Consider the following 131,439-nt stretch of genomic DNA (forward strand, 5'->3'; position numbering starts at 1 on the left):
AGAAAAAGGTGCATTGTCCTGGGCAGTTCAGTCTCTTTGGTCACTGCAGAGCTGGGTTTGGTGGATGCAGGTAGTGTGGTTTTTTGTGCAGTGCCTGCCGGAGGGAGCCTTGGTGGCCATGCATCACTGCCACCCCAGCAGATGCTGCTGCTGCTGCAGTTATGAACAGTACTGCAGCCAGGTTTAAGACAGGGACGTAATGCTCTGAGTGGCCAGCTTACCAAAGAGAACAAAGAAATTATTATAGGGCCAGGGAAAAAATAAGGGGAAAAAAAAGCTAAAAGAAAACAAAGAGCCATTGACAAAGACACAAATTAGCTAGGTCTCAAGTGTCCTTCCCCATCTGATAAAACAAAAATGTCCAGAGCAACAATTAACAAAAAAATATATGAGGGGTAGAATATCTCTGTTTAGCTCCAGGTACTGACTACCATACAGGGCTCTATTTTTTTGTTGTTCCCATGCCTTGGGTTGTCTTGGCTCTTAGTTAATGTAGAGCTGGTTGCATATGTGTGCATGTGTGTGTGTGGTGCAGTCCCCATGGGTTTGAAAGCTGCCTTTTGCATAGAAAGGGAAACTCTCCTGAAGGGCAAAAAAGGAGCAAAGTGGGCTCAGAGGATACAGGAGTGTCCTTTCGCTGCTTCTAGGGAAATACGGCTAGAGGTAGGAATTAGCCCTGGAAAAGCACTCCAAACTCAAAACTAGAGGCAAATCCAGCAGGTGTTTAGGGTTGGGAAGACAGTGCTGGATAAAAGCAATGCAACAGCAAAGGAAAGCTGTGGAGAGTGCTGCTCCTGGGCTGCTCTGGGGTACATTGGTTGTTGTTGGCTCACTGGCCAGCACTGAGGTGAGGGAAGTGTGGGCTGTCCCTGCAGTAAGGCCTTATGGGGAGCTGAACACTCTTCACTTTTGCCACAGCAAAGGGAAAGGAAAAAAATCATTCTCCACAGCACATGAGGCAAGGGATGAGCTCAAACTGCAGCATGGAAATCTCAATACAGATGGTAGAACATACTTTCCAGAGGTGTGGGCAATTGCATATTGCAGTTGCCTTCAGGGACTGAGGCATCTCCAGCAAGGAGATTCCTGACACCCAGGGCTGTCAGGAATGGTTTGGGACAGCCCATTTTGTTTCTAGGTAGGTGGGATGCAGTGGTGTTTCCTGACAATCGCTCTTGCAAGCATACCTTTGTAAAACAATGCAAGGACTGCCAGGTGCTATGGTTCCATGGTGATTTTCACTGACAACAGAAAGAAAACCAGACAAAGCCTAGGGAATATTTCAGTGCTCTTGCTCCCTCACTGTAATATTTGTTTGTGTATGTGGAAGTAGATGCACCTGTTCCATTCACTTTTTCTCCATTCACTTCACTGATCAGCTCCTTTTGTCCTATGGATTGCCAGTGTGTCCCTGAAGGGCAGCCTGAAAACCACAGGAGCAGATATCCTCATGGGAGCCCTTTTGGGTCCCTTCCTTGAGTGTGCCCAGCTGAGCAGTGCCAGGCACTGCCCCAGGAAATCACTTGTCTCTGTGGGTGAGGCACACATGGATGTTGGGTTCTGAGCAAAGCCCTGCCTGCCACCACTCCCTGCAAGAAAACATAATCAAGACCTGTCAGATGTACAGCTGAGAAAGATCACAGAAACAAGAAATGACTCTTGTTTCTTACAGTCCTGTGTTTGAAAGAAGAAGTTGTTCTTAGCTATGTTATATCCTTTACCTGTATTGCACCATCTCTCTATAGACTCACTGGAAAAATCTCCATTTGGTTTGCAGTGGTTCCTCTTTCCTTCCCTGCTGGATTGACAGGCTCAGCAGGTACCCTTGAAATTGGTGTGAATTCCTTTGACTTTGCACAGCAGCTAGTGGCACCATGGATTATTCAGTCAACATTAACCCAACAACCTTATTGCCACAGCATGAAGCAGAAGGGGAAAGCCCTATCTTTGTTAGTAAATAATTAAATTTCTTTTGTCAGTAAACTGAGGAAGCATGGCTTGACAATGAAGAAATAAAAACATATTTATTTTTTCCCCCAAAGCAGTGGGAACTGGATTCTGCAAACCCCAATGCAGTTTGCTTCCCTGTTAACCGAAGCGTAAAGGTTCTTGCGTTCAAGGCCTCTCTCTCCTGACTGGAGCTCTTCTGCATGGCTTGTCCTTCACAAGCTAAGTGACAATAATAAATTGTCCTACTTGAGCAAGGGACCTATTTCACCTCCTCGCCACACTCATTAAAAAATGGCAATGCTAAATACACTTAAAGATCAAAGGCCTGGTATGCAAAACAGGTCCTGTGCAGCAAACTGATGGGCTCCTTAGGGCTTTGTCACTATGGTGCTATTGCCTTGACAAGTTAAAATATCCCTTGTCAGCCTCTGTGGGAGCCTAGACAGAGAAGGAACCATCAAAAAATAACTGAATACTGTCTTTAACTACAGTCACTGAGTGGTTAATTTTTTTTTAAGCTTTAATCATCTTTGACTTCAGGTTTGGCTATTAACTCCACCAACTGATCATTAACTCTACTGACTGAATGACTGATTTCCAGAGGATTGGTCCAAAGAAGGATTGGTTTTTAGGTTTGTTTTTTTTTTTTTCCTGAAGGACTTTAATATCTCCTACCAGCAGACAGGCAATCTATTGAATCCCCTGTAAGACTCGGGCTGAGCAGGGAGGTATTGCAGGTTATCTGCATAGAAACACACTGCTCAGAGCTGATAAACTCACTGACACTCTATCCTGCTTTCCAATTTAACTCGAGCCTTGCTAAGCAGCAGGAGTAACCTGACTGAATTGTTGAGGGTCACAGCTTGAGGTCTTTAATCAACATGCCCAGCTTAATCAACAGGACTTTGGCAAGCCTAAAATGCAAATCAGGATATTCCTGGTATCTACCCCGGTGCTTGTCCTTTTACTTCCAGAACAGCTGATTAAGGATATATATATAGTGTCGATGCATAAATGATCAAATGGCAATTGGACTTCTTTTTTTTAGCCCTTTTGTCTTTAAAATGTCTACAGTTGAAATTTTCTAAAGGCAAATTTGCTGTTTAGACAATGATCTGCAGATAAATGAAAGGAATATTTTTTTTCATTTATAAACTATTCTGACTCACAGTCCATATCCTAAGCCACAAGACCTTCCTGACTTGAGATCCCTAAGACCCAAGAAGCTGACTCTGACTCAGCAGAGAAGGGCTGGGATTGGACTGTGTTTGCTATGTGTATCTTTCTTCCATACATGACACAGACAGAAATAAATTAGGAAAAAGCCTCTTGTACACTGGCCCTGATTTCTCCCTGGCAATCACTGGGGTCTTGATTGCCCCCTGTGGGATGAGAATGAATTAAGCTCAGATTTATAAATAGCAGCCTAAGCACTCCTGTGCTGACAGGCACAAATGTCAGGAAACATGTAGTTAGTTACACCGGCATTGCATCTTTTAACTTTAATTTAAGTACCTCTTTCATACCAGGGGAAGCAGAACAACACATCTGGAACTAAAAGATTCCTGCTAGACTTTTCACCTAACTATTTCCAGGTTTCTTCCAGATAGGAGTTTTCAGCAAAATGTTGTCTAATTGAAAAATTCTGTTTCCCTAAAACTATTGTTTTTCTTATGAGACCTACAAAAGAAAACATACCAAATACATCTCTCAAACAAAAGTAATAAGGAAAAAATTAGGAATATCAAAGCATCCCTTTTTCCATTGTTGACATTTAGAATAATATTTTCTTTATTCAAATGTCTTCTACAATTGAAATAATTTTACTTTTAAGTAATAATAATAAAAAAATCTTGAAAGCACTGAAATTTAATATTACCCTTTATTCAAACTTTGTTTTTATTATTTGCCTGCAAATATTTTCCACAGCTTTGTTTTCTATCCCATTTTGTGACTTGACTTTTTCCATTTCAAGCACCTTCTCTCAGCTTAAAATGGTAACCAGATACTTTGTGCCTGAATAAAAAATAGGATGAAATCCCAGCTAAGACAGCCCACATATGCCTCTGGAATATGTTCCCAGAAGAGCAGCACACCTGTGCTGTGGCTTTGGATATAATAGCAAGGCTTTGCTGCAAGTTAGCCAGGTAAGGAGTGCTCCACCAGACTGATCCTGCTACCACCCTCCTGTACAGAGCTGCTAGCATGAGGTTCAGCAGGACCACAGAGTGGACAGGACTAGACAAAAACTGGGGGAGAATGATTTTTATGCGTACATTTATTGAATTCTTCCATTGCAGAAGTGCAGTCATGTTGATTCACAGTTGGCAGGATGAAAGGATGAACATCCCAGTGTAACAAAAGCAACAGGATTTCCAGTGCTAAAATTCCACTGGAAAATCTGTTCCTGTGCATAGGGAGGGACGGTTCCTGGTGGAGCAAAGCCCACAGTGAAGTACCAGCTGTGCTATTGGAGCCAAGAAGTTGCAGAGGCAGCTGCTGCCTGCCTTTCCCCTGTTGCCTGCCTGCCTCCAGCCCTGCGGAGCGCTGGGACCAGGAGTGCATCAGTAGTGCTGGCTGCATCCATACACGTGTAAAGCTGCCTCCTCAGGCTCAGGCTGTGGCAAGATCATATTAGAAATATTTATCCAGCTCCCAGGAAAGAAATAGCACCTCTGTCAATATAGTTCATAGCAGAGCCTCTGGCAAAAACCCCAGTATATAACTACAAGCCACCTCCAGTCACAGCTGTCACTGTGCCTGAGGGCAGAAGCCACAGTGAAGCCTGGACCCAGGAGGAGCAGCTCTGTGCCTGGGGCTGGGATGCTGGGGCCGAGCTGCGGGCTCTGGGGCTGCGGGCACACGGAGCTGTGCAGCTCTGGGGCTGCTTTACAGCTCGGTGCTGTGCTGGATGATGGTCTGTGGGCACTGCAGGGCTGCTGGAATGTGGGGATGCTGAAATTCGGGCATTTGGGAATTTGGGGTTTGTTGCTAGGCTGCGGGTCTGCAGGGCTACAGAAATGGATGCAGGTGCCGGTGGGCTTGGCTGTGGGACGGCCGGGACACCGAGCTGGGGGGGCTTCTGGCCGCTGGGCACAGGGAAGCGCTGGGCGGGAGGGCTGCGGGATCCAAGGCCGCAGGGCTGCTCGCTGGAGGGGCTGAAGGGTGCGGAGCGGCGTGCGAAGGATGCAGGGGCTCTGCGGAGCTGCGGGGCTGCATGCGGGGCTGGGAAAGGCGCGGGCGGGGGAGACGAGGAGCTGCTGGGCCGGGCTGGGCCGGGCTGGGCTGGGCCGGGCTGGGTTTTGGGCGATCCCGGGATGCGGCAGCGGCGGGCTCCCTCTGCTGGCCCTGCTGCCTTGGCGCCCTGGAGCGGCCGCTTCCCTGCCCGCCCGTGCCCTGCTTTAGCCGTGATTCCCACAGACATTCCCACAGTATCTTGGTGGGCTTTTTCCCCCTTTGTGCCTACAACTGGCAACAGGAGCCTGCATGCCCCGTGTGCGATGGTCTGTGGCGCCGTCCGGTTACTGATTTGTTCCCTTAGCCACAGCTCTGAGATCACAGCTTTGCCCTCTGTTTTCCACTGGCTGTAGTCACTGACAGGACACCAAACCTTGGCATGGTCCTTGTTTGCAGCTTGCTGTGGCCGCGTGTGTCGCAGAGTTGCAAGCAGGAATGGCATCTGATGCCCTCAGCATCCCTCTTGTCCAAACTGCACAGCAATCCTACTAAACACCACAACAAAATTCTGCTTATAGGCACTTAATGAATCTAACTCTCCTTCTCCCAGGGACAGCTGGGACATGAACACAAGCACTGCATGGTGGGGGTGTTTTTATTTCCTTATTGGATACTTTTGCTTCCTACTCTAAGAAACCTCCAATATCAGGCGTGTCCTACTGCAAGTACAAATAGGCTTAGTTTCTTCATCTCCTCTTGGATGAACCAAAAAATTGCCCTCCTGGTTCTCTACTCATCAAATGAAGGCAGTGCCAGCCCCTCGGACCCAGCACGCAGTACAGTGAGTTTCCCAGAGCTGTCCTGTGCCTCCTGTGCAGAGTTAGCAGCCCTGCTACACCTCCGGGAGTGAGAGCTGCCACGGTGCTCCTCATTCACGTACTCCATGGACCTCTTCTGGAGCTTCCTCTCCAGGCACACAAAACCTTGATGCTTGAACTGCTCTTGGGTAGCAGGAGGAAAACACACTGGGGTTTACCCAACTTTTAATTTGCAGACCCCAATATTTTCCAACAGAGGTGCAGACCATCTGTCACAAATTTAAGGCAACTGGCAACAGGGTTGATTTTCTTAGCTCCCTTTCCCCAGCAGATAACCCTCAGGGCCTGCAGGCAATAGGCTGCAAACTGTTCCATTGATAGATGAGCTTCCTCCCCTTCCATACAGCTTGGAAAATTGCTTGCCTGTCTCTTATTTAAACAAATTAAATATTCCAACTCCAAACAATGCTAGAGCTAATACAGGAAAGAGGGAACAGTTTAGGATTTGAGTCTCTTACCTCCTGATTCTTTCTATGCCCCCCTCTGTTCTAACACCCCTTTCTTAGATTTTAATGAAATAAGAAAATTTAATAACAAATTCAGAGTGTTAACCAGGTGAGGTAAAGGACAGAAAAATCATTTGAAAGGTATTGGTGTTTCAAGCTGTAACCTTGATGTAGGATTTGAGCTGGCAAGGTGGGGATTTACGCTCTTTTCTACACCAGCAGCACAGAAAAAATAACTTTCTGCCTTTCTTAATCCTGACAGCCAAGCCTCAGCCAACTGATATTCTCTGCATCAGCAGCCAGGGATGGGAGTCTGCCACAGAAAGAGCCAAACACATATAGCTGCAGCACCAGCATGAATACAGATACACAGAGCAGGAGCACATTTTGTGCTGCAGACCCCTGGAGGCAAGCTTGGCTTGCAGCTCACATGCACACCTGCCAAGATACCTGTGTGTGCTGCAGTATAGGCGTGTTCAAACCCTTGCACTGCAAAGTACTGGAGCTATTTTAGGGATGGGGAAGCATCTGGCTAAAAAAAAAAAGCCTTGTGTGTTTGGGCCTGACTCATTTAAAACCCTAGTTTCTTCCAGAATATTGGAAGTAGTGAAAGAGCCTGCAGTAAAATACCTGATAAGCCTCTCTTCCTCTATGGAGAGGGTAAATGCATGTCATTTTCCAATTAGCTCTTGCTCTGAGCAATTACGTTGATCAAATAATTGATTAAGTGACAGGAATGTGAATTCTGGAGACAGTTAATTTCATTCATCTGCCAGTTTATAACCTGACTTGCATGAACACATAAACCAGGCTAACGTGTTATTTATAACTTTGAAAATGTAATTATAGTAGTCAAATATGAAGAGTTGTGTGTGCAGAGAGGAAGGTTTCTGCTAGTAAATTATAGTAATGGCATAATGAGGGAATTTGTTCATTATAGCCAGCATGTCGGACAGGAAGGATGTAAGACTTGTGTTTGAGAGAGTGAACAAGGCTGATGTCAGCATGAGCAGGTGGAGCAATGGCCCTGGCCTGAATGTGTGGCAGAGGGGCAGCTAAGCCTTACCCTCCTGTTTTGTGAGACATTGTGTGTGTCCTGCCCCAGGGACTGTCAATGAGGGCTAAACATGTCCCCCAGCTCCCCATACTCTTCTCTCCGACTGAAGCTGAGCATCATTTTTGATGGAGAAGCAGGACTGGGATCCTTTGCATTAAGGTGAGAGCAAGAGATGCAAACCAGGTGTTTTCTGCTTGGGGCTGGTGTCAGGTGAGCATCATGGTTCTCTGGAAAAAACTCCAGCTGAGTGTGCTTGACTACAAATTACTTAGAGCAACCCTTGAAGTCAAAACCAGGTCCTTGACTTCCATCAAAAGTATCAATCCTTCTTGCAAGTTTTCTTCAGGAAAAAAAAAAAAAATAAAAAGCTCATCAGGAATGCAAACTATTTGATATTTCTTCTTAAAGCTATCTTTAGATTATCTTAGCTGATCATACCTTTTATCTGAACCCCCTGTGGCAATGTGGCCCACCACACTAATTAGCAGAGATGCACAGTAATAAAAGTAGCGTGCAGGCATGAGCCGCTGCCTCACAGGGAGTAGCTGCTGCTACACTGACTGCAAGGAGGAAATCTGTGCAATTAATTGCTTCCTGATTAAAGGCATTTGCAGGCTGGCCCTTAAATCTTCAAGGCCTAAAAACACATGCTGAGTTAAATATGGAATTTGCTCACAGTACTCAAAACAGCAGGATTGCCCCAGACAGCAGGATTCAGTGTGGTAATTTTGGTTGGAAATAAGCACTTTCCAGTCTAAGCATATTTTACCCCAAGCTGTGTACTTAGAAAGTGCCCCAGTCCAAACTAAAGGGCCATAGAAGGACTTGTGGGGATTTAAATCAGTTTCTAAACCAGCTTAGTTGAGCTCTTCCCATTTTCCTGTGAGGACGTGCTCTTACAGGAATTAATTTCACAGGGCATGAGGCAGCAGAGGCAGAAACCCCACAGGACGTCTCAGGCTGAAAGGCTATTTAAATGGTAATAAACTTCAGTGGATGACAAAAACTAGTGACTGATTAGAGGCACACCAGGAGAGGGGTTATCTGGTGTGAAGCTGCGGGGTGGTGGCACCGGGGCCTTCTGTTCCCTGCACACATCTCTTGTCCCCAAGCAAACAGGATGGGGTTAATCCTGCCGGCAGGGAGGAGGCCTCTTTCAGGCCGGCTGACAGTAGGAGGAACAAGCTCACCACGGGAGGTTCTGGAGTTGGGTAAAATAAAGGAGGGTGGTGTGTGTCAGGAGGCAGGGACAGTGCCAGCCAGCACTGGTGTCAGGCTCAGGTGGGGCCACATCTCAGAGCAGCAGGTGATCCAGGCTCCATGTGCACCCTTCCTTAAGTGTCAGCGTTTTCCCAAGGGCATTTCCTCCCCTCCATGTGGTGTCACCTATTACAGCTGGTCAGATGAAGTGACTTTATTTTATCATGTCCAACACTGTTATTGCTGCCTCCTGGAAAGTTGCAGCGCTGATGATTTATGGAGCCTACTGCTCCCACCTAAGGGCAGGCTTTGTTTGGGCCCACCATTTGTCACACTAGAGCTGAGATGTCCCAGAAACATATATTTTGTTTGCTTATGTGGTGCTGTTGCTCTGGTGCTGCTCTCCCATCCCTTCTTTGCCAATTGTTTTTGCAAATTTCAAAAGGAATTTACTGATCCTCCACTTGTGAAAAGCACTTTAGGATCTAATTGCCTCTGACTATAGGAGTGGGCTTCCCAAATTCAGGGGGGGGACATCTTCAGTGTTTATTTAGGCACCTTGCTGGGTGGATGTGAGAGGGACAAAGATTACAGATCTTTGCAAGCCTCCCAGTCCCCCTCCTCCCCATCAACAAGAGCAGGCAGGCAGGTCTACAGCCTGAATTGTGCTAGGACAGATGTACAGGCTGTAACTCAACATTCAGTTTGACATCCTTCCTCCACAAAGCGAGTCTGGCACCTCTGCTGGAGAGGTTATATTGTGGAGTGGGAAAACAAACAATCCTGCCAGTTGTTTGTGAGGGGGAAATAAAGCAGAGCAGAAGCTGCTTATCAGAGATCTGCATTTTGAGAGAAAAATTCTGAATCCTGAGGAAGGAAGGATTCTCTGCTGAGCTTCAAGTACTCTCCTGACAATCCCATCCTGCAGGAGCTGGGGCTAGGAGTTGGGCTCCTTCCTATAGTGAATACTGGGTTTGGAAAACTAACATAACAGGAATCGCCAGACTGCTGCAGGGCTGTAAAGCTATAATTAAAACAAAGCAAAGCAAAACACATTCGTTTGACTGGCACAGATTGTTGTCTGTGAATTGTGATTTTTAGTAACAGTAGGAATGACTTAAAGCCCAGAGAACTCAAAGTCCAGAAGTCTGGAAGAGTCTGAGGCAAAGTTTTCCCTCATCCCAGTCAGTTTGGAAATGTCTGAAGTTCAGATCTTCATTTTGCCAAAGTTTGCAGTGTTTAAATTCACATGACTTGTATCACAATGGATTTGACTAAGTCTCTCTTACCTTCATGAGACTCTTGATTTTGTTAGGATCAGTTTCTGGGAGGACAGAGGAAGAACTGTGTGTCTTGGTGCAATTAGATGAAGAGCTGTATGCTTTTAATTTATTATTTTTTTAATAACTTGAAAACATCATCAATCCAAGGATCTCCAGGGTTCTGCCAAGCAGCAGTGAGGTTAACACTACCCATTCTTCTCCCTGGTCCACCTTCCTGGTGCATTGCACTCACTAATCACATGCCAAGATATTATTAGCACACTTGAACAAGATTCCCAACAGCTGGAGGGCCACACTGTATTTTGGGCAATCTAAGATGATGCCTCAGGGTCCAGCTCCTGCCTTGACACGAAGAGATCAATCTCTCAGCTTTTGTACAGCTCTGCTCTTGCAGTGGCTGGTGAGAGTAGATGGAATGCAATGGTGTCTGCTTGCAGGGGTGCCCGTGTTCCCCACATCATCGAGGGGAGGCTCTGCCCTGCACCACCGCAGCTCGCTGCAGGAAATACGGGGAGCAGCTCCTCTCCATCCTCCCACAGTATCTCCCTCTTGGGTGGGAAGTGAGATGCTCTGCCCATTGAAAGGAATGTGGCTACTGCATGGGGAGGGAGAGAGAATAAATACCATGGGCCTCCCTCAGATGGGTGATCTAAAATTGCCTTAAAACTGCCCTGATCAGCCATGTAAAGCCCCAGGAAGGGCACTACTGCTCAGTGGTCAGCACAGGCCAGGTCCCTTGCCTGTACTTTGTCTCTGCTGTGTCAAACTGAGCACATCTGTAGTAGATAATCTAGTTCAGCTTGTAACCCTGAAATTGAGAACTGTATTACAGAGCATGTTGAGGCTGCTGAAGCTGTATAAGCAAAGTTTCCTAAATACACAAGAGGTAACAACTCTGTGTCCAAGGTGGCTCAGTCAAATTCTGATCTATTACTCCAGTCAACATGCCTTGAAGACGTAAATGACATAAATCTATTTTCCCCAGTTTGAGGTTTTTCTCTATCCCTCAGACTTTGTAGGGATTGAAGGCATATCCCAACTCCTGAACCTGTGAGGAGAAAGATGTCTATGATCACAGAGCTGCTTGGCAGATAAGCCCCATGCCACATTTGATTTTCCTCAGAGAAAATACACTGAAGAGTCTGTAAAACTGAATAATTTTAAGTAACAGGTAACCCAGTTCAATTGAAACAGTTGGGCAGTAAAGGGAATACAAAGAGTGTGTAAGTTATAACACAGGTGGTGGGGACCTTCTCTGTTACCGTGCTCTGTGAGCATGGAGTTGCACAGCAATTTCAGCCCAATATTGAAGTAAAATGACCAGAGGTCATGCAAACTTGACTTTGAGAAGTCACTAATCTGAACATTTTACATGAGACATAAAACTGCAGCTGGGACAAGCAACTTTTCACATATCTGCAGAGGCTTGAAGTGTAGCAGTGTTTTTCAGGCAGAACACAAGTCACATGTTGGTACCCACCTTAAAGAAAAGCAGAAAGGTGAGACACTCTAGAGGACACCTGCAGAAACACAGGTACAGAAACACCTCAGGAAAACTGGAAAACCTAAAAAACGAACAGTAAAAGAATTAGAAAGTGCAGAACACAACCACCACCAAGGAATGAAAAAGACCTGAACATAACATCTAGATCATTTTCTGCAGCATCTTCTTCCCACAGCATGCTACCCAAACCTGCCAAGCCACACTGCAGGCCAGCACAGCTTCCACGCCTGGCCTGCTCGCAGCCTGCTGAGTGCACAAAGCTCCACCTAGCGAGGGCACAGGCTGTACCACACACTCAGCACCCAGGGTAAGTAGGGATGGACTCCAGACACAAAGTCTGGAAGATAACAAGCCCTTTAGCATTACGGTGCCTCGGTGTTGATTATCCATCTCACACACACACAAAGTGCCATCAGATGAGAGTACAGCCTGTCTATGTCCACAAACATTTTCTTCCCGCCTCACCTCGCTGAAGTGACTTTATAAGAATGTAGTGAAGTGACAACACCTGGCTTTTGTCAGCTGGCTGCTGCTCACCTCTCCCTCACAAGGGACTCACCTGAAGCTCTCTGACTTCACTGAACTCCAACTTCAAACCAACATCCCCTTTCTGATGATCAAAACAAATACACCACCAGTGCTATAGGTCCAAAAGTTTTAATACATGGTCCTCGCTGTTCAGAAAAGTTATTGCATTAAACTCTAATACATAAATTTACCTAAATTTTAAAAAATCATTTTACACAATTCTGCCACAGCACTCAAAGAAAACCAGATTTTATATGCAGTTGTCTCAAAAAAACCCCAATATTAGTGCCTTCTCAAATTAGCAGAACTGTAGTTCATTCAGTAGTTACTACAAATCCCAACTTGAACAACACTATCATCACAAGTGTACAGCTCAGGAAAAGGAAAGTGCCATTCCAAAATTGAAAATTATTCAACTATGACTCAGCATACACTGATTTTTCTGTTAACCAAGTTAACATAAAAGAGTTTTTAATTTAATTCCACACCATTTCATGTTAGTTTTTCTTTTATGATGACTTAATTAGAGTCACAAGTTACAAAATATCAATGCCACTTACAGCAGTTTATACAATCCACATCTGTTTGAATTGTGACAGGCACAAGAACATGATGTTTGATGACTCAAAGGAAAAGATTCCCTGATGCATTAAAACCAGCATCAATGTTAGCCCACTGCTCCATGGATGGCAGCAGAGACAAAATCAGCAGGCTTAGTGTGCCATGAATAGATTGATGAAGGGCTCAGTGACAGAGGCATAACAGAGCATGTGGCAAAATTACATTCTACATTTCATCCTCTGCTGAGGGTAAGCTGTGCTACACCAGCTCACAACAGAAGCACGAACAGGGCTCTGCTCCTCGTCAGCCTCATGTTAATGCTTGGGAACTGGGAAACTACAATTCAGCTTCTTGGATAAAATCACCAAATATCACAATAATCAGTCTAGAGTTCCAGTTCTAACGCTTCTATTGCAAACACACACACACACACGCAAAGATAAGGCTCATCTGTATTTATTCTGCTCTCTTCTGCTGTTAAATAAAAAGAAATATATCCATGTTCACAAAAAAATCAAAAAAAACCCAAACTCATCTCTTCTCCCTCTCCTCCAAAATACCCACCACCACAGAGAGCTCTTATTTATAATTCACTTGAAAATATTTCTCAGATTAGGTTTCCCACTTCAAACAGATGACAGAGATTGTATTATTTTGCTATACTTAACCAGGTTCTGATATCAGAAAGAGTTCACTACTGAAATAACACCAGTAGGACACTCTCTCTCTGACAGAACATGTTACACAAGTTCTAACTCCCTGTCCCTTACAATAAAAGTAGAGCTATTTCACTGGTTTTCAATCAATGTAAGCTAGGAGCTTCAAAAACACTTTGTATGACTTTTTGGTGAGTTTCTAGCAAAAGGCCCAAACACTGAAAAGCAAGTGAGCAGAGACAATAGGATGCTTTGCAAAATCTGACAGTTCAAAAGGCATCCAAAGAGCAAGAAAACAAAACCGAGCCACTCAAGTGGAAACTGCACTAAACTAGCACTATGAAAACAGGGAGAAATTAAGAAGCTTCAGTATAACAGTTATGCAGAATGTTTAATGAGAGATACCTTTTGTTTGTTCAGGCAGTCACATGTATCATTCATGACCATGATACAAACTGCAAGAGCTTTAATATGAAAGTGCTACAGGAATAGGATATTTAGTTATTCCTGTTAAGGACGCTTTCTAAGGGACTGATCACAAGGTCCCTTAGCTGTAACATGATTTTCTCACAGCTAAGAAAGTTTGCACAGAAGCAGAAGTTTGCACAGCTTATAAATTGAAGCTGACAGCTTTCCAAAGCCAGCTTTGACACAAGACTTGGCTTACTTTATTTTCACAGACATACACTGCATGAGACAGCCAACACCATTCAATCCAAACATAAGAGCATCTGTATAAACTTTTCCCATCAACATTAAAATTGCCAACCTTGTGATTTCTGCAAAAAAGATAGTTTTTCTTGCTTATTGCTGTATTACAGGAAACAATGCTAGCTCTTGCAGGAGACAGTGTATATTTCAAAGTTCACATCTCTTATAAAAAGCCTCAGAGTCTTCACCAGGTGTTGGTTCTGTACAGCAAAACTGGCATTCCATCTTTTCCAAATGAAACAGTCCCTTCAGTCCCTCTCCCTGCCCTGTATGTCTCAAGAGCAAATATGCCTCTTCACTATGGTTCCAACCAGCAGACAACAGCCCATAATGCATTTGTGACAGCACCTCAAGCAACAGTGCACACTTCACTAAACGGACATGACCCCAATTAGATCCATAAGAAAACATGGAAGAGGAACACAGAGAGGAAGGGAAGCAATTTATTCTCACTTCTCTTGAAGCAAACAAATGGTTCTGACAGCAGGTTTGTTTTCAGACAGTTATAACTTAGGCTGACAGGCCAGCTTATTTACCAGAAGAAGCCCCTTCACCCAAACACCAGAACCTATACTAAAAACATTTTTATTTCAATCTGCCTCTGAAATGAATGAAGGCAATCTCAACATTAAAGAAAAGTCTGCACTGCTACCACAGAAATCACATTGTGCAAATCCATATCATTTATCTGCAGTGCTGAGTCACATCTGGATGGTGGATATGCCTTCCTGAATACCACACCCTGGGAATGCTTCAGCACTTCCCCTCCTACCAGGACACTGCCTTAAAAAAGAACTGCTAGTGACATGATGAGAATTGATCTTCTCCTGCCATCTGCTGTACATGTAAGTAAGATTTCCACAAACAATTGGCCAAAATTTGTGTATTACAGTTATTTCCCAAGTCACAAATACTACACAAGCCCTTCATACAGGATATGCTGTCCAAGGACACATGACCTCCACCTTCTCACTTCCCTACACCCCATCCACCAAGTAAAGCATTGCACGCTTGCAGGGATTGCTTCAGAGTCTTCAGCTTCTGGAATGCAGCAGACAAGAGTTCTGCCTCTTTCAGGGACTCAAAAACCCCCAGTTTAGTTCATCTGCTCAATGTACAACATGTTCAGTAAGTGCTGCCACCTTGTTCCCGGAAAGAACAGTTAGGTTCAGTTCACACCACAGAGGTGGTACTTTCCGGATTTACACGCATCAATCTTGAGGCATTTCTCAGATCCTGAAGCTGCTTGGCTGGTTTTCCAACTCCTTCCTCAAACCTTTTTTCCACAACAGGAAGGACAGTTTCATACAGGAAAGAGGCGTTCTGCCTAATGAACGCTTTTTTCTCAGGGTCCTGTTCACACCGCAAACTGTAGTCAACATGCTGGACAGCCACCAGGATGATTTCCACCAGGCTCTCGAGGAGAACCATGTGCAGCTCTGGAAAGTAAAGCTTTAATGCTTCCTCCAAGAAGGCCATAGTCTGCTTAGTGAAAGCTACTACAGTGTAACTGAGGTTGACCCAGCAGTCATCACCCGTGTATTGGTCAAAATTGCCCACCCCACAGCTCCTCATCTCCTCCCTGAGCTTCCCCAGAGCCTCTGGAGTCATCAGGTTCATCTTTCTCCACATCTCCTCAGAGTTGCGGTGCTTGGTGGCCTCGATGATGATATCCTTGTAGCTCTGCAAAGCACCTTTGATATCCTTCACCAGGAGAGCGTGAATGATGAAGGTGAGATCCAGTCCAATCTCGCTCAGCTGCTTGCAGTGCTCTTTAGCCACCTGGGATAACAAAGAAAAGCAAAGGATGTTATTTCTGTGCAGGCTCCCTTTACATTTTACACATTTAGCACATTTATCTCAGAAAACTGAGAAAGGTTACTCATATTTACTTCTTGTGCTTTAAGCATCTCATTAATGAGACATTAGTAACTGAAAAATACACCCTGGCTGTCAAAAATAGTCTGGACAATTACACTATATAACCCACGTACACAAGCTTTCCATTCCCCCCCCCCCCCAATTAGCAGCTGCAAGAAAGCATAACCTGAGAAAGTCAGTCTTTTAGTCTTGCATAAAAAGTATGAAAATGTAGCTAAGGACAACCTTAGAAAACAAAGAGAAAATTTTGAAGTACTTATAATTCAGGTGTAGCTTATGTAAGTTTTAGGACCTCCTACTAGTTAAAGGCAAATTAGGAATCAACACATTTTTTATTCTTGATAAAGGCAGGGTTTTCCTTGACACGTATTATAACCTTAAGGCTTTCCTCTGTTAAACTGAAAAAAAACCAAACAAACCTCAAATGAATATTAATCTTTCAACGCAGAAAACCTCTCTGGAGACCCACACAAGAGTCAACAACTAAACTAGAGTTAGAAAAGAGACTTTAAAGCTTTGAAGCCTTTGTTTCAGCTGCTGTGCCCCACCACCCCCCTCTTCGGACTCTCTTACCTTGACACACTCTGCCGCAGTTGACAAACTCTCCTTGCTATCAAATACTTGCTTACTGAAGGCATCTACAAACATCCTCATGGACGAGCGCGCCCAGACAACGAAGGCCGAGTAGCAGCCGTTGTTGCCGGCGAAGTCCGTCTCAAACTCCCTGGCCGTCTCCAGGAGGCTGGTGAAGAAGACATGGCAGAGCTTGTGGATGTAGAGCAGCGTGGCGCCCTCGATGCGCAGCTGCCGGATGGCCGTCTGCACGGCGGCCGCCCGGTTCTTCAGGAACAGCTCGCAGGCCTTGGTGGACTGGCCCAGGCGGATGAGCTGGGACACGGCCCGGCGGGTGGCCCGCGGCCCGCCCCGCAGCGAGCGGTCCGGGGACAGCTCGAACACCAGCACGTCCGTCAGCTGCCGGACGCGCTCGTCCACCTTGGCCCGCAGCTCCTTCACGGGCTGGCTCACGGGCTTGTCCGCCAGGTACTCGTTCAGTTTATCCAAGAGATCCACCGCCCCCTCGAAGTCCCGCTGAGCAATGCAGACGTCCAGGTCCTCGGGCAGCTCCTGGATCCACTCAAGCGAGAGGTCAACGACCTCCTCCTCAGCGGAGGGCTCATCCTCCTCCTCCTCCTCATCCTCGTCGAAGGGGTTGGTGGATTCGGGGGACGTCGGGGCGGGCCGGGGCAGCGCCTCCTGCTCCAGGCGCCGCTTCTCGCTGAGGGCGCGATTGCGCTTGGTCTCCTCCAGCACCTCCAGCCACTCCTTCTTGATCTTGGCGTTCTCAGCCTGGAAGATGCGGCTCTCGGGAAACATGAGCAGCTTGAACATGTCCTTCATAGGCGGGTTGTCCTTGACGTTGACCACGGCCAACCCGTCCAGGGGGTACAGGGCGTCGTAGCGGTAGGCGCCGCGGCGGTTGGGCAGGGCGGTGGCCACGAGCAGGCAGTCGTTCATGAGGAAGGCGTGCACCCGCTGGATCTGCGCCATGTGGTCGGCGTCGTACTCCACCAGGTCGCCGTTGTAGACCAGGTACTTGCCGGGGCTCTCGGGCAGGAGGTCGCGGCAGCCCTCCACCTTCTCCAGGAGGGTGGTGAGGGTGCGCTGCCGCCCCTCCTCGTTGGCGGCCGCGTCCTTGCCCGACAGCGGCAGGAAGGGGTCGGCGGCGGCGGCGCGGCGGGCGCCCAGCGCGGGGTCGTCGCGGTCGGCCTGGAGGAGGAGGGCCTGGGTGACGGCCTCCATGATGCCCTTCTGCTCGGTGAGGATGTGGCTGAGCTGGTACATCTCGCTCTCCAGGTAGCTGATCTCCCGCGCCGTCTCGATGAACTGCCGGTAGTTTTGGTAGACGTTGCGCTTCAGGCTCTGCGCCGTCTCCTCGCTGAGCGCCTGGATGCGCTGCCGGTGCTCCTGCAAGTCCCGGTCGCCGTCCGACTGCTGCGACAGCTGCTTCACGTACTCCCCCGCCGCGAAGCCGCCCGACTCCAGCTGCCGCCGCAGCCGGCTCCCGCCGCCGCCCTCGCCCAGCGACAGCGCCATGTCAGCGCCGCGGCCGCCGCCGCCCGCCCCGCCGCTACCGGGGACACGACACCGCGCCGCGCCTGCGTCCCGCGCCGCGGCGGCAGGAGCGGCTGCCCGCGGTGACGCGATGGGGCCGGGCGGAGGCGGAGGAAAGGAAGGGAAAGGAAAGGAAGGGGAAGGGTAGGGAAGGGAAGGAAGGGGCGGAGGGGACGGCGGCGGCGTGCGCACTCGGAAGGACGCGGCGGCAGCAGCCCGCGGGTCGGTGCTGCGCGTGCGCCGCGGTGCTGCGGCTTCCGGTTGCGGCGGTGCCGGCCGAGGGCCCCGCGCTCGGGATGGAGGACGAGGATTTCTTGTTGGCGCTCAGGCTGCAGAGGGAATGGGAAGAGCAGGACAAGGCGGCGGCAGCGGTGGCGGCGACAGCAGCAGCAGCAGCTAAGCGCCCTGATATCTCTCCGTGCCGCTCGTCCCTCCGCCCGCTGTCGGTAGTCGATGAGGCGTGGGAGCTGCTGGACCCCAGCCCCGACGTTCATGGTCTGTTCGTGCACTTCAACCAGACGCTCTTCTGGGGCAAGCTGGAGGCTGTCACGGTGTCCTGGAGCCCCCGCATGACCAGGTGCGGCACCGGCGCTGCGGGCCGAGCTCCCGGCGCTGCCCTGTCCCGGGGCGGGCAGGCGGATCCTCGTGTTTGGGGGCGGCGGGAAGGGCCGGCACCCGGGGAGCCGCAGCGTGTGGCTGCCGGTGTCGGGGAGGAGCTGTCACTTGTCACTGTGCTGCCCCTCGCTGTGCCCCGCCAGCGCTGTGCTGCTGCCATGGCTTCTCTTCCCGGGCACTTGGGATGGTCCGCGTCTCTGGCAGAGCCCGTACGGCGGGACAGGAGCTGGTCGCTGTCGTTGTCTCCCTTGCCTTGCATCTGCCGTCCCTAGCAGCCATCAGTGGCTTTCCCCGGGGCGCAGGCAGGCCGGAGGGATGTTAGAATGGAAGAAATGACTTGGTCTTAGATGGTGCGTGTGGAAACCTCACGTACTCGTGTTGCTGCTCTGGTTCTCAGTCTTTATGATAGTTCTACTGCACGGCAGATCGGCAAATATCAACCAATAATAGTATATTCGAAAAATGCAGAATGGGCTAGGAAGGGGGATATAGAAGAAATCTGAGGTTAAACAAACCCAGGAATCTTGGAAGTGCAGTCTGCAGTTCTGCAGCAGATGCAGTTGCTGGCAGCTGGAGTCCTGCCACCTCTTATCCTCTGCTGCCTGCGGTATTCTTTAGGCATTTGGAAATAGTTGGATACTGCACTGATAGAGGACTAACTCAGTAGGACTAACACTGACAAAAAAAGTGGTGTTTGCTGGATTAGTGCACAGAAGTGGAGGTATATGTAGATTCTGTATGAGCCAAAAGTTGATGAAGGGTGGGGAGTGAAATTGAAACAGCCAGCAATTAAGTCAGCATTTGCTGCTGTGACTCTCTAGCCTCCGTGCATTGTATTTTATTTTAGTCCATCACAAGTTCTAAAAGAAACAGTCTTCTGCTTTCAAAACAGGTTTTTCTACTCTAAGGAACTTGTGGAATGTTTTTTCTTTGCTTAATGATGCTGAGTTTTTCAAATAACTACTCAAAGTGATTTTATTCCATGTTCTGAGTGACCTAGCATGTGTTTGCAGGGGGTGGCACTTTAACTTAAATTCTCACTTTTCTTCATGTGCTACAAATAGATTTTCATGTTTTCTTCATTCTTTTCCTTTCAGCTCTGCTGGTATCTGTTCATACCACGAAAGAAGTGGGTTGTGTTCCATTCGTCTCAGTGAGCCGCTTCTAAAGTTACGGCCCAGGAAGGACCTTGTGGAGGTATTTGAGCCTGGCTCATGAACCGGCACATAAAGTGTATTGTGTCCCCCACTTCATACAAACATTTCAGGTTTCATAATGGGATTCTTTTGTGCAGTAACTTACATGTCATGAAATAGTGGTGGCTTTACTGTTAGGTTTGTGTGGCTTGTGTTGCTGTACCGTGGTAATCTTTGGTTTTATGTTTCTAAGTAGGCAAATCCAAGCCTAAAGTTGCTTGTTTATTTTATTGACTTTATATGGAGAAAAAAACATCCCAAGTTTTTTAACGCCTAAATTATCCTTTAATATTCAAAGCAAAGGTGGATTGTAGTTTCTAAAAGGCCAACAGCAGAAAATAAGGATATAGGATATGACTTAAACATGACATTTTGTTGCTCCTTGGGCCTCTGCCAGAGCTGCTGCTTTGAGCTGGCTGAACATTCAGATTTGCCTAACAACAGAAATGCTGTAGAGTTTCAGCTTGCTCAGAAGTGGCTCTTTTTTGGGGGTGTGTAGGGCATGATGTCTTTTTAAAGATGTGATTTAAGTTTGAGGGTTATTTCTTCTTTTTTGAATGCTGCTTATTGGAGTGATATTATGCAGCATATTTTAGTAATCTGGGAATAGGGGTAATTTGGTTTGATAGATCAGTTATGTTTTTATGACCCAGACCAAATATGTGAATAGTCAAAGATAAGATCAGTAACCACAATCAATGTAGAAGAGTAAAATACTTGCAGCTTAACCATGAAACTGAAAATGCAATGCTTTTCAGTGACTGTGTAATGGTTGCATCATTGCAGACACTGTTGCACGAGATGATCCATGCCCTGCTCTTTGTTACTCACAACTACAAGGATCGTGAGTCTCACGGGCCGGAGTTCTGCAAGCACATGCGTCGCATTAATCTCCTGACTGGAGCCAATGTCACAGTAAGAATAAACCCCTCCACCTGATCTAACAGAGCTTTCTTCCTGGTTTGCTGTTTCAGTTGACTGGTGCAGAATAAGTAATGTTCTTATTAGACACTCCACAGTTGGTACCAATACAAATTTGCATCCAAGTGTGTGCTAGTTCCATAGTTATTTGTTGGGTGTGGTGGTGGGAACAGGTTGAGGATGTGGTGAGCTGTTAGTCATGTAATTTTCCGGTATGTTGTCTGTAAGAATTTTTCTTTTAATCTTTTTGTGGTAAACTAGAAAGAGCTTAAATGGTAGCAGGGAAAGAAGTGCTCCCTTGTGAAGAGTAGTAAAATTTATGTCAATAGAGGGTAATGGTATTTATGTTAATATTTAAAAATAATGTGTCTAATAAGATCAGTTAAGGTAATAGCTGTAAGGAGAATGCATTACTGGTATTGTTTGCAATGCATTCTGAGCAGTTAATCTTCTAGGTGAAATTGTAGACAGATTTCCAAACCGATTTTATTGCTGTTGCAACAAGACAACCAGGACATATTCCTCCACATTCTTTTTTAAAGCTTTGTTTTAATGATAGCTAAATGTTGATCAAATTTTACTCAGGTCCGGCTCTTTTAACTGCTAATATAAAAATCACAGCAGCAGTGGAAAGAATTGAATGGAAATAGATTATTTAAAAAATATTATAGAACTAGCGATACAAAATTTGTAACTTCATGAATGACTTTTTTTGTGGGTTTGTTTTTTTTTTGTTTTTTTTTTTTAACGTAGATCTATCACAATTTTTATGATGAGATTAATTTGTACCGCCAGCACTGGTGGCGATGCGATGGCCCCTGCCAGAGCAGAGCTCCTTACTTTGGGTACGTGAAGCGCTCCATGAACAGAGCACCCTCTGCACATGACTTCTGGTGGGATGAGCATCAAAAGACCTGTGGGGGCACCTTCACTAAAGTGAAGGAGCCGGACAAATTCTCAGAGAAGTCCAAGCAGAAAACTCAGACGGCAAAACCTCCACTTTTCAAGTCAACTAACAAAGGTATTTTATAATTTTTTTTTCTATTCTGAACTGATTTTTGTCCAGATGTTTTCTTGAACAATATGGACCCAACACTACATAAGCTTGGTTTAGGTGTTGCTGTTACATAGCCAAAGAATGGGGCCTGTTTGATTGTGCACTCCTAGGCTGCTCCTCAGTTGAATTGTCTGCAAAAAGTTTAGTTTGATGCATTATTTTCAAGCAGCTGATTTTTTTGGTGTGAAGCACCTCAAATAATAGCCCATGATTTTTTAATGAAAAAATTATTAACTTACTTTTAAATTTGATTTTGCAGGCAAGATAGAAACGCATGGTAATTGCAAAGACCCAACTCCTTTTAGTGGGACAGGCTATCGGCTTGGAGGAGGAGACGGCGTTCTTTCAGAGAAAAACACCAACGCCAGCAGCTCCACTGCAAGCAGTGAAGCACATGGCTCACTGCATCGTTCAGCAGTAAGGACAACACCAGTCCCTAAAAAGGAGATTAAACTGGAAAAATCACCCCATGGCAGCATCTTTCCGCTTCGTACCAATGGTGCCAGTGAGAAGAGCAGCTTGGCTTTAAAGCGTGAGTTTCCAAAACTCTCTGCTGCTGATACAGAAGATGGTGAGAACGACTGGGGGTTGCCTACTAGGATGGCTCGTGTTGCTGAAGGAACATCAAGCCAAGGCTCACCAGTTGGCAAAAGGGCTGTGCCATCTTCTAGCTGGTCACCAAAACGGATTTGTTTGGAGCAGACCCCAAGAGCTCAGGGTGCATCTGAGAAAAAAAGCTTAGAATGTGCTAATATGCTGCAGCAACGGCCAAAAAAGGAAGACAAAACTGCCTTTGAAAAGTATTTCAGCAAAAAGGGGGGGACTGATGTCACTACAACTACAAAATCTAGGGCTGAATTTACACAGTCCTCTGCAAGTCCTAGCAATCCTGTGAGGCAGGAGAGAAGAGTCAGTTGTCCTGTCTGTGAGACTGATGTTTTGGAATCTGAAATAAATGAACATCTTGATTCTTGTCTTTCGTAGAACAGCAGAAAGTTTCTTAAAAAGATAAACCAGGGCTGGAAACATTGTTTGAAAGGTAATTTTTGCTCAGGGTTTGCTTAGCTGTGGTTAAACTCCATGTGACTGTTCTGAAATGGAACTTAAAATGTAGCTGACCTCCATATCCTCACAGTAGTAAGTAAAAATTGTGTAGAATGCTGCTAGGAATACTGGTAAAGACTCTTCCAGGACACGTCATAAAAGCTTTCATGATTTCCCAGTTAAACTTCCTTCAAGTGCTATACAGGACAAATTAGGATTAAAGTGACATTACCTGCCAGTCTTTATTTTGCTGCCTCTGGGGGCCAGCCAGGTTGATGGTTAGCAGGCCAGTCAGTTGAGCACCAAAGCCATTGTGCCATGAGAAGTTAGGAGTGCCAGCCACGCGTTTGCTATGTGAGCTGCCTGAAACGTTCTCTCGGTGCACTAAGGTATTTCATGGGATAAGCATTAAACAGTGTGATTCCTTACAATCAGTGAAACTGATTGAATGTTTGCTTAAACATGAAAATTGTTTTATATAAATAGCTTTTAAACAAAATTGTTTTATATCTTGTTACTGTAATTTTAAATGGCTGTACATGTTTACAGTGTTACTGTTGCTCTCTTAACTCACTTTAAATGCTTCATATTTTAAAAAATATTGACACTACAGAAGTTTAATGTAAATTACTTTGTTCTTGCATACTCTGAATAAATTGTTACTGAAGTTTAAATTTCCACTAAGCCTGGCCATTTTGTGTCACTTACCAGTGGGTTCACCTGTATATAACAGTCTTGTTTATTAGAGCCTTTCTGTATTAACACTTTTCCTTCTTAAATTTCCCTGTAAAAACAGGTGCTGGTGAGTATAGATTGCATCAACTGCTGCTTTCTCCATCCTGTTTTTAAAACAGTTTCACTATTGTTGCACTTCTGTGAAAATTTTTAGGAATACTGATAGTAAAATTTGCTTTGCCATGTTAATTTTCCATACTTCCTTCTTAAAGCTGCAGCCATCTATCAGTGTTTCCAGTGATACTTGACATTTTCAAGGACAGGACTTCCAAGAAATATTGGTATTATCTTATGTTTTTAAGATGAGGGTGAGAGTTGCACCACAAAGCATCTCTCACATCATAAAGCATTTTTGAGAGGTGTTTCTCTGCAGTCTCCTCATTTGACTTTCCTACTGTGACAGATGTGAGTAAAGGAGAAGGATTGTGGATATTGTTAAATGTGGGGATTTTTCCTAATATCTTCTTTTACTTCTGAATTGTTCATTTGAATGACAAACAGAAAGCAAATGAAGAATTTAGTGAATAGTGTAGCCTGTTGAGGGAAGATGAGCTTAAGCTGTAGGCAAGTCTGTCCCTCATATACACGTCCTAAAATAGATCATTGTCCAAACAATTGAGCAATTCTGGATTAGCTATGGAAAAATAGCACCTCTGCCATGTGTTTTTGCAAGGAAGTACTCTAAGACTAGGATCTCTTTTTTCCAGAGAGGAAGGCTTTACAGTTACTATTTATTACAGGCTTTTCCTAATGGGTCATGGCCACCTTCATTTTGGGTAGGTTACTACAAATGCTGTTTCTGTAAAATGTTGTGCTTGAATACAGTGTCCTGCCCAAAAGAATAACAATGACTACCAGTATGTTTTTTAAATATGCTGCTCAATTTGGGTCAAAGATGAGCAATTCCATCCTCTCTATCAGTTGTCTTTGTCCTTGAGTGAGTTTAGATACTGCCTGGAACAACACATGCTGTCAGTGAGCCTTGAACAAACCCACTGCACTGAAATGCAGTGTAAGTTGCCTGAATGGAAACTTGAGAAACAAGTTAATAGACTCAATTTCTGAGGCAAGGCAGCTATGAAGGAGGGTCAAGTCTGTGTGTGTGCATTTTGTCAATAGAAGGTTCTGCAAACTAAAGGAAAAAGCCATCTCATTTCGTGGTGACCTGTTAGGATTGCTCTGGATAACTCAGAGAGGAGTTCCAGAGGTTAAAACTACCTAAGTGGGGGTTACTTGGCCCTTTCATTACTATCATAAGAGACTGCTCTTCAGTTGTCTTGAAACTGGTTATCAGCAAGAAATCCTGAAGGTTGTATGTTAGCAAGTATTTTTTACTTTATGGAAATGTTATCTAGGAAGTTTTCATAACACTTGAGTTCTGCTGAAGCAGTGGGAAGAATTTTTCTCAGGGCTCCTAAAATGAATTAGTATCTTGCAAGACGATATGCAATATAAATAGTCTGCTTTAAAACATATTCTAACAGCAACAGCGTGCGTTCATGTCTCCTTTAGTCCAACCTCTGTTTGTTTTCACCTGGCATATTTGGGTCACACAGGAGAAGTGTATTCTCACAGCCACTTCAGCCCTGATGCCTGTGCATAAGCTGATGGGGAGGCTGTTTACACTTGGGTGGCAGCAGCCCCTCAGGCAGGGCAGGGCCTGCTGCTCAGAGTGGAGCCAGGAACCTGTTACCTGAGCCCCCTTTCTAGGAACATTTCCCAAGAGAACAACCAGAGAAATATTGCTCATTTGGAACAGGCTGTGCTACCTGCCTCTGGGCCAGCGTAACGAATGAAGGTCACCAGGTAATAATCTAGTACAAAATTAAAGGCTGGAGAGGGCTTAGGCATAACTGGACAACAAGTGAGTAATAATTCCTGAGGTGCAAAGTAGCTATTCAAACTTCAGACTTCCCTTGCTGCAGCAGGAGGACACTGAATACCTTGGTGAGGGCTTTCTTCCTTGTGTGTTCTGGAGCCCCTCAGTTCTCCTGCATTTTCCATACACACAGAGTATCTCTTCAAGTAAGGCAAGATAGACTTTACTGAAGGGTTAACAGCAAGAAGGCATCAACAACAAGTTTCCGAGGAAAAAGAATGATGGACGTCCCTTCCAAGTGAGTGGAGCTATCCATGGTGATGGTGGGATGATGCAGACTGCTCTGGCTGGAGAATGTTAAGAAGCTGCAGTTTGCCTCAGCACTGCTGGGTCTGGTCATCCTAGAACACCATGTTTGTGCCTTTTGTTGGATCTTGTCACCTTAAATTGAAAGGCCATAAAAGGTTGGACTGGGTGACCTTGTGAGATGTCCCACACCCCCTGTGAGCATGTTTGTTGCTGCCTGAAGTGCTGAAGGCAGCAGTGCAACCTCTGCATTCCAGCAGCTGCTCCCTAACAGACAGCCAGCATTCGTCAGTTTTACACTCCAAACTGAAATACCCAGGTTCTTACTTGCATCTGGATTACTACAGCTGTCTTGAAGCCTTGGGATTTAATAAACTATTTTTAAAAATATGAATGTAAAGCTCTGCATAAAAATTACTCTTGAAGTGTGGTTTGTGGACAGACAGGCCATGAAAGAGACTTGCATTTCACTATATGTGAAAATATGTGTGTGTGATTTCATAGACTCCTGTATGGAAAAAGAAAAAGAGCGTTGTGCGGAGCTTTGGGATCCCTCACCGGGCCGTTAGGTGGCAGTCCTTGCACGTAAGGAATTGTAATTTCGTCCTCTCCAACCTGCGCGGGGACAGGGCAGAGTGCAGGATTGCAGGCTCGTGTTTCGCCTACCCTGCACTCCGGGCTGGACGTGGACCAGCAGCAACCCCGACTGGACCACAAACAAGCTAAAGGAGGAGCAATAGTGGTGGTGGTGGGGAAATACCTGCAACTAGCTCGGAAATGAAAAGTGAATTCACAGCTAACTGGATTCTGTGAGTGATTCTTGAACTTTGCTGCAAGAAGGAAGGGAAGATGAGAGAGTAGCTCGCTTTTCCACTTCAGGGCTCAGGAGTAAGCCCAAAGGCATCCTTTTGTGGGTTACAGATACTGCACTGCTTGCATCCATTGCAATGACCAAGCTAATTTTCTGTCACAATTTGGCATCAACACGGCTCTGCAAGAGATGCAGGACAGAGTTTTAGGAAGTCAGAAGGATTTATAAAACACAGCTCCCTGTGCTTGGCTAAGCCAGGGAGCCAGAGGGGTGTAACAGGCACAGGGGAGGGTAGTGTACTACAGGTGTGAAAGCTTAAATGGGATGTGGCCATGGCCTTAATTCCTGTTTCCTTTTAGCTTCTGTCAGGCCAGGCTGCTTTAAGACTAGATTAAATTTCTAAGCAGGTGCAGCAGCTTGGCCTCAATAGCTCACCCTGTCTCTGTTCCACCTTTCATCTACATAATTTCACCTGCTTTTTTGCCTTAGTATGTCTTGGACGTGACATTTCCTAAACTGTGTAACAAAGAATTTTTAGAGGGGCAAAACCCAACAAGTCAAGTATTTGGCTTCACCATTGCTTTATTTTTCTTTAACTGATGTCAATCTCTGGATTATAGTTGTTGTGTTTACTGCAAGTACCTTCTCTTCAGAGCTCAGTGAAGGCCTGCTACAGGATATCAGCTGTAGGAATATGGTTTAGTTGGAGGTTTTAATTATTCTTGTGGCTTCAGTAAGCAATTTACAATGGCAGGAATGGCCAAAGGGCCTCTCTGCTCTTACCCTGCTTTCTCCCCACTGCTTTGCTGCCCTGCCTTTGTCTTCCCACTGCCACTGGTCTCTTCCCTGGAGCATCCCAGTAATGATCAGCTTTCTTCCTCAAAGGATCCCCTTGGTGGGTGTGCTGCCACTCACCCATAAGCAGTTTTTGATTTGCTGGGAAGGTGGTGTGTTTGGGGGCAGGCACAAAGCCGAAGTGCAAGTGACTCACCTGGAAGGTGCCCTCCTGCAGATGCACGTGCAGCCTCTGCAGGGTGGGACAGGGCCTGGCTGCAGCAGCAAGAGCAAGAGAAGCAAGAGAAGCTCCCTGGTGTGTCACAGCACCAAGAGCAAGAGAAGCTCCCTGGTGTGTCACAGGAGCACAGGGCTGGGCACAGGCTGCTCCGGGCACTGTGGCTCTGGAAGGACATGGCATGGATCTGGGCTCTTCTGGCAGATGGCAAACAGAAATATATCCAAAGGGAAGAGTCATCCTGAGGATAAGCCAGCACCCCAGGGGCTTCAGAGAGGATGGCACCTGTACCAGGTGCCAGGAGTATGGATAGCTGCAAGTAAGGGACACCATCTTAAATCTGCTCTGTTCCCCAGACTTTGCTGCTAAGAATCCTTTGGCTTGTTCCTTTGGTTTACATTTAGCAGTACCTACATGGGAAATTTAATTAAAAGAAGAGAAAAATTTTCTTTCAGCAAGGGTGGCTGAAGATGGGAATAGGTTTTCTGCAGAGGTTGTGGAGGGTCCATCCTTGAAGATACTCAAATCCCAACTGGGCATGGTTTTAGGAAGCCAGATTTGTGTAACCTTGTTAAAGAGCAGGAGAGCTGGACCAGACCAGCTTCAGGGGCCCCTTCCCACTAAACAGCCCTGGGTTTCCACCTAACAACCCCAGGAGCACTTCAGGTCAAATTGGAATTACAGCCGAAGGCAATTAAGGTCCACCTGCTTGCCCTTGCCCTGGTATATCCAGAGGTGCTCACACCATCTCTGAGCATTTCTTCCCCTCCTGCGAGGTTTGGCGTGGGCAGCTCTCATCACTGCCACCATGCAGACCCTGGGCATGGGGGATAAGTCTCCTGTCACATCAGAGACTGGGGGACTCCAGGCAGGAGCTGGGCAGGTGCCAGGACACAGGACAGGTACAAGGAAGCTCTGCCCTGCCAAGCCTGATTGCTGAATCCTCTCCAAGTCACGCTGTGGGGGGGAGGATTATCAGCCCTGCAGACAGCACGAATTAAAACTCAGACTTAATTAACTTTGAATGTACCTAGAAGAGATTTAGAATGCCAGAAAAGCATCCCATGAGAGGAAATAGGAGGTATTTCTTGCACTGCAAAACCCTAAGTCTATCCAAGCTATCAGGCAGCATTTCCCAGGCAATATGGCAGAGTTAACTCTGCCAAGAGGTCTCACTGCTGACATTTGGGCTTGGGCCATGAAATGCAATGTTGCTGAAGCAGATACACATCCCCAGTGGTAAGCAATGCCATGACTTTGGAGCTGTTTGCAAGGTGTTAGAGACACAAGCACTAAACACAAGCATCCCCTGAAGGAATGGGGAGCTCTCACTTTGAAGGAAAACACTGAAAAGTTGCCTTAATCCCTGTACAGGTCCCATCAATGTTATCTTCTCCAAACCAGTTCTGCAGCACTCCCACCCTAAAGCAGTGCCTCACATCCCCAGCTGTGCACACACTGACCCATACAGAGGCTGCAGCCAGTCCATGCACACCCTGCAGCAGACATGGAGGGAAGCACTGCCTTAACTTCTTCAGGAAGGGGAGAGGGATGGGAGGCTTCTGCTGCTGGCCAAGCATCCTCACCCAGCTGTGAATTGTTACAGGATGGGTTGATCCCATGTTGAACCCAGGATGGGTGTGTGCTGAAGTGACACCATTTTTAGGAGACTGACAAGTAGATGTCCTGTCCAACAAATTTCAGTTCTCCTTCTCTCTACCTCTCTTCAGCAGAAAGACTGCCCAAGCCTGGTGTGAAGCTGTTGCTGGGTGGTTGTTGCATGCATAAATGCAGTGCCAAGTGAAGGGTATGTCCCATGAGCTGCCACAGCTTAGCTGTGCCGTGTATATCCTCACCACCTCTGCAAGGGACAAGGAGCAATTCAGGGTTAGTTGGCCTCCCAGGGGCAGTCAGCAGCTTAGCACACAGAGCTTTTGTCAGGCAGCACCAACTCAGGGTGGGCAGCAGCCCCAGGCAGAGCCTGTGCTGCCAGCCATGATTGGTAGCCACTGTTCTCAGGGCATTTTGTGCAGCCAGAGCTTGGGTAGCACCTGAGCACCTGGAGAGGCAGCCACCAGGCTGTGACCAGCTGCCATCTCACAAAAAACCCCACCCCAAATGTTTTCCTCGGCCAAGCACGTTACAATTTTCTCCAACCGCCACTGAAGGGACACAGCAGGAGAGAAAGGCCTGCAGCTCCTTTGGCAGCAGGTGGGAGATTTGACAGTACTTGGGGAGCCCTGGAAGGATGCAGGAGCACTGGGGTAGCAAGGGGCTGGAGAGGCCCCCAGGCACACGTGGGAGCAGAAACAGCAAGGGCAGGCTGGACGCAGAGCAGTTGCTCTCCAGGCACTCTCACACGAGGCAATGAGCACATTTTCAAACCTACTGTGAGCACTGGAGTGTAACCACCCCATCCCACTCTCCCCTCCCCACTCCTCCATCCCTGCCCCAGTGGGTTTTTGTGTCACACAGCATCCTGCCCCTGTAAGACAGCGTGTGTCTCTGTCACCTCTGGGACACAAAGAACGTGTTTTTCTGCTTCGGGACAAGGCCTTGTCCTGGCTGCAACACAGCAGGACCCCACCTGCTCTCTCCAGTCCCAGGAGCCTGAAGCATTCCTGCATCCCACTCCTGGTGTCCCAGGCACAGCCTGGCCACAGCTGGCCCCTCGCTCCCCACCTGCCCTCCTGGATTTGTATAAGCCTTGGGTTTATCGTGAAGTACGTGCTCTCCTTTCCCATCTCATTGCACAATGTTCCATGGTTGCAGAGTGACAGCAACTCTCAGCTAGACACAGTCATTTCCTCATATGCTATTTTAAATAAAGGGTTAAAAAAGCCCAAAAAACAAATCAAACAGCTATAATGTTCTCAAAGTGCAGGTGGGAAAAAATAAAAGTAGTCAAAGAAGTTTCAAAATTGCTACCTACAGAAGTTCTTCTAGATACAAGAAATATTTGGGATTGAAGAGAGTTAACTTTGTAGTTTCTGCTTGTTCATTAAAACATGACTGTGCAGAACACGTGTCCAGCACCACATTACTCACTGTTATGTTGTGGCTGGGGAAGGGGAAGCGAAGGGAAAATAAATATGCCTAATGTGACAGCTCAAACTTTGCTCCTTGCTATCAACAACACCATCAACTGGACTCTAATCTCAGAAAACAGATTGTTATTAGCCACGGCCCTCTGGCAAACATTAGCAGTGTCCACAGTCACATTTTCCCTGAGGAAATATTCTCTTTGACATCCAAAGATGTTCTCAGTACTTCTATAAAAACAGTTCTGGAGTATCTTTTGGCTCTGGCAACTCATGGTACAGCACTCACCAAAATTTTACTTTTCAGATCTAGGAGTGGAGGCATTTAGTTTGTTTCTGTAGTGCTTGGTTGATTCACTCCTATCTTACTGCATAAAAAAAATTCTCAGGATTCCAACAGCCATCAATCCAGCCCCAAAATTCTACTTTCCTTGCGATCCTTAGAGCTGTCACCATGACTTCTGCTATGATGCAATCCTTTTTTACTTGATTTATAAAGCCTGCTTACATGCAGTAATGTAAACAAGACACGTTTACAACCAAAGTGACTTGCCTTCAGATAGTTTTGAGAGGTTTTTATTCTTGGTTTTTTGGTTGATCCTGCTTTCTTTAGGTAGCAAAATACAACTCACAACCGAATATGATATTCAGACACTAGGCTTTTAATTTGTGAGTAGGAGTCAAATCTCTACACTTTAGTTATGATGGCTTCATCTTTTTGCTTTTAAATAAAATAAAACAGAACCACATCAGGCCTTGAAACAAACCCAGGAGAGGAACTGGTTCCATCCTGGCAAGCCACACTGACACAGACAGACAAGCCCACAAGGAGCACTGGATATTCAGAATATTCAGAGATGAAATTTTACTTCCTGTCTCCCAACAGTATTTTAAAGAAATAATGGGTTTCAGTTCAGACACTGCCCTGAAGCATGTGCCTTTTATCACAGTGTGCCTGTGTGTGCTCCTGGTAAGTTGTCAGCCCATCTCTGTGTTTTACATCCCTCCCACTCTGATGTGAGGCATGCCCTGTAAACTTTCAGCCATATGGAAAGGACAGTACTGGGCTTAGAGGCTAAATGAGCCCGTCACCACTTCCAGCATTTATCACCATGTTACAAAGGTAGTTACAACAACTTCTCCAGAAGACCCCATAAACTATTAACATTAGAAGTTTAATCCCAAGCTACATATTTAATAAGGGGAAAGTCCAACAACTTGCTTCTGGAATACAGACAAGGAAACCAGCTCCTACTTCAAGTAGTTATGAACATCTCATCTTCAGAGATGAAAATATGCTTGTTTGCAACACACATGCATGAAGAAAAGGATGGATGGGATGCATCAACTGTCTTTTCAGAGACAAAGATATTGTGCATTCTTTTTCCCCACACTTCATGTTCCTCCCAAAGCAGACACATAGAGTGTATTTTTAATTGCACTGTCCCATATTTCTCATACCACCCAACATGTTGTGTCTTGGTCTCTTCACATCCTACCTTACCATTTCTATCCAACTCATTACTTACTCCCTCTTCTGCTACAGACTTGGGCCTATCTCCAACAGGCTGGCAAGTTAAATCTCATCTGTCCCTTCCACTTTTAGAGCCAACTCATTTGGGAGCTATGGGTTTGGTGTTCTTTTTTCATATTTCAGGAAAGAGATGAATGTTCTGTATATTCACTCAACTTCAAAGCCATCAGGAAAAGCCTGATGAAACTCAGTAAGCGGTAGTAAAAGTCAACAGAGCAAATTCTCTGAACTGGTTTTGGCTGGCAGGAGAGAGGACCTTGAAACCTGCTTCTGTCAGCTGCTCTCCACCCCTAACACACAGGGTCAAGCAACTCTGATGCAGCAAATGTTCCAGAGTGAACACAGCTCCTGTACAACTTGACTTCAGTACATGTGCAGTAATTACTCACATTCAAGCATTACATGTGAAAAAAGAAAAAAAAAAAAGCTGACAATGGGAGACCCAGAGATCCATACTTTGACCCCCATCCCCTCCCAACAGCAGGTGAGATCCAAATCCAGCTAAGACCCATGAATTTCTTCAAAGTCTTTGCTGCTCAGTACTCATAAATTCCTATTAAGTATTTGCAAGAGCATGCTGCTATCTGCATGCCTGCAGGCAAGGTGCAAATGGGAGACTCCTGGAGTTTTGTGACTTTGAGTTTGCTATCATCACTTGGCCTTCTCCCTTCTTCTTCAAAGCATTCAGCATGCACAGAAATGGCACTTTTCAGTCTGGCCACACTTACCAGTATGATGGAGATGTGATTTTTCCACTCCTGACCTTGAAGTGGTCAGCAAAGCCAGATGTTTTACATATGATACAGGCTGTCAGCTCTTAAATCTGCAAATGTCTTTTCTGAGAAACACCCAAGAGAAACACTTCATTTTCCCTGGTGCAGTGTTTAATTTACTATGCAAAACAACCCCCCTGCATATTGTGCTCAACCATGTGATAATTTGAAGAACAAAACAAAACCCAAACCAGGTCTACACAGGATGGTTGCAAGAAAGGCTTTTTCCTTGTTCAATGTAAAGCTAGGACGGGGAAGAGGTACTTTCAAAAGAACTTGTAAGAAGTTATACAGCATTGAACATGGAAAAAGCTTCAAAGCACTCTGCCATCAGCTCAGTGCTGCTACATTTGGGTTTCAACCTAAGAAAATGCCAAGAACCATCACCTTAGAGCAGAAATGTGCACGACTGGCACCCACGTGCCATGAAAGGTGCACTAATGCTGGAGACTCATCTGAAGATGCAGGTAACTCTTTCTGAACTAGCTGAAGACAGACAAGGACATGCAGGGGGCTTCACAAAAGCTAGAGTGATGTCAGAAGCCCAGCCAGACAGCTCCTTCCTTGATATCCACACAGCCAATACGAAGCTCACCAAAAGAGGAGGAATAGTGTGTGCTATATTAGACAGTTCTGCACCTGCAGCCTCCAGCATTCTTCTGTCCTCTCTCAAGGGCCTATAATACATTGGGAGCCATGTGAAACTGAGGACATCCCATTCAACCTTACACATCCTGTTTGAATGTGACTCATTCTGTACCTCACAAACCTGTCAAAAATGGTGAAAAAACTAGAGCTGGCTCTACATCATAATCACTCTTCAGAAAGCCTAAAAAGGGTTCTGTTTTTGAGGGAGGAAATCATCGTGAAAATGGTGACCACACCCAGGTAACTGTAGGCAGTCTAAAGAAAAAAGTCCCAAATCCTTCTCCAGAGCAGAAACAGCTCTGATTAAAGAAAAAAAAAAACAACCAACCAAACCAAACCACACCACCAAAAAAAAAAAAACACCACCAAAAAAATCCCAATGCAAACAAAAATCCCAACCAAACACCCACAACAAAACAACCAAAATTCCACATACCCCCTTTATCAGGAGGCATTCATAACTTAGTTGCTACAGAGTAGTTTTAAAAGTTAAAAAGATCACAAATAACCACATAGTTTTCAAGAACCTTTATACATCATCTTTTTTAATTAGATTAGCTTTACAAGCAACTTGAGGAGATGTTTCATAATGAACACTGCTTTTGAAATTACACAACTTTATAGGCAACCTGTAAATGAATCCTGAATTTCTTTGCCTGCTATAGATAAAGGTCTCATATTTCACAGCCAGCTAACATCATGAATAAAAATAGCATTATGAAGCTTTATTTTTAACCAGGACTAGACACATACAGATCATAAGACAGTTTAAAAAATAGTTTTAAAACAAGGACCTGCTTGGTGATGCTTGAGACTGAATATTCAACCGACATGAAATGAACAGTTTCTAAAGGACATGGAAGAAATGGCTGACCTGATTTGTTGACCCTGTTGTAATGACTTACATGGAGTGAAAAATTAAGCACTTTTTAAACCTGTCTGGCAAGCACAAACCTACAGTGTGATTAGAATTTGATACGCTGTTTGACTGCAGCGGTTTGAATTACAGAGGGACTGAAATGAGTTTAAAGGCTTATGCTTACATTTCTAAAACAAAACCAAACTTCTGTTAAAGGAGTACTAATGAAGATGAAGTAGAAGAGGTGACTTTTTTGCTTGTTTCACTGGTAGCCTAAAAGCACTGCAGACCAGACAGTAATGAAGATTTGCACTCCTTGGCCAGGTTGGCAGAGGCACTTACAGTAAAGGTATCCTGTCTGTTTCTCTGGGAAGAAAAGAGGAAAGAGGAAGAGAACTGTACAGGGCAAGAATTTACTAAAAAAAGGAAAAGTGAAATCAAAACAAAGCTGGGATTTCTGTTGGTTCTCCTAAATGATATACCAATACTGAATTTTTCTCCCCTTCTGTCAGTTTGTTACTAAACAATTAGCTTTTTCATGTTTTACATGAACAATAGTAATGTTTTTAATAAAAAATTACTGAGCTTTCCATAGAAAGGGTCTTTAATTGAATACAAACTATACAGATGCTAAAATTGTCACAAGTTGTAATATATACAGAAATATTTCTGTACACTCACATTGTTTTGGCTAAGTGAGGAAATAAGGGACAGATAGAAAACTGCAGTGGGTAAGGTGAACAACCCCCAAACTCCTGTAAATATGAATGCTGTCTTTGATAAGTTTGCTTTTGTTTTCTCAAGCTTTTAAAGCTCAGGAAAAAAAAAAGGAAAGAAGAAGAAGAAGAAGAAAAAAAGTCTGTGTCCAAAACATCCATTACTTAAAAATAAGAATATCACAGTTTCTGCACATCTCACTTTTATTCTGTGATATCCCACCTTCTGGATAAAATAAAAACAATGTAAAGAAAGCAAATGTTTTCTTACTAAATATATACCTCAGTATTGATCAAAAGGCAGTGCCTTTTTGGGGAAATCCTTCAGCAACAGTGAAAATTTAAAGATGTATTATTGCACAAGGAGCTTACAGAGTGATGCACTTCAGCTTCAGTGTGCTGACCACCTCCTTGATACTATATAATAGATCAAGGTGTCAACTTACAGACTGCATGGGAAAAGGAACAGACCAACATTGGAAAAGGAAATTTAAAAAAGTGAATTTTAGATATTTTATTAACTTATATACAAAGGAAAGGGGGGTGGCAAGTATCTTTTAGAAAACGGAGAAAGCTCAAAAATTTCTGTCAAGTAAGTAAGGAGGTTCTGGGTACCTCTAATAGCCTAGGAAAGCCCTTGTATATTCTTGTAACTAGATGGTATTTACCAGGTCCCCAAAGCCAATGACAGCAACTGATAGTGTCACGTTCACTTAGTGCCAGTCACTTAAAAAAATAAAAAAACAACCAAACATCCCCCCTCCAAAAATAAAAAAAAAGAAACCAAAGAAAAAAGAAGAGAGACAGAAACTTCCCCTCTGTGGATTCAACATACAAAACCACAAACTGGATGTTACTAATAGCAAGATACTGATTTGCTTTTGTTAATAAGGTTCAAGAGAATATAGTAAAAAAAAAAAAAAAAACACAATACAGCAGCAATCTTTAAAAGTTAAGATTAGTGTGAGATATGATATAAAACAATCAGATTTTTAGCTGGTAATTAAAGTGCTCCTTTTCTGAATTAAGTTGTAAAAAAAAATTAAAGTGATTATCAGTTACTGGCAACCCTTACATTAAATTAGGTCTTTCATGGCAGAGGAGAACAGTATGAACAGTTTTACAAAAATAGATCCATGTTCTATTGGAGAATACTGTAATTTTTTTCCTTTTTATCAGTTTTTCATTTTTTTTTAAGACTCAATTTTGATAAACTGTACCTGGTCATACAAAAATTACCCAAAATTCAAACTTTTACCATATAAAAAAAGGGAGAGATGAAATGGATTCAGCTGGATGACAGGTCTGGCAAAATATAAGGATGGACAAATTCTATGTAGGGCACTTATTTATGTCCAGATGCATATGGTGTTTCTTACTGATTGCTTATCTTCTTCACATAAGCAGTCACAGGCCTGGAGTCACAATCACATAGTACAATGCTTCAGCAGTCAAAGAACCTTCTTTTTGATGCAACATTGAAACACTGTTTGCTTCCGTATTAAGATGTTGGTTTGTTGTTGATTTTCCTTTATCTTGTTATTCACATTCAAAAGTTAATAGATAGCATCAAGATTTATCAGGGCGAACAGCAAGGGGAGTTGCTAAATCAAAGGCTTATAAAACATCTTTCCCAACTGAGTCAGAAGGTTTATTAAGTTCAACCCTCACACCTTTTTCACCTGCAGAAATATGAAAAGGAAAATGGTGTTTTTCAGCATCCATCCAAGTACAGTCCAACAGCCTACATCACTTTTCAAAGTAAAGTTTTACTATCAAAATACAATATCCCATAAGCAAGAAAAAACTCACACATATTCTGCATGGCTTTTGTTAGACTGACATTTATCCAAAAAGTGAATAGGTTTCTGTTATGACATTTCATTTTATAATTTCACATATTATTGTCAGTAGAAAATAAATTGCATCTTGCACAATTCTTGCTGCCGATACAGAGCAAAGAATGCAATTTGAATTGCAACTGGAAACTGAAACCACAACAATATGGCAATTTAAACCTATTACAGAGAAAACCAATACTGAAGGAGGAAGAATTTCTTTATAGAAGGGGTGATTAAACATTGGAATGAGCTGCACAGGCAGGCAGTGGAGTCACCACCTCTGGCAGCACCATCTCAGTGCCATTGTCTAGTTCATAGGCGGTGTTCAGTCAGAGGTTGGATTTGATGACCTCAGAGGGCCTTTCCAACTTAAGTGTTTCTGTGATTCTGTGAAATTTAAACAACCCAGCCTTCCTTCCTTAAGTGCCTGCAATTTGAGGACCCTGGACAGGGAGGTGGGGAAGAAGGGGGAGCATCTTCCCTTCAGGCTTGAGCCCTGCCCCAACCATCTCTCTGCAGTCCCTTTGAAAGGGCAGCAGCTGAAGCTGTGCAGAGGGTACAAAACAGCTCTGATCCAGCAAGGCTGACCCTGGGAGCTGCAGAGTTGCACACGTGTGACATGAAGGCTGGCTAAGAGACAGACAGGCTTCCCATGGAGGCCAGGCAGGCTGACTGCCTGGGAAGTCACCTGTGCCTTGCCAGGCATGTGCCACCAAGCCCTGGGACAGCCTGGCTGGCTGGAGCTGAGGGGCTCCCTTGGAAAGCCAGGCAGGAGCTGCACTGCTCTTGCCACTCCCAAAATGCACGGTCACTGAGAGCACCAAGAGGGACTTGGCTGAACTGTACACGGCTCTGGGGCTGCTTGGGAGCTCCAGACAGCAATAAATGGAAGGCTCAGCTGGAAATGACTGGCACACGTTTTCAACATCATTGGTTTCAGAGCTCTTGCCAAAGCCATGTTCGTGTGTGTGTGCACTTGCTGTACACCTGATTTTGGGTTATTTTTAAACTATTGTAATGAACACAAAATTGTGATGGCAATTACAAGCATGACAGAAGTCCTAGGCCATTTCTCCTTATAATGCTAATTTGAACAGGAAAATTAGATCAACTTCCTCTTGGGGGAGAAGCCAGAGAAGGAAAACAGATGCTAGATAGGTGAAATTGGAAATGGAGGAAGTAAGTCCATTCTTTGAATACAGATTTTAATTTTAGGCTTCTGTTTTCCCAATACAAAAATTCTAGTCAAGTAAAGTTGCATTCACTTGTTGAATCCCTACATTCAATCAAAACTATTTCCAGAGCTCTCAGTTCTGCGGTGCCTTACAGTCTCTGGGGTAATCCTCCTCCACATATGTTAGGGAGACAAGAGTAGGGAGAAACTGTATCCCCCTTGTAAAAATACTGAGCAGCCTCAGGCCTCAGAGGAAGTATAAGCAGGACAGGCATTGACCTGGATTTCATGAACCACTGCCCAGGAGTTGAATCCCTGAGTCACCTTTCCTGTAAAACCTAACTCAAGTTATGCCACTTTCTCTCTCTTTTTGTGCCAATGAGATGAGGCTACATTTAACTACTCTTCCACAAAAAAGTAACATGATATTAAGAAGAGCTTACCTGTTAGATATTTCACTTTAGCTCGTGCTCTTTCATCTGCATCAAAATACCACACTGTTATTGCGTACCTAAGGAAAGAGAAGAAAAAAGAACTCCTGAATTATGAAGCAAAATACCACTGAAACACTTGACATGAAACACAACCTAAATTAGATGATACTTCCACAGTCTGACAGAGCAAAGTTTTCATAAACAAGCAGTGGGTTTGGACATCTTTTCCTACTAGTAAGTATTATCTGAAAAGTCATTGAAAGGGTGACACTGATGCTCTAAGTTTACACTCTTTTCCCCAATGCTATTTATAGTTCTTGTCCAGAATAAAGTCTCTGCCCACATCACCTTGCCCTGTGACCTCATCTTTTTACTAGGTCAAGTTCATCACTGAGTCACACTGCAGTATCATTTTTTTTGGACACTTGCCACAAGGCACAATTAACTACCCCTTCTTACACGGCTCCTCTGGTTTTCCACTGCCCATAGAGGTTTTAAATACAAAATGCCATCTATTGAGAAAAGACTTTAAGGAGCTTTAGTAAATGGCATTTCACCATGACTCTTCTGGGAGTAGAGAGGGGGAGAGGAAAGCAGCACAGCTTCTGGAAAAGCTGCAAGAGGATATGCTTCAAGTTTCAAGTTACTTCTTGCAAACGCAGCTGTGTTATCTCACAGCTCCAGTCAATGTTCAGTGCTCTGGCCATCCAAACATGCTAAAGCATGGGCAACAGGAAGTCTGAATCAAATGATTTACCTATTGCCACTATCTGGAAATGTCACTTATCATGAGGGATAGGGGGCCAGTCAATGTGGGTACCTTTAGCATCAACCACTGCCCTGCACTTAGGGACTAAAGACAGGTCAAGTTCCCTCTGTGCTTCAGATTGGGAACAGCTCCTTTAATATTCCACAAAAATATTTGTATATTGATGGTTGTTTCTGTTCCACAACCCTCACCTAAATCCCAAATCAGATATGGTAGCTTAGCTTGAAAATTACTATCTTCTGACAGCTCCCTGCCAACAAGAGGGAACATTAAACTGAAGCACCCAGTCAATCTTCCAGTAACACAGTAGGGTGGTAAGGACAAAGGCAAGTCAGAAGGGTATAAAGCCACTACAGAGAAATAATGAAGATGGCACCCTTTGGCTATGTTGGGGCCTGCTTATGGCTCTGTGTGCTCCCACAGAGTTCTGCCAAGCACACGCTCAGAAACTTCCCACCTACACACTCAGGATGTTTTCTACAAAATAAGAGATCAGGCAACATACAAACTCAGAAACACAGTGGAAGCCTAATCACCCACTAGCAGAAATATTCTCCTTTTTGTCAGGAGTAACAACTCACAGTGTCCCTAATTTCTCATTTCTTGCTAAGAGAGGCACCATGCAGCAGAGAGTCCATCACTCCTACCTTGTAGCAAATGCTGGCTGTACTTCATGAGGGTTGCGGCGATCAGACCAGAAGAATAGCAGTCTATCAAATTTGGGTTCAATATCAGCAAATTGGGCTTTACCTTCTGGAAATATCCGAAGGATGCCTCCACTTACCTGCAAATGAAATATTTGCAAACAGTGCTTGAGAGCTATGTCTCATTGTATTTAATAATTCTAAATATCACATTTGAAAATATCCCAGACACTTGGAACTGAAACAAAAGCCTTTATAATGTGCTATAGATATTATGAATCTGTAGCTTTTCATTTAACAAATTGTTTAACACATTTTTCACTGTGATTTCAGAATGCTACATCTTTTCACATTTAAGTAAAAGCTGTGAGTTAGATGGGGGGGTTGATGCATTACTATCAGCAAAACAAAAATGGACAAGGCTGACTAGTATTACACAGGTGGCTAAAAACACCCCAATATAGATGGGAGAAACATTTTACTTCACATCTGAGTTTCACCTTTCCCCATTAAAGAGATTATTTCTTTTAACTGCAGCACAAGTTTATGTGTAATTGAAATAAGGAAAGTGTAGGAAACTTCAAACTAAAGCTTGAATCTGCACTACTCAGAGTCAATTTAGATCTCTTTCATGTTTTGAAAACAGCTGAACCTACCTATGTAAGCCTAGAAATAAGCGCAACTAGGTGGGGTTAATTATATTTAAGTCACACTAACTTCTTCCTACTGATGGTGTTGATGTTTGTTAAATCTAACTATAGATGGCCACCATAGACCTTCATGTCGTAACAGACATAACAATGCAAGTACTAACAAGGCAATTTGATATAAACGATGGGGCATCTGTGATCTCAGTCAGCAAACAAGTGACAATTTAGATCCATTTCTTCTCCTAAAAAAGTTTGAGATTCTTTTTTCAATAAACAATATACTTGTTAGTATATTAATTTGTAATTTGAAATAGATTTTTCAGGAAATAAATGCCATTGTTCATAAGTTAAATACCCAGCTCGTAAATTTCTCACAATTATTGTGAAAATGCAATTTACTTGACTTCTACACTCTGGCACGTATTCTCTTTTTTTTTTTCCCAAGAGAGAAACCATAAATCAACTAAAAATCCCTAAAAGCTGCACTTTAAGATGTTTAGTACAATCAGTCCATTTACATGCAAAGATGCTATTATGGCAAAAAAAAAATTTCTACTTGTAAGATTCAATTTGACATGTCAAAGAGCACATCAGAAACAGAAAGCTTAAAGTGCATTCATCTGACTCAGCTTTCTGATCTATCAGTTTTATGCAAGTATGTTATTAGGGAAAAAAGAAAAATAAGAACTCTCATCTGCAATTTGTGTTATCCATATCTGGTGCACACTATGCACAGAATCTGACTGGTCCCATGTACTCTTCCACATGCTACTCTCTTAGCATGATGAGGCAGCAGTAGTTTTATCCTGGTTTTTTTTCCCCATACACTATGAGAATAAACCTGTCCATCATTAATGGCAGAGAAATCAAAGGATTAGCAAAGCTGTACTCTTTCATGGTCTCAATACTGACATTTAGCTACATCTGTTCTTCAAATCTACCTGGTCCCATTGAATCACTAGGAAAATCCTTATTAAAAATGCACTTTACTACTAGCCACTAGTAGTAAATTTTTAGACTACTTGAACTGTGGTATAAATCTGTTCTGCACCCTGTACCTACAGTGATACAAGACTTGTGCTGGTTTGAACTATACTGATGTAGCAATGACTGTAACACTTGGCTTATTTGAAAATGCTCCCAAGCTATAGCATCATTCTTTTTAGAACCATACTCAAATAAGCAACCTACTTCCACAGAAAGCAAACAAGATTCAACAGGAATAAAAGTAAAATTTAAAAAAAAGAATGTATGAAATTGCCTTTAATTTCTCTTTGTGTATAGGGAGGTATCTACCACTTTCCTCCATTCTTACTGTCAAGAAGATCCTGCTGACATCATGCAAAATCTTGAAAATAAATGCTTCATCTCTATCTGCTCTCACTAACAACAGAATTAGGGAGGCAAAGGACAACCACAGTTAACACAATGTAAAATCACAACTAAGGCACAGAAATAAGGACATGAACAAAAACCTCAAGAAAAGGTGCAGTAACAAGTATATTTATATACATACATATATATGGAGGTAAAAAACATTTTAGAAAGAAATTATTGCATACCTTGGCATCCCAGTCCTTATTAAGATAGTATATACATGTAACACATCTTCCATCTCCATTTGGATTATCAACGTGGAGCACATAACCTGTTCCATTCCCTGGATAACAAGCCACCATAGCCTGGAGTCAAAGAATCAAATGCAAGAATTACTTTTATCTCTGTGTGTGGGAAAAGTCTACATTTTATCTACATCAATTCTTAAGTAATTAATACATAAGCAATAGAAAAATTAAACCAGAAATAACAGTCAAAGAAAATTCTAGCTGTGCTTTCTTTCTAGTTAAAGACTGGTTTAGAACTCAACAGAAGTTGACAACAAAGGCATGAGAGACACTGAGAGGAACACTTAATTAAGGCATGGCAGGTGGGGCTACTCTCATGTTGTGACTAATCACTCAGACTTCCCTCCCCTGAACGACATGGAAGAGAGGAAGAATGTATTGCGTGTAATTTAATAGCTTCTCCTTGTGATAAGAAATCTTCCAGGCTCAAGTTCAGACAGCTATCTTTTCATCTTTTTTTTTTTTTCCCTGTGTTTCCAATGCAAAGAATTCCTTCTCAAGAAATGCTGTCAAACTTCTATTTTTAGGAGACTTTTAGACAAAACCAGTAGCCCATGTTACTCGATCACTCCAAGAGCATTCTTGGGCTTGTGTTTTGTCCTGTACATAGGAGGTCTTTGAACCTTTGTTGAAACAAACCTACACGTACAACAAAAACATCCTTTTCAGACCAGAAGTGAGAAATGGAAAACAGACACCGAGCAGCAATCTGCAATAACCTTCTGACATCAAACGACTCCCAGTACAGCAGTGTATTAAACTTCCCATGCTGCACTTTGCTCAGTTGACTTGAAAGCCCCCTGGAAGGCAATTTCTGACTCTTCAGACACACGGATGTGCGTGTGAAACAAAGTGGCCCTTGCTCCCAGATGGCCTGATTAGCTTGATTAGCTATCAGAGCTCGTGGCTGGTTCGTTGCACAGCACATCTCTCTATCTTTATGCCTTTGCTAGAAATAATTATTTCACTTTCTTGAAAGAGATCAGAACAAAGTTTTCCAAGTCAAGTCACCTGCTGTCACCACAGTACTGACAGTGACAATATCCTACTGGCAAGAAATCGCAGCATGAATTAAAAAATTTTAAAAAACAAACCAACACCAACCAAAAGGTGAATTTCTACCAGTAAACCAACATACTGCTAATCCCAATGACTGTCTGCTGTATGAAAAAAAGTAGAAAAAACTTGTATAAACAAACATTCCTGTTTGGATTTAGCCTGGTTAAGTTAGAACTCTAAGTCAGAGCTCTGCACTGCAAACTCTTTCACCTCTAATGCAATACATAAAAAATATTTTCCCAATAAAGTGATTTTTTTGCTTTATACCAGTAATTTTAAATTCCTCCCCCTCCTTTCATATGCTACAAATAAAGCTTTCCACAGTTTGTATTACTTGCAAGGGTTGAGGAATACATTCAGCGCAGGTAACGGGATAAACTGTGCTTTGTGCAAACTGAGAAAGAGTTTAAAGTACTTGCAGTTCAATCCATAAAATATTTGCATATCACATGTCAGCAGAATGGATTTTGCTATAGCAGCAGCCTTTTAAAAATCTTTATTTCCATATATACTCTGCTAATGGAAACAACAATTTTTAGTAGCTATGTCTAGGCAGAAATCAGAACACAGTACTTGCCAAGTTGTAAGCCTGTGACTTTAAAGAATCCTAAAAATAAAGCCAAACTTCATTCACATCATTTGGAAGTGATTACACTGCATGAAAAGTACTTAGAAATACAAAATCCAAATATATTTCTAATTTTCATTAGGCACTTCAGTTTCCTAGCCTCTTAACTGTAATCATAATGCCTTTATGATTACTGGCCTCATGTTATGAAAATGTTACACATATCAAGAATGTGGTCTAATATTTGGCAAAGTCGTGACTTATCAGTTTTGCTTCAAGAAGATAAACCCACAGAAATTAAAACAGTGAGTTAAAGATACCAAATAATGTAATAGGGCTCTGTAATTTCCTTTCTTAGGAAAAAAAAAAAAAAAAAGGAAGAAAACAAAAGCAAAGCTGGGCTGGAAGAAGAAGATATTTGGTTTTCACTGAAAGCCAACAGTGTTGATAACAAAGTCCCATGTACCGCATAAACCACACCAAGCTCTCATGGAGCACAAACAGTGCTGAAAGCAGATCCAGGTCCAACTCTGGAACAGTATTCCTAACAGTAGGAAAGTTTTAATTTAAGGAGCTTTGCTGAGACAGATCATGCAAATTAAACCCTGACACTATCTGTTGCTCACTATCTGTGTGAAAACAGCTAGTAAAAATCTCTCAGAATGAGGTGAACTTTGAGATCAAGCAGCTGGAGCAATGCAAATTCTCACTTTGATAATGGGGAGTTAGACTCCAAGGCAACAAAGCAATATTTCCCACCACACTGCTGAAGAACAAGAGGACAAACAACACTTTTTGGAATGTCTCAGGAAACACCAGTTGTCACCAATTCCACATAAAGAGCAGCCATATTCATTTCATACAACCATTTGAGTCTAAAATATTTTCAGTCTTTAAAAAGACCTCTTGTTTTTCACTTCAGAGTCTCAAACACGTCCTATCATCAACGCCAAGTGACGAGAAACAGTTTTGCTGTGATAACTTATCTAATATGTATTTGTTATAACACTGAGAATGATTCAGCCCTCAGCAGCAAATTGGAAAGCAAATAAATTTGCAACTCAGCTGCTGTAGCATAATATACATTGCCCCTGCCACGTCCCCAGTTAACCCATGATAAGGAAAGGTACAAAATATAACAATTTATCAGACATGGCATGTATATTGCTTTGTGCAACTTTATGAAGTGAATTCATGCCAAACTGTCATGTAGTGCAAAATTATCCACATGGACAGGACATAGAAGTGATCCACATAAATAGCAAAGCCTTTGCTGTTTGTTTTAACATTTTACAGTATAAATAAGAAAGCAAAGACATGTATATCACGAACTGAGAAAAATTTGTGTCTGTGGAAATTTTTTTTTCCCAAACACTGTTAGTGGCAGTCAGTACAGACAGGCATTTGAGACTTGAAAGTCTAAGATTTCCTAACATTTTGGGCTATGAGCAATAAAGTTCCTAGCTTTCCAAAACAAAGAGACACCCAGTTGGGTGGCTCCATAAGCTGTCCCATAGAAGCAATCAGTTAATTCAACTCAAGGTATTACTTGCATTTTCTTAACAGAAAAGGAGCCTCCTCTTTTTGTCTTTTGGGCATTACTATTCTTAAGCATTCAGTAAGCTTACTTTCTGCAAAAAATGTACTTAAGTCACACTGGATTTGTTCACTGACAGGATTCCTGTGCCAACACTTTTAATATTGACCTTCTTTAACCCAAGAGCATTCCGTTTTAGGCTGAGCACTCGTGTCTAGCACATGAGCGCTGTCCTAAGATAGCCCCTGGAATTCATGAGTAATCAAGAAAGCATGAAGGTGCCCTCCCTCACTGATATCTGCCCAGCTTGTGTCTATCAAGTCTGAAGTACTCACATGCTAAAGCTCCTGCTGATTCCTATTCATATACAGATGTTCTGTGTGCAAATGTTTTAAGTCTGGAAAATAAGGCCATCAGCTCAAAAAGCAACATTAAGTTGTTAACAGAAGAACTAATTGAAACCACAGATTTTCTGCTAAGAATAGGCATCCTTGGTGTGTCAGGCATTATTCTAATTAACAATAAAATGCACAAAGGTAGCATCAGAGGGAATGTCCATATAGTTTTTTTACTATGTAAAGACATCAGCTAAGACAGCCCTGGGAGGAACAGTATAACAGTGCAGCTGAAAATATTGTTTTGTTTGGGACTAATCTCAGCCTCCTTTCACACAAATGTATGACAGCTTCTCCCATCTATAAAGAAGGAAGACTTGAAGGTAAACAAACTGAAGCTTTATCTCCTATCCTCTCCATTCCTTCACTGCTGGATGCCTGAAAGCTTAGGTATCGCTCCTTTAAAAAAAAGGAAACATCAAAGCCAACTCTTAGGGAAGAGAGGAGAATACCAGTAACATGAGAACACATAATTCTCTAAGGGGGGAAAACCCCCAAAACCACAAACATGTAATGGAGAGGATGTGTGTTCTATTAATTGATTTAAAAATTATTAAATACATTAATATTTAAACTTTATTGTTAATCTCAGATTAAAGCTGCATCAGTCAAGGAGATGTCACTTTTGCTGTTTGCTGAAGGAACTGCAAATCTCAGTGAGCCAAACAAGATGTCTAAATGCAAGACCGATGACTTCCTACCAAAATTTATCAGATGTGCTCACAAAGACTTCACTGGAAATCCTTGGCATTGGACATCTGACATATAATTCAAAGAAAAAACTTCACACACCACTTCAATGAAGAACCAAAGAAAAATAGAATTAAATTTAAAAATGACCCAACCCTGTTTGGCTTGTGATGTATTTCTATTTCAAAAATTTATTCATCCCTGACAAACAAGAGCTGTGAGGAAATATATTTCATTTTAAGCACACATCAGGCTATGATTTTGAAGCACTGACATATCTTGGATCTGCTAGTTGAACAAAGTAACAGTCAAATCAAAGGAACAAAAGACTGGTTTAGTATCACTTCCTGTGAGGAGGATCAAGATTACTGACTTACATATGCTAGCATGGTACAACTTAGATTGGATTCATAAGTGTCCTGGTTTAGGGCAAATTTAGGAGAGAAATCCTTCACAAGCATAGACAGAAACTTGCAACTAGAAAGAAAATGGCAACAGGGAGAAACTCCTGTCAGCCTTACCCAAAACAGAGCAATCTAAAAAAAGGTAAAATAAACCTGAGATAAAGCTTATCTAAATATTTCTATACTAACTTCCATCTGAGTAAAATTTCCTGCTGTTATCCTCCATGGTTTAGTAAGCAATGCTAGAGAATCAAGTTTTCACACACGTCAACCATGTGAAACTAGAAAAACTGGAGACAAATATCAGGTCCTGCAAAGATTTTTTATTAAAAATTCATGCCTTGCAGTCATCATCAACTGCAGAATATGCAAGGGAACAGTAAACTGCTACTTAGCAGCTTAAAAATTAATCAAGGCATTACACATCCTCAAGAGAAGGGAGGAAACTCCAAGTTAGAAACTAAAATTAAGAAAAGAACTGACATGTTGCAGCAGCTTTGAATCACTGATCTTTAACCCCTTTCTCCTAATATTAAATTACCACTACAGCCATTCAATTTGTCCATTATCAAAGGAGGTAGGAACCATTATTCTGCATTTTTCTCTGCAGATATGGTAAACACCCAGCTGCAGAGTGAAGGCAAGAAAAACCCAACCACTGAAACAGAAACCAACAACCACCCAAACTAATAAATCCTGACTGCAGCATACACCTGCTATTTGTGCCACTTTCTTGTGAGAACAGAGTAATCTGCTCTTTCAGGAAAAAACCCAAGCAACTGAAGGCAAGGATGGCAAACACAGGCCACCCTCTCTTGTATCCTGCCAAGTTTTAACAGCAAAGTTGGAAAGCTTGGCAAAGTGAAGGCAAACTGAACTCAGAGCAGAGATGAAAAATGAACTCCGACAGGAAGGGAGAGAGGAAAAACTGAGAGTTGACATAGCTGCTTACACTATTAATAGAATCAGCACACAGCTATGTACATGGATTACATCTTCCATGACCTTCTAGGGAGTTCAGTAACCTGACCTACCCCCCTCCTTCCCAGGCTTTTCAATGCAATGGCCAACACAAGATTTCTACTTGCTTTGGACAGAACCACATTTCATAAGCATACACAAGCAACGTAACATACCATCAAAATTTTGGCACAACACATTAATACCTTTATACATTGCTTATTTCTAACTTGCCAATCAGATGCTGATTTCTCAGCCCAAATTTCAGAAAAAGCCTTGCCAACCAGCAGTTAATTCCTCTTCAACTCATGGCCTTATTCCCGTCTTCATTTTTATGTGCCATTTACCTGCTCACGACATTCACTTCAAACATCCTAACAAAGTGACACAAGCCAGAAGGCAGCAGTTTCCATGCTGGTTCAGTGGCCACATTCAGCTGAGCTCTCTAGGGCCAGCAGAGGATCCAAACAGCTTGAATGTAACCATGGTGCCACGTAGAATAAAATAGCTCAGGTATTTTTCCCTGTAGCAACAACTGGTTTGGTACTCTCCCTTTACCATTACATTCTAATTGTGCTCAACAGCAGGAGCACACAAAGTTCATTTTCAAGTATCATTCCTTTAATCCATGCATGCCCATAGACTCCAAGAAATGCTCTTCAGCTCTTCAATTGCTGAAGAAATGTGCATACAAGTCCAGATGATTCATCAGTTCTTACACATGGCACAGGAAAAAACACAGAACTGCAGCAGCTTAAGTCTGATGTTCAGGAAATGACTGCGCACGTGGGATGTGCTTAGGCTTTGATGAATACATCTAACAAATAAGAAATAGCATAGAAAAGCTTCTGTGAAACTATCAAGCAAGAGGCATTAGCCAGGGAGAAATGGTATCGATTTTTAACATGGGGACAGCAGAAGGCATGTTCCTTGCATGGAAGCTTTGACTGAGCCCTGAGGAGAGCGTGGCAACTGAGGAAACACATCTCCAAAGGTGAGCCCATGAGCAACTGAAACCAGTGCTAAAGACTGACACAACAGGAAGATCTAAAACACTTCCCAGCTGAAGTTCTGCAGCTCTCACTGCTACTAAACTGAGATAAAAGTGCTTAAACATTAATGAGCTTTTCTGCTCTCCTATACCTCAGCTTGTAAAGCTGCAAGTCTCAAATCTCCAAAGGCAAAGAGAGGGCTGAGTCAGCTAACAAACAGCAAGGAAAAAGAAAGATTGTATCTTCTGTAACACAACACAGTGGCATTTTCCAGGCTGCTAGCCAGGTTAGGTGGGACGTGCCTATTCTCAAAATTGTGCCAGTTTAACAAAAAGGTGCTGTTTTAAAATTGAGTCAGTGAAGGCACTGCAAATACACCTGCTGTCCTTCAATCTTATGAAGCCCTAGTTTCCATTAACTTAATCTAACTGCTTATCAGGAAAATAAAATGGAGTTCAAATCTAAAAATGTACAGAGAGCTGTGCACTGACTTAAATAGAGTAATAATTAAAAAAGCCCAAAAGTTTATCTAACATATCTCTAAATACAGACAATGTCTTCAAGTCTAAACCAACTACATTCCCCCCTCCCCCCCCCAAAAAAAAAGAAAAATAAAAAAGAATCATTTATATAAGCAGATCCAAGATATGTCAGTGCTTCAAAGCAGTAATAGCTCCCTCCTCTAAGGTTCAATATAACACAATCTGATAGTTTTGATATCAAAGTCTACTGCAAACTTAAAAAAAAAGTCAACACAGAACACACAAACAAAAAAATCCCTGATATGCCTAATTGAGGCTTCCCAAAGAAAGCAGTTGAAAAGCACCGTCACGAGAGGCAGAAAGTTCTTTCTTAAAAGCTGAGGAGCAAACACAACTTTTGGCTTTGCAGCTAGGAAGGGTCTAAAGCATACTTGATTTGTGTCGGTCTAAATCTGTCTAGAGTATGATTAAATAAGTTGACCAATACATTTCAGATTGAAACCACTGCTGAATAATATTAAATATGTTTGTAGAATTGGCAGGCCTCCATGGCTAACTCCCCGTTCTCTTCAAGAGAAGCAGACTCATGACTCACTGTTTTGGCGCTGTACAAAAACTGACAGAGAAGTAAGTCAGTCAACACAGATTTTAAGAGTCTGTTTTTAATTTAACACCATAAGTGCTTTGAAATGAATAAAACCATTTAGAAAATAAGTACTTTGAAACTTTTTTTCCCCAACATGGGGCAGAGCTTTCTGCTCTCGCATAAGACTTCTCAACTTCCTAGTTTCATCACTACCCATTCAGTAAGGGCACAGAGCAACATCTTTAGGAACTAAAAATAACACTAAAGCAAATTACAACAGTGCACTAAAACAGTATGAAGTTAAGTCTCATTCAGCTACATCACTTAAAATATATTCTGACAGCTCTTTGTGCACACCAGATTTCCAGAACCAACCAAGTGACATCAGCAGGCACACTGATGCACAGCACACAAAAAAGCATGGTTACCTATTTTTAGATTATTACGTATTATTAGTGAATTTTTTCAGTTGTGTGAGATCTACTGGGTAAACAACAACTGGACTCAACCCTAAGGGGTCTTTTTCATCTTAATGATCCTGTGACACACTACCTTAAAACTAAAGCACACACATTAGCCTGGGGATTTCTTAGCACCAGGAGAGGCTGGGAAAGAAGAAACACTACGGATTCAGAGTAGCAAGAGGTGGTTGCTTTTTGTTTTTCTTTTTGAACCAAACATTACTGTATTAACTGTGAAAGTAAATGGCTGAGAAATTTGCCATTTAAAGGACGTCACTCATCATCTCTGCCTTTCTCTCTTCACAACTATACATACTGACAAGCCTAGAATTTCTTTCTCCTACAAGATAAACCATACACAACCATTTTGCTAACTGCCAGGAGGGAGATTCATTTCTTACTTAAAACTGCAATTCTGTTTCTGTTTTAGGGAATAAAATAGCCACATAAGTGAAATTTAGCTTGCAGGAAAAGTATCTTTATATAAATTTGAATGTTGCACAACTGCATGGGAACAGGATTGTGTGTTTAGTACTAAGTTTAGCCAGATACTTGGAAATATTTGTGCACTGCAAGTTACTTAAGTTTAGCTAATGTTAATGTAGTTGCAGTAAAATGTCCAAATCTAGGCCTCAGGTACCTCTGGATTTTAACCACAGAGTCACTGTCATAAACAGCATGCCAAGGAGAATGATTTTAAAGCAGGTTTTAAGGCTATTTTCAAGGGGACACACATGACTCAGCATGCCCAAACCTCACATTAAATGCTACAGCATTGACTCTTTAATATTAGAGTCCAGATAATCCTTTGAAATTATTTATATATTATAGAAAAAGAAGTAACTATGCACTGAAATGCTATTAGACATTAATTTATGGACAGATTTCATTTATATTAGTACTGCATAGAAATCTGACTAAGGTTTAAAGCCAAACAGCAACAAGCAGCCTGTAATATGCTTTCAAGCCACCTACAATTTAAACGCAAGAAATGCTGACTCTGCCCATGCTACGTTTTATGGGTTTCACATATAAACTGTCTCCATCCAAGCTTTTCTTTGCAATCCCACCACAGTCCAGTAACAGGGCCTCTTTCCCAGCTGGCATAAACACTTAGGGGTTTTGCTGTTTTAACCAGATCAACCAAAGTATCCAGTTCAAACGCACGCAGGCATTAAACAAATCTACTGGTATTCCAGCTGTCTCAGTTCCCGCCAGTCCTTGTGCAAAGCCTTGAGGAACAGCTGAGGCCAGGCAGCACTACAGGCTGAACATAAGCACCAGGAGCAGGACTGCTGATGTGGGCATGCCAAGCTGGAAAAGTGACGCCCAAACCCACCCCTTCTGTGTATGTCCCAGCAGAGCCAGCCGTGTCATTCCGGGTTATGGAGGCATTCTGCTGCAAACAGGGAGGCTGCACTGGCTCGGTGCAAGGAGAGCAGCTCAGGAATGCAATCTATTTGCTCTAAGAGCATGAGGCCTTGTGAGCATGAGAAAGATCTGAACGTACCCAACGCTGACTTCAGGAAGGAAAAAACACCTGAGGAAACTGTCTGTGCTTGTCTGGCTGATACAAAAGCCCCACTGTCTTCTGCAATGCCAACTCAACTGACCATACAGTGAATTTATGTTCATGACAGCAACAAGATCATTTCTAGGTTAGGACCTCCTGCAGAGCTCCTTGGTGCTGCTTCAATAGGTTTTTTTCCCAGTCTCCCCATCAATCATAACCACTGGCCCAGGAGACCAACGTGATGGAAAAACACATCACTCTCATGCCTTGGAAAAAATAGAACATGCTGCATTATCAACTATAAATTGGTTAAAATGGACCCATCTGGTTTGTTCCAAGTCTGTTTATACTTGGCATTAGAAAGCTGCTATGAAGAAAACCCATCCAATAAAAAAATCTTTTCACCTTTGCCACTATTGCAGCAACAAAAATAGTATTTATTAGTATATATATAAAATTATCCATCCTTCCTAAAAGGCAAGGCTTCTCCATAGATTAGTCCTTTCCTGTGAACAACAACTAAAAAGCCTGTTTATGTTAAGTGACAAGGCTTCTGTCAATCAAATTGGTTATGATTGTCTGTAACTCAACAAGTATTGTGGTTAGAAGTCACATGCTAACCTCAAACTCCAAATTTCCCACTCTAAAAAGCAGTAAGTGACAGAATCCAAGCTCCACACAAAGTGGTGATGTAAACAAAAAGCCATGGTGTACAAAATCTGACAGGAACAAGAAAGCTTTTAACAACTTGTCACGGAGACTTCCCCCCCCCCACCCCCTCGCCAAGGCATTCAGAAGAACACAGAAACCAGGACCTCTTCCCTCAAATGCTCACACAGAAAGTCAAAAATCTCAGCATCAGCTGTTGACATGCAACCAGCACTTACACACTCTTAAACCTTCTTAAAAGCACTGTATTTAGTAAGAAAGAGAAATAGACTATTCCACACCCCATCTAGAAATAACAGATTTCAAGACAGGATATGCACACCTCCTTTTTTTGTGTTTCTGCAGAAAGGTTTATCTGTGTGTCCTTAAATCCAATCAGCAGAAACTTTCCTGGTAAACCAAAGGACAGCTAGGGCTTTGCAATCTACAGTATTCACTGGGGAGAGATTGTGGGATTAGCAATAGTAGCCTAGATCAGAGGTGTCACGTCAGAACAAGAGGACTGTTCCACAGCACATATTTATGCAACCTACATGCAAGATCTGCAGAGCTTAAGTAAAGCCTGTTGCCAGCTTAATGTTGTGCCAATTAAAGACGAAAAAAAAGAGGCAAGAGCATAATGGATGACAAAGTGTTTGCCTCAGTCTGCAAATGACCCAAAACAACTCATACCCAAGGTATGAACTCATCATCAACTCAGGCAACAGCAGTGGAAATTACTGATGGACAGACAACATACAGTGACATGAAAGGAAGATGAAGAAAGTACACACCAGAAAGACATTGTCAAAAGTCTGCATTACTGAAAGGAAGAAAGTAACACCAAGTACCACAAGAACTAAGGGAGGAACAGAATGGCAGCCAATTCTAAAAATCTTAGATTCCAGATTTCTACACAGTCAACTTCCCCTTCAAGTCAGCAAGCAATCACTTCAGATTTCAGGATTGGCAGAAACAGTCTTTCAGGCAGAGACTGTATTTTGAAAGAAATTTTACACATAATTGTTGAAAATAAATAACAGATGTCCTAAATTTGTATTCAGTACTGCACACTAACACTGGGTAGCAGTTTCTAAATAGGAGACTGCACTTCAAGAAATTATCTGTGGGCAGCCAACTGATTTACTAATTTCTACAATGGGTAGTAAAGGGCCCTGTATCTTTATACTAAAGACACTACAGATGCCCAAACTTTGTTTGTATTCTCTCCAAGTCACACTTGTTTGAAGATGGGCAATCAAGAGGAGAGCTGATTGTGAAGACAGAGAAAGGCCGTAGGGAAGAACAGGGAGGAAGGGGAGGAGTCGGCAAGGACCCGTGGACAGCGGATGCACTTGCCAAGCTGTGCTGCTGCAGTAGCAAGGGGAGCCAGCCCCACAGCACGGGTTTAACTGCGGTTACCCTGCCACTAACCCCGTGAAATGAGGCTGCAAGCACTAACCAGTGAGATACCTCAGCAGGCCTCAGCTGTAATTGTTTTTGGGTGTCTTCCAGCCCCTTCATGAACCACACCACAAAACATCTTGGACATCCAAGGTTACTCTCAGCACAGAGATTTGCAACCCAAGAGAGAAAAAAGCTGCTGCTCCATGCACAGCACTGCACTCACATCCACCCACTGTGTGCAGAAGGCTGCTCACATCATCTGTACTCCAGGTAAAATGTTTGCATGAAGTGGCCTCACAAAAACCTACTTACCTCTCTGAATGCCTGCTCTGCTCTCAAGCCTATTGATCAATTTATCCCCCCACTTGGGGCACATAAAAATCAGTAAACAGATCAATATATTTTATTTCCAGGATCAATGTGATATAGCTACCATGAAGACAACTGAGTTACTCCAGAAAACAAGAATTTACCTCCTCTGTAAAGACAACCCTTAATTAAGGGCTCTCAAACCAAGATAACCATTCCTTAAAAATGAAGGCTAGATGATGGAAAAAAAAGTGTAACAGATTTTTCAAAGCAAAAAAAAATTCTCAAAGGGACTCCCTCTTCCTATCACTGGCAAATTCTGTTCCCTACTGAGCCCCATCACTCTCTCCAAAAAGCTGTTCCCAAAGGGAAGGGGTGGGGGGGTGGGGAGGAAGGTGGGGGGGGGTGTGTGCATTGGAATTTCTGCTCTTCAAAGGCAAGTTTTCTCTGGGGTTTTAATATGGAGCTATTCTAAGTTGAATTGCAGAACTCTAAGTCTCAATGGTGAGGAAGCATCATTTATTACTAGCTTTGTCTTTCAGTGGGTGTGTTCCTTCAAAGTAGCAGGATGTGAGTGTAGAAAGAGTAAAAGACACAGTAAAAATCAGAAATCTGCAAAATTCAAGTTGCTATATGAGACAATTAAACTGAAAATAAAGCTAGTTGATAGTATCTTCATCTACATTTCATGTCCTTTAGTGGAATATTATGTTCCATGTTTACAAGGTTCTTTATAAAGCTATAGGACTAAACAGGTAAAAATAATGTATGTTTATCTTATTACCTCTTACAATATAATTTTGGCATAGCCTTGGCTCGTGAGTGAGACAACTCCCATTTTCTATTTTCACTAAGGAAAATGACAAAGTCAGGACTCCAGTATAGGAACTCCTGTGTTGTTCTTGAGTCTGTGCCAGGTGTTAGGAGGCCTTCAAGAGTCATTACATGTCATTTGTCCATGCTATAGCAGAGACTTAAAGCAAATTTACTCAACCCATTAATTTTAATGCAAACATTGAACATTTTTAAATATAAAGCACTTGAACCATGGATGTTACTTCCAAGGCATTTTGTAATAATGGAACAGGAAAAGTAAAGACCAATAAAATAGTAAATTCCAGTTGTAACTTCACTACAGCAAACTAACCCCCTTTTAGTGAATAATGGGGTGTTACCACAAGGATTCCCAGAGGACCTGTACTATTTCTATATGACCTGGGAAACAAGGGTGAAGGAGCAGAGGGACGGTGTTTACCTGTAATACCTAAATATACTGTAGTCCCTCCCAGCCCTGGCTGCAGAAAGGCACATGGAGGGGTCTAAAATGATACCAACTGCCTAAACAACAAATCAGGAGGTGAAATTCAGGAAAGATTCAGAAAAGTAAGTGCAAAGAAGTACCCCTTGGGGAAAAAAAACCCCCAAACTTTCTTATACAGTGGTGTCTTCTAAACTGGATACCATCACTTTAGAAAAAAAATTCAGTAAATATAGGCTGTTCTCCCAAGAACTTCATGTCAGCACAGAAGAGGAAGCAACTGAAGTGTCATAAATCACTAAACAAGGAAAGGCAACACAGAATACATCACCCTGCCAGCACACAAAATCAGGATATATTTGTACATTAAATACTGTGCTTCTGCTTGCCTTACCTTGATCAGCATAACCAGAAAAGCTGCACAGAAGTGCAGCAGGAATAACTAGAATCATGAAACAGTACCAACTGGATAAACACAAAAAAGACTACAATTCTTCAATTTAGGAGGGAAAGCATGTCAGCTGAAAAAAATGCATCCAAGCAAATGCCAGACTTTTTTTAAGAATATGACAAGTAAAACTACTGGGAAGTGAGTTTTCACAGTACAGTCTAGGAGACACTGAAATCACCATCAGTGGGTTTTAAACAAAAGGAAGTTCCTTTTCCATCTAATCAAACTGCAGGACTCGCTGTTACAGGATGTTGCAGAGGCCAAAAGTACAAATGGCTTTTAAAACAAGATTACAAAAATTAATGGCAAATGTGTCCATCCATCTGCACGTATTACAGGCAGTGGTCTAGATACAACCTCTGTCTGAGCTCCTCGATTGCCAGAGCTAAGTGGTATATGAGAACATAATTTTATATACCCTTTGAAGCTTTAAATACAGAACAATTATTGATCATTTACAACAACTACATAATAGTATAAACTAGATGGCAAATACTTGTGTGAAACAGACATTTGATAAGGGAGAACTCCCACTGAGCAACCACAGGAAGGCAGCGTGCTAGAACCTAAATCAAATTAGCCAGAATGCAAAAGTCTAAGTTGTGAGCAGGGTGGGTCTTCAGCATCTGAATGATAAGAACAAATGACTTTAAATTTTAGGGGTTTTTTTATAGTAAGACTGGGTAGTCCTCAAAAACACTTAGCTTTAACCTCCAATTCATGACCTAGCATCTAGTTCATACAGAAGGTGACTTCAGATGAGCACAACTCCATCTGGCTTCAATTTACCACTAGATAGATGGTAGGGATGGCCAAGCTGACACTCCCGAGAGGCACAGGGCTCTTATCTCTGGAACGCAGTCCCTGTGGGGGACAGGCCATTGACAGGGTGCCTGCAGCTGCTGTACATGCAGAGAGCAGCAACAGAGGCAAGCCTCGGCCCTGCACCCTGCTGGGGCAGCCAGCCTCTCTCAGCACTGCTCCTGCTCCTTCCCCTCCATCCCAACAGGACAGGAACGCACCCCTGCACAACAGGGTCCCCAGGGGAGCACAGGCGGCATGGAAGCGGGCAGGAGCAGCAAGCTTGTGTGGGGAACACAGATGAAACAAAATAACTAGAAAGTGGATGGAAGAGGTAAGGATCGTAACTTGAGAGCTGCAGGTTTTTTATTTATTCAACACCCTGGCAAAATACATAAACCTGACTATTACCAGTTCAAACGTTCCCTCCCCACACTTTTCTTTTTTAGTATGGAGTGGGTGGAATTTTTCAAAAGTAAAATAAAACTGAAATGTACCAAAAATAATATTTGGCCAGATGTTTGTTACAAATTAAAAAAAAGTAAAAATATGTGAAATATTAAAAGTAAAAGCACTTTTTGGTAGTCTGTGGCTTTCAAACAGCATATTTAATTTTTCTGCCTGTCTTGCAAGAAAAGGATAACTATGCCTGCTGCACTATGCCTTCTCAGTACAAAAGTGGACTCAAGATCATATATAACTTTAAAATAATCCTGTAGAGAAAGTATGAATCCCCTACAGGTAACTGAATTTAATTTTTTAAACATTTGCTTAAATCAGTCCTGTGGAGTGTACACATGCTTTGTATTAGCAAGCTTTGCTAGGAAAGGAATGTGCTATGAGCACATGCACATATGAATGGAAAAACAGGCAACTTGGGAGAAAAGAGGAAAGAGGCAGCAGCACAGACTTAGTAAAAGTGACCACCTGGATGACCAAAAAGGATCATATTTCAAACAGTTTCCATTACCAGCATATTTGACCACAATGACCCTTTAGGGAGCAAATTACACTAGGAGGAAGACAGACTCCTGCTAACTTCATTCAGAGATGCAATAAGCAGGACTTATAGTGACAGTGCCATTGCTGGAAAAAATATTTTACCAGATTGCAAAATTTGGCTTGTTTTGTATCTTTTCCATTTCAAACTGCAGTATTTTTTTTCATGAACGTGCTGAGGTTGGCAATCACCTCTGGGGATCACATGGTCCAGCCCGCTGCTGAGAGGTGGGTAACCCAGAGAAAGCTGGGTGGCCAGTAATCAGGTTTTGAGCATCTCCAAGGATGAAGACTCCACAACCTCTGTAGCAACTTGCTTCTTGTTTAATCACAATGAAACAAGCATTTATTTCATTTTAATGGAATTTCTTGCATCTCAGTATTCCCACTGCCTTGCCACTGAGCACTGCTGCCAAGAGTCTGGGTCCCACTCCTTCACTCCTCCTCTCAAGTATCTGCAAACACTGGTATGGTCCCCTCACACCTTCTCCTCTGCCACATAAACAGCCCCAGCTCTCTCAGCATCTCCCTGCATGACCTGAAAGACCAAATCCACCACTATGAACAGTGCTACTGCCTGGCTGATGCGCTGTCATAGAGGGGCTAAAGCACACACAAATACAGTTAAGCCAAACAGAGGTACAATTCAGCCAGCATCTATTTCACTGGGCATCATCCAGTGTGCCAGCTGAAAAGGAGTCAGTTTAAGATGCCCTTATCAACTGGCCACAGTCTCCTTTCTCACAGCAGTAAGGCTGCATGCCAGCTGCCTGAACAACAATGCAGCAACCACTGAAACTGGAAGGGCCCAATGCCTTCAGCAGAGAACAGACCACACACTGTTTGAATACAGCAGAAGCTGTTGAGGGATCTTGGCACCCATGGCAAGGTTTGGCTGCTTGAACAGATGCTTGAACACGACAGAGAGCAGCAACAAGAGAGATATGTTATTAGCCAATGATAAACTACTTTGGAAACCTTACACATGTTGCATCCCTTTTTCACAGTATGGAGAACTTATGATGAGGATTGCTGCCTCAAAGTTGGGACAAGTTTTTTATCTCTAGCAATTTAAATTCCACATTATCACAACTGTCAGGTAAACTACTATTGAAACATTTTTGTTTCATTTGACTAGCAATGTCAAGACTGTTATAAACTATGTAACTGCAGCTGACTGCTGAGTCTGACCTGCTCAAGCAGGAAGATAACAGACCCTGGCATACCAGAAGGGCAGCAAACCACAGCAAGGCTATGCCCAGCAGAGAATCCTATAGCTTCTGCCAACTCACCAAGAATTTCAAGCTATCAACGGAACAAATTGATGTGAATTGATAATACAAGCTCTTCCTGGAAATGGATTTAAAATATCTTCATACAAAAAGACAAATCAAACAAAACAAACAAAACCCAGGAAAAATAAACCAAACCAAGCAAACACATATAAGGCCCTAATGTCTTCAGCATTTAGTACATTTTTTAACTTGACAGTCAATGCAACAATTCCTCTACCCTGCTAGGACCAAAAAAAACCCCAAAAACAACTACTCCCTCACTGCATTCATCTTTGTATCATTTTCAACATCATGTTTGTTTTTGCTGAAACAAAGCAAGGCAGTCTCAGGCTCTGCTCCCACCGCAGCACATGGAGGTGACACAGCATCATCTCCTCAAAGGTGTACATAATTTCTACAATGCAGAATGCCTTCATGATCAAACTATGTGCTCTGAGCTGGTGTGAGCCTATATTAATGCACAAAATTAATCCTTGGGTACTAAATAACCTTTTTCTATAGGCCTCATTAGTTACCCTACAGGTAAGGACTTCATCTCTTTATCAGAGCACTACACACACAACATATCGATAACCACCCTACCTCCACACACAACCTCTGCCCAGACGTGCAGGCACACACATTTCTACCCCATTCCTATTTATAACATCATGTGCTAACAAAAATACTCTCAAGCAGTTTTAAGTTAAATACCAAAGAACAAGAAAGTCTTCTAGTGTAAGCAGCTGTTACGTGCATAAAAGCATTGCTCTATTTTTGACAGACACTGCCCTGGAACAGCGAGTGGATTTTGACCTGAAGCTTACGACTGCCACTTACCAGCTAATTCTGGCACAAGCCTGCACTAGAAGTATGCCTGACCACCCATCTTAACCAACAACCTTCAGAACCTCAAAGGAGTTTACAAGGATTTCATCAGCACCAAATGACTTTCCCAAGAAGCCTCAAAGACTAGCATTAGTCCTCCTTCTGAAGGGTCTAAGTGAGTCCCAAATGCAGAAGACAAAAAGGGTGTCATAAATAATGATTATTTCACTCAGTACTAACTGCAAAGTCAAATTACTCTGTTCTATTCACTAAAAATACTGCTTTCAAAATACTGTTGTCTTAGTGGAGTGTAAAAAACATGCCAATGAATAAAGAACTTGAATTGATATAATCTGAATATGCTGATTTCCAAAAAACACTTGTACAGTCCTTGCATTGTCTGCAGTCAGTCCCCCACTGCAAAGTAACAAAATACAGCTGCACAAGAGCCAGGGAACCCCACGAGTGTCCTACTGAAGAATTCATTAACCAACCCACTCACAACAGTCCCAAAATTAATTTTTGAACTGAAAAAAGTGTTGTCTTTGTACAAGAGCTCTCTAAGGAGCCTAAAGAGAAACGATTTAGTCTCTGGATAGGCAAGAAGAAATTTTTGCTTTATATAGAGTATCCGTTTCCCTTTTATAACAAGTTTCCTTTCTGCAGCAGGAGAAAGCCTTCATTTAAATTCCAAGGACACTATGTACATACCTAGAGGTACAAACATATGTACTAGCACCCAGTACAGAACACAGAAGTGACTAGAAAGAGAGCATCCTGCAAAAGTCCAATAGCAACCTAGCCTGTTCAAGCTAAAAACCATTAGATATTAATCAAGACAGGCTATCCAACTGAATTACAAATCTAACGAACATGGTAAATAGCATAGAAGAGAATAATATGCTGCCAATTTATTTTTTCAGGAAATAGCTAGCAGCCCATTCAGAAATTAAGCACCATTTAGAAAAAAGGAAAACATCTCTCAACCAACCAGTCAAGGTTACTGATACAACTAACCCAGGGATCTGAGAACTGCTGTTCAGACAGTCCTATGACTTGGCAGGACATCACTTGCAAAGAATTTCAGTCCAAGAGGCCACAGGGAAGGGAAGACAGCTCTTCCTCTCAAGCTGTACAGCTATGATGAGAAGCATCCCACTTGATTCTTAGGCAGTATTAAATGAGCCCATTCTGTGCAGAAGAGACAGCACAGAACATCAAAGTAGCAACATGGTCAAAAAGTCATTGATATCACTGACAGGAAAAAACTAATTATCCACAGGGTAACAAAATCACCGAGGAGCACAAATACAATGCCACAGGTTCCTCATCTCCAGAACAGTAACAACTAAAAACATGAACTCTAGTTACAGACAAAAATGGCTTGGAAAAGCAAGAAGAACAAGGACTGGAGCTGGCACAAGGGGATGGGGCTGAGCAGGAACCTTCCTTACCAGCAGCAAACAAAAGCAAGCTGCAGCACACTGTTCATGGCAAATGACACCAATCCAGCTCTCTCTTGAAACAGAGGTCAAGAACATCTTTGATGCTAATAAAACTCTAGAATAAGGGATAGGAACGGCCAATAAAGCTTAAGAGCAGGTTGATTTTGAAGCTGGGAGCATGGGGGAAATCAGTTTTTATTTGGAGAAAATACATGTTTCCACTGTACATGCTATATGGGATCACCTGGTGGGTAGACGAGCAATAAAATTGGTGTAAGAAAGATTCTTGGAGGACAGGACTATGTGCTTCTGATGGCAAGAACCAAGTTTCACACGGAACACAGAAGAGCAAAAAGACAAAAGTTAAGAAAGAAAAAAAATACATAGCTAGCAAAGATTTCTTAAACTATGTTTGAATTTTCAAGGGCAAATTTTGGGAGAATCAGACTCAAGTTCTGAACTAAGGCCGTAGTTTTGGCAAACACTTGAAACTGGCATAAATTTGCATTGCTGCTGAAAGAAAGTCTCACCATCTGCCAGTCCTCTGTGCCAGCACAAACATCTGAACACTGAACCAGGAGCACTTCTTTTGCCAGTTTATTTTTCAGATGGATCAGTTCCCCAAACCAGTTCACAGGATGGCCATGTAAATACTTGTGCTGGCAAAAAAGAGTGATTACTCCAGCGGTGCCAGCCCAAAATGTTCACTGAACTACAGCCTAACACACAGGGGGTGTGCAGAGTCCTAGCAGTCACAGGTGGTGCTCCCCACCCTTGGACACACTATATTCATACCACACTTGGAAGGTGCAATCACCACACAGCTGCCCTCAGAAACCAGCATATCTCTGTAATTTTCTCTAGTAGGAGAACCTGTCAATATCTCAGCAATGCTAAAGCTGGCTGTAAACAAGAGTTTTTTCTGGATGTTGCTGAGCTTCTCCATCAAAAGATCATTTGCAGGAGAAACCCCAGTCACTCTTCTGATCACCTCCTTCACCTGGGACCCAAAAGGCTTGTATATAAGGAACAGAAATCGAAAACTATAGTCATCACATGTCAGGGCTCTACTCCAACAGGGATTTGAGTATCTCCAAGAACCATGTGTGGGCTGTTGTGTATCCATGGATCACCACACAATCCTTTGCAGACAGCACAGTCATCTACAAGAAAACAACATCACCAACAGAAGTGCTGCTGTCAGGGAAACAACCAACAGATAAGGACGAGCATTGGTCATGTTCTGTATCAAGGTCAAGCAACACAAGTGAGTACTGGGAGACAGACCGATCCAGACTTTCCCACAACTCAGTGGCAAATTTAAAGCCATACATGAGGTCATTCACTAGGAACCAATTAGATCAGTAAGCTTTCTACCAAGAAATACATTCAAGATGTGATAGTGAAATGATCTCCAGAATGACACAGGAGGATCAATGTAATCACACATGCCACAAGCAAATGGAAGGAAAGCCCCCCACTTTACAGACATTCCTAAGCCGAGATCTCCAGTCTCAGCTCTTGGGTTCTTCAACCAGAGCAGGACTTAGCTGATCTGCACACCTGCCCCTGTGATTGCTTTCCTTTCTTCTACCACAGTTTCCAGTCCTGCTTGGTTGTCAAGTTCTTACTCCCTCTTATTTTTCATTTGTCTTCTTATTGCCACACATGCTTACAGTTATATTTTGTAGAATAAGATACAGTGGAAAGAACACCCATAAGTCTTACTTTTCCTTGGTAACATTAATCCAACATGTTTGTAGAAAAGCTGCAACATAAATAAGTGGCAAGAGCAGAGAGCCTCTTCTGTCCAGTTTATACAGAAGCTAACAGCAAGGTACAAGAAATCCACTCACTCTTGGAGAATTATTTTCTAACGTAGCATTACTAACTTTGAAAGAATCTAATTTAATAGGTCACAGTCAGACTAGTCTGAATCCTAGGTCTTCAGAAAACTCCAGGATCTCCAGAGTAAGAAATAAATAATTGCCAGAAAAAGCAGAAAAGCAAGTTTACACAATATGTAACAAAGCAATTTTTTAACCTACAAGTGGCTGAGAAGCAGTGGGTGTCACTAGCATACTAGTAGAGAAAGGAGAGCATTAAAATGCAGCAATTTGAACAGGATTGGTCTCCAGACAGGTTTCTAGAAGTAGGAATGAAGGAAAAACTAAAGGGATGCAAGAGGGCCTGTCAAACTGTCTATTTTAATGTCCTTCCTAGAAAAGGCAGAGGTCAGGGTTCAGGAGATAGCTGGCACTGGGTGTAATGGTGAACAGAAAGAGGAACACCTGATGGATCAGATGTCTGGTTATATGGTGATTATTAGGAACCCAGTCCACAACTGGGAAGTCACAGTATTACTCCAGGACCAGTAAATTATGTAAGCTTCAGATCACAGAGTCCAGAACAAAGGAAAGAGAAAGCTAGCAAAAAGATTGTGAACCTGACACCACTCCTAACCCCTTCTTCACACTCCATATGGGGAAGGAGGAAAAACCATCTCAGCTGGGTGAGATTCAGGAGGATTTCTTTTCCTGATTTTGATGAGCACGCTTTTACCTCCACTAGTCATGTAAGAACAGGACAGGCAAGAAACAGAAATACATGCATGTACAAATGTGGCAACTGATAAGACAAAGGAAAAAAAGGAGAATGTATGAAAAGATGAAAGAAGTAAAAACTAGAAAATAACAGGAAGTAGGAGAAAGACACTAGAGCTCAAATATGCACGTATGTGCCACAGTCTGCTAGAGAAAAGAAGGAAGCAGTCTGGAAAGAGAGAGAACAAAAGCAAGGAATGCAGTAAGTCAGGACTTCCAAGATGAGTAAACAGTTAGCCACTCTCTTATACTTGCTGCTGTCTCCACACACCTCAGAAGTACTTGGCTAGTTTATAACTAGTGCTATATCTTTCAGGCTGGAGAGTAATTTGCTGACACTCAGGACTAGGTAAAACCACACCAGTTTAAGTAGATCGGTTCTAGGTGGCTCAGGTAACCTAGAGAAAACACATACCAGAGACTTTAAAATATAAAATCTCAGGTCACAACCAACATTTTATCTTATTTCACATTCTTTGCCATAGTGGACTGGCCTTGGTGAATGTAAATGTTTGAATGAGATCCTATTAACACAACATAGCTTTTTCCCTGACAGGCAGGTTTACAAGCCAAGAGATTCAGGATATATATATATATATATATATACATATATATATATACACACCTCAGACCAATTTCTTCTTGCTTTTTCCTACACTGCTTCTAGACAGATGAAGTGCACTTCAACAGACACTTGCCACAGAAGTGATGGCAAGTTCAATGCCAACACCACCAATGGGTTACAAGTTGTATGGTTACAATACAAGTTATTTGAAGTGATACTCTGGGTATCATCTGTTTCTGTTTATTCAACTCTGAGGTTGACAGTGAATGACAGTTTTCATTCTGCTTTTGCTGGCATTTTAGAGAACTGAGCTTTCCTGCACACTAAAAGCACTGACTTTTGCAGGGAAATAAACAAGGGAAAGTGAGAAGAGAAAGTAATGCATTTCTGTGCCACCAAGGAGTGAAGTATTGTCCTCTTACTGATCTGATCCCTACACCTGTTCTGATCCCCCAACAGAGGGAGTTCAAAAACCAAGTACGAACATAAAATACAGTGGGATCCAGGAATTACAGGTGTGCTTGAGGATTACAACTCCAAAAGTCTTGGCACCTATTCTTTACAGAAGCATACCACTGCACAGAAAAACAGAAGCAGCATTCCCTTTTGCTGCATAAAACTGAAATCCAGCAAAACCACTGATATTTTTAGAGTGTAAGTTTGAAGCCTTGAAGAGATTTAAGATTGCCTGAAAGATAAGTTGGCTTAGAAAAGTCCTGCAGGAATCTATGAGGACTCTACACCATGCTCCCATTGAAATGTTTTCGCACAGTACTGCTTCAACTGAAGAAATGCAAAGACAGCATTACAAAAAAAAAAAAAATTCCCACCCTCTTTTCTTTATCACGGGAGTTTCCCGTGCCCTGAACAAATCCAGGGCTGTTTTTTGCCGTCCAGTTTCTCCCTTCCTCCCTCCCTCCCGCAGCTTCCTACCAGCTGAGATTCTGCAGCTGCAGCAACAACAGTCCATCTGTGACAGTGCAACCACCTCGGCAGGATGACTCCTACCATTTCACTGGCTTCCTTATGCTTTAACAGAGGTAGCAAAGTCTGAAGGGGCTTCACCCTTCTTTTTTTTATTAAACTGAAAAGATACTGATGAATATTCATTACTAGTTCTCTACCAAGGGCATGAATTTTATTTAAAGGACTGGAAGGGAATCGCAAATTAGGCTAATACAATAGGAGATTTTGACTCGGTTCTCTGGTCTCAAAATAGAGCTAAAGAGTAAGATTTTTGTAGAAAAGTGACTTAATGAGAGTAAAATAAAAACTCTGCCCAAAGCCACCCTGCTCCATGGCTGTGATTCCACTACCTGCCACAACACCTCACTGTAACCCGCGGGTTTATTGTGCCACCGGGGCACTCACTCACTGGTGCGGGTCTCCTGACCACACTTTTAAGTCCTGCACCTGGCAGGCCACATCCTGAGCCAAGGTTTACCAAAACCCGGCACATTTATGCTAGCCTACAAACGCTGTGCACAAGTGGTTCCACCCTCCTCAGCCAGCGCCGCTGCCGGGACACCCCGCAGCCATCCCCTGCTTCCCACAGCTGGGCAGAGCTGGCTGACCCGCGTTTTTTGGGAGAACACGGAAGAACTCCCATTTCAATGCTCATCACCTAGAGGATAAGCTTCCAGGTCAAGGGGTTTTTAACAAAACGCAGGCACATAAATAAGATCACCTTTTTTACCTGCAAACAAACCCTTTCGCACCTTCCCAGCAGAGAGCGATCTCCAGGCTGCCCGCGGGACAGCAACCCGCCCGTCCCGGCTGCGGCCCAGGCCCGCTGGGGCTGCGGGTCCCGCCACGGCCGGGCGTGGGACACAGAATTGTGAGGGCTGGAAACGAACCCTGGAGATCATCCGGTCCCACCCTCCTGCCCAGGCACGGTCACCTCGAGCAGGTGACACAGGAAGGCGTCCAGGTGGGTTTTGAATGCTTCCAGATACAGACTCCACGACTTCCCTGGGCAGCCTGTTTAGTGCTCTGCCACCCTCAACGTAAAGAAGTTCTTCCTCTTGCTGAGGTGGAACTTCTTGTGCTTTACTTTATGGCGACTGCTACTTGTCCTGTCACTGGGCAACACTGAAGAGTCTAGCACCGTCTTTTTAACATCAACCTGAGATATTTACATACATTAATGAGATTCTATCCTCTTTTCACTAGACTAAAAGAGCTCAGCTCCCGCAGTCTCTCTTCATGACAGAGATACTCCAAACCCCTAATCATCTTTGTGACCCTCTAGAGGAAGACAGGAGCTTCTTTCTCTTACTGAGGAGCCCAGAACTGGACACGACTCCCAAGTACGAGTCGGCTCCGGGAAGCGGAGCGGCAGCGGGCGCACACGCTCAGCACAGCCCAGAACAGACGGACAGACAGACAGCCGGACGGACGTGCGCACACGCACGCAGCCCCGCAGACAGCCGCACACGTGCGCGCACACACGCCCGCACCGGGGAAGCGCCGGCTCCGCGGCCCCGCTCCCGCCCCCGCGCCACAGCCCCCCCGGCAGCAGGAGCAGGGGGAGGCCGGGCACCGGGGGTCCCAACTCCCTCCCTCACTCACTTTCGTCCTGCCGTTGATTTTGTAGTTGCCCAGCTTTCCATTACAGTGTCGGATGAGATCGTCCATGCTGTTCATGAGGAGCCGAATGGTCTGGCAGCCCGGCTCCTTGCCCTCCACCCAGGTGATCTTGTCGCCGCGAATGTCCTTAGAGGAGTCGCTCTTCTGGCTGACGAGCTGCCCGTCGGTGAAGCGGCCGGTGTGGTGGAGGGCCCGCACCTCCTCGGCCACCAGCCCGCCCAGCTCCTTGCCGAGGAAGTCGTCCACCACGCAGATGCCGTGCTTGTTCATGCAGGGCACGATGTACTCCAGCGCCAGCCGCTGCGGCACCAGCGACTTGGTCTGCCCATTGGGGCGCAGCGCGGCCGCACCGGGTCCCGCCTGCACGCCGCCCGGGTACAGGTTCGACTTGTCCCGGTAGAGCAGCACTGCCTCCCCGGAGGGCGACGGGGACTGGGCCCCGGCCGATGCCTCCGCCTCACCGCCGGCAGCTGCACCGGCGGCGGCGACGTGATTGTTGGTCAGCGGGGCGGCCTCGGCGGGGGCCTCCGGGGACGGCGGCGCTGCGCCCTTCCCGACCCCCGCCCGGCTGCCGCTGCCCGCCGCGGCCCCGCCGTGGGCGCGGGGCGGCGGGGGGTGCCCGCCGTGGGGCTCGGTAGCGCCCCCTGCCGCTCCAGCCGCCGCAGCGCCGCCGCCGCGGCAGATCAGCTTGTGCTTCTTCCAGTCCTGGCGCTGGTGCTCCTTGCTGCAGTAGAAGGAGCTGCGGCAGCGCCCGCACCGCAGCAGGTTCTCCATCTTCCCGCACAGCTCGCAGTACTGCCGGTCCCGCTCGCTGCTGCTGCTGTTGCTGCTGCCGCCGCCGCCGCCGCTGCCGCTCTCGCCCTGGCCGCCCTGACCGGCGCCTCCGCCGCTGTCATTCGCCATGGCGCTGGTGGTGCCGCCGCAGCCCCGCTCCGCCGGGTCGTGTTATGTAAGGAGGCGGGCGGGAGCGGCGCTAACGCGGGCCCCCGCCCGGCCGCGCGGGGAGGGAGCGCTTACTGCATCATGGCCGCCCGGCTCCGGCACCGCCGCGGCCCCCGCCGCCCTCCGCCTCGGCCGGCCCGCGGCCTCCTCCGGCGTGCGGGGGCCCGCGCCGCCCTCCCTGCGCCGCTAACGTTGCTTAGCGCCGCCTCATCGCCGCCCCACCGGCGGCGGAACGGCCGAGGGGGAAGCGGAGCGGCGCGGTGAGGGGCTGCCTTCCGCTCCCCGCCGGCCTCTCTGCCCAGTGCAGCACGGGCCGGCGCGGCCGCCGCCTCTACCCACCGCGCCTCCGCCGCTCTGCCGGGGCGAGGAGGAGGAGGCGCCACTCCAGAGGCCCGCTGTGCACGTACGCCACTTCCAGCCCGCCAGCGCCGCCGGCGCGTCAGGCGGGAGTGGCCGGGCGGGCGGGGCCGGCTCGGAGCCGGCCGCGTCCTCCGCGCCGCTGCGTGAGGGGCTCGGAGGCGCCGCTCCGGTCGTGGGCGCACGGACGGGCCGCAGGGATCTCGTGGGGATGGCGCTCTTCTCCCGATATGACCAGTGCGGCCTTTCTGGCAGGGACAATGAGGCAATTGCTGGGGATGTCACTGGTCTGTGCTGCCGGGGCCGCCCCGTCGTCGCTGGGCAGGTCGCTAGTCTGAGGGTGCCCGTGACCCCGGTAGCGAGCTGCCCGCCGCCGCCGTGGGTGTGGGCCTGCCGCAGGTGAGGCGGGGGCTCCGGGCAGCGGCGGGGGACGTGGAAGCTGGGCGCTGTGGCTTCAATGACAGGCAGGGTGGCGGCGGCGGCACCTGGCTACAGTGGAGAGCCAGGTTTTGTCACTCCCGTAGGCCTCAAAATACTCCCGCCGGATAGCTGGTAGAGCGGGAGAGACATGTGCTGTCTCCATAAATAACTCGTGGCTTGTGTCCCACCTAACGGAGTGGTAGTGAAGGCTGGGACTAGGTGATTAAGAAATGAAAAAGCAAAAAGCCGGAAGAAAGAGCCAGTTGATGTAGCTGTCAAAACAAGGCGAGCCCAGGAGTTGGGGCCTGTGCTGTGATGAACGTGGCAAAGTCCCTGGCAGGCAAAAGGAAGCTCGTTTGGCAGAGCGGTGCTGGTAGAGGGGACAAAGGTCTCAGCTTAGTCACGTCCGTTGCCAAAAGCCACATGGGCATCTGGACTCCTCTGAGGTGATGTTTAAGCTTCCACTGATCTAATTAACCATGGCTTTGCTTGCTTGTGGTATAGTTTAGGAAAGTGGAGTTTCCAGCAGTAGAGCCCAACACAGCGATTGATGCTTCAGAGCCGTGTGGTGAGGCAGAGCAATTATTCCTCCTGGGCTGGATCTTCTCCCATCCATCTTCTCAGAGAACCATTTGGTGAAGAGACAGCAAATCGCTGCTCTGTGGGCTGGGCTGGTGAGACACGATGCATGCCATTGGTCTGCACTGCCTGTAAGTTAAGCAAATGCATTCTAAAGCCCAAGAAGTGTAAAATACATAACCCAATATACAGATCTTGAGGTAGAAAGGTGAAATGAACCCAGAGGCTGCCACAAGACTTCACATGACATTGGAAAAGCGATTTGTTCTCTGCTACTGTAGAAGAGGAATACTAATGCTTTTGCTTCTCACAGGCTTTTGTGAGGTGTAACACTGCAATATACTTGTATTATAGTGACATGACTTTATGCATGCAATTAATAAAAAAATTGTTTAGTTCTTATCTCTCCTATAGAACTGGATTTAGGATTGATTGGCATAGTTAATAGGACTTCAAGAAATGTTAGGCACTGAATGTACTATATGAAGAATGCAGGAGAAACAAAGTGTACCAAGGCTACAAGTGCCTTGTGGAACATACATGAAAAATGAGAAGGAAAACCAGGGTGAATCATTAGAAAGGCAAAAGGAGTACTCAGAGGACAAGGTCATGAAAGCCCAATGGATAAAATTTCAAGGTGAATATGACTAGTGAGCTCCAAGGGAGAATTAAAAACAACAGCAGCCACCAAAAGAAAAACAAGGTGGCAAATGAAGTGGAAAAGATGGAAACTAAACGTTCCAGATTAGTAATTTCTTTGTGGTAAGGGCAGAAGAAAGTGGACTAAAACCAAGTTTTAAATCCAGTGCATGAAGTGGACAGATTTTTATGTATGTGTAATGAGAGTTTTTCCTTCAACTATAGGTGTATGAGGTATGTCAAAAATACTAGGTTTAGGCATTCCTCTAGCATGCCTTAAGAAGAGATTAATTCAGCTGATTTCCTTGCACTTGTAGCATTGTTAAACTGGGCTACATGAGAACAGAGTCAAGGCTGTTATTTTCAAAAACTTGAGAAATGCATACAATGGTATTCTGCCAGATAGAAACTGAAGAGTTAAAGATCTTTTGCATTTGTTGTGTACTCCTTCAGCAAACACAATGGAGATGAAAGTCACAGACTTGAAACTCAATCATCCAACCATGAAACAACTAGGAAAGAGACCAAGGCACAAATATGGTGCCTGGCTAAAATCTAATGATAGTTATTAATTTACAGGCTAATTTGGCTTCAAAAGTCTTCTGTTCTTCCCCTCTCTTTTCCACATGTCTTTTGGGATATAATTAAAGGTCTTAGTTTTCACATTTGCTAATGTGCTAAGCTACTTCAGGTTGTCTTGACATCATACTGTTTCACAGCATGGTTAACAGAAATACCAACTTCAACAAAATCCATCTTTGGGTGTATGAAGCATTTGCCTTATTATTGCAGCACTACACCAGTGACACAAAACTTAATGTAAAACTGTAAAACAAGTGACAAAGCTGTGTTGAGGAGCAGTGGTGGTAAGGAAACTCAGGAGGACAATGAGTATTTATATTACAATAGTGTTTGCAACATGCTAGAAATGTTTTCCAAGCATAGAAGACTGTATTCATTGCCAAAGAACTTGTGCCTTAAAAGACAGTGTAAGGACAAAGCACAACAAAAAGCAACATGTGGTATACTAAGTAAAATGGTCCATATGATGGTTGCCAGAACAGAGGAGGAAAGGACTTCCTTCTCTTTTTTTTTTTTTTTTTTTTTCAGCTGGTTGCTCTTCACTTGGCCCCTAAAGTGGCCTTTCTAAGATAGCTAATTTCTTGTCTGTGTCAGTGAATGTTGGAAAAAAGCTTTACTGGTAACTAGGTAATGATGAGACATACTGCTTTGCAGAGAATGCAATGAAAAGTCTTTAAAATTAAATACCAGTCATGATGAGGATGTTATGGGATAAACTTAGTGCAAGGTCATAGTTTTTTATCACCACTTAGATATGGATCTGATATGTTTATTAGAAAGGGAAAAAAAAAGGTTTGGTCAATGAATAACTCTTCTGTTTTTATTAAGTAGTAATAATAGCTGCATTTATAGCATGCTTTAGCTAGCTTGTGTACTGCAGCACTGAAATTATATAAGCAACCAAAACAGAATCTTTGAAGCCCAGGGAAGGGAAAAGGGGTATGCAGAGTAACAAGATTATAGGAGGTTACAAAGTCAGTTCAGAAATAAAGTTTAAATTAAAAGTAATCTCATGCTGAGATAGTTTCACTGTGAATGGCAAAAAAAGTGCTTGGACTCCAGGCTAAGTTTTCATTGCTGCCAGAAGGCCTCTTGGAAACTGCCTGTGCTCCTGAGGTGGATGATAGCATCAGGCATCAGTGAGACACATGCATGTCCACAACAGCATCATAATTAAAAGTCGGAACTTGGGGGCTTGTAGCATTTGCTCTCCTCCACCCAGACCACTCCACCATGTTCTTCACCCTGACTGCTGCTATTCCACTTAAACCATTATTCACTGGTCTCAACAGTGCCATTTTTCAAGCTTGCTTTTCATACTAGCAAGTGAACTGTAACAGGTTGCAGATTTTCCAAATTAAAGGACAGAACTGTTTGTCTGAGTTGGATTCTCTGTTAAGCTCACTTCCTTTCTAATCAGGACAAAGTGTACAGAGTACATCCACAAGGCTATGCAAGTGCTCCTTTGTTGAATGCACCCTCTTTTCCTGAGGTACTCAAAGGGTTAGCATGGTTTATTCATCTCTCAGATAGCTCCCCTGGCCCCTGTTTCTGGAAGGCAAGGAAAGGGTCACCCAGTAGATATGATCTGAAAGGTGTGGGATTACTGCCTGGCAGGACTAGTGCCAGCCATTACAGAGGAGCCCATGACCAAACACAGGGTCTCCTCAAGTCACTTGGGCAGCACAACTGAAGGGATCTCAGAACTTTTCAAGATCCAGGCTTTGATATGGCAGGAACTTGGTGTTTTCCACAGTATGAAGTGGCATAGGGCCCTTGGGACAACAGAGAATTTGGCTTAGAGCTCTGAAAATAATCTTGCAGCACCCTGTACCATCTTTCATTCTGCTTAGTTGATGCCATTGTAGAGTTTCTCTAAAAGTTTTTGCTGAAATTAAAGTCATAGAATAAGTTGTTTATCACTGAATATCATAATGGTCTAATGCTTAAAAGAAAAAACCTGCCATTATAATCTGAGTTTATAAGTATTGGACTAAATCATAAGGAGTATTCTCAATTACTATATGTAAACTTGTGTTTAATACTGTCTTTAATATTATGAGATTCCTCCAGGCTGTTTAACTAAAATTGGTTTTGCTGTCCCTGAATCTGTCTGAAATTATATGCAGCTTCATATCTGGGAATATAGCCTATTTTTATTACACCAAAATATGGTTAGGGTTGATCCAGAGAGATTTATACATATTAAAATTTTTGTCTACTGTAATAATTTTATTCATGTTTAAGGAAAATTAATTATGCTAGTGAAATACAAAACAATGTTTTTTTTTTTCTTTTTAGCTGAAAATTCTGCTTCCAGATGTCTGTATCTGTAAAGCTATGGAAATGCAAAATAGCTTAGAAAATCCTCAAGACCAACTCATTCCAGTTTTGTCCTCATTTTAAACTTTGTACCATGGAAAGTTCAAAAGCTTTTTTTCACATTGTTTGTGAGATTTCTCCAGAGGGAGTATTTCTGGCTCTGGTTAGAAAAGAACTCCCTGTCTTGCTAAAGATTGACAATTATGTACTTTTTTGGCCTCTAACTTAAGCAAGCCAGCAGGCCCTCAGGGTGCTTAAAGTCCAGTTATGAACAGAAAATTACTTTTAAAGAACACTCTCTAAACCCATTTGAAATTCACTCACTGATACAGCAATAAGCAGTTTTGGGGGCAAAAAAAGTGAGAGATTCCTGTTTTATCTGTATGTAGGTCAAATGTATCTGAACTGCTCCAGAATTTTTTCTTGATTTTTCTGCAGAGAAGTCTTCCAGAGTGAGAACAGAAGACTCCAACATAAAGAAAGCCCACTGCTTCATAGCAGCACAATCACAAAAAGACCCGTTCATTCTGCATCTGATATGTGCTTCCTGCCTCTCTGTCATCATGATTCAGCATGGTGACATGCTGAAAGATCATTAAGGTGGAAACAATGCCGAGCAGTGTTAGGATGATGTGATCTGCCACGATTATTTTGTGTGTACCTGATTTATTGCACATCATATTTTCTCTTTCCTTGTCTTTCGGCTGCCAGGCACGTAGTTCATACTTCTGCCAGTGCCTGGTCTTGTACTTGGAAAAGAGAACAGGGATGCCCTGGGGTGTAGGCAAGGACAGTTTGCCCTCTGTACCTTGGTTTGGGAAGCTTGAGAATACCTCAGTTCATGCCTTGCTGTATATCTTGCTGTTTAATGAGTTACAAAGTCTCCACCTTTTTCATTTCTTTTTCTGATTACCTATGAACAGTTACCCAGAGCTCAAGAGAGGAACTCAAGAAGTGTTCCTTAAAACTATGAAGACAAATTTGTTAAAAACCTGGACATTTTATCTTTGGGTGAAAATACAGTTTCTTTTTCCTGTCTCCAGATGACTAGCATAGTTTCTGAACCCCTAAACTCTTTCCCTTATAGAGGCAGTTGTGCAAGTAGGGGAGATTGCAAGAAAATGGTGATCTTAAAAGATCTGCTGCTATGAAAGGAGAGACCTGTCTCAGTAATTTAAGAGAGGAAGGAAAAGATAATAGCGAGTGAGGTTTTGAGCTGATAAGACTGACTAGGTGGTATTCCTCAATAACACTTAGTGGTTTGATTTTTGTTCTCTCTTTTTTTTTGATGAGGCAGTTCCTTGAGAAGAATGGGGACAGGTTTCATTTTGTTTGTTTTTTGAGTGAACAATGGTATCCTCCCTCTTTTCTTGAACAATGGAGATACAATATTATAGCTCAGGTTTTGTTAAAACTGTCAAAGTAGCACATCTGCCCCAAAGAGCTCACCTTTGCCAGGGTTGGCTACAGATGCACGCAGACAAAAGCACTGTGAGCCTGAGCCCCAAAGAGCCACTGCAATCCAGGTGGCTCAGTACTGTGTTTTCTGTCACTAGCCATGCTTCCTTCTGCCAGGACAGTGCCTGTGTTCCCATGCCCCCCTCTGATGCATAACTCAATCCAGTGTCCTGTTGCTCTCCTGCCATTGCACCCTTCAGTGTCTGTCCCATCCCAAGGGATTTGTGATGTCTGTTTTTGCAAAGACACAGTGCCCTTACTCTATGCCTCTCTGTTTGCTTTCAGTGCTTCTCTCGTGCCCTTCTTCAAGGCTTTCTTCACTTGTGGTTCACTTAAGACACAGTGTTGAGTTGCTGCCACCAGAAGGGGTGGTTCTGCTCCCTCCAGAGCCTTTCTCCTTGGCATCGCTCTTGTCAAGCCCTTTGGTGAGTCAGTTCAAGAGAGTATTTTCTGTTGGATTAACAAGTTGGATCAGTTTACCAAGTGGTTTGATGTGGTGTAAGAGAGGGTGTGGACCAGCAGGGCCAGGAGTTTGGGAGGGAAAAGCAGGACCACCCAAGTCAGAATAGTAAGCTGACTCGGTCATGTCATGTAACTTCACTTTTATTTACTTCACATTATGTAACTTGATCCATTTCTACTTTCTCTTTTCTCTGATTGAAGAGAAGCTTTTAATTTTGAAACTGAATTGAGAGAATCAGCAGATGCAAAGGGCAGGGTATTTTGTACCAAGAGGTTGAACATGGCTTGCTCGTATATGTGCAGACTGTGTTTGTGGATTTGCCCCCCTGTGAACCCAGCCTGACTCCTACCTTATTTTAGCTACAGTTACAGCCATTTATCCACTATTTTAAAGCATATTCTGTATTTAACTTGTGACACGAGTAAAAAAATGCTGAATCATATCTTTGTGGAGCAACATGCAGCAGTGCATTTGTTAATGGAACCTTATTTTTGATTTTAAAATATCAGCCTCAATCTTTAAAGGAAAAGCTGCAGCACAAAGCTAAAAACAGTTTTTCTTCTCTGTTATCTTAAGACAGCTCTGAATCACAGACCTAGGACAAAAATCAATTGAGAATATGGTTTCCTGGTAGAGAATCTGCCCCAAGCATGTCAGGAAGAAAAGTTTTCAGAGGTTCATAAATGCCAATATAACATCAAACACATGCCTGGTGCACTACATACTGTACTGCAAAGGTTCGGTGATTGTTAGAGCTGGGTAAAGCTCTAAAAGCAAGGTGGAAGCTTGTTTCCCTTTGTAAGGAAAGCAGCTAGATGTGAGCTCTTCCAGAAAACTCTCTGGAAACTTTCATCTAGCCTCAGTGCTCTATAAATAGAGGAGGTCTTCATCTCTGAGGAGGTTTTGCAATGTTGTGTGGGGGAGTGCTGAGCTCCAATGGAGGCAGAGGGACCAGAGTTGCGGAGCAGTGTGGTGGAACCAGGAAGGGGACCAGGATCCCCTTCATTGTGAGATGAGGTGAGAGGACAGGTTGAGAGGAGAATAATTAAGATATAAGGCTCTTCCCAAAAATGTGTTTGGAGGGAGAAATTCCCTTAGATGCTATACAGAGAGTACTGCCAGCAATGTGGAAAATGAAGCCACAGTGACCATCAGCTGGAAACAACAAAAAAAGATGCCTGCCTCAGTCAGTCAAGAAACACTCCTGAAGAGTGGATCCTTCCCTCCCCACCACAAATGGAGAAATGGTTTCACTGGGACCAGTGAATACAGCAATACATGCTGCTAGAAATGCTGTAGTTCACCATGTAGAAATTATTCAATTTTTCTGATGGACTGTCATGAGTGTGGTAATATATGAGAGAATAATGACAAACATAACTCTAGACGAAGTCCCAAGGGCAAAACACTTGAAATTTTGTTTCTGAAAAATATGTAAATATAGAAAGAAACCAGGTGATTGTTACAGAAACCAGAAGAGTCTGACCTAACACTCTCCCTTTTCAATAATGTAGGGAAGTTCCTTGATTGTGATGGCAGATTAAAAAGTACTGTCTTCCAAAATGTAGCTACACTGTATTTTCCAAGATTTAGCTACAGTTTAAATATGGGGGAGAAGTTGTGTTTGGGTAAAGTTTCATGTATTATTTTCTAAATAAATAACTTCAAAAAATTCTATTGAAAAAGGAAAATTTTGCTCAGACTTCTGATAGCTCAGCCTCATAGCAATATCAAAGTCTTGTATACTATACATTTGAAAGAGGCATACTCCATTACTTGTTTGGTTACTTTTGGGGGGAAAAAAATCTGAAAATATAAAAAAGAGGCTTAATTTTGGCTAAGCTCACTAATTTGGAGTGAACAAGGCTAATTTTGGAGGCAATATTCTGTCTACAGAAGAATGAAAAAATGAAAGCAAACTATTTTCCTCCTTACAGACTGCATATTGAATGGTGGTCTATAGGTAAGTTATTGTTTGATCTCAAAGACCTTTGTATGCAATCTTTAAATGTTTTTCTTCCTGCCAGCAGTTTCAGAGTTAAGAGAAACCTTAATTTTGTTGATGTAAAAACAACATGGAAATAATAATAATATAGGAAAACTGAGCCACTGCCCTACAAGGCTATCATTCCTCTGCCTTCCTGAATCATCCAGCTACAATTTCTTTAAAAAAGCTTACAATTTCTTAATCTCTTTAAAGGTGAGGGAGATGTGTTTTCTGTACCAGAACAGTGTTTACTTCTATTAGTGTGCTGAGGTTTTATGGTGGAATTTTAAGACCAGCCCTTTAGATGGGCTAGAATGTATGATACAAACTGCTAATTGTAAGGTAAATTACAAGGAGAAAAACCTCACAAAACCAAAACTGATGACAAATCACTTGGTCATGTTTGGCTTCTAAGTAATTGGGACAAAATGTACAAATGGGAGGGGATTTCTAACAGTGTCATGCATTAACTCCCAAAAACTTCCCTTTGCTTTTTTATTCCAGTCAGCAAAGTCATTCTCACATATCCCAGGCTGCTGCAACTGAATCATCTACTGCAATCTCCAAGGCCCCAATAGAAAGGGCTTCTTCATGTAAACAAGCCTGTTCACACACACACAAGACAGAAGTAGTCACTCCAGTGTTGGTGTAATCTCTCTGAGCAGCTTTTCAGACACCCTAAGGCTGTACTCTTGAAGTTGTGCACCCATACCTGACATGTGTACAGTGGTTTTAAGAATATTTTCTTAACATTTTGCTAACTACTGAAATAAATTGTTCATAAATTAGTCTGGCTGCATGTTGTATTGCTGTGAGAGAGTCTGAGAAAGAAGGGAGAGGCTAGAACTTGTTTTCAAGTGGTTTATTGACTATTAAACTCATAGGTAGAGTAAATGCAGCAGCAAATAAGCTGATCTTTGTGTTACAACAGTGCACAGTCTCACCTTCTCCCTTCTTGCATCGTATTTCCTATCTAGGTCACTGTGCAGTGCAAGGCTGTTGATTTACCAGATAATGTTTCCACACATTGCCCTAGACATGGTGATGACAGGCAGGTTTTCAGACAGTTTATGCAAATCTCTAGTGTCTTGAGCCTACTCCTGGCACAAATTTTACCTTCCTCCTTGCTGTTTTGGTGCCTGGTATGGCTTGGCCAGCCTTATGGATGGCACTGGCTATACTGATATCTAAGCAGCTTTGTAGATAAAGCCATCTTGCTGTCAGCCTGTTAAACGTAGATTCCGTCACTACCCTGCAACTGCTGTGTAATTAATGTTCTGCTAGGCATACTCTGGCTTAATGAGTTTTATGAGTCATGGTGGCAAAGAGAAAGGAGAGTCCCCGAAAACAAGAATGGGCACAAACACCCTCTTGATAATTATCTTATTTAGAGAGTAAAGGTTCTTGTTGTACAGAAAAGTCAACACCAGGTCTCCTTGGATCCCTTGTCAGAGAATCTCACACTGATGCCTACTAAGGTACTGGAGAAAGTGATTTTGCAGTTCTGAATTACATAAAACAGTAGTACAGGCACTTGCACGAAAGTGGTTTGTTTGTGGCATCTTGATTTGAGAGGCTTGAGAAGGAAGGAAGGAAGAGGTGAGAACTTGCAAATTCTGTGCTCTCATAAGCTCAACCCCAAACCCATCTACACCACAGGATATGTATTACACCTAGGAGGAGAGCATTGCTAGGCCCCAGTAGTCAAGATCTGAGCATTTAAAGCATCACCAAAACCATGTCTCACTAGCTGCAAGCAACTAGGGGCATGAAAACTGCTGGTGTGAGAAGGCAGCTCAGCAGCATCATGCTCTGGTGTGCTGAGGCAGAGGGACTGCACCCTGCATGGCCAGGACCATCCACCCTCTGCTTTCACACCCTGTTGTTCCAGGAGGGAGGGACTGTGCCCCTGGCAGTGTGTGCAGCATGGTGGCTCTGCTTGACCCCAGCTGGGCCTCAATGGAACCTTCTCCTTGACTGCCAGCGGGGGAGAGAGGCAGTCAAGGAGAATGTAGGGATGAAAAAGCGTGGGGCACATCTGGAGTTCCTCTGACTAGACTCACCCTCTTGGTGTAGCTTGCCCTGAACAAAGCCAAAGCCAGCTCCTGGGTGCATGGGGCAGAGCAGCACAGAGGTGCCTGTCAGTGTTAAACTCCAGGTCTGTGGGCTGAGGAGATTACTGCTCAACCCAGCTCTCAGGCACACACACACCCTGCCAGCTTTCCTTGACCTATTTACTAGCATTGAACTAGATATAGGCAGACCTTGTGTTTCAGCTGCCTGACCTAGCACGGCTCACTTTGATAGCAGAGGAGCAGGGGAAGCATACAAACAGTTTTGCTGACAGGGTAGTGATGGTTAGGAGGAGAATTGTAACAGCCAGGATGGGATTGGATGGAGGTACTGACACTTCAAGCTGGAAACTTGAGTCGCCAGTCTGGCTGGAGGTTGCAGTCCATATGGCTGTGGTTGCAGACAGGCTGTGACTGCACAAGCAGGGCTTTGGGTAGAGCTGTTCCCTCCCTTCCTTTCCCCATGCTGCCCCAGCAGCCTGCCTGCCTCTCCTCTGGCTTTCCTTGTCTCTCCTTGTCTCACCTGAGCCTGGTGTGTTCATGCAGAGACTGCTCATGCTGGGCCAGCTCATGTCCAGTGCTTGCAGCAGCACACAGCACAAATGACAGGGCTCTGTGTATTCCCCAGATGGGACAAGAATCAGCCTCTGCTGCAGCCCCTCTGCTTAGCTTGTCTTTTCACCTTAAGCTGTTCATCTATCTGGGTCCTGTTGCAAATGCTGAACTAAACCCTTAATACCCCTGAGCAGGGATGGAGGGTTAAATCAGATGAAAGATTAGAGTATCTTAGCAGGATATATCTTAACCAAGGGTCCTGGGTCTGTAAGTAAAGTTTAAAATGCCCTGGGCAGCTGGCTACACCCCTGGTGGTGCCAAGACTTGCTAAGCAGCAGCCTGTGTGAGCTGCTGGTCCCTATTCAGTCAGATCTGCTGCCATCTCTTGAAGACCAAGACACCAGCTTTGTTTGGTGGGCATCCTAACCCATGGGCAAGAGAAGGTGGCACGTGAAATACTTTGTAAAACCCTGCAAACTCAAGACAGATGTCTAACCTGCACAGTGGGATTCACACAGCCTGTTCCTCCAGACACAGCCAGTTTCTTGCTTCTCACCTTTTCAGTCCTCCAGGCACTTTTTGAGGTAGCCACCAAAGCACATACTTGAGGTGGTGGCAGAAGAGAAAGGCCTGTGCAAGCAGGAAACATGATCTGTATAGGAGAAGCATGGGAGGTCTGGCATACAGCACCTTCAGTTTGTACATCCCAGAAAAAATGAAAGAACAGTAAATAAAGCTGTCTGCTTGTTTTGGTTCTGGTGATTGAAACTAGGTAGTGTGAATTAGTATAATTTAGTTTTCATCACTCTCTTTTATAAGCTCTAAAGTTCTGGATCTCATATGACTTACAATCTTTATGGGCTTCATTTTTGATCTCTTTTTAGTTGTTGATATATCCATGCTTTTTTTAGTCTTGCAGTCTATTTTTGGGTTATAGCTACAAGATACAGTCTTTTTTTTAGCCAGCCTGATAGCCCAAACTGTGCCAGACTCTCCTTCTTTTATACTGCTTGCTGCAATATCCTTTCTCTGGTTGTGAGAGACACACTCATTGGCCCTGAAGCTGCATACACATTCACAGGGCTGCTACAAAATTTGTTTTCTTTGCTTGCTGTTTTGTCACCCCTTTCCACTGATCTCCTTACCTCAGTAAGAGAAAAATTCAACCCAACATATACAAGTGCATTTATATTGTGGCTGATGGTATTTTTCTGTGCATGCACATAGGTTTCTTTGCTGTGCACAACAGGTGGAGCGACTTTGCTCCACGTGCCATACATGGGGAAATATTGTAAAGCTGCTCTCTACAAGCACAGACTGAGTTTCACTGATTTTAAACCATCAAACACACCTGCTTATCTTTGCTTTCAGAACCTTCCAAGCCTATCTCCATTCTTTCCAGGACAAAATACAAGCTGAAATCCCTCCTTCAAGGCGATGCTGTATTTCCCCATGCTTAGATTTTTACCCCTGCAACTTTGTTCTCTTTATCATGCTCCCTTTCACTTCCAGGAGATGCACCAGGGAACATCTGCTTCCCAGAAGTTCCTTAGATCATCCTCAGTCAAACTGGCAATGGCAAATCTGTGGGTGTCCCGCTACCCCTTGGGCTGGCCAGGCAGTGATACTGCAGGGCTCCTGCATTTCTGAGTGGGGATGACATAAAGTGGTATCACATCCTGCTCAAGTTCTTTGCGTGCTGCAAACAAGATTAACTTGGATCTTAGAAATGAAAATAGACATATACAGGCTATAAGTTAATGCAGATGTTTATAGAGATTGCTTAGGAAATAAAGATCCCAATCATGATAAAAGTAATGAAAGAAAATAATCTAGATTATTTTGGTAAATTCTGTTCTCTTGCTGTCACACAGAATTTATCTTGCAGGCTATTGTAGGTCATCAATCTATTACTTTGTTTTAAGACAGTAGTTTCTTTCTTCCCTAACCATATCCTAATATTTGCATTATAAAAAATAAAATAGTTTAGACATTTTAGTTTGTCTATGCTAGAAAAAGGTACTGTTACAACAATGCAGAAGTAATCATTCATACCTATTGTGCAGACAGCATAAAGACATAACAGAACAGCAACTCCCAAGTAAAAACTGGAAGAAATTAAGTGATGTAAGTCACCTCTCTATCATCCAAAGAAGGGATTTTGCCAGCATAAACGAGTTTGGTTACAAAACCTCACAGTTCTTGCTGCAATTATTATACTAGGAAAACTTGTAGATCCAGACTGCCTACAAAAACATGACTGCAGCAGCCACCAATATCCCAAGGACTTGCTACACTGAAGTCAGTCAGTTACAACTCTTGATTTCACTGGAAGTTATTCCAAGAATTACTTTCTCCCACTGGACTGGATTCCCTTTCATAACAGGAGCATAAAATGCTCTTCTAGTACAATCACATATTCCAGGAAATATGTAAAAGGAATTTTTTTTTATGTGGGGGAGGGACCGTGCTGTGAAGATGAATCATTTCTGTATTGGAATTCTTCCACTCCAGTAAATATCCAACCTCCCACCAGCATACTTGCCCTCCTTATTTTGCTGGCTTGTGAGATTTTTACATCTCCAGGTGGCCTCTTTTCCCCTCCTAGATAGCGCAACTCAGCCTCACAGCCAACACAACCGCTAACCAGAACTTTTTTTAGCTTGATAAATATATCTGTGTGAAGGCATTGTGTGGTGTGTGTGAATCCAAGTGGGGCCAAGGTGCGAGCTGGGCAGCACGCAGCCCAGGGCTGAGGCAGCTCTGTGCCAGGCAGGAGGAACTCTGTCCCTTCCAGCACATAAGCAGGGGGAGCTTTCAGCACATAGGGCATGGCCATGTAAATCCCTCTCAGCTACACAACTTCCCAGCCCCACATTTTAGCTTCCACCCAGTGCTCAGGTGTCTTGCGCTGGGCATGCTGGGTTTCCTGCAAATGGATGGCTTGGGTGCCTGGCCCCATACTCGGCCTGTGCTCTTCTCATTAATCTGGGCTCTCCTATCTAAGCCTGACAGAGAAATAAAAGCACCATCTTGCCTCCACCAGGAGAAATGAAGTTTCTGGGCTTTGAGGCAGGAAGACATGAGGAACGATCAGTTAAGTTGCTTGTCACTGGTGCAAAGTAAGCAGCTGGAATAGTGGTGGCTTTCCTAGGTATTTTAGAGCAGAGCTTGGGAAGCTGGAATGGGAGGATACACAGTACTGCCCTGCTCCCACCTCTGCTATTTCTGCCACCTGTGATGGTGTTATAGCATACCCAGCTCTCCAAGATCTTCTGGCAGCTCCCTGTAACAGCTTGACCATTTCTATGGTCTCTTGAGTGGTAAGAGCCAGTCCCAGTTCTGGTCTTTTATCCTTGGAGTGGCAAAAGTCAACTTTGCCAGTTCAGCTGGGGAGCCAAGAGAAATGGCTTTGGCCAGTCAGACCCAACCAGGTGCCCTGAAGTGCAACATTCCCTGGGTCTGCTCTACCAAGCACCACGCAAGGGGTTGACATGTTTTGGTACCTTCACTTATGATCAACACAGACCTGTTTCATTTTATATTGCAGCAGTCTAGGAAAGTGCAGATAGTCAGTGACTGGACTTCGTCTTAAAACTCATTTAATTCAGGCCTTGCACTGGCCAGTCAGCAGTTTTGCATGGAGCCGAGTGATGCTCAGACACCATAGGTGATATGGCCTGCCTATGTAGTTTCATGTGGTTCTAGCTTTGACTGTCATTGTTGTTTTTGCTTGTGTTTGGGATGCTTTTCAGAGATGGTGCTTCATTGCCAGCGTGTGTGTAGCTCCATAGGATCAGTGGTGAGGAAAGCCTGTTTTACAGGCTGCCTTCTAGCAAGCGTTCACATGCGGTCGGCTCAGACCTGACTTTGTACTGGATGTGACTCAGAGCGTGTCCCTCAGTGCACAGGGCAGGGTGGAGGCATGTGCAAGCGGGCAAAGCAGGTGCAAACCACTGTGTCCTGGACTTTCCTGACCATTCATGTGTGCAAATGGCCCTCCTCAGACACCAGGGGATGTGGTGTCACTTGGGGTGTTTTACTTCACTGAAGAATCATGCCTTGGGCTTCCTTTCACTCCCCTGCTTGGGTAAGGGGAGTTTGCTTTAACACGTCAGGTTGAAAACTTCAAGTGGTTTAAGAGTTGCTTCACATGCAGCTCAGCTGTCACAGCTCAGCAGTAGCTGCCTCCAGGGGAAGGGGAGAGTGGGAAGTGAAGCACAGACACCCTACAGCTGCAGGACTCTACCTATGCGGCTCTGCCTTTGGCTGTTTTTGCAAAACAGTGCAAAGTTTGTGCATTTCAGTATCTGCCCTGTGCACATATTCCTGATTTGTTAAAAGCTTGCCAGTTATTCTCCTTCATCTCTTGCACACAACTGCAGTTTATCCTAATTTGGTGTCTGGAAAAATCTTGTCACTCAAATTACACTAGCAGAAGGTGAAAGTAAGCAAGGAGGAAACAAAGACAACTGCATATATTCCATGTGGGTAGATTACTTGTTCTTTTCCTGTGGAACAACTGTGGATGTTTTTCTTACTTAAAAAAAAAAAAGAAAATTAGGCAAAAAAACCCCACCACCAACCAAGCCCCAACCTCTGGCTAATTACCAGCTTCAGCTACACCAGACATACCCAGCTATATGCACGTAGCTGAGTGATGCCCTCCCAGAGTAGGGCACATTCCAGGGACTTGGCTCTTTGGGATTAACTGTCTCTTTCATCAGCTTGGCTTGGACTACTGTTGCTGTTGATTCTGCAATGCAAATCTTCCTGAGAAAGACTCTCATGCTATTGATTACAAAATATTCCCATTTTGACAACCACCACAGAGGATCCAGCCCTTAGTGTTTTGGGCTGTTGTTGCCAGAGATAGGAGCTGTGTTATTGATCACAACCAAAAATGAAAATATGCATGCTTTGCACTACACAATGTTGAATATCTAGTGAAGCAAGATGAAAGTTATCATTTATGTCACTTGGGGGAAAGGGCTCTGCCAGAATGTGGGTGGATGTATTTTATCTAACATCCTATCCAACATTAGTGGCTGAGAGCAGCAAGCAGGAGAATTACAACACTTCTGCTTGTGAAACATCATGGGAGAAGCAGAAGGGTGTGGATTTGTCCACACCTCATTTTAGGTGTCTAAATGAAGCACCAATGTCAGGAACAAAGTTGTCCAGGGTACTTCCTCAGAGAGAGACATGGTTAAGATTTTAGGAGGGATAAATTGCTTTCTGCAGACACCTCCCTCTCTCTTGACCACAGAAGACCACAGAGAGCTGCACTGCTCACCTCCTCACTGGCTGCAGCAAGGTAGCAGGGTGGCAGAAGTACTGCTTGAAGGGGAGATACTGGTACTTGTTTGGGGCCTCTCTTAAGGATGGGAAGAGGGAAATGCTAAATGATTGGTGCGGAATTCCTCTGGTGGGGGGACAGCCACAGCCAGCAGTAGTCAGCATGTACAGCAAATCCTGTTATCTCCTGCCCAGAGGTGTGCTCCAGAGGAAGGTTGTACTGGAACAGTCTCCATGAGGTAAGAACCTACTGTGATGCCAACCCTGAAGCTCTGCTGATTTACAGCAGGATGAAAATAGCCCTCAGAAGTTTCACACTAGTGAAAGGTCAGTCAGACTGGGACATCAGGGCCAACATACAAAGGAGTGGGCGAAACAGCTACTTTTGTGTCTATGTGTGGAAGCTCTGCTCTAAAGATAGACTGCTGAACTATTTATTGTGACATTTGTCTGTGCCATCTGCATAGGAACGGGTCTATCTCTGAATGCTATCACCATTAGAGTGGGTACTGGGCAGTTTTGAGAAGCCTTGAGCCCAGGCCAGGATTGTACTGTAGTAACAGAAATTTAAAACAGTCCTGTCCCATATTCTCTGCCTTCCACAAGCTTACTCTCAGTGTGTTCCCTGTTAATGCTTTCTGTGAAATCTGGCAAGATCCCCTTCTCAAAACCCAAGGGACTCCTGGGTTCCAGCAGAGCTGACATTCAGATGAGCTGCAACTATGGGCAAGTTCTGTGACACCTTCTTGATGCTAGCATGTGCAAAAGAAAAGCCAGCGTTAACCTTCCCAGCAGACCCTGCCTTCCTGGCGTGCAGGGACACCCTGCAGGTACCCATTACTTCATCTGGCTGCAGAAAGCCCCTGCCAGCAAGGAGAGGGAGCAGAGGTGGAGTGGCTTCAACCAGTATTTGGAAAAGTTCCAGGTCTTACAAGGCCAGTAAAATGCTGAATAAAAAAGGTAGGTGGTTTAGTAAACCTGGCATGGCTGGCAATGACAAAGTGACAAAGGGCATTTTCCTCGTGGTCAGCCTCAAGGCTGGGAAGGAGGGGCAGGTGCAGCTGCATGTCAGAGCAGGTGGTGAAAGTGTGCATCACTATGATCACACAGAACAGCAGTCCCCAAGGGATGATAATGGCTTTGGGGGATCTGAGGTGCTCCAGGTGAGTTGATACAGTTGACAGAGCTTACAGTCCTATTGCCTGACCCTCACCCTCCTCTGCCCTTTCTTCCAAGAAGGGATTTTTGAAGTCTAAAAATATGAAAGAGCACTTCTGTGTTCTTTAGCACCTGACTGTCTGCCATAGTTAACATGCTGTTTTTAAAGTAGCTGGGTCCAGAAAAGATAACGTTCAACCTTTCAAAATACACATTTCTTTCCCTTTATGGGGAAAGGCCCTATGGATCTGTAGCCATAGCATGGATGATCAATAACAGCTGTGTGCCTCCCCTTCCTTCTCCTCTCCCCAGGGGCCTGTGTGCCCCTTTCTTTCAAGTGCAGTAGTGTGTGTGTTTTGGACAGAGCAGGTGCTGGCTCAGGCAGGTTCCCACAGGCACTTGTGAGGGGCAGGGCACAGAGCAGGGCACGCTGCAGGGCTGGGACAGGGGCAGAAACACCACACAGGGGCTCAGTAACCTGCCTGCCTCAGAGCCTGCTCACTTCCTGTCCCGTGTTGGAGGAAGCACCTGGGCTGAGAGATGAGCTGTTCAACTGCTGCCAAAGATAAAAATGAAGAACGCCTTTGGGAAACTGGCAGCCGGAGAAATAGAAGAGGATTTTGTATTTTGAACACCACTGTGAGAAAAGGGAGTGACCTTCCCTGAGGGCTGGGAGACAGAGGTTCAAAGATTTGCCTCTCAAGTCTGTGCAACCAGTGAGATGCCTGCTTGTGTAAGACCAGAGTTGAGGAACACCTTCCTGGGACACCACCAGCAACTGCTGTGAGGACAGGGGCAGGAACAGGGATTGATTTCTTGGAGCACTGGCCTGAGTCACTGCAGGCAGCCATGTAGCAGAGGTTCTTTGGAAATAGAGATCTCATATCAAAAAGCAGCAATATTTGCTGCTGTCTTCCTCTGTGTGTAGTCTTTTTGGTCATGCCTCTGGTAACTAGGAGCTTTGCTCTCATTTCAAGACTTGGTCTGCTGATGACCAGCTTGCAGTCAAATATGTTTGAGTCAGATTGTCCTTCAAATTGAACAGCTTTACTTTTCCCCTCCTGTCCCCCCACACTGTTTATAGTGAGAAATCATGAGATCCCTCATCCTTTGCTTTTCTGAAGTTCTTCCAATGTCTTATAGAATGGGCTGTTTATTCCCTGTAATGTTCCTGGATATCCTGGATATATCTTCACAGCACCTGTTGCAGTTTGAGAGCTTTCTGAAAATAGATCTAACTGGAATTGTGTACAATATTCCAGATGAAGTTTCTCTAGTGTCTTTTCATCAATGCTATTAGAAAAATTTCTACTGCTTTTCTGTCTGATTCTTACTACACCATTTGACTCTAATTGTATAATTTCATCTCTGAGAGATTTCTGCCTGTGATATCCATGACTTTTTGAGTACCAGCAACACCCTCCAGCTGTCTACTGTTGACAGATTTCATCACAGATCAGTCATGTTTCACAATACCGCTGGTTTTTTGATGTTTTTTGTTTTTTGTTTTGTTTTGTTTTTTTTTTTAATATCTGAACTGTCAGTAAAAACATTGAAAGTCCTAAGACTGGTACTTGTGGAACCCCCTCATGCCAGCACAGCACCTGTCCAATGCAACTTGTATTCTTCCCTTAAGGCAGTTCCTCCCTACTTTACAGTTTGCTGACTAATCTTCATCTTCTCCACTTTGCCTTTTAATCACCGAAGTTGTGGCACTGAATCAAATGCTTTGTTGAAGTCCAATAGCTGAGACAGACTATGTTAGCTCTGCCTAAAGAGGGATTGAGTTAATCACATCTAAGAAAGGTAATTGCTTAGTTTGGCATGGTATAGTTTTAAAAGACTCATCTTGCATCTTATCCTGTTTCCCAGCTACTCATTACATACAATTTGTAGTTATTCATTCTCTAAATTTGTTCTAAAGCTCTTGATATGCAGCTGGTGGATAATCTGGCGAGGACATGCTTTATACACTTTCTTGTAAATCAGATGCAGGATTACTGTGTGGCAGATTAATATGCTGTATCTTCTTGTGCTTTCATCAACTTTTAACGTGGTCTGGTTTTAATTCTTATTAGTCAGGTGAGCGCTTGCTCATGAAGGTGTAGGCAGATTCCCTGGCCTTATTCAGGACTGTCCATACAGGCTTTATGTGTTTTCATGCATTTTATGCTTTAGTTCTCAGGTTATGCACTGTGTGAATGCTTTGTGACTTCGGGCTCTTGGGAGAATGGGTTGTAAAATTTGTAAAGAGTTGCTTGGCTGACTGTAGAATATAAAATTAGCGTTTGAAAAGAGAGAGCAAAACAGCCAGGGTAAATGCAGTTTCTCCTTGGAGTCACTCAAGTTTTTTGACAGCTGCAGTGTTGCAGGAGCAACTCAATGTCATGGGAACAAGGGAATTTGTTTTCATCAGAGAGTTGCTTTCCCTGCCAAGCTGGCAGCAGCTACAGATGGGAACACTTAACAGGGAAACACTTTCATACTGCCTGTGCTAGGAGGGGAGTTCTCCACAAATGACTAAGTGACACAATAGTGACCTTCACCTTCTGATCTTCTTCCATCTTCTCACTGCCCTTGTTCTGTTTTTAGGTTTGGTTTTTTTTTTTTTTTTGTTTTTGTTTTTGTTTTTGTTTTTTTTTTGTTTTTTTTTTTTTTCTTCTTAACAAGATTCTGGATGGCAGTGAACACAGGGATGCTACAGATTTGCACACTGAAAGGGCAGAATTCAAAAGGTGAGAAAAACAAGTATTGTGTAACGCTCAGTCCTCCAGCTCAAACAAAGCTAAAGTTTCCTTCAAACTTCAAGCTGTTTCTTACAACCATTCTGAGGATCATCCCCACAGCCTGCTCTGAGGTGTCAGATATTCTGGACAAAGTTAGTTTTTAGCTTTGATCCTGAATCAAGCCTCTGTCATTTATGGGCCAAACATCTCTGTGAGTTAGGTGATCCTAACTGTGTTTTGTCCACCACAGGGAGGGGAGAGAGATTTCTTGAGGTTAAGTGTGTAACTTAACAACCCTAGAGGGACACTGCCCAAGGTAAGAGTTAGAGGGGACTCTGATGGCCAGCCCAGTGATAGTGTTTGTTTTTGCAAGTGTTGGAGGGTGTGTTCCCCAGACATGTGAAGAAACAGCAAGGAAAATACGTGTTTGCAAGGGTGAGAGGGAGGTCAGTGAGATGAGCATTACAATTATTTGCTAGTATGGGCCTCCTCAATGTTCTCTCTATACAGTAGGATATAGGCACTAATAAGTTGGAAAAAGATAGCCACAACCCTGTGGATTTAAAAATACACTGAAACACTCTCTGCTTTTTAAATTCTGTTTCAAAATTCTTGCAAACAGACTAAAATTTCTCTGCCATGGATATTTCTGGGATGGTCAAAGCACAGTAATTAATGTTTTGAAGTGTGCTGTCTGCTGTACTTGAGATACTGCTGTCATACATCTAGTTTAATCCACTTCTGATGCTGCCAGCTACATAAGGCAGATCTCTGTGATCACTGACCAGTTTTGTCCCGGACCAGTCCCTGGAAGATGTTCAAGCTGCTGACTTGCCATGTTGCTGCTTTAGTCATTATTGGGTTTCCTCCTGTTCCTCAGGGTCACCGTCTCTTCTTTCCTCTTCATGTTGAAACAGGGCTTGTTGAAGGACCTGGTTATCAGGCACTCTCAAAACATGGCCAAGGTCAGTCTGTTTTCTCCACTGTACTGTTTGTACAGCTGTGGGTAATCACACAGGCTCTGAAATCTCAGCATTCCTTTGGCTCTCTGGCTGCTTTATGATCACTGTCCCCCCGCAGGCATCCGCATTGAAGCACTTTGATTTCTGGGGAAGAGACATGTCCTTCCGAGACTTCAGCTTGTACAGGTGTATGTGTAATGTGTATTTAATAAGAGTGGCTCAAAAGGGCTTACAGGGAAGCTTAGCATTGATACTGATGACTTCCATATGGAATGTATTCTTGTCATGGAACAAAAGAAGTATTTCACCCATTTTGAGATCATATTCTTGGACCAGTGAGTAGAGATATGCATGTCATCTATAGGTATCCTCATAAGACCTGTGGTCCCAGCTTACCCTGATTTGTTCATTACCCTTACATAGCCTGTGATAAACTTAGAAACCAGTAATAGAGGCATTTAAAATTAGAATTAATGTTTCAGTTATTTACAGTTTTCTAAACAAGTATTGATTCTCTGGGATTTGTTGGAATAGGTGGATTTTCCTGGAGGACAGGAAACAAAAACTTCATGCTGACTTTTTAAAGGTGATTTTTAAAATATAAATGCTTATAAAACCTTCATTGATTTGCACTCTGGGGCCTTCACACTGTGACAGAACTATAAAATGTTCAGTCTGTAATGAGCACAGTTTTAACACGATTGCAGTTTTCCAGGTCAGAGCTGATCATACAGCACAGCACTCAGGAATAGCTGGGCCTGAGTTTTGGAGACACCTGCAGAAGCAACAGCCTGTGACCAAGTCACAGCTTTGACATACATATGAAAGTTTCTGAGAGGAGGTTTACAGCCCTCAGTGTCTTCAAGGTCATCACCCATGCCACAAAATGACATTGTTAGACTGCTACCTCTTCTCCAGCTCATTTTGAATGGACAAAGGTCTGTAACACAAGAGTACTTCCTCCACTCATCTTGAATTCTTTGTTTTGATGTAGCTGTGTCAAAACCCTCCCCTGAGACCAAGCATAAAAATTCTGGTTTCTGTGCCTGGACTAACACAGATTTACCTTTCTACAGAGTATGAGAAGACTCACAAGCCCCCTGTGGCACAGGGGCAACAGACAAAGCCTATTAGTATGATGCCAAAACATTATTCCTGAGTACCTGGGCATAAAAAGGCAGAATTAACTCTGTGTCAGCATTTAAACAACCAGGTGAAACCTGTCAGTACTGGTCACTGTGACCCACTTGAGCAGAAGAAACTTGGATGAAAGCAGCCACTAGGTGTGGGAAGGTAAAAAGCTATGTAGGGAACTAGATGGAAAAGCACCACCCTGAAGCAAAGGCTTCTTCAATACAAATCTGTAACTGGTACCCCCTGTTCTTGACCCCTCATAGTATGGCTAGCTTAAGCAATACCAGTTCAAAAGGCAAATGACCATTCTCTGTGACCAAACTGGTCATGTATCAGTCTCCTTCCCCTTCCTCATCAGGTCTGGAAGGTCCCATGCACCAGACAGAATTCTTCTCCCCGTTCCCTATCAGCCTCAAGGCTCCTGGGCCCTGGGCTCCCTTCCTTACCAGCCTTGAAGGTCTCAGGCACCCAGGCTGTGATGACACCATCACAAAACAGGGAGGTGTGGCAGAACACAGAGCACTGTCTAGAAAATCAAGAAGTTATGAGACCACAGTGGGACTTGGACCACAGTTGCCACTGGACAGCAAAACCCATGATCTCCCAGTGGTCAGGGATACTTTCACCATCATCTGCTTCCCCAGAGTTCTGAGTGATTCATATTTTTCCACGTTTTTATTCTATATTATGATTATTGATACTGCAAGCCAAGTTAAAGATTTGACCCATTCTGCAGAGCATCCAGGTCATTAGGAACTGTAGGCCCACCTGTGATACAAATTTTGAGCTAAACTACTTAGAAACTTATGGCATGCTGATTCTAATGATAAAAATCATGTTTGATTCTGGTCACAGAATTGTATGCTATGCCAATTATAAAATTCTGTTTAAAAAAATACAGCTTTAATTATAATTACAACTTCATGTCATCATCCTTCCACCCCACAGCATTGGGTAACAAAACAGCTTTCATGTAAAATGTTTTCTGGCCCAACTGGGAATAAAGCACTTAGAAGAAGCTGCATACAAATACCTGGTGCAGATGTAGCTATTTTTTTCAGCAAGAGAAAATATTTATTCTGGTGTAAGTATATCAAATAGCTCATTCTCCAGGGTAATAAAAAGCAACAGATGGCTCTTCAGCTCTGCATTATGGAAGAGGTCTGCTAAGTGGAGTGGCCACAGAAAAAACAGTCTGATGAAGTCACAGAAGGTCCCTGAGACCAGCAGTACCAACAGAGTCTATGCTCAGGGGGCACTTAATCTCCATTTCCCCCTATAATCACCATGGACTCTCCACATGCACCAGCTGCTAATGTTAGTGCTCCAAAAGCCAGAGGGTTTCACACTGGAGCATGCAGGAGGTGTTTGGTTTGTTTCTCTATCCTGCAGAACAAGGGGAGCTTCTCATTGGGGTTTGGAGTCTGTCGCTGGGAGTGGTTAATGTGAGGTGTGCAGGATAGCTTATGCAGGGAAGGTTCCCCTAACCTGTCATTTCTTGTGTGGGTGTGTTTTGCCCTGGAGCAACTTTAACTGCTTTTTTAACAGAACTTTTTGGTGGGAATTGTCAGGAAAGCATTTCTCTAACTACCTAAGCCTTGCTGTGTTTTTTTGGCCCTACCTAAACCGCAGCATAAAGTATTCTGTACATTGGGAATTCTCAAGACTTGATAGTCATCTCAATGGCACCCAATTTAAAGGTAATTATTCCTGATTTACATAGGCGTGAATAAGGGCTTTCCATATATAATATAATATATTGCCTCTCTCAGATGTAGACACAAAGGCTATTCTCAGATTCCTTCTTATAGAGAGTTAAGTGCAGATGAATCAGATTAACTCCTTTGCCAAGAGCCGTTACTGCCAAGCTGCAGCATTGGAGAGCACCAAGAGTGTGGAGGAGAATATGTATTTGGCACTGCAGTGCAGGGGCAGCAGGGGATCCTGAGGGCTGCAGGAACTGAAAAGCATCTGAGATTCTTTAAGGTTCATAGGGTTCAGATGAGACACCTAGACATGCGTACCAAAAACAAACAAAAACCAAAAAACCCAAGCAAAATCTGCTGTTATGTAATTGGATTTACCTTTTCTGATGAAAGCCATACCCTCAGGTTCCCTCACTTTCCTAACTCCCAAAGCTGAAGGAAACACTTTGTTTGCAGCTCTTACTCCACCGGCATCTTTTCCAAAACTACAACACATTATAACTTTAGCTCTTACATTTTCTGTGTCCTGCCTCCATGCTGTGGCAGAAAAGCCCAGCATTTAACAATCAAGCCAATCTGGAACATTTCTACATTTTCCTTGTAGAAATACAAAGGATCATATAATTTCAGTTAGACTTTGCAAGGGGCTCAGACACAGAGCAGGGTATGGGAGAGATGAAGGAGAAAGGTTAATTTCTGCATTTCACTTCTACTGCATTAAGGGTGTTGGTGTTGATGCAAAATAAAGATATTCTCACCTTGAATTCCTCCAAAGCAATTCTTTTATGTGGTTGCCTCAGTAGAATGAAATCTTTATGAAATAGCCAGCACACCCACCCAGACATAAGCCAGGCACTAACTGTTCATGTTTAGAAACAAACTTTCCCCATGGGTACATTATTCACAGCCGGTCACTTGCCAGTTTTCCCTTGGAAGATATAAACTAAACATTAGGAGTAAAGACGATGCATAGTTTGGGCTCTTTTTTTTTTTTTTTTTTTTCCCAGATGGATGTTGCAGCAAATCTGTGGGTTCTCTCTGTCCTTTTTTCCACTCACTTGTTTACAAGTCAGATAAATCAATGGTACATTCCTAAAGTCTTCCTGCTGATCCACCCAAAGACTGCACCATGGTGTATTAGCACTTGCATCCTGAAATCTCAAATTCTACCAGCAGTAAAATATTCACAGCTTTCAAACCTTATTCCAGGAAATGAGGAAATCATCCTCCTGATCCATCCTGCCACTGCTGTGGGCATCTCTGTTGCTTGAGAAACATAACAGGTTGTTGTTACAACAGCTAGAGAGCAGCTGACCTCCCCCTTCCTTTCGTCAACCAGCTGCGAAACTCCTCGCTCATGGAACAGTCTCAAATTGAACATCTGACCCCAGTTTATGCAATTCCCCTGTGACCGTTTCATAAGCTTTTTGTCACCTCACTTCACTCAATTGTTTGTGGAAAGCTTTCACAGCTCCCCTGGCTAATGGGAACGTTTCGGTGTGACAGCTTGCCCCGTGGCTAAGCCCTCCATCTCCAAGGCAACCTCACAATCTTGCTCCAAGAGTACTGCGCCATGTCATGAGGTAAAATGAAACCCAAAAGGATACGCCGGCATAATTCCAGCTCTAACTATCCATAGTGCTACTCTGCTTTAGCAGGAACTTTAGGAAACATTCTCAAGCTGGTTATTTAAACATGGGAGGGCACCACAAAGATAGCATTTGTCTCTAAAGATATACAAGCCATACAGGGGCATGAAGAGCTACACCATGAACTCTGCCAGGGATCCCAGAGATCTTAAACAGTTTCCACAGAGCTACATCAAAATTATTGAAGGCAGAAAGAAATGGTAATGGTAATTTCATGTGTCTGACAAATCACCTGGGTCCTACCTCTGTGCAGCTCCATTACTTGAAGCTGTAGGTGTTGAAGCAGCCTCACTAGTGTGGTTCTTGAGCTGGACTCACCACACTCCTCTGTCTGCCCTTCACAGAGTTCAGCTGAGTCCGTGTTAAACTCGGGCTTTTACAGGAAAGGAAGGATTCCTTTCCTGCTCCCTTGAGTGCCATGTCGAGATGGTCTCTGCTGATAGTACTGCCGAGGACCAGAAGCCTCACTGAAGGACATTGTGTAGGAGTGCTGCTGAAGCAAATTGTTGCTCAAAGCAGCAGGCTTCAGGGATAAAATGAATGGAGAAGTTCCAACCCCCTACAATGGTTTTCAGTTGGTTTCCCCACTCAGAAAGGCACAGATCCTGTCTGGTCTATGCACTCATGCACTGTCCTCACAGCCCTGAGTCTTGGAAAACACTTCTTTCCCATGTGAGAGCTGAGTTACCAACCTTGTCTTAGGATTTGGAGCACAGTCGTGTGCAACCCATACACAACATCTTAGTGTGACCTTAAGTCTCTGAGAAAACCTTGCTGGTTTGTTGTTAGCTTGTTTGGGTTTTGGGATTAAGGGTTTTGCTCTACCCAAAATCCTCACAACTCCTTTCTCCTACCTATTCCTCCTTCAAAACGCTGCTATTCCACCTTCACACTTGTGGAGGTGCAGGCGCCATTCTCTTCAGGCATAAAGAACACAAAATTGTAAGGGGAAGGGAAAAGGGAAAATACCAGCTAGAAGAAAATGAAAAATACTGCAACTAACCTGTTACCAAAGTGGTTTAACACTGCCACATTTAAGCGGATTGTTTCAGAAGAAAAACCCCAACCAGTTCTTTTTCACAACAGCATTCTGTTGAAGTCAAACAAGTTGAGTATCTCAGTACACGTGCAAAGTGTCACTAAATCCAACAAGAATCAGCTGAAGACCTGACCTTCACTCCCTACAATTGGCTGAAAATTCTCCACTGCTGGGAAGCATTCAAAAGCAGGCACTCTTTCCACTCTCCTGCGACATCAATATAACCAAAACAACTCTGCTTTTTGTCCAAAGAGCTGCCAAGAACAGGGAAATAGCACAGTTAAAAAAAAAAAAAAGGTATGTGTTTCCAAAAGCAGTTTTGTACATCTTCTAAAACAAAAGGCTGTGCCTGAATGTGTGCAGCGATAACACCGACACAAATCATTTCATGTCCTGATTTTGCCCCATAGAAAGCAGAAATCTCCTGTGCAGCTGGTAGGACAGCAAGCAAGCTGTTGCACAACTCAATATGCAGATCAGGCCTGAGGAAGTTCTGCCGGGATCCTCTTTGTCCTCTGTTTTTCAAGTGTGATTGAAATCTGTTTTCTCAGATTAGGAAATTGGAGAGAGGTTTTATGTTACACTTCTGAATAATTTTGAACACTGCATGACAGCCACGTGTTCGCAACAGTTGAAAATATCAGGTTTGAGCAACTCCTGCTTGGCTGCCTGGAGCTCACTGTCAAAGTTTTACTCCTCTGCTATCTGAGTGAGGTGATTTACTGTCCTCCTGAATCTGTTGATGGATTCACCTGATATTCAAGTTTGTCAAAAGCTGTCTTTGTTTATTTGTTAAACGCAAAAGACCTGATACTGGGCTGATGTCCCTGCTCTTCCAGAACTCCCACAGGCTGGGCTCTGCTAACTTTTCACTCCGAAGCATTTGCATTTCACAGCTGGGCTTATCTGATTTCTAGTAAGGTGCAAGTTCCACCCAAAAATTTTTCCTTACTCAGGATGTTTATAATCACTCCTGGAGGCTCTTTCCCTCTGTCAAATCAGATTGACCAGTTGACCAACAGATTAAAAAATTATTAAGGGTGGGGAGGAAGGACAGGCACACACGCACACACAAAGGCTGCAGGCGCTCCGCCTTTGTGCTCATATGAGCTTTGTTTCCTTGGGAATCCAGCTACTAAACCAGGCAACAGCTGTGACAAGAAATGACATCTAGCAGCAGAGCAGCAAGACTGATGATGTGCAAACCTTTAGATTGGGGGATTTGCAAGACCCATCCCTATTTTAAACACGTCGGAGGAATCTATCAGGATGCATGTGTAGGGAAGAATGAATCTAGTGGGCAAGAAGACTTTTTATAGCTTATCATCATAAGAAGTGAAGCATCATCGAGTGCCCTCTGTGCTGGGAAATAATTACAGTGTGTATCCATCTCCTTCACGCTCAGTCCTGCAGTGTGTCCTGAGAACACTCACCCTAAGTCTCCAGTAGAGGAAACATAATTTTTACCAGGCCTGACTAAACATAGGATGCAAATAACCCGAGTTTGGGAATTTGCCTCCTCTGTACCAGCAGCTACATCTGCTGATCTCAGATTTCTTTTCCTGCTATCCAGTGGCTTCACGATCAGGTATTTCGGTGTTTAGTTAGCGTCTCCAGTTTCCAGCCCTGTTTCAGTGTCGGTTTGCCATGCTCCCTGCCCTCCTTGCCCGGGCACACCGCGTGCGTGGGCACTGAGGGGAGCGTGGCGGCCCCTGGTGCTGCGCTGTCCCCGTGCCTGGAAGGAGAGCGCCTGCATCCTGACGGGGAGGGAAGGGGCACTAAGCACACAGGAGTGGACAAGCAGTAAGCAGAGGACACAGTCTCAAGCTGTGCCAGGAAAGGGTTAGGTTGGACGCGAGGAGATTTTTCTTCACAGAAAGCATGTCACAGCTGGACATTGGGACGGGCTCCCCGGGAAGGTGGTGGAGTCACCAGCCCTGGAAGTGCTTCAGTGTTTTACGTGTCCCTAGACGTGGCACTCAGTGCCCTGGTCTGGTTCACATGGTGGTGGTGTTCAGCCACAGGCTGGACTCGGTGATGTCAGAGGCCCTTTTTAGCCCAGCTGATTCTGTGATTCTCTGGAAGCACCTTAGTCCTGATGTGCCGGGGAAGAAAAGGGCAGTAAGGAATCAGTCTAGGGGTGAGGGGAAAGCGACAGACAGCCGCTTTGTACGGGTCTGGGCTGAGGAATGGGGCTGGATTTCTGCGGGTCCAAGCCGAGGACCACACGGTGGCGGGACACGCTGGCCACTAGCGGGACATCGGGCACACAACCCCGGAGCTCCGTGGCGGCACTCCGACCGCGCCGCCGCCCCGCCCGGCACTACACGTCCCGTCATGCCGCGGGCTCTTAGGCCCTACAACGGGATCGCACAGTAGCTGCCCACGGAGTCGCCTTCTCGGAGGCACGGCCCGGCCTCGGCGCTGCCCCGATTTCGCGAGCAGCAACGTCCGGATCACGCTCCGCGCCACCACTGATCCGCACCGCGCCTCCCGTGCCGCGGGCGGCGGGCCAGGCTCCTGCCCCCTGTGCGGCGTGTCGCCGTCAGGCAGCCGCGGGCGCCCCTGCATGGCGCCGGCAGGGCGGGGGCGGGGGGCATTGCGGCGGGGTCCTGGCGGCGCGCGGGACGGCTGCGGGTTGCCGGGGGGACGCGGCGCGGCGGCGGCGGCTCCGTGATGAGCGGCAAGGAAGGTGATCTCCCCTCCCCTCCCCAACCTCGGGACACCGCGGCGGGGGGAGGCCCCGCGGCTCGAAGGGGACGGGGGTGCGGGGCCTCTGCCGTGCCCAGCGGTGCCCTGTGCCGTGGAACTCGCTCTGCGAGAGGCCGCTCCTTCTCGGGAGTCACCGGCCCTTCCTTCGTGGGTGCGCGGCCTTCCCGCTGGGGCTGCGCGGCTGCGCCAGAGAACCGGGCTGTAGGGGTCTGTCTGTGTCCCTGCGGTGGAAATACAGATGCCACAGAGGGAAGCTGAGTGTGTGAGGCCTGTAAAGCACTTGTGCTAAGTGTTCACTATAGTGTGTGTATATATATATGTATGTATAAAATATTATGTATGTAGCGTAATATATATATGAAATATACATTTTTCACAGCTTGCTCTGCTGCCTGTGTGTTGGTTTAGCCCTGGCAGTCACAGAATCAGTCAGAGAACGGGTCAGGTTGGAAGAGACCACAGTGGATTATCTGGTCCAACCTCCCTGCTCTGGCAGGGCCATCCTAGAGCACCTGGCACAGGACTGTGTCCATATGGTTCTTGAACATTTCCAGTGGGGGAAACTCCACAACCTCTCAGGACAACTTGCTCCAGTCCCCTGGAAAGTACTTTATGTGGACAGTAAAGTTCTCCCTCATAGTCAGGAAGATTGGAACTTTGTGTGCATCAGTATCTGCCTGTTGCCTCTTGTTCTATTGCCTGGCAGCACTGAGAATCACACAGACCTCCCTTCAGCACTCTTTCAGGGGCTGCATTTAATGTTTTCAACAGCTATAGGAAAAACAAACCCCTGAACTCATGTCCAAGAGAATAGAAAAAATTATTTTCACTTTCCTCTTTAAGAAAGTAGCTACGCCCACTTCTTGTTTTGGCTTGGAATAATAAACAATTAAGCGGAAACATTTTAAAATCCAGTGTTCCCCTGGTTCTTCTTTTAAGGAAATTGAGAGAACTCCACGTATTCAAAAGGTATGCCTGTATTCAAGTTTGCCAAATTTTTGGCTCTGGAAAGGAGGAACAGTGTCCAGCTGTTACCAAAAGGAGGGAGAGGAATGGTTGACATGTGGGTGATGCAATGAGTTAGTCCAAGGTGAAGGAAGGAACAATACAAGGTGTAAATTGGGAATAAACGTTGTCCAAAAGAGATGAGTTCTGGGTGTGGATGTGAAAAGGAGGGTTAAGGAAGAGGCACACGAAGCAGCTGAAGTGAGCAGCTACATTCAGAGAAGAAACTGGTAAATGGGCAGAGTGTAAGGGCCTAAGAAGCTGCACTGCAGTAACTAAACCTGTATACCTGAATAGGGGTAGTCTGCTTAAGTTGTGCCTTACTTCTTCTTTGTGTTAGAGAATACCCGTGACATAAATCACAGATTTCCATGCAACCATTCGCTTACAGCGAGAAAACATAAAAGGGTGTGAAGACCCAAAGACCTTACCAAAAAAAAGGCTTAGGTTCCTGCCATGCTCATCCATTGAAATGGATTTTATTTTTTCTAATTTTCACTAGCAATGTGGTAGAAGAAGTAACATGATAATGTGAAGCTGGCATCAGTTGATAGTAAGGTTCATCCAGTTACCTTATTCTGTCCTATAGAATATGATTGCTGTCAGGAATGCTCTGAAGACAGCACCCTGGTGCTCCTTATGCTTTGCCAAAACTGTTTTAATTTTTGTTTTGTGTGTCTACTCTTTAATAGGATCAGGTGGGTTCAGAAAACGAAAGCATGATAATTTTCCACATGGTCAAAGAAGAGAAGAAAAAGAGAATGTTAATCCACCTTCAGCTTTGATGAAATCTTTTAAATGTAAGTAAGCATTTGGAAAACCAGATTTAAAAAATATGGTGCAGAAATTGGTAGGAAGTTATTAGTGAAATAAACCAGCTCTCTTCAGAGGGAGAAACTTGAAACTAATTTGACTCATAGTCCATACCTTTAGAGCTTAGTGTTCTGCATTCTGTGCAGTGAAGTCCTGGGAGTGGGGTTTTGCACAGCTCTGCCTGGTTCATGACTTGCTCCTGTCTCCATCCCACCTGCTGTTCCCCCTGCCCTCCTCCCTTGCGCTGACCTGATGCTGAGCAAATTGCACAAATTGCACGAGTGTTCAGCCAGGCAAAGGTGGCTGGGCCCTTTGGTGACAGAAATCTGTAGGATCTGTAGACGTGCAATACAAAATCTGAACCATAGGGACAACAGGAGGGGATGGTGACCTTTGGGAAACTGAGGAGACTCTGACCTTGGCTGTGATTCACAAATGACTAAGCCACTGAAATGTAAATCTGGATGCATTGTTTCAGTAGTTGGTAGTTGTTTATACTTGCACGTTTTAAAGAACTTCAGATATATGTTAATATTTAAAAGGCATTCAAAGTGAATAAAGAGTACATGAAGGTCTATATTAGTTAGTTGAAGTATTTTTTTTAAAGTGCAGGTATAAACTTCCCTTCAGCCAAATTGTTTTTATAGGATTTTTCATCAAACCAGATTTAAACTCTAGTAAATTTAAATTCCTCATTAGACAACCCCTAACAAAGCAAAGATGACCTTCAGAAATTAAAAGCCTTGACTGAAGAAGGAAGGAGATTTGAGATGGGAAATAGTTTAATTCTTGTTGTAAAATTTTCCAAATGCCACATTTTTTATGACACTAAGAAGGGTAAAATAGGAGCTGGCTTGCTGCTTTAGATGGTTAATGTGTACTTCAATGTCATATAACTTCCTGGCTTTTTTAAAAATGGGTGTTTATATTTTTCTGTGTAAGTCAGCTTGGCAGATGATTAACCATGACCCCTGAACTTTGCCTAGAGAAGCTGTGGCTGCCCCATCTCTGGAAGTGTTCAAGGCCAGGTTGGAGGGGGCTTTGAGCAACCCGATCTAGTGAAAAGTGTCCTTTTGGACTAGGTGATCTTTAAGGCTTCTTTCAAACAAACCATTCTATTAATTATATTTATAGAGTATTGTAGGTACACTTGCTCTTGAATTGAGTAGAGCATCTGTACTTAAAACTTTAATTTTTCACTATTGTGAATATCAGTTTGTCATAAAGTTGCTACTACTTGCACTTCAAAGCAGTTGTTTCCCTCCCTTCTCATGAGATTAATTCATCCATGTTTGGTTAATTTCAGAAACAATTTCAGGGACATGGTTTCTTCAAAGTTTTTCAAAGATCCACTCTTTGTAAACATTCATCATGTTTGACTGTCAAAAGCAGATACGCTTCCTCTCTTCTCTGTATTTGTTGTAGTTAGAGAGAACTAATATCAGCAAGTCAGAAATCTTATTTTAAGTAATTGATCTCACTTTTCTTTAGTACTTCTAAAATACTCAACTTTTGGTCAAGTCTAGCTGGGATGTAAAATGCAACCTTTCACATAACTAAATGGTTATAAGAAAGGTTGCATTTTATACAGTGAACAGTATATATGCCTTAGCCAGATGCTTTTTATTTTATTGGTTTAGGCACTGGTGAATCTTGTTAACAAATGATTGTAGGGTTTTATTTTTTTTATTTGTCTTGCTGAATTGGGGTGACATTTTCAGAGCAGCAGTATTGTGGAATAGATTTTATTAGCAAAACCAAATATTTTACCTTAAGAATTGTTTAGACTGCTTTAAGGCATCATCAGGATTGATATCTACTTAACCTGACTTATTAAACAAAGGTAGTATTAATGATGAATTTTGCAGCTGTGGCAGGTGACAGGCAGTGATGGTGTCTGCAGGGACAGCCCACCTTGGGGAAAGGTGCCCAGGGGCAGGGCTGGTGGGGTCTGTCAGGAGTTAGTGCAGCACAGGTGCTTTTCTCTCCCCCTGCACTGTGTTTGTGTGGCAATTGAGTTCTGCTGTAATGATTGACTCTGCAGCATTCCAGCTGGAGCTTGACACCAGGCACGATAAATACGAGCGGCTCGTGAAGCTCAGTCGGGATATAACGATTGAAAGCAAAAGGACGATATTTCTGCTCCACAGGTTCACCAGGTGAGTCACACTGAGCGTGAAAACGTTCATAGAAACCTCCAGTCTGCCTTGCAGTGTTGTCTGTCAGTAATGGCTGCAGTGTTCTGTTGAGAGGAATTTAATTAACTCCCCATAAACATCCTTTAAGGTGGGTGCGAGCTAATGAATGCACGCTCCAGTTAGAGAGTTAAGAGATGCTAGTTCAGGTTTCTGAGTTGGTTTTATTGGTTTACTGAACCACTGTAAAGCAGTAGAGTGAGCAGCAGATGAGTGCCTTCCAGCTTTCAGCAAGCTGTGAGAGAGGAGTTACGCACCCTTCCTTCAGGTTACTTGCCCGGGCAGTTCCATCACCATTTTGGTTGTTGCACCCCCACCCGAGGACATCAATGCAAATAGGAGGTGACCTGGGGTCTGTTTATGTAAATACTACAGTTGGATAGGCTTCTGTGTCAAGTTTTGAGCTTCCATATGTTTTGTGTTCTCATGAGCCTTCAAGCAATCTTTGGAAGCCAGAGACAAACTGGAAGAGCAACAGGAAAATCTGAAGCTTTGCATAGCCTGCTGTATAAAGTGTTTGCTGTACGTGACAAACACTGGTCTTGCGTGTTATAACAACTCTCCCTGTTACTTTTCTTTGTAATTTCATTTACCCTAATTTGCATTTTGTTACCTATCAATGTATTTATGTTGAAGTAGTAACTATTTGTAGTTGCAGTTATGGATGGAGATTATGAAGTTGCCTGCTCTTTAACCTGGTTTTCTTCTGCAGAGAGGTACTGTGATAGTTCAGTAACCTCTACAGCCTTGACTGTAAATAACTACTCCCACTGCAGGGGCTCGGTAGTTGGGAACTTGTGGAGGAAAGAACAACAAAGAACTCCCCATTACTCTGAATTTAGATTCCTGTTTTATAAGGCATTCCTGGTTTTGTGAGAGTGGAAATTTTCCATGCTGTATTATGTATTTCCTTCTTCATTGATATTCGCAAGTATTGTGGCTTTAATTTCAGTAAATTTTACTGTTTGCTTTTAAATGTTTTCTCCAGACCAATTAATCAGTAGTTCCTTAAAGACTGTAAACTAATATACCATGTGGATTATTTGGGCTCAAGGGAGGAGAAAGTTTAAAGGAAATTAGGTAAACTAAACTTTAAATGCCAAGTATATGTTGTGGTTGTGAATCAGATGTTTCAGCTGTTCCTGAACAGCACAATACATAACTACTTCCTTAAAAAAAATCACATGTAGAAGTACATAATGTATTGTATTTTGCAATACTGTCAAGTATTGCAAAATATTATTTTTTTAAGAAGTTGAAGGACTTCTGTAAATACTGCCAGTTTCCTGGAATATTTTTTGAAGCCTTTGTATGTGTTTCTCCTTTTTCTTACTTAAACAGTAATCATGACTGTAGTCTGGAATAAGCATCATGCTACCAGAACCCTGACTGGTTGATTATTTTCTTGGTAAGAATCTACATAATTTCAGAATCTGCAATAGGTATCTGTGAAAGTTAAACTGTTTCTCATTCTAGTATCAGTTTTGCTTTTTCTTGAAGCCAGTAAAAATGTATTGATTAGTAAAAGAAAAAGTGTAATGTTTTTTAACTGTTTGCTTGTGCTGGAAACTGCTCTTTCAGTTTCTGTTTTGTGATTGCAGTGCTCCCAATGGGGAAGAAATACTAAGTGAATCTGAAGTCAAGCTAGATGCTGTCCGACAGAAGATCAAGCAGGTTGCACAAGAACTGATTGGAGAAGACATGTATCAGTTCCACAGAGCTATATCTCCAGGTAAATAATCTAAAATGAGAAAAGGGGTGCAGTTTTGAAATAAGCTTATTTTCTCTTTATGTAGCAATACTTCCTCTTCACACTGCAGGTCTGAATTTGTTACTGTTCTGTGGTTATAAATCAGGACTCAGGTTAATCTTTGTTGCTAGCAAAGTTTGCTCTGGTATTAGAGAAGCTGTTGTTCTATAGTTTCATTGAAGATGTAAATGGGAGTCTACAACTGGAACAATTTGGACCCTGCCCTAAACTGAAGTTGAGAGTATTTCTCACAAATGTACTGGCTGTTCTTCTCTGAGAGGAGAATATATGACTGAGAGGAATATGTGTAGCACACTCATTTGCCCCTTCTGAAGGGTTGCAGTTCCAAAGAGGAGAGTGGAAGCAACTGTCTTGTGAAATTATCCATTTTGAGTGATAAAGTGATTTCGAGTTGATAAAGTCAACGAATTGAGATCATTAGTTTGGCATTTTCTTTCTTCTAGGCTCAAAATGTGCTTCTGCCTCTCTGTTACAAGCATTAAACCGGTTTGTGTGTTTCAGTTGCACTTTTTCTGCTCCTCTCTGTAAACATCAGTCTTTGCTAACATTCTTGAGATATTAAATCCCAGTTCATTCATGACTTGCTGCCAAACCATATTTCTTTGCTGATTTCTTGCTGGCAATCTGAATATTACCTAAAATTGGTATGCCTTGGTTGTGGCAACACATGAGTAAAATATTTAACTTCCTTCCATGGTATAAAAGTGTCTTGTGTTTATCAATCTCATTTTAAACAATTTGGAATTCTGTATATCTTTCCTTGTTTAGGCAAAACTTCTTCAGCTGATGAGAGCTGAAGATTTGTCCTGAATTATTTAATTGTTTAAAAATGTCCATAAGATTGATTTGATTAACCAGCAGCGAATATGTGTCTGTAATTTACAAGACAAACAATGGTTAAGGTAACTTGTACTCATGTCTTACACAAACTTTGTTGTAAGAGTGATACAGGTCTTGAGTCTCAGTTTAGCAATTTGGAACGGGAAGGAGCCTGCCCTGATAGTCTTCAATGGCTCTGATTAATTCCACAGCCCTCTTAGCTGTGATGCATTGGGTTGCTCAAATTTGATGTAAATAGTTTTTCTTAGGGCCATTTAATCTGTATGTGTCTTGCTGCTATTTATATCCAAGTACTGTAGTGACACAATAAAAAGAGATAATTCAAAATGCTGACACTACAGATGAACTTAAACTGTGAACAATACTATTCAACGTGTATTATGAGTATCTTAACACATTAAAAATGTCTTTTGATTTTCATTTTAAGTACTGCTTATAAAAGCTGAGAATCTTGCATTTCAGTTTTAGGAACAAAAGTTTCTGAAAGCTTCATTGTGACCTGTAAAGTTTGTTTGAATAACCCCTGAAGTTTGTAGTCCCTGAAGTGTGAGTCATATAATGCTGTGTATAGAACAGCAGTGTTTGAGCTGTGCTGCCTCATGGATCTTTGTGAGACTGCATGGTGCAGGCCATCAGCCATGCCATGTGAGTCAGATTCTCACAGGGTAACCACCTACTCTGCATCAGCTGCCTCACCTGAACTGACTCTGTTTTGTTTGATTTGTGTCTTTGTGGCAGAAAATTCAGAGAGGCTTACCTGCCTCTAGTTCTACTGAGGAGCAGGTGGCCTGGAATTAGATTCACGCATCTCACACATAAGAGAGTATTCCTGCATGGCAGACATATAGATAGTTACTGCACAGTAACTTCTGTGTGTACCCATGTTCTTATAAAACAAGTAAGCAAACCAGATGCTAGTTTTCTATATCCAGAGTCTCTCCTCTTAGTAAAAAAATATACTGTTTTTGTTTCTTTAAAAAAAATATTTTCAGAAATCAAAAGTGAAATTTCTTTTTTACATGAAAGATACCTAAACTTAAGCTAGGCATAGCAATGTGGAAATAAAGAAGTTAATGAAAAAAAAGTACTGTTCATCTTTGCTTTGTGTACTTGGTAAATACACACTGTCAGCTACACTGATTTTCCTGCATAATTTATTTCTAACTTGCATAAAGGTATTCATTAATACCAGAATAGACCTGAATAAACTGCTTAGAAAACAACTGCAAGTATTCTGTCAGGAGTAATTCAGAATTTTTAATAGTTTTTTCTGGTGTTGTAAATCTCAGCCTCTTAAAATGACTAAGATGGATTTGTCCATTTTAGAGCAGGATGAGTTACTCTAGGGGAGGTCAGTAGTAGAAGTAGTTAGCAGAGGAAGTTAGAGACCTGATGCATGTGTATGATGATTCAATGTCACCACAGCTGCAAAACTTTTAGAACAGAATAGGCAAATTCAGATGGAAAGAACCTACAGTGATCATCCAGTGTCACTGCCTGACCACTTCAGGGCTGACCAAAAGTCAGAACAAGTTGTTAAGAGCATTGTCCAAATGCTTCCTCTAAACACTGACAGGCTTGGGGCATCAACCACCTCTCTAGGAAGCCTGTTCCTGTGTTTGACACCTTTTCAAAAGGAATACTCCTGCCTGATGCAGCTTAGAGCCATTCCCACATATCCTGTCACTGGATGGGACAGGAGCCAGCAGCACCTTCTTCACTTCCTCTCCTCAGGAACCTGTAGGGAGCAATGAAGTTGCTCCTCAGCCTTGTTCTTTCCAAACTACACAAGCCAAAAATCCTTAACTGCTCCTTATAGGACATTCCTTCCAACGATTTCACCAGCTTTGTTGCTGTCCTGTGGATGCCTTCAGGGACCTTCACATCCTTTTTAAATGGTGACACCCAGAACTGCTCACAGTTGCATGTATGGTAGCACATCCTTAATGCTTACATGGGACTTGGGGTGAGATTGTCATAGAATTAAAAAATTTTCGTACTGCAGTCTTAAGGAAACTTAAGAGAATGAATCATACTGACCTCTCAAGGTAAAAAGAAAGGAAGGCAAGAAGGTATCAGTGTGCTAAATAAGGGAGAGAAGTAGACTCTGCTGTCTATCTTTCTAGCAGTCAGGTGTGGAATCTCTCAAATACTTGAACTTCGCAGTTTTTTTGGACAGAACTAAAGGGTAGAAATACACAACCCCCAATGCATTTTTGAAGTTAGAACTGGAAATAGCTGTACTTTTACTTTTTCCCTCTCTTTAGGTGAGGTAAATGGTGAGTCTGTGTGGTCCCATCAGTTGTATAATACTTGGCCCTAAGATCTTCCTGCTGTTTCTGTAATTAGGTATCTGTGCCTCATTAAGAAGACTGTTTATAAAATCCAACTGAAATAAGTTGTCTTCATTCTATTTCGGTACATCACCCACATGATCTACCTAACGTTCTACATATGCTCCTCTGCAAGGAGAGTTTGTGCCAGCTGTTGCCCATAGTGCATGTTTAGTAAGGAAGTGTTAGAATATACCTGTGTGTCACTGGGAGGACAGGGTTTGCTTTTAGGCGTTGTGTAAATGAGCTTGTATGCATAACAAGTATAAAATGCTAACTTTCAACCAGACCTTTACTCTTACCTTCATTAAATCCTCTGCTCTCCAGTTAGTCATTGGGATGGCAAAAAAGGGAATATGCTGGCTTCAAGACATGTAGATCTTGATTGTGCTGAAGCTGGCTTCAAGGAGGTGTTAGAGATGTGAAGATGCTTGTTGTCAGGATTATGAAGCTGAGAAAGAAAACCTAGAAGCAGGAAGAATGAAGGGACAGTTAGATGAAGAGCAACTGGGAGAGGGAATGCTTTATTCTACCTGCCTGCCACTATTTATGAAGAACTGTAATTGGGAGATGAAAAGTGATTAGAGTTAAGAATGTTGCTTTTAGTTTTGGTTTTTAGTCTAGTGTTACTAAATTGTTGCTTTGCTTTTTTTCAATGGAAAAAGCTTGCATGTGTTTTTGAAAATAAAAGTAACTAAGAAAAGTGCTGGGTCTTTATATATTTCCTAGTGCTGTAAGTCTTGACTTTCCTTTAACCTAGTTTTAAACTCTGATTTTGTATTTTAACGAAATTCTGGAGAACTAGTTAAAAAGCTTTTTATGAACAAAAACATTGCTGTTAAACTGCTTTTTTCTTCCAAAAAGAATAAAGAAACGCTTATGTCCCATATCTCAAAAGCAGCATGTCTAATTAACCTCAAACTTCCTAAAAATATTCTCCTTTGTCTTGAAACCAAACATGAAACATCCTCCTGTTCCCCACCCTACCTCTCACAGAAGGAGTAAAAGGGTTCAAAATTGAGCTTATAATGGAAACCACTGTAGCAGCCTTAACTGGGGAATCATGATTGTCTGCATAATAAAGCTGCCTAATACATATTTTATTCAGTATAATAACTGTTAGCCTATAAATAGAAGAATGCTATGAGTATTATGCTTGGGAATATTGTTTGCCACTTGTAATTGTTAAATGCTTTTTTTGGGGTTCCTCCAAGCAGTTGTTCTTTTGACTCGAAGATAAAACAATTCTGGCAGAGCACTAAAGGAGTTTCGTGCTTTCCCTCATTAAGAATAGTGCTAATGGCACGCAGGACGTTTCCCCAAAGGACACTTGCATGAGCTCAAACACTGAGTATAGCACTAATTGAACAACAACAAAAACTGATGACTGTTTTCTACACGTTTCTTAACAGTACAGATTGTCCCAGGGGATGATTAAACAAGCAAACAAAGAGATACTGAAATAATGAAGTCTTTTTTTAATGCAGAACTCTTCATTTGTTATGTTAGAATGTTCTGCTTTGTTGATATTTTTAAAGCTTTACTATTTGTAATATAGAATTCCTGCTCCTTTGGCCCACTTTGCAGTGTATACCTTATATATCCTGTGAGGAAATATGTACTCTTTCTTTAAAATTGGTGAGAGACACTATGCAAGAAAAGGACTGAAAAAGATTGTATGGATTTATGAAAGGAAGGAAGAAAATTGTCAGGATTTTTTTATTTGTATATACGTATGTGTTTAAGTATTTTTATATATATATTTAACTCTCAACTACTGAGGGAAATATCAACAGTATACAGAAAAGATCTGTATAGAACTTCACGACAAGGAAGAAGTGCTCTGCAACATGTGTGGGGTCCCACACTTCCGCTACACCAACCCCATGCAGTGCTGCAGGCTGGGGGAAAAGCAACTGGAAAACTGCCCGCTGGAAAAGGATCTGGGGTTTCTGGTCTACAGCAGCTGAACATGATCCTCCAGTGCATGCCCAGGTGACCAAGAAAGCCAGAGGCATCCTGGCCTCTATCACCAACAGTGTGGCCAGCAGGACCAGAGCAGTGATTGTCCCCTTGTATTCAGCACTGGCTGCACCTCAAGTTCTGTGTCCAGTTTTGGACCCATCACTAGAACTTTGGACACTGAGGTTCTGGAACATGTTCAGAGAAGAGCTATGGAGCAAGTGAAGAGTTTGGAGCACAGATCTGCTGAGGAGTGGCTGATGGAGCTGGAGATTTAGCCTGGAGAAGAGGAGACTCAGGAAGAACCTCATTGCACTTTACAACTGCCTGAGAGTGTAACCAGGTGGGGGTGCTCTCTTCTCCAATGTAACAAGAAATGGGATGTGAAGAAATGGCCTCAAGTCACTCTAGGGGAGGTTTATATAGTATATTAAGAAAAAATTAATCATGGGAAGTGTTGTCAAGCATTGAAACAGGCTGCCCAGGAGAGTGATGGAGTCACCATCCCTGGAGGTCTTTAAAAGGCATGTAGATGTGGCACTTAGAGACATGGTTTAGTGGTGGACGTGGCAGTGTTGGGTTAGTGGTTGGATTCAGTTGTTCCTAAAAGTCTTTTCCAACCTGAAAAATTCTATGATTCTATGTTAGGATGTATGTAATTATTCAAAGGATGTTCTCAATCTTCTCTGCCTAAATGCAGAACTTGTATACTGCGGAGGGAGAGTTAAGGACTGCTCAATAAGTTGGCTCTGTGTGGGATTGAATGGAGTACCATTTCAACGTGACTTTGTTAAATGAAATCTCCAGCTATTTGAGCACTTTACTCAGTTTTTTGCCCCTTAAGATGAAATATTGAATGGGGAGCCTATAATTCTTCTGGAGTTTCTTAATTGGAGTGACCTGGGGTGATGATGGTAGATGCAAGTGGAGCACTGCTGGCTGACCTTTGCTGTGTGCCTGTGCTTGCAGCAGTGGCGAGTGGAGTGCTGTGCACAGGGAAGCTCATTAGCTGTTTATCATGTCTGCACTTGCTCTCAATAGGATTAGATGATGGGGCTGTAAAATGTCAGCACCTTGTCAAAACTATTGCTGTGTGACTGCTTCTGCTGATGATGATGCAGGCAATTCTGTGTAAAAGTTCAGCACTGACGCAGTCTAGCACATCATTTATCTTGTGCAGGCACTATTTGTATTCTGAGAGATTGATATAATGGAGCTTATTTCTGTCTCCTGCCTTATGCCATTTAGAGTCACTTTAGGCATGTAAGATACAGCAATAAACTGCATTGCTGGTTTGGACCAGGCCAGTTAAATCTATGTGGATGAAAAGGAAATACTTCAGTTGCACTAGAATGCCACTTTCTAACTGCAGTATGTTGGACCAGCACCAGGATGCTGTAAGAAATGCTATGGAGAGGAGTGGGGTCTGTCCAAGCAGGCCAGCTTTAGATCACTGATGATTTAAGTAACAACATTTTTTTGGGTATTGTATGAAGAATTTTAATTAGGAACTATCTGTGTAATGATTTCTTTGTTTACTTGGCTTGTTTTAGGGTTTTTTTCCTTAGCTTTTTAACTCAAAATATGGAAATAACATGCTCAGATTGTTCTACCTTTGTAAGCACACATGTATTTCTGAAATAATATCAAGGTGCACAATATGAAGGATATAATATCAATGTACTGTTCTGCACATCAGAAACAGTATAAGTAGAACACCTGTTTTTTTTCTTGAGAAAGCTTAAAAACTGTAATTAAAATAGATGGCATATTTTATTTTAGGTTGGTAAGAGAAAGGAAAAGCTTTGTGCTGCAGGAAGAAGGTACCAGAATTGTAAATGTCTCACCCAGGATGAGACCTAAATACACCTAAAACTTGAAAGGAAAGCTGACCATGAAGGAAGCAATCAGGTTTATGCAAGATGGTGGGAAAACACAGTAACACAGGAACAGGATGTGACTGAAGAATTAATCTCTTGCTGTTGTAGGTGAGGGGTAAAATGCCAGAAATGGAAACAAAGTTTCCTGATTATACTGGAATTAACAGAATTTGCAGTGAATAAGCTTATGGTTATCAGGTACAATTTTGTTAATTTCTTTCTTTCTGTTTTGTTGTTTTCGGTGTTTCTCTGACTCATATTCCCGCTTGGTGAAACTGGTTTGGTTTTTTTTTTCATTCTGCAAGTTGCCTGTGTGAAATTTGATACATTTAGTTTGTTGCATTTTGCTGCCCTTTTATTATTTTTGGTTCATGCCTTTTTCCTAAGTTCTTCTAAGGAAAAGGAAAAAACAGTGACTGCAAAGCCTCACTATGTATTTTCTGCTGCAGGTTTTGTATGTCCATACACAAAAATTAAAACAAACCTGCAAACATGAATGCAAATTCTGACATGAACAAACTAGGCATGCACTATGTGAGAATTGATTATCAGCTCATCCCTGAATGAGATGTAAATTCAGCAGGAGCCATTCAGAGCAGCAGAAATCCATAAGAGAAGCTATGGACAGTCTTTTAAAGATTCATGCTGTGGGTCAGCATGATCACAAAGATTTTCCTTTCCTGCTTCTCACTTAAGACCTAACTGTCCTGAAGTTCTGCTGTACTATTATGACAAATACTTGGTTACTCACATGACAGCCTGAAACTAGTGACATTGTTTGTCTTTTAATTCAGTTTCATAGCTGGCAAATGGAGGAGACCTTGTTCTCTGGCTCAGGAATTTTTTTCAACCCTGCAATTATTGACGTTAGTGATTCACAGACCAGATCTCTCCAGCCTTTGCAGGAACCAAGTGCAGCTGGAACATAAGAGAAATTAAAAAAAAATCTGTGAAGCTTTTTTGTTTGTTTATTTAAAATCACACAGGAGAATGTGTCATAGAGGAACTCCATTCCAAGAAGCAATGGGGATAGCACATCATGGTTTGTATTTTTGTTTTGCAGTCACGTGGGGAGAAATAGAGGTTGGCAAGTGGTGAAGTACCTTTGTGCCATCTCACAGATCTGTGTTTATGAGGACAAATGGCCACTATTGGTTTTTTGATGTGCTTGTAAGTTGAGTCTGTTGCATGGAAACAACATCACCTCAAGAAGAACTTTCACTGTGTTTTGAACTGCAGAAGCTGTGTTGTGTTAGGTGCTCTTTCTTCTTTGATCATTGAACATCCTGGCTGAGTCAGAGCTTCCTTTCTTTGGTATCTTGAACACTTGCCCTCAAGGCTGCCAGCAGTGTCTGACTGACTGAATGACTTATAAAACTGTATTAATTATGAAGGCAATTGGGGGTAGTCAAAGAGGTCAGGAAGACTACTTGTCACAGGAATAGTTTTTTCAAGAACTCATGTAAAACATTGGGTGCTCTTTGTAATTACTACATTTGGGGCTTGTGAGTTGGAATAAAACCCCAAACTTCAGAAAAAAACCCTTGAATACAAAAGTCAGCATGGCACATCCCTTAGGTCTCCAAGCAGTAGCAAAATGAAAGTTTGTGAATTTCTCACCCACAATCATTCATCTGTGAAAAGGCCTATCGTTTGTCATATGTCCATGTGTTTTTAATAACAGTATAAAAAAGGCTTGATTCCCTGCTCTCTGCAATGAGAGATTAAAATATTGTTTGCAGTTCTTTGAAGGGTTTTTGTGCCTGTTTGGAGAAATAATTTAACTGTCACAGGCACCTGTCTGATGGGGAACTTTCATTTGTTTCTGGGGCTTTTGGGAAAACTGACTAATCTTGGTATTGCCTTTTCCCGTGAAATGGTGTTACCTTTTCCCCTGAAGTGTGTATTCAACTTCAAACAAAGTGCAACAATATTAACACTTCAGTATCTGCAATACATCACTTCAACACGTGCAGCTAGAAGAGATGTGGGTGTGTCAAGTAGCAGTTGACTAATGAACAAAACATTCAGGGCTTTACAGGAAAAGTTTACATTATTTTAATTATTGATATAGTAGTAAACCTACTCAGCTTTTGAATTATTACTGAGTGAATAGAAAGATGTATTTTCCCAAATACGTAAGCTCATACAGATTTTTGTTCTAGTGCTTTTATTTGTATATTTTAGTTAGTACTGTTTTGTAAAATCCATCCCTGACTGGAATTACTCTTTTAAGCCATTTTCACAACAGGATATCCAGAGCATTCCTGTCTGTGAGGAGAACTGGCTTTATCCTCTTTCAGTGTGTGTTATAAAATTAACTTTTGACTTCATGCTCACAATCAACAAAATACTTTGATTGTTTCATAGCCTCAGTTTAAGTTTAATTACTAAAGTTTAGTTTTTACCCCTTCTGCCAAGAAAAAGATCTCTGAATCTTAGGAATCATTGTCAAGTATGCAGAGAATTTTAAAGGAGTAGATTAAGGTGTGAATTACCATTTTCATCTTAATAGGACATTGGCATTAGTTTTTATATTAATACTTCTAAACTTATTGTATCTACTTGTTTCAATTGATGGTTACTTGTTTGCTTATTTCACTTATTTCTCCCTTTTATTCATCCATATGCTTCTAGAAATAAGTTCTTTAAGTTTACCAATGCTCCCCATATTCTGTATAATTATTTCTCTGGTTGGGATTTCCACAAGAATATAACTTTTTTTTCCTGGATTATGGCAGGAATTTCTGTATTTTGGTGGTGGGTGTTTTTTGTTGTTGCTTTCTTTGTTTTTTTGGGGGGAGGAGAAAGAAGGGAAGTTTTTTTTTCTGTGTTTGTTTGGGGTTTTTTAATGACAATGTAACTTGCCAGCCTAAACATGAGGATAAGATAGAGCCTTGTCGGTGCTGTTTTGGTTTTGTAATGAATCAGCAAGTGGGTAGTTTCACATGGCTCGCCCTGTAAATAATGTGCCCCACCCTTCATGCAGTGATCCTGGAAGAAGCTGGCTGGGTGTATCTTCCTACCATCTTTCTGGTGGCTGCTCTTGGCCTGTGATTCCTGCTGCGTGGTTTAGGGGAGGAGCTGGGTGAGAGAGCACAGGCTTGTGTCCACACCATCAGCACAGGCTCCTCTCTAAACAAAAAAATAGAGAGAAACAGGACAAAGGGTGAAAGAAAATGAGTTGGGGAAGAAATAAGGAGAGAAGCAGCTTATTTGAGAAGATGGCAGGTGGCACTGGCATTGCTAACCTTAACAACTGGGAAGCATGAAATCCTTTTGAACCGGTTCTGTAACTGTCGAACCGAGATTTAAAGGAGGAAATGAAGTAAACAAAATTTTAGAAGGAAACTTTCACCTCTTATTTGATCTGTCATTCTGGGTGGAAGCTTCCATGCATGCATGGATGCATGCATATCTCAGGTGGAATTAGATTCTGTTTACCCTAATATGACTCCTGCAATTAAGTATTTTCAATTATGTACTCATTCTTTAGATAGAACTAGCTTTTCTTCTGTCTTATGCATTCATTTGACTCTTGGATTGAGTGCTCCAATTATGTTTTTTTAAATTATTTTTTCATTTAAGAAAACTAATTTCTTTGTAAGTTTTTTAGGGTAACTGCTTTTTCTTCTTTCTCAGATCTTGCATATGTAGTTAAGGAAAAAGGTCTTGAATATCAGCTGGCAAAAAGTGCTAAAATTTTCAGGCAGAAAAATCTATATTTGTAGATACATGCTCAGAAGATATCTCAGTGTAACTCTGTAGTTCTTGTACACAAAATAATTTTTTAAAACATAGAAGGGAGCTGCTATACTGGGTCACTGTCACTTGTCTAGTATAAGCTATTTCTGTAGAATAAATGTAGTAAAATATCAAAATACTTAAGCAGTTAATTCTTTACCTTTCATCTGTAATTTTAGGAAGTGCTAGTAAAAAAATACAGTGTTTTTAATTGGTATTTTTGTCCATGTACTACAAAAAACGCCAAATCCATAAAAGGCAGTCTTAAAAACTATTCTATTACTGGCAGCTCAATCCATAAATAAGCTAATTTTGGAATAAATCCAAAACAAGAGCATAAGGGGAAAGGTATTGTTGGATGGTGTAGTGAAATGGGATGGGGTTTTTCACCTTGGGAATTATTTGCTGAAAATAGCGGATGTCCTACCATTAAGCTAAAACATAACATGTTTAAACATCCTTCTACCTGCACATGGAAATACCTTATTTCAAGGTCTTGGCTCATTGAAATACCCTATTGTAGCTACTTCTGACAGAAGGACTTGTTAAAAACAAAAAAAACCAAAAAAAAACAAAAAAAAAAAAAAAAAAAAAAAAAAGAAAAAGTAAAATACTAGTATTTTTTTGCAAAATAGTCATGAGCAGGATTTGTTAGCAGTCTATTTGTGATGGTAACTTTAATTGAGTTTTGTAAGCCTTACTAAATAGTGGGAGATAGATTCCCTAATTGTGAGAAGGTGACAGTAAATGGCAAACCGACTGCAAACAGACTGTGTGCAACATTCACATGGCATTGTTAAACAAAAGGAAGGAGCACAGCTAGTGTGGAACATGTCAGCTAGTGTGGCATGCAGGAGGAAGCAAAGATCTATGTGTGTACATACATATAAATATGCCCACGTTAAAAAGTACATATAGATAAAAGAACAGAGGAGCCAAACACTTACTATGGAAAAAGGACAAAACACGTATGAAATAGTAAAGTGAAGTGAGTTGAAAGTGGGAGCTCTAACTGATCGAGAAGACTGTTTACCAAAAAGTCTGAGGGCTGATTTGATCTCTCTGAGAGCTGTGGAAAATGCCAAGTTCATGTTTCATATGTGATAGTCTTCTCCATAGATAGCAGAGGGAGAGTCTCACAGATGTTGTCATGTTGAGTGCTGCTGTATCTGGTAGCTTACAGCTTATCCACAGAAAAAGCCAAAATTTCATAATAGATTCCTGGTCCTGTTACATCAGAAGGTAAGTCAGGGAAAGAGTGAGTGATGAAATCTACCTCTCTGCAGCCTGCAAAGTTATTTATCTTAAAAGATCCTGAGTAGCTTTTATCTAGTGTGTTTTTCTATTGCTTGTGCCCTGAGTGCTTTACCTGAATTCTGTTGATTAAATTATGGTGTTTAATTGGCCTTGCCAGCTCTGTGTTTGTGTTCTGGTTTGTGAACAGCACTGTTGAGTGTGAGTTTTGTTGCTGCATATTTATTCTGCTTTTCCCAGTGCTGCTGTAGAGTACTATAAAGGAATTGCCATTCTGAGTTGCTTCTGCTCAAATACATATTTAAAAGAGAAAAAAAAATGCAGGTCACTTATCATGCTTTTGTAGTGGGTACGTGGAAAGCCTCCTACCCCTTGAGTTTTTTGGGGTATTTCCACACTCATCTGTTATTCAAATCTATGTTCTCTTCTTTTTGATTCAGACTATTTCTTTGATCCAGGTGAAGTCTAAATTTGTTTCTTCCTGCATACTTCCATAAGCTGAAGTCCTGGCACTGTACAGGTCAGTTGAGGGTATTTAGATTATTTTAATGGAAACAGGCTTCTACTTCTGGTACCCCTGGTTACATCTTCATTTTCTCACTGACAAAACTATTGTCTAATCCTGGCCCTCTTGCAGCATGATACCTGTTAGTGTCTTTTGAAGTGAAGTCATCCCCTTAAAATGGCTCAGAATAGCTCTGCTAGAACCATCTCTGTCATGTGGCCATTCCTTTAATGTCCTCTTTGGACATTCTCTGTTCATGGGTCAGATATACACAGGCATTGACTTTGTCTCTACACCTTTTTTTAGCTTAGTACTGCCATGGCTGTTCCAGCATTGTTTCTGCCTTCTTTTCCACCAACAGTGCCAGCTTCAGCTTTCTGCTTAGGAACTTTTCTCACGTGCTTCCCCCAAATCTGCTCTCTGCACATAAACTGACAACCTGTAAAATCTCTGTCTGAACATTCAAACTTTTTTTTTAGATCTTGCCTTTGTTGTAACATGTCACTGTTGAGTTAGAGATGTCACGTAGGTGGATCAGAAGGCAAAGTGGCAAAAGCCTCGTTGAGTTTATCCTCTCTTCTTTTCTAGCTCAGTTCACTGCAGGTGGACCTGATTTGTCATTTAATCAATACATTTTACATGATTGGCTAATTAAAAAGACACCCAATTCAGTCTTGTTAAACAATCCTATCAGAAAAACAGATTATTAGAAAAAACACCACCTGCAGGTTGTTTTAATATTTGGCTTTCATTGTTTATCTCCAGCTCCCTAGAGCTTCCCAGGCCAATTCTGGGAAAACTTATCTAGCTTTATCTTTCTCCAGGCTGTCACATCCACAGTAATGCATAATAAAACCACCCTCTGCTAAGTAGGAAGTGAGAGAGAATTGTGGCAGGTAGCTGTAGATGACCTACAAATCTGGTACAAGCTACATTTGTTATCCCATCTTTTATTCCCTTCCCAACACACCAACTCCTTTTGTGCCCCCCACTCCTTAATTTTAGAGTGTCAGTTCTTTTGGACAGAGCAGTTATTAATGTATTCATAGAATCACAGAACAGCTAGGGTTGGAAGGGACCTCTAGAGATGACCTGCCTCATCCAACCCTTCTGCCAAAGCAGGATCACCTTTTAGTCTTCTTATTGGACATTACAGTCATGTCTCGTTTGTTTATGTGCTTATTTATTAATTTCTTTGGTCTGGAGTGATTTGTAGCAACAGATGCTTTGCCTTGAATGTGAATTTCACCAAACCTGCTTATTTTAAGGAGCCTGATTCTCACAAAATGGAGAAGTGGGAAGCTCAGTTTTAAACAAGTATCTACTCTAAGTTCTCCCGGGCAGGGTTGCTCTCGATCTGTTCATCCCCCAGCCTGTGCTGATACTGGCGATCCCCTGACCCAGGTGCAGCACCTTGCACTTGGTCATGTTAAACTGCATGGGATTCCCATGGACCAAACTTCTCAAGCTTGTCCTAGTCCCTCTGGGTGGGCTCTCATCCTTCAGGTGCATCAACTGCACTACTCAGCTCAGTGTCATCTGCAAATTTGCTGAGGGTGCATTTGATCCCACTCTCTGCGACATTGATGCAGATATTAAACTATACTGGTCCTAGTATGAGCCCTTGGAAACCTTGTGGGGAACTGATCTTCAGTATGCTTCTGAGAATACCATGATGCTTTATATAGAAATTACAGAAGGTTCTGCATGAAAGAGGCAGATGGAGTAAAAACTTGAACATGTTTGTCTGTGTGCTTGTTCTGACTTTCATACTTCAGAAACGTGCTATGTTAGATTATGTTTCAATGTTATTTCTGGATTATGTTAATTTTCGTTTTTTGCTGGTAACCTTCAAATAGTTGCACTTAAAAATTTCTTAAAAACTAAATAATTGTTAGCATGGATCATTGCTGGAAAGTTTAAAGCATGAGCTTTTTTCTGCTGTTTTTGCAGGGCTTCAAGAATATGTTGAGGCAGTTTCGTTTCAGTATTTTATCAAAACACGATCTTTGATCAGTGTTGAAGAGATCAACAAACAACTAATATTTACAGCAGAAGACAGAGAAGAAACAACAAACATGGTAAAAGTTTTTCTTTTCTCAATTGACAAACATCTTTCTGGGATGGAAATGCAGCGAGAAGGCTTAGTCACATTTTTGGCATCTGATTAAATAAGGCCAGTTAGCGGAATGGGATTGGATAGACATGTGGGCTTTGACTCACTTGTTCAAAACATGCCTTTTATTCTTATAAGTAGTAAACTAAATCTGTGGGATACAAGTTTATAAATTTCACATCCTTTTTATTCAGAGCAAACTGAACTCTTTCTGATATGGCGAAATATCCAGGACAGTGAAATGCTGGCTAACAAATGTAGCGGAGGGGTTTTTAGTGCCTGGGGCTGTCTCTAAGACCTTGTGGTGTATAGTGATGTTGCAGAAGCTGGAGGACACAAACAAATCCAAGGCAGGATGAACTCCATGGCTGAAATCTTATTGCTGATATTGAACTATCACTGGAGGCCTTGTGTTTGCCTTGTGCATATGCCTTGGCTGCATCATTTGTAACTCTCCTGGAGCTGATTCCTTTCAGAGGACAGCCTGGTGTCCCATCATACCTTAGCCCTAATGCCGGATCTGCAGTTTCTTGACTTGCCTGTGCTCCTAGCCTGCCCTAAATGGCTCATAGGGACAAACTGCTGTCACCAAACACAGTAAACTGGGTGCAGTTTGATTGTTCACAGAGGACAACAGTGATTTGGTAGCAATCTACAGAAGTGCACAAGCAGTTGAGGTGCAGTGTACAGTAATGCTGCTTTACGTGAATTCCTGAGTTTGCTTCTGCTAAAGAGATTCTGCTGTAAAGCACTTCTCATTCTTTTTTTATTCTCTTGGTAAGATATTTGCAGAGAAGCCTGATTTTTAGCTTAAATTAATTTGTTTTTACCAGAGGTACCAGCTATGAAGTTGTTAACCCCAGTGTGCATGCCTCTGACCAGATCAGTCAATTTGGGTAGATAGCATATTATGGGAACAAGTGAACAGAAAAAAACCTGCATTGTCTCCCACGTTACCAATGTTCTGGCAATAAAAAATATTGGAAACGTGGATAATGGAGCAAACTTGTAACTTTGTAATGGGTTTGCTTCATGAAGATTTTTGTTTGTTATTTTAATAAACTCAGTTGATATAAAACAGATCTGAGAATACTATGGCTACTTGTAGAGAATATATTTTGAAATTCAAGATACCATTATAAAATTATATTATTTGTTTTCATAATGCAGACTATTTTTGACTGATTTGCTAACTTTGGACTGACTATTTAGGAAAAAAATCTATCAGGCTGAGATCTGTCAGGTGAAAGAAAACCCCAAACAACTGCAAATAAATGTTGCTGCAAAGATGTGATAATTCTGTTTGCAAATAGAGATGGTAGAGTTAGGGTATGTTTATCATACTTGCTAGAATGAAGATGACATCTCAAGTAGCAATTACCTTTTTTATGCTGGAAGGAGATTAGTACTTCTGAAATCAGACCATGGCACTTCCACATGGTCTGATTTCCAGAATGTTTTAAATTTCCAGTTACGTTAGATGAGTTAGCGTGTAGTTGAGCCATTACAGATGGCTTTCTCACATTCTTTCTGTGCTGGACTTTGTTCCATTCTGTCCCCAGACCTCCAACTGCCACGATAAACAGCCTTGTAGGTGGAGCCTGAAGGTAACTCCCGTGGATTACCTGCTGGGAGTGGCGGATCTGACGGGAGAGCTGATGCGGCTGTGCATCAGCAGCGTTGGCAACGGGGACATCGACACGCCCTTCGAACTGAGCCAGTTCTTGCGCCAGATTTACGATGGCTTCACCTTCATCGGCAACACCGGACCTTACGAAGTCTCCAAGAAGCTCTACACCTTGAAACAGAGTCTGGCAAAGGTAGAGAATGCCTGCTACACGTTAAAAGTACGGGGATCTGAAATCCCAAAGCACATGCTGGCTGATGTCTTCTCCACCAAAACGGAATTGATTGACCAAGAGGAGGGACTTCCTTAAAATCAGGAAGCTTTTGCTACTCAGAAGAGAAGAGGACATAGAGAAGGCTCTCTAATTGTGGTTTGTGGGGTTTTGACCCTTCTCAAAGCTTTTTAGGTAGAGACATTTTTAGTTTTATCTATGAGAAGGCTGTTTGCAGTGGTAATTTGTAACCAAAAATACTTTTTATGGTGTGCAAGAGAAGAAATGTTTGACTTTGGCCTCTTGGTATGGAATTTCCTGTATTGCTCCATTGTATCTTCTTTCAGAATGACCAAAATTTCCACTGCACTCTACTCCAGTGACGGTCATTTGTGTGACTCACTTCAAAATAAGTTTTCATCAAGCACAGCAGTGGAAAAAAAGTGGTTAGGTGCTCTTATTTAGCATTATCCATAGGTTTCTGCTGACTCATTTTTTGAGTATTTGGGTTCTGTAGTCATGTCACACCTACAACAATGCACCTGTGAATAAGTGCAGCCCTTGACTTGAGACTGGGGTGGTCTCAACAGTGCCATGTAATTCAAGTTTTCTCTGATTAGTGCTTTAAACTATGAAACTAAGTCAACTTTTTGCCAATTGATAATGAAGCTAATTGCACCAGGTAAATACTACTGTCACCTGTTATTTTGGGTCTCTCTTAAAAGTTGGCTCCATTTGAGCTAACACTAGTACTGCACAGTTTTGAGATGAGCTAGGAAATCCACAGAAAATAATTGTGGAAAGTATTGTTCTACATTTTTTGTAATACAGTTTAATGCAGAATCTGACATATTTTTGTTTGTAGACAAAATAAGTTGTCATACAAAGTATGTAATTTGGTGTTAGGACAAGCAGTTTTTGGCCAGAACAAATATGTTGCAGTGCTGGAAGTCTGTTCTCCATTGTTTGTGCTGCCCTGAGCACCTCCAGTGGGATTGAACTGGTATAAGTGGAAAAGGGCTAGCCAAGCTTTAAATGTATGTTAGCAGGATCTATATCATGTGCATGTTCCTGTGGAAAGGAAATTGCAAACAGAAGTAAGGCAGGCATTCTGGTTTCCACATTTATCTTTGAGGGGGGTATGTCACTGTTGGCAAAAAATCAGGGCTTTATGCTGGTGTCTGAAGTTATGAAAGTCTGATAATGTACATAATGCTAAAGGAAAACAGATAAAGCAACATGATCTCTAGACTCCAGGAAATAGGCCTCCCAACTGCAATTGAAAATACTGCATGTTTTTTATTTCCACTTCCATATGCTGTGATGCTGCCAATACTTTTCCCATGAGCATGTCCTGAGTAGCTGCAATCATCTGATATATGGATAGGAATGGTAAATACATTTCTGTCAAATTTTTCCATTGTTTCCACATAAAGTAGTATGGGGTGGATTGAACAAGGAGTGGTATTTTTCCTATTGTTTAATACTATTTTTTACAATAAATTCTGAAAAGTAGTCACTGTCTCTATGTTGATCCTTTTGCTTGTCAGTCCAAGTGGTAAATTACAGAGCAAGTTTCCCACTGTGAAGAACTTCGCTTGGAAGTTTTGATCCATTCCTGTATTCATACTTCCATGGGCACTTTCTAACGATGAAAATTTTTTTTCTCCCTTAACCTTATTCTGCAGTGTCTAATAACTTGTTAGTATAGAAACTTCATGTGAATCTTTTGAATGAAGAAAATGCAAAGGATTCAGATGATAAAGCAAGTATATCCCTGGAACAAATCTCAACAGTACCCATGTTTCTACATCTCACCTTTGTTTGCTGCCTTTTTTTTTTTTTCTCTTTTCCCTGATGAGAGGAGGGGAAAGAAAGAAGGCTTGTTGCTAAAAAGGAATAGTTTTGGGGTGTCACCCTCTCCCTGAGGTGCATACATCTAGGATTTCAGTTGATGCAGCTACGGTGCGGCTGTGCCTCTTTTGGCATACAAAATTTACTGCAAGTCATTGCTTGTTTAGTGTAAGTGTGTGAAGTGAAAGCAGATATTGTTAGACATAGTGTGTGATATTAAACAGAGATCTGTCTCTTGTCTGTCCTAGCAGCTATCAGGGGGAATTAAAAAATGTTCATGGCACAGTTTGAAACGGATGAGATGAATTTCAGCACATTGCACTTCTTGGCTCAGTGACATTCTGCCTCTAGCCATGGAATGAGCACACAGTGGCTACCACTTTATTCAGCTCCTGCTTTTATACAGTCATTCATTATTTTAAAACTACAGATGTCTAAACAGAGTACATTTTCCCCCCTAGCAATGTTTAGAAGTAGATGCTCTTTCAACAAGTACATACTGGCTCTAATGATTTTGAGATTTAAATTTTTTGTAAGGCAATAGAAATTTTTTAATGGCAGACATGATTTCTAAACTTCAGGCTGCCTGGCCATAATCAAAAGCTGTGAATAATTTCTAATAAGAAGCAAAGTGTATGTGCGGTGTATTAAAACACCAGCACAGATGGGAAGTAGCTAATGGCCTGAAAACCTCCTGCTCAAGGAAATATTTTTCGCAAAAAACAATTGCACTGTAGCTATTTGAAAAGTGACAGACATTTATCAGCAAAACAAGCTGCTAAACAAGCAATGGCAATTTTCCCATTTCTTATCCCATTACTCTATGGAGCTATTGATACGCTTGGTCTGCAGCCAGAACAGGACTACGTCATGGCAGATGTTTCACAAGGGCAGCTCTGCGTGCTAAAAATCATCTCTTTTTCTGGAATCTGCTTTCTCAGAAATGATTTTTCTTTACGGGTTCACTTTTTTCCCTGAGTGTTAATTTTCAGTGAGGAAAAACGCACCCACATTTAGCTTTCCAGAACTGCCAGAGAAGTTATGCAAGAGAAACTTCCTGTTGATAAAACACATATGTCTGTCTACTTAAACTCCTGCTTACTTGGATGTTCAGTGAGTTTACTGAAAATCAAAAGAAAAAGAAAGAAAATAAACCGCACCTTTTATAATATTTAGCATATTAGGTGCTTTATAGAATCCAGACCAGATTCTGGCACTGCCCTCAAAGAGTTTGCAGTTTAAGAGTAGGCAAAAGGTCAGCCAAGACAAACAAAAGGAAGATGGTAGAAAGGGGAGGGGATAAAGTGACAGGATTTTTACCAGAAGACGGTGTGTAGTAGTAGGTTGGTTTACCACTTCCCATTTTGGAAAAGAAACTTGTCCCAACTTATGGAAGTCTGCAGCGTGACAGTAAAGGGTTAGTTGGGAAGGGTGAAGGCAGTGGAGAGGCAAAATGGAAGGAAGTGAGGTAGAGACAAAGGGGGGAAGAGTGGCAAGGAGTGGGACAGCATGGAGGAAGAGCAGGCTGAGCCACAGGACAGCGGGTGCACATGCAAGGAGGGTGGGACTGGGGAGGACGTGGGACAGGAAGACAGCCCTGCAAGAAGTTGGAAACAACACTTTGAAACCAAGTGACTCAGCTATAAGAGAGACTTGGAGTTGACCAAAGGAACTGAATTTAAAATTACCACAAGGTCCCCAATGCATTGATCTAGCCTTGGGCCATAAATAAGGGGAACTTGATTTCCTGAGCAGCTGAGAACCTGCAGGTCCTGCACTGAGCAGGGTTTGCAGGCTTCCAGTCATGCTGTCACTGATCAACAAGCTCTCAGTTCCCATATGACCCAACTTCCCACTCACATTACCTTCACTCCCACACAGGTAGCCACAAACCTTGATGTTTGAATTGCCATCATCTGCAGCTGTTAGAGACATGGTTAGATACAGTTTTTAACATAAAGGAATGCTTACGGTGACCACAGTTCCCCCTTGTGTGCTGTTTACGTGTCCATTTCGCTGGCATTGCTGCTTCAAACCCCTCTCTGTTTCTTCCCTTTCTTTACTTATCCTTTCTCAGGCTGTACTGTTCTTTTGAGCCATGGCCCATGTCCATCCCATGGTTCAGTCCTTTCTGTGTTTAGCTGGAATCCTGGGGTAAAATGTGTCCATGCAGGAAGAGGAATCGATGGGTTTCTTAGGTAGGGTTGTCTGCTCACACCTCCAAATGTGGGAGTAGTGCTGTGACTCTGAGGGGAGAGGTCTGGTATTCCTGCAATCGGATAAGGCCTGGTGGTGTCCTATGGCAGCCGTGGTGCCACGTGTCAGGATGGGTGGGTGGGTGGGAGGGTGGGCAGATCTCATGTTGCTTTTGCAGGTGAGCAAACCTCGGTTATTCTGGGGTTTGCAATCATCACGAGCCAAGGAAAATTGCCTACAAACGTGAAAGAAGTTTCTTCTCCAGTTCTGAGGAAGGTTGTCTTTGAGGAGTATGATTTCCCACAAATTCTACCTCTTTTTACCTCACCCATCACCACTTTGAAAGGCCTGTTTGCAGAATGCAGCAGAAGAGACTTGCTGATGACTTCTTCTGGAGCCAGTCGGTGCCTCCCTGAACGCTGGCCAAAAGTGATGTGATGGTTCCTTTCTCAGCTCCTCCCCCAGGCCAGGCAGGCTGGCTCTGGTGTCCCTTCAGCCACCCGGGGAGGCTGAACTCTGAGCCTCCACTATTGGAGTTTGCAGACCAGTGACATGTGGGTTCATCCTCTTTTTTTTCTTTCCCTAGTGTTGTTGTTTTCATGTCAGCAGATGTTCATTCCGTCTAAAGAAAGACTCTATTGTGTGTGCTCTACTCCTGCACTGCCACAAAAGGTCAGATGACTCCTTGAGCCCATCATAAACTGTTTCTTGAGATGCTGTGTAGGTTTTGGGGTACATCTAGCTTTGGGCACTTCTCCTACAGCCCTGAGCTTTCCTGCAGGCTTGCAAGCCCCTTTTAATCCAGAAGGGTCCTGGATTAGTTTCATTAGTTTCACTAGTTTCATTAAATTCCTCCTTAAGGTCCTTTCTTCAGATTACCCCAGCAAGAGAAGCTGAAAATATTGGGAAAAAAAATATCTGGAAGTTGCCCAGGTTTTTGTTAAAATGAACCTTTTTGTGCTCAGGGACAGGCCCCAGGGTGGCAAAGGATGTGCTTGAATAGTCAGTTCTGGGAGTTTGGATGTCATGGGAACATGAAGTCCCAGGAGTCTCCTTTTAGGAGGGAGTGGAGAGTGTTTCTCTCCTTGCAGCAGGGGCATTTGGCAGGTGTGTTTTACTTTGCACCTCGTACCTGCAAGCAGCAGCTGCTGGGGCTGTGAGAGAAGATGAGTAAGATGAAGCCATAAATCAGTAAATCAGCCAGGAGCCTGCAATAAGGTGTGACTATTTAACTTCCAGCCCTGCATCCACCAATGCAAGCCTGAGCTCCTTCTGCTCCCGAGAGCCAGCCAAGGCCAGAAGCTGCACCTCCAAAATGCCACGGTCACTCACATGGGCATGTCTGTGACCTGGCACTTACATGTGCCCACTGAGCAGGGGGTGATGTTGGAGACACTAATGTAAAACCTCCTGCTCACCTTCATAAAGTCCTGATGCCTGTTATTTTATATTTACTAATTATTTTATTTATGGTTTCTATATCTTTGCTGGAGGGCACAAAGAGGAGGGCAGGGCATGGACAGGACGTGTACTAACACCTGTTTCCTTTGCCTCCTTCCCAAGCCTTTTTTCCAGCTTATTCAGCATAGCCTCTGCCTGTGATGGCTCCTGGTTGATGGGCTGTTGGAGAAATGTTGCTTTGCAGGAGAAAAAATGTCCAACCTTAACAGAATCTGTGCTCATTTGAACTGATCAGGAAAAGCAGGGCACCTATAAACCTTCAATTTATTTGAGATACATCCTATAACTCCCTGGCTCTGCCTTCTTACTGGAAGGATGAATATTTGTCAGGTACTGGAGAACATATAATTTTTCTGCCACCTAGTGTCCAGCCTTTGGAGTGCTCAAGCTTTTGGCTGTGAGTTACAAGTTAGTTATTGTTTTCTCTTTAAGTGCTTATAAACACAATTAGTGATGTGGTGTAAATTTCATTTTTAGACTGAGGTAGGTTTTTGATAGTAATAATTTTTACTCTCTGCATACCCTACTATTTGGAAATCTGGGGAATACCAGAGAATAGCATATTTTTATTTTATATCTCATCATATGTGCATATGGTGTTTTGAAGACAAATAAATGAAAAGCCATGAGAAACTTTGACCAGGCATGTTCTTGCAGATTTGTGAATTATACAAATGTTCTTATTTGAACTAGTACGTTGAAGGAGTCTATAAAAATTTATAGACTGAAGTCTTAAATTCCTTAATTTATGTTCTAAACATGCTACCTTTACAAGAAAAAACAAGCCTTTTTTAGCTGCTGAACTCTTGGTACAAAATCAAATGCTCCTGCATGTGTGAATGTGCCTGCCCTGAGTGTTGTTGTCACAGCAACCCCTCAGGTAGAAACAGGGGAGGCTCCAAGCCCACTGTGTGTCTGCAGGATAAAAGAAGTGGCTGAACAGAAGGGGGCTGGGGTTAGTGCTTATGCCCTGGGACATTGCCCAGTTTATGCTAAAGGTGATTTGGTCCCTCGTGTTGTCCTGGGCCCTCGTGTCTCCCTTGCTCAGGGGTGTCCCAGGCCAGGAGAGAAATAGCATGCACCACAGCAGAGGAATGATGAAGCACCAGGCTTTTAAAGGGGATAATACAGCCATAGTCATCACTTGGATTGCCCCAGTGGAAAGGCATTAATAACAATTACTTGCAAAATTACATAAATAGACTTAGAAATGGTGGCACTGTCACCTTGGAGATTCTTCTTCTAAAGGTCATTCAAGGGCAACTTTAGGTCCTTCTCCTGCAGGGTATGATCTCCACACAATACCTACTCTGGGACTGAAAGCCAGAGAACAGCGTAGATCTGATCTTACACCCACAGTTTCTGCCTGTCCTGCGCCCAGCTCCGGGGTGGAGGGCTGGCACAACTGGAAAAGATCACGTGAGGCTGGCGTGTCTGGACACAAGGCTGTAGACATCTGTTGCTACCCAGGCATTCTGCAGTACCAAATTAGCCCTGTTTTATGTTATGTTGTCACAGTCATATCTGAGCATCTTTGGCTTTTTGTAGCTTAGCTGGGGGCCAGATACCTCATTAATGTAAACTGCTTTCTGGATTACAGCCATGGGAGGAAGGAGATGCTGGTTTGTTTTAGAGCAGTTCCTTTGCCTCTGGAAGATCACAGGTTTCAGAGGGATTTCCGTCTTTTTCTGCCACAGCTTAACAAAGACAGATTTTGTTTGTGAACCTCTGAATGCTTGGGACCCAATGTGCACATGTATAAAGCTCAGAGGCAGTTTGAGTCCTCTCAGTCTTTATGATAAACTCCAATGAGATTCCAGCTGGTGTCTTCAGTAACGAGTTTGAAATCCCCAGCTTCAGCAGGGAAGGTAGTGGCATCCCTAAGCTGATGAAACTCAGCAGCTACATCCTGCAGCTTTCCCTCAAGTCAAAGTTCAAAGCTCTCATGGCAGGGTGTTACCATGGACGTTTGCTGATGCAGCACCTGGAAATGGGATAACTGATAGATGAGTGTGTACTTGGATTTTTATTTCCTGTGCACTTCCCTCCCACTGCCCTGTGCACAAATCAACGCATACACACAGAGATGTGGAAAAGCAGGTGAGCTGTGAGGTGAAAAATTTGCTCATGTTGAGATATCCACTGCAGTAAAGACCACGGGTGACTAGAAAATGTGCAGAAGAACAATATGGACCTGCAGAGTGACAGGATGGAGAAACAGACTGAGTGCAGGTAGATATGATGCAATACACAGGGGAAAATAATCCCCATGTACCCCCTTCATTTATATTTTTTCCAAGAAAATATAAATTCAATAATTGTCAATAAGCAAAAAAAAAAAACCCAAAACAAAACAAAAAACCAAACAAACAAAACCCAGTCTTATATTAGGAATTTTGAGGACTAGGAATAAAAGCCAGGATATGCTGTATAAATGTAACTGTATGAATCCCTGGGTCACCTGCTTTCGAGTGTGACTCTGATTCTTTATCTCAGAAAGGATATAGCAGAACTGGAAGAGGTCCAGAGAAAGGCGGAATGGATGACTGAAGGTAGGGAATAGTTTCTCTATGAAAGGAAGCTGCAAGTCCAGTGGGCTGGATAGGGAGGGTTTAGTAGAGGCCTACAGAGTTACGTGTGCCATAAAGATGGATATGGAGCAGCCACTCACTGTCTCTGCTAAAAGAAGTGTGAGACCCCATCAACTGGAGCTGGCCGTAGCCTGACTCAGAGCAAGCACCAGGGGCTGTGCCTTGCACAGTGGATGGAGACCTGGGGAACCCCTCACATGTGGATGCTGTGTAGGCCAAAAGCTGGAGCGGTCACAAAGTGGGGCTGGGCAAGCCCTTAGAGAGTGAGGGCCACTGCAGGCTGCTGACTCAACAAACCAAACTGAGCTGGGGAACCCCCTGAGACCCCTTAGGGCCCAGGCTCCTTGCAGGTGAGGAGTTGTGTGCTGCTGTGTTTGGCTGTAGGTGGCCCTGCTGAGAGCTTTGCCCCCCTCCCTCAGCATGAGTGAGCGCTGGACAGCTGTCACAGACATCCTTTATGGAAAATCCTTTCCTTAAGATTTTTCTTCCTGAGAAGTTGACAGGCCTCAAGAACAAAATGTAAACAATGGTTATCTGCTGCTGTGGAATGCAACAGGTGGATCTGTGATTGGTCTCATGTGGTTGTTTCTAATTAATGGCAAATCACAGCCCAGCTGGCTTGGACACAGAGCCTGAGCCACAAAACTTTGTTATCATTCTTTTCTATTCTTAGCTAGCCTTCTGATGAAATCCTATTCTTTTAGTATAGTTTTAATGTAATATATATAATAAAATAATAAATCAAGCCTTCTGAAACATGGAGTCAAATCTTCGTCTCTTACCTCATCCAAGAACCCCTGTGAACACCGTCACAGGACAGCCCCTGCAGGGGCTGAGCACTGCAAGCAAGACCTGCACACCCCGGGGGAACAGCCTGTTCCCTGGCCAGCTGCTGCTGCTGCTGTTTTCCTCCTTGTCTCCCAGCGGAAGGGTGCAGGAGGTCTCTGGAGAGGAGACCTGGTCTCCTGCCCCAGCAGCTGCAAACACTGGGAAGGAGGAGGATGTCAAAAAGGGCTGTGTCTGTGATTACACTCCTATGTTTTTCAGCACTGGAGAATAGAGTTTAAACAAGGTTTCCTGGGCCATGGAAGTTGAATGATTTCTACAGGAGCAAGCCATGTCTTAAACCTTTCCCCTAAAGCTCCTCCAGGGGTCTGGTTGTGATGGTAAGGCAGGGTTCAGGGCTGGGAAGGGGACAGGGTGAGGGTGGCCACAGCTCCCAAACATGGCAGAGCACAGCCCAGAGAAGCAGTGGGGATCCTGACTGTGTGTGTAAAACAGGAGGGACCATTTGGGCTCCTCAAATTTGGGCACCTCAATTCAAAGCTGCTACTGGATGTGTTTCTGGCACAGCTCTATGGTGCAAAAAGAACCATGGCAGCATCTCCCTGGCTTGACCTGAGCTCCTGACTCACCAAAAAACTCACACTGCCTGAGCTAATGCAGGTTTTGATGTCGATGTCCTTAAATTGTTTGTCTCTGTTTGCAACAGGCTTGTATTGATTTAGGCTAATTTGGTTACCCAAAAAAAAAAGGGTTGTGCTGATTGCTCTAAATGGATTAAATAGTGATTTTAGTTAAACTGATGGCAGGCTTGTGTGTAGACAGGGCCTGGAGCTTTGTAAGCTAATGACTTGGCAGTAATGCAATGGGTTTTTTCAGGCAGCTGAGACCAAGCTGTTGTTTTAAATACAAGACCATAAGTGTTACTATTCTAGTAAATGGTCCCCAAATGTGATAGTTTTCCACTAACTTAGGGTCCTTCTTAATCCTGGCTGATACCTTTGCTAACTCTCACTTTCCTGATAATAATTTGGCAAGTACCTTTATTCCAAATGGACTTTGCATTAAACCCAAGTGCAAAACACGGAAAATTTCCCATTTTTGACAAAAGTTTCTAATTTCTGCTCACTTTCTAAGCCTGCTTATTTTTGCACTTCTTAAATTTTTTTGTGAATCAAAAAAAATTCATACTCTTTTTAAATAAAAATTTAGGTAGAAGAAAAATGCAAAGGAGCCTAGCTCCTGCCAACAGCAGGGACCTTTCTCCACCAGAGCGCTCTTAGTGGAGGACAGGTCCAAAAGCAGCCTCTGTTCAATTTCTTCACTCAGAAAAATACAAGGATGAGATCATAATAAAATCATAGAAGGGTTTGGGTTGGAAGGGACCTTAGCTCTTGGGCATTACGTATTTTGTGCACATACAATCTAAATGGGAAGAAATCACCGTATTTGCATAAAGTCTTTCCCGCCTGCCTCTGAATCCCCCCCAGCTGAAATTCTGCCAAGTGAATCTGTCTTCATGGGTCTTTTCTCCACCAAACTGCAAATCCCATTTTGATTCATCTGCTTCCTCCGTTGATTTTTTTATCTTCAGGTTGGGACTGAAATTAGAAAAGACCATGACTCCAGACAAATGAGTCACTGGGCCTTGGTTAGGTCTCATCTGGAAGGAAGTACGGTAAAGGGTTCTGAGATGCTGAGTAAGCCTTAGCTCAGAAAGCAACGTTCCAGCAGGTAGGCTGTGATGCTTTCCTGTCTTAGGCAGGTATGTAGAATCAGAAAGTTGATAGCAAGAATAAGAGAAGACTTTGTGTCTCAAAGCACAGAGACAGCAGCAAAAAGGAAAAGGTCAGGGTTACCAACAGCTGGACAGCAGCTGGAGACCACAAATCTGAATTATCCTGAGAAATGGGTACATGGAAACCCAGCGTGCACTAAGACGTTTTTGGCAGATGTTTCTATACCACTAGTGCACATTGGATCCTGGACTATTTTCTGCATTCCTAGATTCTGAAAATTGGATCCCACTAACTTGGAGCACAATAGAGGTGAAGCTGTAGGAGAGGGACATGACACAAATTGGGCAAATCAGGGCTGAGAGCACTTATGGAGGAGCTGAGTTACCTAGAAAGGGTAACAGATTGTTTTTCCAAGACATAGGCCAAAGAGATCGGGGGAATCAGCGCTGTAAAAGTGGGTGGGTTATGTGTGTCCTAACTGCAGCCTCTTGCTGTGGTGGTGGTCAGGAAGGGGCAGGGAAGGGCCAAAGCACAACCATGAGGCAGGCCCAAGCCATAAATTTGCTTGTGAGCCTGTGGTAATAAGCTGTGGAAGCCATCTTCATCCTCAGTGACCACCCCACCAGAGCAATCTGCCAGTGGATGAATGTCCTTTGTCCTTTGGGGCTCTAAGCCCCACTGAGCAAGGCTCAGGGGATGATCATTGAGACATCTGATCATGTCTAGAGGCTTGGGGGTAGAGATATTTGTCAAATAAAAATTACAGGTCATCTTCCTCCCTTGAACACCTGAAATGTAGGTGAACAA

The 131,439-nt window shown here is 43.2% G+C and overlaps 4 protein-coding genes across 6 annotated transcripts; 2 read left to right on the top strand and 2 right to left on the bottom strand.

Annotated features, from left to right (window-relative positions):
- Nucleotides 1-12,136: 12,136 nt before the first annotated feature.
- EXOC8 (exocyst complex component 8) lies at nt 12,137-18,130 on the bottom strand. Its single transcript, XM_059467754.1, has 2 exons — nt 16,406-18,130; nt 12,137-15,733 (listed from the first exon to the last, which is right to left on the bottom strand). Exons 1-2 carry the CDS (start codon nt 17,924-17,926, stop codon nt 15,125-15,127), a joined length of 2,130 nt encoding a protein of 709 aa, XP_059323737.1. The 5' UTR covers nt 17,927-18,130; the 3' UTR covers nt 12,137-15,124.
- A 110-nt stretch (nt 18,131-18,240) lies between these two features.
- SPRTN (SprT-like N-terminal domain) lies at nt 18,241-23,445 on the top strand. The gene is made up of 5 exons (XM_059467755.1): nt 18,241-18,521; nt 19,657-19,756; nt 20,542-20,670; nt 21,430-21,697; nt 21,993-23,445. Exons 1-5 carry the CDS (start codon nt 18,241-18,243, stop codon nt 22,715-22,717), a joined length of 1,503 nt encoding a protein of 500 aa, XP_059323738.1. The 3' UTR covers nt 22,718-23,445.
- A 10,524-nt stretch (nt 23,446-33,969) lies between these two features.
- On the bottom strand, nt 33,970-68,271 carry EGLN1 (egl-9 family hypoxia inducible factor 1). Its single transcript, XM_059467414.1, has 5 exons — nt 66,975-68,271; nt 42,106-42,225; nt 39,897-40,033; nt 38,490-38,557; nt 33,970-36,713 (listed from the first exon to the last, which is right to left on the bottom strand). Exons 1-5 carry the CDS (start codon nt 67,893-67,895, stop codon nt 36,649-36,651), a joined length of 1,311 nt encoding a protein of 436 aa, XP_059323397.1. The 5' UTR covers nt 67,896-68,271; the 3' UTR covers nt 33,970-36,648.
- Nucleotides 68,272-68,453: 182 nt separating this feature from the next.
- Nucleotides 68,454-121,523, top strand: TSNAX (translin associated factor X). Of its 3 annotated transcripts, XM_059469051.1 has the most exons (7): nt 68,454-68,690; nt 74,577-74,716; nt 99,450-99,557; nt 101,615-101,729; nt 103,367-103,497; nt 118,008-118,135; nt 119,733-121,523. In XM_059469051.1, the coding sequence occupies exons 3-7, from the start codon at nt 99,542-99,544 to the stop codon at nt 120,105-120,107; spliced, it is 765 nt and encodes a 254-aa protein (XP_059325034.1). In that variant the 5' UTR covers nt 68,454-68,690; nt 74,577-74,716; nt 99,450-99,541; the 3' UTR covers nt 120,108-121,523. The 3 variants fall into 3 exon arrangements, with proteins under 3 accessions (XP_059325034.1, XP_059325033.1, XP_059325036.1); XM_059469050.1 differs by lacking the exons at nt 68,454-68,690; nt 74,577-74,716 and adding an exon at nt 97,677-97,732; XM_059469053.1 differs by lacking the exons at nt 68,454-68,690; nt 74,577-74,716 and adding an exon at nt 98,792-98,987.
- The last annotated feature ends 9,916 nt before the right edge of the window (nt 121,524-131,439 follow it).

This window comes from Ammospiza nelsoni, chromosome 3 (assembly GCF_027579445.1).
Source record: "Ammospiza nelsoni isolate bAmmNel1 chromosome 3, bAmmNel1.pri, whole genome shotgun sequence".
Taxonomy (NCBI): Eukaryota; Metazoa; Chordata; class Aves; order Passeriformes; family Passerellidae; genus Ammospiza; species Ammospiza nelsoni.

What these genes read in the sequence shown, in the direction of transcription:
- EGLN1 (XM_059467414.1), bottom strand. Translation starts at nt 67,895, where the DNA reads ATGGCGAATGACAGCGGCGGAGGCGCCGGTCAGGGCGGCCAGGGCGAG. An exon ending in AAATCAACGGCAGGACGAAA is followed by an intron (nt 42,226 to 66,974) that starts GTGAGTGAGGGA and finishes CTTTGACTCCAG; the next exon opens with GCTATGGTGGCTTGTTATCC. An exon ending in CAGCCAGCATTTGCTACAAG is followed by an intron (nt 38,558 to 39,896) that starts GTAGGAGTGATG and finishes CTCTTTCCTTAG; the next exon opens with GTACGCAATAACAGTGTGGT.
- TSNAX (XM_059469050.1), top strand. An exon ending in CTGCTCCACAGGTTCACCAG is followed by an intron (nt 101,730 to 103,366) that starts GTGAGTCACACT and finishes TTGTGATTGCAG; the next exon opens with TGCTCCCAATGGGGAAGAAA. An exon ending in CCACAGAGCTATATCTCCAG is followed by an intron (nt 103,498 to 118,007) that starts GTAAATAATCTA and finishes CTGTTTTTGCAG; the next exon opens with GGCTTCAAGAATATGTTGAG.
- SPRTN (XM_059467755.1), top strand. Translation starts at nt 18,241, where the DNA reads ATGGAGGACGAGGATTTCTTGTTGGCGCTCAGGCTGCAGAGGGAATGG. An exon ending in CCAGGAAGGACCTTGTGGAG is followed by an intron (nt 19,757 to 20,541) that starts GTATTTGAGCCT and finishes GCATCATTGCAG; the next exon opens with ACACTGTTGCACGAGATGAT. An exon ending in TTTCAAGTCAACTAACAAAG is followed by an intron (nt 21,698 to 21,992) that starts GTATTTTATAAT and finishes TTGATTTTGCAG; the next exon opens with GCAAGATAGAAACGCATGGT.
- EXOC8 (XM_059467754.1), bottom strand. Translation starts at nt 17,926, where the DNA reads ATGGCGCTGTCGCTGGGCGAGGGCGGCGGCGGGAGCCGGCTGCGGCGG. An exon ending in CTGCGGCAGAGTGTGTCAAG is followed by an intron (nt 15,734 to 16,405) that starts GTAAGAGAGTCC and finishes TTGTTATCCCAG; the next exon opens with GTGGCTAAAGAGCACTGCAA.